This window comes from Sorex fumeus, unplaced genomic scaffold (assembly GCF_029834395.1).
Source record: "Sorex fumeus unplaced genomic scaffold, SorFum_2.1 ptg000039l, whole genome shotgun sequence".
Taxonomy (NCBI): Eukaryota; Metazoa; Chordata; class Mammalia; order Eulipotyphla; family Soricidae; genus Sorex; species Sorex fumeus.
Genome location: NW_026606096.1, coordinates 33,366,935 through 33,511,113, shown reverse-complemented (window position 1 = coordinate 33,511,113; position 144,179 = coordinate 33,366,935). Strand labels below are relative to the sequence as shown.

The 144,179-nt window shown below is 47.9% G+C and overlaps 1 protein-coding gene across 1 annotated transcript; it reads left to right on the top strand.

The window, feature by feature from the left end:
* Positions 1-67,667: 67,667 nt before the first annotated feature.
* On the top strand, positions 67,668-134,286 carry SMAD1 (SMAD family member 1). Its single transcript, XM_056119097.1, has 7 exons — positions 67,668-67,951; positions 104,412-105,010; positions 112,025-112,282; positions 116,155-116,271; positions 120,891-121,112; positions 128,827-129,083; positions 132,834-134,286. The coding sequence occupies exons 2-7, from the start codon at positions 104,611-104,613 to the stop codon at positions 132,975-132,977; spliced, it is 1,398 nt and encodes a 465-aa protein (XP_055975072.1). The 5' UTR covers positions 67,668-67,951; positions 104,412-104,610; the 3' UTR covers positions 132,978-134,286.
* The last annotated feature ends 9,893 nt before the right edge of the window (positions 134,287-144,179 follow it).

The window sequence follows — 144,179 nt, the reverse complement described above, 5'->3', positions numbered from 1 at the left end:
GCTTTCTCTCATATTTTAGGCATTATGGTTTGCAATACAGATGCTGAAAAGTTATCATACATATCCCTTTACCTACTTTCAACACTTAGTTCTTGTCCAGAGTGATCAATAAATGATCACTTGATCACTTGACGTCCCGTTAATCGTTGATTTGCTCGAGCGGGCGCCAGTGACGTCTCCATTTGTCCCTGTCGCGTGCTAGTGTAGCCCAATGGCGTCTGTTTGCTCTAGGAACACGAAGAGCCTCAAACCGATCGTTCATGATCTTGATGAAGTCTGACTATCCGGTAGGTGGGCGGCCACGCGATCTTTTGACATCCCATGGAATCCAGTTGGTAACAGCTTTAGTCCAGCGGTCATCTTTAAATCTCATTACGTGACCAGCCCATCTGATTTTTGACACCTTGGCAAATGAGACAACTTCGTAATGCTCTAGCTCATGGTGATTCAATAAAATAAAAAAATAGTATTAAAAAAAGATCAATAAATGATTTCTTCTTAAAAACACATTTTTTAAAATTTAAACCATTCAAATGTTGGTGCATTTGTTACTGTTTAATACTATACTCTAAAGAGACAAGATAGATTTAAGAACTATTGCCTGCAGCAGTTGAAAGACCACAGATCACGTGCTTCAGAAGATAGTGCTTGAGGGGAAGTATTTGCAGATAATTTGTGTCTAGTGTTCTAGTAGCCTTTGGTGATTCTTTACAGGGGAAAAAAACTGGGCTTAAGGAAGAATTCACTGTTGCAAAAACTGGAAAGGAAACAGTTTAAAAATTGGGAATATTGAAATGTTAGAATAACTGTTACATTCAGATTCCCCAAAAGTAAGAGGTAAGTTTAACCAAAGACTCATATCTGGGGCAAAAATCAGATTAGGGACTATTGCCTTAGATGAATATGAAGTAAAAGTCTTAGTGTGAAGGAGAATGCTTCAAGGGAAGGAAGAAAAAGTAAATTTTATTATACCCAGACACGAAATTGAGTTCTCAGCACAGGGATCTGGCTAGAAGCTTATTTCATACTAGAGGGATTGTATTATGAAAGACACCAAGACCATCTTTAAGACAGCTTTGAAATATCAAACAAACTTTGGAGTCCCAGACTCAATCTTACAGGAAGCAACCAAATAAGTTAGAAAGACCTAAAGGGGAGATGTGGCCAAAGGAGATGATGGACAAGATGGACCTTTGAAGAGGGTGGATATAAAGACATGGAAAAGTCAGGGCTGGTCCAACAGAGTAGAAAGCTTTCAGAGGGTCGGTCAGTGGGTCCCATAATTGCATGGGCCAGGCCTGCTTTGGGTCTTGTCCTTTCCAAACAAAGGAGGAGGAGGAGGAGGAGGAGGAGGAGGAGGAGGAGGAGGAGGAGGAGGAGAAATGGAATAGTCAATGCACTGTCTCCACCCCTTAGTTGCTGGGAATGCATAAGGCAAGAGACAAATGACTTGTCTTCTTACAACCACAGGGAACACTCCAGCCCCTGGCAGAGTGGACTTGCATCCTCACCAGGAGTTCCTGGTCCCTAGCTGGTAATGAGAACAGGTTATGTCTCTGACTTGCCCCTTTGAGAGAAGGTTTCATATACCCTGCATCAGTGAAGAAATTATCCTTGATGAGTAGAAGGGCAAATAGAGGCAAAGATGAGTTTTCTTTTCCTCCTGGACACACAGCTAGGCTTCCTTTCCCAGTTCCTCTCATCCCAGAGTTTGGCAGGGCCAGGTAACCAAACGATACTAATTAGATGTAGACTGATCTGGTTCAAAGCAGTATCCCATACTCTTCCACGGCATGTTCTTCCCTTGTTAGACGTAGAGATTCTGAGAACACTCATGATCAAGTTTCTGTCATACAATGTTCCAACATCCATCCCTCTCCCAGTGTACACTTCCCACCACCAGTGTTCTCTGCAAATAGCTGTTGGTAGTACTGTTGCAATCACTACTTTTTTTATTATTATTAATTTTTATTAGTGAAACACCATGAGGTACAGTTGTAGATTTGCAAATTTTTGTGCTTGGGTTTCAATTATACAATGATCAAGTACCCATCTCTCCACCAGTGCCCATTTTCCACCACCATGGATCCCAGTATCCCTCCCACACCCATCCCCCCATCCCACCCTGCCTCTGTGGCAGGGCATTCCCTTTTATTCTCTCTCTTCTTTTGGGTGTTGTGGTCTGCAAAAGAGGCATTGAGTGGCAATCATGTTCGGTCCATAGTCTACTTTCAACATGCATCTCCCATCATGGCAATCACTACTTTTAACAGGTGCATTTTTTCTAGTATGGATATTTCTCCCCAGCTCATCTCATATTTTAGATAAATTCCTATGTCCTAGACTTTCTTGGTCAAGGCGTATGAACATTTTCAAGGCTTCACTACATATTGCCTAATTAACCTTCAAGTCAATTGGAATGAAGGACTAAACTCTTGCTTAGAGATGCAGAAAAGAGAGGTCTAAACTTTTGGTTAATGGTTCTCAAACTGAATGTTCGGTTTTCTTCACAAATGATCTCTTAAGACTGGCATCTTGCCCAACCAAGTGAGAAGATGAGGAATTCGTTAAAGGAAAAACCTTCTTTCTCTCTTTTTCTTCCAGCTTCCTGGCTAGTACCCAGCTTTTCACAAATACCTCCTGGACTCCTGTCATTGTCCCAGCTCTGTTTCGCTTAGTCAGCCATTTCCCTGAAACAGTATGAAGTCAACACAGGGCTATCAGCCTGCCAGGAGAGTGACACTGCGAAATGAAGTCACCAGAGCTTAGAACCCAGTACTGGAGAGACGCCAAGAAGTCATTTGACCCAGTCCTTGGGCTTTAGACGAGGAAAGATACTCTGTTAACAGGAATGTTTTATAAGATCTAGAGTGCTTTGGGAAAAGAATAGGGTCTCTCTAAGTTATTATTGTGTTAAGATAAAATGGGAAGCACTATTCAAAGAAAGTGAATTGCAATTATAAAGTGCTATGCCTGGCAAGGAATAGCCCATAGAGGGGTAATATCTTTGCAAGACTTTCCCTATTCATTCCCTGGTCTTTTCTTTTCCTCTACTACCATGTCTTTGCCCCATCTCTTGAGATGGCATTTGCCATCAGTTCACGTTGCATAGAGTACTACTACCAAAGTGTAAATGAGTGCTGTTTTCTTTTTCCTATTTATTTATTTATTTGGCTCTTGGGGTCACACCCGGCGATACTCAGGTGTTACTTCTGGCTCTGCACTCAGGAATCTCTCCTGGTGAAGCTTGAGGGACTATATGGGATGCCCGGGATCGAACCCGGGTCAGCCATGCATGCAAGGCAAATGCCTTTCCCACTGTACTGTCATTCCAGATCCCATATTTTAATGTTTTTAAAAAATTAAAGTTTACCCAAAAAGAATGTTTTTTTTTTAAATAAAAGAAAAGCGACCTTTTAGCACATATCTTAAAGTAATCACTTTTAGCATTTTGGTGCATTTTATCTTTTATTTTTAATGCATCTCCTAAAATTGGTTTTAATCATACTGTACAGTACTATAGGTGGCTTTTTGACCCTTAATTATCTTTTTATAACACATTTCATGCGCTTAAATTCTGTAAGATCATTTCTATTTTGCGTATAGTGCTGGAAATTGAACCCAGCATGAGTCATACACTTTACCACTGAGCCACACCCTGACTTGAGTTTATTTTTTAACGACTATAGAATGCATCACAACTCACCCAACTTTTCCCAATATTTAATTATTATAAATAATATGTAAGTGGGGTTGGCCTTATGACTAAGTGGTAGAGCTTTGCCTAGCATATATAAGATCTTGGGTTCGATCCCTAGCACTGCAAAATAATAACAACAACAACAATAATAATAGTAACAATATGGTGGTAAATATTTTTATCCATGGAGCATTCTACATACTTTGAATTATTTCTAAAAAATTTCCAGAAATTAAATGTCTTGTTTAGTGTACATAAAAAAATTTCTACTGCTGTAGGAATATCAGTTTTCACTCCAGATTGGATTTTTCCCCAAAAATAATTTATTTTAGAACATAGAAAAGGACAGAGAATGTGAAATTTTACAGACAGAGACATGATAAAAATAGATATATTTTATTTGTCATAGATTTTTTTTTCTTTTTTTTTTCCCTTTATTTTTTTATTTTTTACAGTTCTAGATTTACAATTTTTTGTGCTTGGGTTTCAATTATACAATGATCAGATACCCATCCCTCCACCAGTGCCCATTTTCCACCACCATGGATAATATCCCTCCCACCCCCATCCCCCCATCCCCCCTGTCTCTGTGGCAGGGCACTCCCCTGTGTTCTCTCTCTCCTTTTGGGTGTTGTGTTCTACAAAAGAGGCATTGAGTGGCAAACATGTTCAGTCCATAGTCTACTTTCGACATGCATCTCCCCTCCTGGGAGGATCCTCCAAACATACTTTATTTGGTGCTCCCTTCTCTATCTGAACTGCCCTTTCCTCTAGGATAAGTCATAGATTTTTCTTAACTGTTCTATCTGACTCCATCTCTTCCCATCATTTAAACCTTACAGGAGATAGTTCAGGTAGGACCCACCATAATGCCATCTTAGTTTTTTTTATTTTAGGTGATCTGACATGTGTAATAAGTATCTCTAAGTGATCAATAAGGCTCTGTTAAATGGGTAAATGAAAGAATGTGTATGTGCTTTGAACCAGAGCAGAGTGGGGTTCAATCCCACAGCTGCTGCTGACTAGCTGAGGTTCTTGTTCCACAAATGAATTGCTGAGGAACCCACAAAAGCTGTGTTCTGGCAAAATTCCAGAAGTCAGTGCCAAGTCCCTCTGGTGTTTGCGTATGTGAAGCCTTCCATTAAGCTCTTAAGTAGAAAGAGAAGTGCCCTCAAACATTCCTCCCCATGAAAACTAAGGTGGTGGCGAGACCCAGTAAGAGATGACTTATGGTTGGAAATCACTGCTTCCTAAGATGCTTTATGAAAATTAGTTTTTGTTTCCTGTCATTGTTGCCAACTCTTAAGATTTCTCTACCTTCAGTGCCCAAGCACTACTGACCTCACCTACCAAAGAAGACAGTAGGGATTGTGGAACTGACACCAGACCAGACATACATTTTGATAAGACAATTTGCCTTGACTGGACAAATTACTGCTGACCCATGGCACTTTTTTATTTCTAATATTTCTGTAGTGTCAGCATTTCCAGACATACTAACATTCCTCTTGTCCTCTTAAAGCTATTTTTTCTCTCTCAAATATCCCATTCTCTAACTTAAAGGAGATACAGCCAATAAAATTCCATTCACGCCACAATATAATGTAGCAGTCCCCAGCCCATGAATCCATCAGAGAAGCTTTATAGGAGAGAGATGAGTTGATTTAACCCAATGGATATTTGGTTATATTGTAGAATTTCAAGTGGTATGATTATGTGAAGGATTTTACCAGTGCCAAACCCGGTGCATTACAAATTTTTTTTAAAATACGAGATTCTTCAAAGAGCAAGTCTTTATTTTCCCATAAATATGTATGTTCACCAAGTTACTTGAGGCCTGATGAGTTTTTTCAGGGTCTTGTTCAGCAAATTTCCCCCAAAGTCCAAGTGATAATTTGGAAAGATGTCAAAATTGTAGCTTCCAGGACTTATCCCAACATATCATAGATGTGCCCAAGAATATTTATTTCTCAGAAAAATCCATTTCAGGTGACTCATCTTCTGACAAACACAGTTCTAGAATAAGGTACATATTCTTCTCAGAGACCTTATCAGTGGAAATCAATCTTCAGTCCCAGCTCTGCCGAGAACATCCCCAAAGAGCTACAAGAAGTTGAGTCAAAGAAGCAGCGGTCAGCTTCTGTATCAGGCACTCAGCAAGAAACATAAGAAAGGGGTAGGCTTGAATTTGAGGGACTATCAGTTAAACTTAGATAGCTTCGCTTAATATTTCCCCAAGAGTAAAACTTTCTTTGTGATTGACTAATACATGCTACTTGTTTTGATTTACTTTTAGAAAATGCTTGAGACCAAAACAACCGAAGAACACTATGGCTTCTGTGTGACTTACCACTAGTGCTGTCTGTGCATATAACATGCAAGAGGTGAGAAGGTCTTGCTGAAAGAGGGAGGGATACCTGGGCTCCAGGTATATCCCCTGTCCTTGCACTAACATTTGCTCCAGCGAACCCTACAGGGTGCCTTGTGGCATTTACACACGCCAACAATCAGTAGGCAGATACTTGCTCTCTGTCTGAGGAGCACAGGACCTTTCAAAAGTATGCATGTGTCTTATTATTCCCTCCCAACTGACTGCCATTATCACAGGCATAATAGGAGATCATAACATGGACCTCCAAAAATGCCAGTATCTTCATACTTACACGAGAAAGTCAACAAAAGAGCATTTCCCTTTTTGCCAAGGTGTTGTCTGGGAAGGTTTCTTAATCAAAAGCACATGTTGCTGAAATATAATCTTTATAACAAGAAATCAATAAAAGTAAAGTAAAGTAAAGGCCCTCCCGTTGATCATCGATTTGCTCGAGCGGGCCCAGTAACGTCTCCATTGGAGACTTTGTTGTTACTGTGTCTGGCATATCGAATACTCTCGGTAGCTTGCCGGGCTCTCCGAGAGGGGCGGAGGAATCGAACTCGGGTCGGCCATGTTGGCTGCGTGCAAGGCAGACGCCCTACCCGCTGTAAATCCATAGAAAGGACATAGTGACCTCATTGCTCTTTCTAAAGCACAAGAATTTGGGTTAATGTGGGTTCAAGATCAAATTCAAGATCTTGAAATGCTGTTTATTCAAACTTTTTTAATGTAAGGAGATTTGTCTTATGGGGGGGGAGTGCAACTTATTAAATGTTCTTTTCAGTTACATTGTTGCCACAGTCTCAGAAATGCTCATTTGCTTTTCAGGCTGCCAGTACTGCATTGTTAAATCACAAGCATGGAATTTTCAGATAGGACTCTAGGAATACACTTACAATTTGTAAGCATTTCCCCCAGATGCATCTGGGATGGAAGGGAACTAACGCTACAGGTTTAAGGAATGGAGAGCTTTTGTGAGAAGATTGGGTGGGTGAGTTACGCCATTCCCATCATGTTTATATTTTAGCCAGCAAGGAAACTCGAATAAATATCCCCGACTTCTTTGATTAAAAGGTGATGGGACACATTTAGGGCATTTCCAGGCTACACAGCTGCTCCGGATAGCATGTGTTCAGGGAAATGGGAGAACATTGCTATTCTAAATAATTAAAAGTTTTGTTCTTTCCCAGATGCCAAGAAAGAGTCAGATGTTTTGGGCCCCTTCCAACGCCGTTTGGTCAGCCCTCTCTCACCCTTTGTGGTTGTACTTTCAGCAGCAAAAACACAGAACATGTGGACACGGGGACAAGACCTCCAGAAGGGAAAGGGAGTAAGCATACCAGAAGTTCCTGCCTTAGGTGTGGGGGCAGCTGCTGAGACCCAAAGACAGAACTAAAGGCAAATGGAAAGATAAAAAATGCAGATAACATTGGGTCACACTTTCCCCAGCCTTTGTTGATAGCTCACATCTTATTCAGTATCAATGCATTGTTTCTTCTTAGACTAAATGAAAATTACTCATGTTCTCTGTTGGTTTTGGAGTCACACCCAGCAGTGCTCAGGGTTTACTCCTGGTTCTGTGCTCAGGGATCATTTCCTGGCAGTGGTTGACAGTGCTGGATATTGAACTGGGTTTGGCCATGTGAAAGCAGGTTTCTTATCCCCTGTGCTGTCTCGCTAGATCCTCAATCATGCGCACGTGTGTGTGTGTGTGTGTGTGTGTGTGTGCGCGCGCGCACGCACACACACACGTGTGCGTAGGGTGGAATAAGGGTAAAATACTGGGGAATAAAACAGGTTCTCACATACGCAAGGCAAATGCTCTACTGCTGAACTCCTTGACTCCAAAATTGTCTTCACCTTCTGTAAGGTGTTCTGGAGGAGGTTCCAGTTTCCATCTTTCAGATTAATGGAGGAAGTAATTTTCTTCTGCTTTCAAACTGTAAAGGTAAAGGTAAAGGCCCTCCCGTTGATCGTCGATTTGCTCAAGCGGGCCCAGTAACGTCTCCATTGGAGACTTTGTTGTTACAGTGTCTGGCATATCGAATACATCACGGGGAGCTTGCCAGGCTCTGCTGTGCAGGCGAGATACTCTCGGTAGCTTGCCGGGCTCTCCGAGAGGGGCGGAGGAATTGAACTCGGGTCGGCCACGTTGGCCGCTTGTAAGACGAACGCCCTACCTGCTGTGCTATTGCTTTCAAACTGTACATACTGAATTTGTGTCTAAGAGTCCTCAGGAAAGAATGTGCTATACTTCAATCACCAAAACAAAGTTAAGCAAACCCTACTTTTAGTTACACAGCCTCATGTGACCCACAGAATTTTAGATATCAAGAGTGATAAAATATTGGAAATGTTTGTTCCCAATAATTTAAAAAAATATAATTTAAAATGGTGAGCAAAATGACAAATTTTCTTTAATGATAGTGTCTTTTGAATATGTTGATTAAAAAGAGTATTGAAAAAATTATTTAATAATAGAGATCCAACTGATCAGTCGATGAACTCCACATCGGAACCCATGGCCTGGAATGGAACGAACAGGGTGACAGACTATCTGAGTTCATCATGTCAACCAAAACCTTCCATGGTAACTCACAATTCCAAAAGGCTAAATCTAAACGTTGGACATGGGAGTCTCCCGATGGACGGTTCCACAATGAAATAGACCACATCATATTCAATCGGCGGTTTTGCCTAACCGATGTTGCTGTTGTCCCAAAATTCCAAACGGGATCAGACCACCATCTTCTTCGTGCAAAATTCTACCTCACAGAACGAGGAGAAAAGAATGCAAGGTTTAAGAAGAAGACTCCCAGAACAACCACCAACTGGGAACTCTTTGGCTCTGTTGCGGCAACATGGGAAGATGCCGTCATTGACAACATTGATGAAGAATACGATCGAATGATTCAGCACCTCCATGATTGTGAAAGGAATGCCAAGAGAGAGATAACCACAAAAAACCGTCTTTCTTCGAACACTCTTGAACTTATTCGCCAACGTGGCTTGGCACGTGCCTCAGGCAACCACAAACAAACGTCCGAACTGGCAAAACAGTGCAGAGAAGCCATCAAGGATGACCTCAAAAACAGGAGAGCAGCAGTACTGGTAGATGCAGCAGAAGCTGGGAAAAACATTCGTAATGCCCGCCTGTCCTTCACCAACTACAAAACCAAGATGACTGCCCTCTGACATCATGATGGATCTATCACATCTTCCAGAAGGGCAGTGGAGAAGATTATTCATGACTTCTACTCAGATCTCTTTAATAACCACATCCACTTGCCCACATACCACATACCACATGATGGATATGTCGTTCCCAATGTTCTCCCTTCCGAAATACAACATGCCATCTCGTCGGTAAAGAAACAAAGAGCACCTGGCCCAGACAAGATCAGACCTGAACACCTGAAGAACTTACCATCAGTACTCATCAATACATTGGCTCGACTCTTCACACGCTACCTGTCTGAATGCAAGGTTCCATCCCAATGGAAAACCAGCAAGACTGTACTACTATACAAGAAAGGAGACATCCACGACATTGGCAACTATCGCCCAATCTGCCTATTGTCTGTCATCTACAAACTATTCACTCGAGTCATCCTGAATAGGATTAGCAGAACACTAGATGAAGGACAACCATGTGAACAAGCTGGATTCCGAAAAGGATTCAGTACCATCGACCATATCCACACAATAACCAAGCTCATTGAGGTATCTCGGGAGTTCAAGATGCCACTCTGTCTAACGTTCATTGATTTAAAGAAGGCCTTTGATTTTGTTGAGACGGAAGCGGTCATGGAAGCCCTAGCCAATCAGGGCGTACAAACTCAATACATCAGGATCCTTCGTGAGCTCTATTGCGGATTCACTACCAAGATCTCACCATTCTACAAAGAAGTTATCATCCATATCAAGAGAGGGGTTCGGCAGGGTGATACCATTTCACCAAAACTCTTCAGTGCCACCCTCGAGAATATCATGCGACGACTGGAATGGGAAAACATGGGAGTGAAGATAGATGGTCGGCAACTACACCACCTCCGCTTTGCTGATGACATCGTTCTAATAACACCAAACATCAACCAAGCGGCACAAATGCTGGCCGACTTTGACCGTGAATGTGGAAAGGTCGGACTACAGCTGAATCTTACGAAGACAATGTTTATGAGAAACAGCCTTGTTCCTGATGCTCCATTCACTCTCAACGGAACCACCATCTCCGAATGCAACAGTTATATATACCTAGGTCGAGAAATCAACATGATGAATAACCTGGCACCTGAGTTGCGCAGGAGGAAGAGAGCGGCTTGGAATGCCTTCAAGAGCATTGAAGAAATAACTAAAAGGACAAAGAACCTCCAGCTACGAGCACATCTCTTTGATTCCACTATTCTTCCTGCATTAACATATGCCTCAGAGACCTGGACCCTATGAAAACAGGATGAGAATACTATTCGGGTCTCTCAAAGAGGAATCGAAAGAACTATGCTTGGAATATCACGATTCACTCAAATGAGAGATAGAATCAGGAGTTCTGATCTTCGTCAACGCTCAAGAATCAGGGACGCTGTCTCATTTGCCAAGACATCAAAAATCAGATGGGCTGGACACGTAAAATGAGGTTTACAGACAACCCCTGAACTAGAGCCATTACTGATTGGATTCCACGAGACATCAAAAGATCACATGGACGCCCACCTATAAGATGGTCAGACTTCTTCGTCAAGACCCTAAATGATCGGTTTGAGGCTCTACATGTTCCTAAAACGAACAGATACCATTGGGCTATGCTAGCACACAACCGGGATGAATGGAGACGTTACTGGCACCCGCTCGAATAAATCAATGAATAACGGGGATTAAGTGATTAAGTGATAAGTGATAAGAGATCCAACTAAGGCATCAGGGTAATGCCCACTTCACCTCAGAAAGCAGAGATGAGACTCCATGTTACATGACATGATTAAAAATCCCAGGATGTCTAGAAGAGACAGAGTGAGAGGATGCAGAGAGGAAGTGCCTCACACTTTTCTTCTGTGATGATCTGAGTGACTGTCTCACCCCAGGTTCTCAAGGTACCTGGAGCCCACCTACAACTCATTGTATTTTCTTCAGAAAGGCCAATAAATGCGCAAGTATTTTAAGTTAGAGAGTGTCCCATTGACTTACCAGTTCTCCCCTTGGCAAGGATAGCATAAGCATTGTGCTACATCCTAAAGAAATGACTCAGAGGCAAAGGATGTTTTTTGGTTTGTTTTATGTAGGCACAGTGACTTGCAAACCAATAGGTTCAACGATAGTCTTAGGCATACAGTGTTCCAACTCCAGTCCCAGCATCAACGCCCACATTCCTCCACCAATGACCTCAAGTTCTCTCCCTCTCCCCAACCTGTCTCCCTGACAGACACAATTTCAAGTTTAATTAATTAAGATTTTAGGTTCTTGGAAGACATCTTACTGGTTGGGTGAGGCTGAAATATAAAATCTACTTTAGGGAACAGGGATGATATTTTTGTTTCTGTTTTTGTTTTGCATGGAAGGGAGAGTGCTATACCTGCCAGTGCTCAAGGTTTACTCCTGTCTCTGTGCTCCGGGATCATTCCTAGCAAAGCTCACCAAATCATTTGCAATGGCAACAATGTGAACCAGAGTCAGCTATGTATAAGGCAAAAAAACTTAACCCTTGTACTAGGTCTCCAGTTCAGGATGATACTCTTCATGAGAAAGTCAACTCCAGAGGAGACATTTCAAGTCTCTCTGCTTTCAAGCTCAAGAACAGTGTTGTCCAAATGCAAGAACATGAACTTCAAATAGAACTGGGTTGATATTTGTATTCTAACAATTAGTTGATGTCTATTAAAAAATGTAAGTCTCCCATGCAAGCTGTGACTTTATTAGTATCACAGCAGAAAGATTCAAAAGTAGAAAGAAATCAACTGAAAATCATGAGGGCTGAGGTGATGACTCAAAGAGTTAGAGCACGTGCCTGGCAGATACATGGTCCTGGTACAGCTCTGGTGGATTCTAGCACCTACAAACAAAAACAAAAACCCATTTTTAAAGGGGCTAGGGATATGGTTCAAGTGTTAGAGCATTTGCATTGCAAATGTGAAGTCTTGAACTTGATCGCCAGCACTGCCTACCCTTACACTACCCCCCAAATGAGATGAAATCCAAAGTCATATGAATTGAAGTATGTAAAGATTCATTTTTAGAAATATTCAGAAATAAATGTACCAGTAGTTTCATTAAAAATTAGAGTACAATGAATGGAGTCAAAAATTAAATGTACTAGTAACTTAATTAAGAGTCCATGTACAATCTACACAATGGAGTACTATATAGCTGTTAGAAAAGATGAAGTCATGAAATTTACATACAAGTGGTACTACATGGAAAGTATCATGCTAAGCAAAATGAGTCAGAAAGAGAGGGACAGACATAGAAAGATTGCATTCATCTGGAGGACATAAAGTAACAAAATAGGAGATTAATACCCAAGAATAGCCGAGATCAGTACCAGGAGGATTACTCCATGGCTTAGAGGCCAACCGGGCATTCTAGGGGAAAGGGCAGCTCAGATAGAGAAGGGAGCACCAAATAAAGGGTTTTGGGAGGATCCTCCCAGGATGGGAGATGCATGTTGAAAGTAGACGATGGACCAAACATGATTGCCACTCAATGCCTCTTTTGCAGACCACAACATCCAAAAGGAGAGAGAAAACAAAAGGGAATGCCCTGCCACAGAGGTGGGGTGGGATGGGGGGGATGGGGGTGGGAGGGATACTGGGATCCGTGGTGGTGGGAAATGGGCACTGGTGGAGGGATGCATATTTGATCATTGTATAATTGAAACCCAAGCACAAAAATTTATAAGTCTACAACTGTACCCCATGGTGTTTCACTAATAAAAATATATATAAAAATAGTAAAAATATACATATAAAAATATACATATACATATACATATGTATATAATATACATACCATAAATGTTGTCATTTCTCTTAACAGCAAATGACTTGGGAAGGAAAGTAAGTCAGAGCTTCAAACAAGAGCATATGGAGGATCACAGTTTTGAGAAACATCCCTTGGCAGCTTATCCTTATTAAGGATAAACTTATCCTTATTCAGAGGCAATACTGCCAGTGACTAGACAGGGTGGGCTCTTTGGAACCCAGGTCCAGATTCATTCCTCACCAATGACTAGGTATGTGACATTGGAAAATACTCTGCATCACCACTCTGAGTCAGGTTGCTCACCTGTAAAATGGGAATAGAATCTCGTTCTAGGGTTTGTAATAGCAATTTAATGAGATTATATATGCAAGTGCTTTGGACGCCTAAAAAAATTAGAGCTCAAAAGTGGCTGTGCGATAATCTTATTATCCCTTTCATCCTTAGGCTTTTTGAAAAAAAAATATTATCAAAGTACTTTTAACTTCCCTTCATCACAGCTCTACAGAAGTGACCCTTAACTATCATAGACTGTGGTTTCGCATGTTTTATTCATAAAAAGATCAAGGAAAAGGAGAGATAGTTTCCAAAGGAACTCTTGATTACCTTCCTGGATCATGCCATCAGGGGTGCTCTCTGGTTTTTCTGCGTTTTAAACTGTTTTGTTTCTATTCATAGAAGCACCCGCATAATCTACCTCCTTCTACTGCCAAAATTCCACAGAGGCTTCACGATGATCCTTCGCCCATTTGATACTTCCATGACAGCAAATTGACCTTGTAACTATGTGACACATTCTTTAATTTGTGGGTCATCTGCCTCTTTTGGAAAGACATTTGAAATAAACCCTTCTGTTTCTTTATCTAGTTACAGTGTGCCAATTGCTGGTGCTACCTAATACTGGAGAAGGGTCAAAAGGAGACATTCCTGAAACAACTCTCTCTGCTGCCAAATTGACTGGCATTGGCTTTCGAGAGCTGAATCCTAACATCAGCGTCTGATAGAGCAGTGTCCAACCTCTTCACACCTGCAGACCAGCACCCGTCTGCACTTTGGTTGGTGGACTGGGGATGGAAAGTCACATGGGACACAAGTGACCAACAACCTAAATCAGCTAACCAAATCTTTTTGGCACTGTTTTGAAATTCCTTTAGTGTTTTCATAATAAGCTTTCAATAATAAAGACATCATGCTTTTTATTTTGTTTGGTTTCGGGGTCACACACCTGGCATTGCTCAGGGCTCACTCCTAGCTCTATGCTTGAGGATGACTCCTGGTGGGGCTTAGAAAGGTATATGTGGTACAAACAATGGAACCAAGGTTGACCCTATGCAGGGCAAGGATTACTGTCCTATCTCTCCAACCCCTAAGAAATCATTCTTAAAAGCATCATTTCAGGAGCTGGAGTGAGAGCACAGCAGGTAGGGTGTTTGCCTCGCACGCAGCTGGCCTGAGTTTGATTCCCAGCATTCATATGGTCCCCTGAGCACCACTAGGAGTAATTCCTGAGTGTAGAGCCAGGAGTAACCCCTGTGCATCACCATGTGTGACCCAAAAAGAAAAAAAGATAGAAGGAAGGAAGGAAGGAAGGAAGAAGAAAGAGAGAAAGAAAGAAAGAAAGAAAGGAAGGAAGAAAGAAAGAAAGAAAGAAAGAAAGAAAGAAAGAAAGAAAGAAAGAGCATCATTTCATACTGGAGGTGACCATTGCCATCAGTTCTGACCAGCAGCACGTTGCTCTGTTAAGAACATGGACTGCAGGAACCCAACTTGTCCTAGATGGGTTGGATCTCAGTGCACTAAATTCCTCCTGTGTGGAGAGGTTTCACTTGGAATTCCAGAATGTCACACATTTGCCTTATGATCTATTGGAGAACCGGAGAGAAATCACATTGTGAAACATAAGCACATAATAGAATTGTTGGGAAGAAAAGGGTACAAACCATTACAGTGAAGTTCAGGGAACCAGAGGAAGAGCTATGGCATTCATCTCGAACCTGAACTTCCACGGTGATATCAATAGCTCCATGGCCTCCCTTCAGTTTCTTAGGGAAGCCGGGGGGCTGGAGTGATAGCACAGCAGAAGGGCATTTGCCTTGAACGCAGCCAACATGGCCGACCCAAGTTCGATTCCTCTGCCCCTCTCGGAGAGCCCGGCAAGCTAACGAGAGCATCTCGCCCACACGGCAGAGCCTGGCAAGCTACCCATGATGTATTCGATATGCCAAACACAGTAACAACAAAGTCTCCAATGGAGACGTTAATGGGCCCGCTCGAGCAAATCGATGAACAATGGGAGGACAGTGACAGTGATATATACATGAATCACCACGAGATACAGTTACAAGCTTTCATGTTTGAGTTTCAATCATACAATGATCAAACCAAACACCCATTTCTCCACCAGTGCACAATTTCCACCACCAATGTCCCCAGTATACCCCCTTTTCCAACCTTCCCCCTGCCTCCATGGCAGACAATTTCCCCTATACTCTCTCTCTGCTTTTGGGCATTATGGTTTTCAATACAGATACTGAGAGCCTATCACGTTTAGTCCTTTATCTACTTTCAGCACACATCTCCCATCCCAAATGATTCCTCCAACCATCATTGTCTTAGTGATCCCTTCTCTATTCCAGCTGTCTTCTCCCCTAGCTCATGAGACAGGATTAAACATGGATTTTCTTATCTTGCCTAGGCATGGGAAAAAGGGAAGGTGAAACTGTCAGCCATAACGCATCAAAAAAAAAAAAACTGATGTGTATTGTGTATTTATTTGCTGCTAGTCCTTAACATTTCTCTTCTCATGACACTCTAGGAATTTTGATCTAATAAAGATACAAACTTCATAGATTTGTCATATAAACAGGATCTCTGATAAAAGGTTCTTCCTCTTAAGCACCACTGGCCACTCTGAAGCTTTGGGATCCCCGTTTCATTTGATGCCAAATAAAGCATCCCCTTGAGTGTGTTCATGTCGTCTCCAAAAGAACATATCAGCAAGTCTATATGAACACTGTACTAGCAGTGATAAATGACTCAAGATTAAAGGAGAAAAGTTTAGTGTCTCCCAATTTTTTTTAGCATCTATGAGTTAATGTAAATTTGATTATGTGTCCTTGTATGGACTGGAACAGTAGCACAGGGGGTAGGGCGTTTGTCTTGCACACGGCCGACACGGCCAACCCAAGTTCGATTCCTCTGCCCCTCTCAGAGAGCCTGGCAAGCTACCGAGAGTATCTCGCCTGCACGGCAAAGCCTGGCAAGCTACCTGTGACATATTCGATATGCCAAACACAGTAACAAGTCTCACAGTGTTACTGGGCCCGCTTGAGCAAATCGATGAACAACAGGAGGACAGTGACAGTGACAATCTTTGTTTATGTAGAGATACTACAGAGGTTAAGACACTTGCCTTGCATATGGAAAGTCCTGGTTGATCCCCAGCACTGTATAAGGTTCTCCAAGCACCTCCAGAAAGTTAGAAAAATGTTTTACTTCATCAAAGACAGAAGTTTAGAACCCTTAACATTTAGATTTTAGATTATATATTAATATATATTTTAGTTTATGTATGATATTAATATTTTAGATTAAATATCATTGTATATTTTAGATTATATATTTAGATTATATTATATATATCATTTAGATTTTATATTAACTCTTCCACCTTAATATTTGCAAAATCCAACATAGTCATTAAATTGGCACAGAGCCCAAAGTGAACATTTTATTTTGATCTAATTTTTATTAGATACCACATGTGGTGCCAAAAACAAACAAAAAGAAATAAATACACAATAATTGATTGTGACATTAGTACCAGCACAATACAAGCACTTTTGTATATTGTTTTCAGAACTTTTGAAATAGTTTACAATGTATTCACTGGGCAGAATGAGGAAGTAGAAGGTGATTAATAGGTGTGATAATACTTGCTTTTATTTTTAGAATTTTGAATTGAAGTTGTTATAATAAATCAAAAGGCAAGAAAGCTTTCCAACATGATCTGCTTGTTTTTATGCAGTATTATTTGTATATAATAAAATTAAGGTCGGGTTAAGCATACAATGTTATGAATTTTGACAAAGTATTTCCATCAACCCCTAAGGTTCTCTGATGACCCTTCGCTGTCTGTCTTCTACCCGAAACCATTAGGAGTAATCACAAATATGCTTTCTCTCACTGCAACTTTTACCCTTTTCTAGAGTTTCACAGAAGTGGAATCATCCAGTCTATGGTTATTTGGTTCAAATTCCTTAGTATTGGTTTTCTATTTCTGCCCTAACAGTTCATCCCAAGAAGCAGCTAAAACAAATGCACATTGATTTGCTCGCATGGGTGTGGGTCTGAAACTCAGGTACTGAGGTAGGTTTGGGTTTCACAAGGTCAAGATCACGAACAGCAGAGAGCTCCTTACTGGAGATTGTGGGGATTAATCCAAGGCCAAGCTCACTCCAGCTGTGGGCAGAAGAAATTCTCTGCTTCAAAGGGCTATTTGTGTGGATCATTCAAGATGGTTCTAGGTTAAATGTTATGATGGTACAAAAATGTCTTACGGTATTGAAGACAAAAATTTGGAAGCTTTAACAAATAATCATTTAGATTCCTATGTTCCAATCTTTCACCTTAACATTTGCAAAATATAACATAGCCATTGAAATCCTTCCCCAATTCATGATGTTTCCTATACTTATTCTTTAACAGGTCTCAGAAATAAATGCAGTTCTGCTGGGAGAAGTTTTCATGTGAGCTACTATGCTCTTCAACGTAAATGCCTCACATAGTTTCCTTCCTGAAATGCCAGGTAGCTCTTATCTTCAGTGCGTGTACAGTAAATGCATACAACCTACAGGCAAATCCCTAACTTTATCAGTGAAAAGGGACCCATAAAAACCTTTCAGGCTGGAGACAATACAGCAGATAAGGCTCTTGCCTTACACCCGGCCAACCTGAGTTCGATCCTCTGCACTACAGATGGTGCCCCCAGCACAGCCAGGAGTGACCCCTGCATACAGCCAGGTGAGGTCAAAACAACAACAAAAATCTTCCCCTTTGCCCAGAGCTATAGAATTTTCTTTTCTCAGATGAAAGTACTTGCTTTCGATTTGTTGCGTGGCAACTCCTTTGGGAAAAAGAGATTTCTTGTCATAGCTGGAGCCATAGAGACCAGACTGGGCAAATAGTAAGAACTATGATTACTGAAAATCAATGAATAAACCACTGTTTGTACTCAAAAGCAACCAGGAGTGTCCGGTTAATTTGCCAGTATCTCTCTAAGTATACACACCTATTAACCCTTATATTTTCAGTGGAGTATCAAAAAACCTTAAAAGGACAAAATACAACCTGTTGAAGGCTTTAATCAAACCATTTGGTCAAGAGCCCATTTTTAGTGGCATATTAAAGCCCAGATACAAAAGCGTAAAAAGACACCATCATTGTCATGACAAGTCTGAATTCTCCTGAATTTCAGCCTTTAAAGATGAAAATGGAGACTCTCTCAGCTAATCTCAAGGGAGATGCAAGTCAAACTGCAAGAATTCACAGGTACATTGGTCTTTTCACTGAAAATTCTGGGGCATCCTTGGGAGAGGAAGGAGCTGAGTTCCCACCTTGCTAAAGCCCCAAGAGTCGCAGACATATTCCACAGGTCACCGTGCCAACAGCCCAACTTCACTTCTTCACCACTAATCTCTGCAGAGATGCCAAACAGACGAAAATTCCAGGTCCGCTGGTTTTCAGAGTCGTCTCAGAGTGGGGGCAGGCATTCTCTCCCCAATTTCAGAAGTCCTAACAGCCACACACACACCCACACCCCACAGCGCTACCATGTAAGCTCATCAGTTCTACAGATACTGGAGTTTCTGGGTTGTACAGCCTTTGAAACTTTCAAATTCCATAATACTGACATCCCACACACCAAATTAGATGGGAAAGTAATGTAGAAGTCAATAAGCTCAGTAAACAAGAACAGTAACCACAAAAGTAGCAACAGAGTAAACCCTCTGATAAGGACTTAATGACTCTATGGTGAGATATAATAATTTTTACAAATTTTCGTTTACTGAAGTAGTTTTTGATAATTCCATTAGCCATTTGGTTGTAACAAGCAATATAAAATAAATATTTTGTGCATGCTAAGGGTGCAGGCTGGCGGGGGGGGGGGGTATAAGGGGGTTGGGTAACAGAACAATGGTGGCAGGACTGTCACACTAAGTCTTGGAATTGGTGTTGGAACATTGAGTGCCGGAAACAACTGTATTATAAACAACATTGTAAACCACAGTGTTTAAATCAAGTGGAAAAGAAAAAGATTACAACGAATTCTGGTCACTTGTGTGTTTACAGGCTGCCGGTCACCTTAATTCAGATTACTCTCCAGAACTTGGTATTGACACTTAGTGTAACACAGTAACATTTTACAGAGGAAGAAGGATCAAGCATTACAGCAAAATCTTAAACCGTTTGCGAACTTCGCTTGTCAGCAGCTGCATTGCTGCCTACCTTGTGTCCTTTCAACCAAGCCTAAATCTGAAGGAGAATAACAGATGTTCCCTTAATTATTTTTCCACCTGTGAGTGCATGTGCATGGGGTGTGGCCAGCTTTCAAAGACATCAAACATACACATTTTTTTTTATTCCTGTTGGTCATCAAATAGGGTTGCAGACTAATAGGCTGACAAAAATAAATAGACTCTGCAAGGAGCATTTGGAAAACAATGAAAAATTTCAGTACTCATTCTCATCAGGAACTAGACCACACTTGGTACTGTACTTTGGACAAGATCAGAATATGTGGGTCTTGAATAATTAATATTGACATGCTGGATAATTTGGGAAGCAGGTTAATTGTCCTTTCACTTTTGAAAACTTGGTTTCACTATATTCCCTAGGTTGCAGTTGCAAATTGATACGATAATTTCTGCATTTGACTTATTGTAAATTGTTCATCACCTGATTGGCAATTTTGTGTAAAAAACTTCATCTTCAATAGTTGTCTCTTCTATTTAAGGTATACAGCTTATTTTCCTTCTCGGAATAAACACCCTTCCGAATGTTCGGTTTATCTATGTGTGATCTTCTCATCATTCCTTTTTGACAATAACACCTCCTTAAAGCCAAGGTGACATCTATATTTTTGTCTTTCATTTCATATACTGGGTAAAGAGAAAGCCCTAGATACCCAAAGATTTTATTATTTTCTCATAGCTCCACTGAAAATTGAACTCACTGTTAAAAAAAAGAGCAGTTTAATCTATAGTCTTATCAACAGGCGCAGAGATGTCAACATCCACAAGTCATGTGATACTGGAATTCATTTTTGCTAAAGGTAAGAGAAAAAGGAATCACCGTAGGTCCCTAATCACGCAGATGCCCCCAAACAGAACTAAAGCCAGGCATCTCGACATCTGAACCCAAAGCAGTCTCTCTGCTGCCTCTGAGCAATAATCCGTGAACTGATCATAAAATAAGTTTTATTTATTAGCCTAGAGTCTGAAGTTAAATTAGTGAGAATAACCATGCAGAAAATCATTTTTATTTTTCAACTTGAGTTGCATTAGGAAAAAATGTTATATCCAAACAAGCATAGCAACTCTGTAATAGATTTTAAAATTAGTGTTTCCATTGAAAATTTAAGCACATGGCTAGAAACTCAGTACAGTCTGGTGTGTGAATTTAATACAGGCAAAGTTGCCCAGGATTTGCTTCCCAGGAATCACAACTTGAACAAAAGCAAGATTAACACGCTGAGCTCCGATTGTGCAATCATGAATTTAATGACTCGAATATTCGCCCCCTTTAAGTAGACACCATCAAATGAAACACTTGTTGCAATTGCTACCACAGTTGTTTGATGAATTTCTGGCAGTCTCGCTTTGATGTTATATTTCAAAACTTCAGGAGAAAAAAAAACCCAGCTGGTATTACCATCTTGTTTTACCCAATATACAATGACCTCAATTAGCCACTCACACTCCTCCAAATTTAATGTGTTTTATTATTAACTATGTTTGGCCAGTTTTAATCATATCCATCTTCAAAGATTTCTGTCATTGAACACATTAGAAGGATAGACTACAGATTCTGGGAAATTTCTATTAAAATTTTTGAAGTGTTGATAAAAAATAACCCTTTTCCTGCTGCTCACATCACCACACTTTGGATATTTATGTTATTGTAGCTTTAAGAGTTATGTCTTGAATACTGAGCAGCCAACAAGTATTTATTAGCTATGTTAGAAAAATTACATGGCATAGTGAAAACAATTTGGCCTTTTGACTTAGATTAATCTACTTTGCCACCTAGTCTATTATCTTGACAAATTATCTGAGGTTCACTTTCTTAATTTGTAAAATGTTCATGATAATGGCCCATTTTGCAAAGCTGTCATGAAGATTAATGAAGATGAATTGTCTAAAAGCATCTAGAACTAATGGATGTGTTACAGTACCTAGTAATACATAACACATCATACATAAACGAATCAGATGTATGATCAGACAGTTGCTTTAAGAAGGCATCTTGTTGGGGAGATGGTACAGGAGAAATAGAGATAGTTAATGCTCTTGCCTTGCACTGTCCGACCCCAGTTAGATTCCTAGCATGGTATATGGTCCCCCAAGCACCCCCAGAAGTGATCCCTAAGTATTCCTGCCCTGAAGAAAAGGCATTTTATAGTAGCCTCAAAACCACCCTTCGAGGCAAGAACTATTATTCTATTCTATAGAAAATGAGGGTACCAGAGAAAGCTAGGAACTTGTTCTAGTGCTCCAGGTCATTAATCAGACCAAGCGATCCTGCATGATCACTCCACTGTCCCCTGCCTGATGGACACCAGATTTGTGATTACCACAGAAGGGAAAGACATTGGATTCTTTATGTTATTTAAAATATAACTTCTGAAAATACAGGTTAGGATTATGACACAAAACCAATGTATAATCTCCCAGTGATCCGAAGAGGTGATTATCTGATGGTCCCCTGATTTTTCTCTTTCTAACTGGACTATATTTACTTTTGGTGTCATTCTTAAGCATCTCCATATTCTCTAGCAGAGGTAAAATTTACTTTTGTACCTTGTACACAGAACTGGATGGAAGAAAAGGATAATTGCTGAGGATGAAATGTATTTAGTTTGCAAGCATAAGTGATTTAGTCATCCAAGATCCCACTGGAGTCAGTAACTAGATAGGACTTCATGTTTAAGGGGACCCCTGGGACTCCTTGCCACTGGACAGGTGAATGAGACTGACATAAACCAAGTGTCTCTTGCCACATCAGTGAATTACTGTAGCTCCTAAAATAATATACAGAAACTTCCTTTTATTGCCTTATATATTAAAGAAATTAAACTGTGATATTAAAATAGAATCAACATACAATGACTGCATCTGATGTGTTAATGCAGAGTTTAATACACTTACCCATAGAACTGGGCTGAAGCGATAGCACAGCAGGTAGGGCATTTGCCTTGCAGGCGGTCGACCCGGGTTTGATTCTTTCGTCCCTCTTAGAGAGCCCAGAAAGCTACTGAGAGTGTCCCGCCCACACGGCAAAGCCTGGCAAGCTCCCTGTGGGGTATTCAATATGCCAAAAACAGTAATAACCAGTCTCTTAATGGAGATATTACTGGTGCCCACTTGAGCAAATCGAGGAACAATGGGAGGACAGTGCTACAATGTTACAGTGCTACCCATAGAGCCAGTAGGACAGTCAAGATTGATGAACAGGGGTCCTCAGAGATAGAACAAGAGGCACTGACCCAATTTTGATCCTATGCACCACAATATGGTCCCTTGAGTATGACGAGGGATCATTTTTGAGCACAGAGGCAGGAATAGCCCCAGACACTGGTGGGTGTGACCCAAACTGACCCTGCCCTAGAAGGAAAAGCGTCACGAACATATATAATCAACCAAGAGTTTCTTTCTATTTCATTGCTGGTCTTTCCTGCTTCTCCCTAGGATCTCCTTCCTAAAAACAACCAATGATCTATTTTCTGCTACTATAGACTCACTTGTATCTTTTAGATTGTTGTGTTTAAGGAATCTAGTTACTAAAAATGCTTGGTAGGGGCTCTGGGAATTTGTTTGCATTATTAAGATTTTATCCTTCTGTATTGTGGGGTAGAGTTCCTTTGTCTGAGTGTACCAGAGTCATATTTATCAATCCCTCCTTTGTGGTCTTCTTCATCTGGTCTTCTCCATCTGTGGTTTTTCCCCATAAGATGACTTCTTTCTGCCCAAGTGGACGGATGCTACTTTTTAGAATGCCTTTAGGTGGACCTATGTTTTCATTTCTCCTGTCACTTTAAAGACTTAGAAGAGGAAGAGCTGGATCATGTGACAGGTGTGTGTTTAATGTTTAATCTGCTTTCCAAAGTGCCTGTACAATATTACACTCCATTCAGCAGCATTGAGAGTTCCAGTTATCCCATGACCACTTGATGTGTCAAAAATCTAATGTTTCAGCCCTTCTTGGGCATATATTCTAAGATGATGGCATCGTATTTTCCCTCTAATTTTGCCTTTTTTGTGTGTTACATAGGCCTACTTCAAATCTTTTGTCACTTTAATTTGGCTATTCTTTTATTGAGTCTTGATCCGTCTTTGTATATTCAGGGGCAAGTTCTTTATCCAATATGGCAGCTGAAAAATGATCCTACAAAGATGTCTATGTCTTCATTACCAGAATCTGCAAACACACTACCTAGGACAGCAAAAGGGACGGTGGGTGTGATTAAGGTTAAGGACTGGAATAGAGAGGACTTCCCGGGTTATCAGCACCAGACACACAATCACCCAATGAGGGAGAAGCAAGAGGGTCATTGTGGCAGAAGGTGCTGAGGAAAGCAGAGATTAGAGTGCTGTGCTCAGGAGGCAGTGATGCTAGCTGGCCCGACAAGCCAGAAGAAGACAGAACAACCTTTTCTTTGCAACTACAGAAAGAGTCAATCCTTTTTTTTTTCTTTTTGGGTCACACCTGGCAATGCTCAGGAGTTACTCCTGGCTCTGCACTCAGGAATTCCTCCTGGTGGTGCTCAGGGGGCCAGATGGGATGCTGGGAATTGAACCCGGGTCAGCCACGTGCAAGGCAAATGCTCTACCCAGTATCGCTCCAGCCCCCAATCCTATGAATTTTTAACCCGCCAAAACATAGAAGAATAACTTTGTGTTCTTTTAAACCCTTTAGTTTGTTGTAATAATAATAATGAGGAGAAGGAGAAACATAAAGTTTTCTCCCAGTTCACCATTTGTCTTTTTATTCCCTGAATAGTCTTTCAAAACTGAAGAAACATTTAAATTTGATAAAGTCCAATTCATTGATTTTTTTAATGTTTTGGGGTTCATAGCTAAGATATCTTTATCTTAGAAAGTCTTTTTCTCTCTAGTTTCCTTTAAAAGTCTTATAGTTTTATGTTTTTTACTTATGTCTATGAAACATTCTGAGAAAATGTTTGTATGTAAATGAGGTATACAGGTCAAAGTGCATTTTGGGGGTTATCAGACAATCTAGTTGCTTAATTTTACTTCAAAGAGAATATCCGGGACCAGAGAGATAGTGCAGGGTTCAGGCTTATGCTTTTCATGGAGCTGACCTTGGTTTGATCCCTGGCATCCTATGGATGGTCCCCTGAGCATCACTGGTTGTAGCCCTGGAAGCCTCTGAGCATCTCAGGGGCAGCCTTGGACATTCTGGTACCTCCAGGCTCAAGCAGCACCACGTCCTTTCACCCTTACACTGATCACCTAGGTGGCAGAGAATTCAGGGTGGAGCCCACAGCCCCCAAAGCAGAGGTGTTCCTGTCTACTGTTAGACAGGGACAGAAGTCCAGGCAAGTCCTTAAGTTTATCAAAATTCTCGAGCCTGGTTGAGGAGGACCTCAAATCAATACTCTAAGCAGTGGTGATGGAGAGGAAGCAATCACTAGAAGAGAAATTCAATCAACTGAGAGAATAATTGACTCAATATGAAGGAATCCATACAAATGGAATTGAAGGAGCTAAAGAATGCAACAGCACATCAGGGTAAGAGAGTTCTGCGTTCAGAGTTCGGGAAGTCCTGCCTCTTTAAGAACCCCAGGAGTACTGTGGCCTAGCCACCTGACTCACCTGTGTGAGGAAACACCTGTGTGCCTCCAGGCAGTCTCTTACCAGCCCTTATATAAACTGAAATTTGCCTTTCGCAGTTCCAAATTCGGTGTCAAATGTTACAGTAGTGGCCAGAACGAGATAGTACTGTGGGTAGGGCTTGCCTTGCATGCAGCTGACCTGGGTTCAATCCCCAGCACCCCGCATGGGTCCCCGAGTTCTGCCAGGAGTAATCCCCTGAATGTAGAGCCAAGAGTCAGCTCTGAGCACCCTGGGCGTAGTTCCCACCTAAAAAAAGTTACAGAAAAGAGGCATTGAGTGGCAATCATGTTTGGTCTATAGTCTACTTTCAGCATGCTTCTCCCATCCTGGGAGGATCCTCCCAACACCCTTTATTTGGTGCTCCCTTCTCTATCTGGGCTGCCTTTTCCCCTTGCGTGTGCGGCTGGCCTCCAAGCCATGGAGTGAACCTCCTGGTACTTATCTCAGCTATTCTTGGGTGTTAGTCTCCTATGTTGTTTCTTTATATTCCCCAGAGGAATGCAATCTTTCTATGTCTGTCCCTCTCTTTCTGACTGCCACAGAGACGGGGTGGGATGGGGGTATGGGGGGGGGGGAGGAATACTGGGATCATTGGTGGTGGAGAATGGGCACTGGTAGAGGCATGGGTACTCGATCATTGTATAACTGAAACCCAAGCACAAAAATTTGTAAGTCTACAACTGTACCTCATGGTGTTTCACTAATAAAAATTAAAAAAAAATTTTTTTTAAAGTTACATAAAGGGGAGAATCCAAAGAAATTTCCAAGTAATGGGGCACATTGTTCTGACTCTTCTAAAGCAAACTTTCCATCTGGCTGGTCAAGCAAGGAAGTGGATCATTGATCGCATTGAGCCCTTTTGGGGGCCGAAGTCAGCACTTCCTTCCAGAGAGCACTGCTGCTAGAAGGTACAGAACCTTGAACTGGGGAATGAAGTTTCACCCACAGCCCTCCGGGTGGGACCTCCAAACACAACTCCTCTGACAGACCAACTGGAAAGTCATACCCCTGTACTTTGACTTACTGGAACCCCACTGCCCGCCTCCTTCAGCCCTGCCAAGCAGGAGGGAGGTTGGAGCACAGATACTAATTTATACCGACCCCAACGTTCTACTCCAGGAAACTGCAGATTTGTTAGTTTGTTGGGAATTTTTATTTATTTACAGCAGGTAGAGCATTTGCCTTGCACGCGGCTAACCTGGCCAACCCACGTTTGATTCCTCCGCCCCTCTTGGAGAGCCCGGCAAGCTACCGAGAGTATCTCGCTCATACGGCAAACCCTGGCAAGCTCCCCGTAACGTATTCGATATGCCAAACACAGTAACAAGAGTCACAATGGAGACATTACTGGGCCCGCTTGAGCAAATCAATGAACAACGGGAGGACAGTGACCATGATTTTTGGCTTGGGGACCACTGGTGCTCAGGGCTTACTCCTGGCTCTGTACTCAGGGGTCATTCCCAGTGATGCTAAGGTCCACATGTGGTGACAGGGACTGAACCCAGATTTGCTGTGTGCAAGACAAGCACCTCAACCTCACCCTTGTATTAGCTCTCCAGCTCTGGAACCTACAGATATTTGCTTGGATTTTCTTTCTTTTCTTTCTTTCTTTCTTTTTTTTTTTTTCAGAGGAAAGGGAGGCACTCTTGGCTATACTTAGGGAACCATGCAATCCCAGGGATTGAATCTGGGGCTCCCATATGCCAAACCTGCATTCCAATCCTTTGAACATTTCCCTGGCCTCTGGGCTCTCATTTGTATTTTTTTTTGATCACCCCTGGCGATATACAGGCTTACTCCTGACTCTGTGCTCAGGGATCACTCCTGATGCGGTTTGGGGGATCCTTTGGAGGGCCGGGGATTGAACCTAGGTTAGGCCAAGCACCTCACCTGCTGTACTATCTCTCCAGCCCTCGGTGGCTCACATTTTCTAAGGAGAAATCGCCTGATGCCCTGAGCCAGGTAAGTCTGACGGCTGGCTGCCGGTCTCTGTGGCCTCAAGCTGTTGCTATGACATTTTTTTTCTTTTTGGGTCACACTCAGTGATGCACAGGAGTCACTCCTGGTTCGTGCACTCAGGAATCACTCCTGGCTCAGGGGACCATATGGGATGCTGGGAATTGAATCTGGGTTGGTAGCATGTAAGGCAAAAGCCCTACCTGCTTTACTATTACTCCAGCCCCTGTTGCTGTGACTTCTTAACCTCTTGAATTGCCATCAGATACCCCAGGCAGAGACATAGGGGTCCCAGTGGTTGCACATGTTGTTAGATAGGATGGCAGAAGATCTGAAGACCTTGTCACAAGCAGCTCAGAGCAGCTGGTGTCGTGGTTGCCAATATGCACCTCACAGGACTGTGACTTACAGGTCAAGGCAAGAGAGTTAGAGTCCCTTTGAACAACACCACAATCCTCCTGTGGCCCTCTGGCAGCACATCAGAGCTCCTGCAGTATAGCTGCCGGCAGCAAATTGAGGCCAGCCAGAAGGGATGGGGGAGCGTCTCCTGGGTGCAGCTTTTTAAAAATACCATCAGTGCTGAGATTAGTACCAGGAATTTTACTCCATGGCTTGGAGGCCAGCCACACATGCTAGGGGAAAAGGGAGCTCAGATAGAGAAGGGAGCACCAAATAAAGGGTGTTGGGAGGATCCTCCCAGGATGGGAGAAGCATGCTGAAAGTAGACTACAGACCAAACTTGATTGCCACTCAATGCCTCTTTTGCAAACCGCAACACCCAAATGGAGAGAGAGAACAAAAGGGAATGTCCTGCCACAGAGGCAGGGTGGGAATAGGGGGATGGGGGGTGGGAGGGATACTGGGATCCGTGGTGGTGGGAAATGGGGACTGGTGGAGGGATGGGTACTCGATCATTGTATAATTGAAACCCAAGCACAAAAATTTTTCTTTCTTTTCTTTCTTACTTTCTTTTTTTTTTTTTCAGAGGAAAGGGAGGCACTCTTGGCCTACCTCATGATGCCTTACTAATAAAAATTTAAAAAAAAAATGCCATCGGTACAGAGTGCAACTCGGTCCTACTGAAAGGCACTGAATGACTCAAAACGGGGCCTGATGGGCCTTCAAGTCGGGCTGTCCTCCAGGGTGTTTGGGGAGGATCACCCCTGTTTGCAAGACTTGCCGAGGAGTCAGGGTTGTCTTCAGGGTCTAAGAAGGGTGTTCTCAGAACCCACTCCCTGTAAATGGAAACGTGCTGAAGAGGCCTTCAGAAGCCTTTTTTTTTTTTTTCAAGGTGTGGTCTAAATAGCTCAGGATTCTTTGGGACTACTGATCTCACTCAAGTGCCTATCTTGAAAAGGAGTATTGTTTTGTAATGTGCTTATCCTCAGTTCGAAATGGGAATTTGGCCCTCCTTCAGGGCGTTTCTCCAACAGCTATTTGGAAAGCAGGCCGTTTCTCTCTCTTTCGTTGGTACTTGTTTACATGACTCAACCTTCACAAATAACAAATCACGTCACCCAAGAGAAGGCTCATTTGAGAGAATGAGGCTATTTGTCATCGCAGAGTTTGTAGGTGGGGTACAGGGTGGGGGTGGGGGCTGACCCGGACAGTAAAATCTCACGAAGGACTATCATGCAGGGCGTTGAAAACAGTGATGTCAGTGGGCACACAGCAATGAGGAGACACCTGAAACACACAGGCCTTGCGGAAGAAAAATGAGAAACGGGCAGAGCAACACAGCATTCCCATAACCTCAAAATCAATGCCCCAAACAATTCAAAACTGTCAACTACTGTCCTCCCGTTGTTCATCGATTTGATCGAGCGGGCCCAGTAACGTCACCATTTTAAGACTTGTTGTTGCTGTGTTTGGCATATTGAATACATCACAGGTAGCTTGCCAGGCTTTGCCCTGCGGGTGTGATACTCTCAGTAGCTTGCTGGGATCTCCGAGAGGGGCAGAGGAATTGAACCCGGCTCGGCCGGGCTGGCTGCTCTACCGCTGCCCTACTGCTGTGCTATGCAAAAATACACCTCATGGTGTCTCACTAAAAAAAAAAAAGAAAAAGAAAAAATATATATAGTGACATACACGTGGAAAAGCCACATTACAATGATTTCTATCTGCAGGGGTGGTGTGGCGGGGGAAGGGGAGTGATCAGAGAGGAAAGAGGGAGACAGCAGCGTGAATAGGGCCTGCAGGCCTGCAGAGACCACTCCCTGGAGAGGGGCAGATGCTCCCATTGTCAGGGGGACACGCCTTCTCCACCCTTCTGAGGCACCAGGAGGCTACCTGCCTCACTCAAGGAGAGCGCAGGGCCAAAGGGCTGGGGAGGATGGAGGTGGTAGTTGCCAATGGCACTTCTTTTTTTTCCCCCAAATTTTATTTTATTTTTATCATTATATCGCCCTCGCGGCAGAGCCTGGCAAGCTACCCGTGACGTATTCGATATGACAAACACAATAACAACAAGTCTCATGATGGAGACATTACTGGGCCCGCTCGAGCAAATCAATGAACAACGGGAGGACAATTAGTTGGTGCAATTATTATTATTATTATTATTATTATTATTATTATTATTAGTGAAACACCATGAGGTACAGTTGTAGACTTGCAAACTTTTGTGCTTGGGTTTCAGCTTAACAATGATAGAGTACGCATCCCTCCACCAGTGCCCATTCTCCACCACCAATGATCCCAGTAGCCCTCCCACCCTCCTCCCCATCCCCCCACCCCACCCCACCTCTGCGGCAGGGCATTCCCTTTTGCTCTCTCTTTCCTTTAGGGTGCTGTGGTTTGCAATAGAGGTATTGAGTGGCCATCGTGTTCGGTCTCTAGTCTACTTTCAGCATGCATCTCACATCCCGAGCGAGTCCTCCAAACATCTTTTACTTGGTGTTCCCTTCTCTATCTGAGCTGCCTCTTTCCCCAGTATGTGCTGCGGGCTTCCAAGCCCTGGAGCAGACCTCCTGGTCCTTATCTCAACTATTCTTGCCAATGGCACTTCCCTGTGCGCCCTCAGACATCCCAGATCTTCCTTCTGCCAGGAAGGAGGGGACCGGAAGAGAGCTGTGCGGGGTGGAGTCAACATTTTGGAAAAATGGCTACAAGAAGTAGTCTTCTTTGTGGGGGGTGGGAGGGGAGTGGTTTGGGCCATTCCTGATAATGCTCAGAAGCTTTTCCTGGCTTAGGCTCAGGAGTGATCCCTCCTCATGCTCATGGAGCCACCGCCATGCTGGGGTTCCGAACCAGGGTCTGCCACATGCCAGGCAAGGGCCTTAACTCCTGTGCCGTCTCTCTGGTCTCCTGGGACTAGTCCTACTCTGTGTTGGGTCACCTCACCCAGAATTATAACAAGAACACTGGTATTATTTTACAAATCAGTGATTCCTACAACGTTCAGCATCCTACGCAGGTAGATGAAGTAGAAGAATAAGGTTTTTTTTTTTCTTTCTTTTTGGGTCATATCTGGCAATGCACAGGGGAACTCCTGGCTCTGCACTTAGGAATTACTCCTGGCAGTGCTCAGGGGACAATATGGGATGCTGGGGATCGAACCCGGTCAGCTGGCGCAAAGGGAAACGTCCTACCCGCTGTGCTATCGATCCAGTCCCAAGAATAAGGTTTGAGGGGCCAGGTTGATGGACGGGTAAATGCTCTGCATGTCGAAGGCTCAGGTTCGATCCCCAGATGGTCCCCAGAGCACTGCTGGGAGGAGCCCTGAGCAATACAATAAGAGTAACCCCTGATTCCCCCTGGGAGTGGCTCCAAAAATAAAAGCCCAACAGAAACAGGACAAATAGAAATAAAACTCAAAATGTGTGAAGCCAGAAGCTAATCTATGGGAAATTTTTCCAATCATCAGACATGTAAACTTGCAAACACAATCCAGCTGTGTTGGCTGTAGCGAATTTAGTACATTGAAACTATGTGCATATATGTAAATACTGTATCATTTGAAAGTTAAAATAGTCTAAGCGGGAGATGTGGTCTTTGTCAATGCTTCATCAAACCTGAAGTTCTCTTGTAGCCAGAAAATACTAATAGAATTTATACAGTTGAGTAGCCCATAATGCCTCTTGGGTTTTTTTTTTTTTTTTGGTTTTTTATTTGAATCCACATGGAGGAATGACAGAAATAGCTCAGGCAGACCATTGGCAGTGGGAAGCGTATGGAAGGACAGTTCCTTCTTCTGTCCCCCCAAATGTGCCACTGCATTCACCGGCCATCCGGTGAGACTGGGGGTGTTATGCTTAGGGTCCCTCACACAGGCCTTCCCATGGGTCAGAGGCTCCGCCCGTCAGTTGAAACAACTTCCCCAGACCCTGCACTGTGGTCCAAACCTCTTCGCTCCCCTCCCACCCCCTCCCACCTCCCCATCTCCCCTGCTTCTGTGGAAGCCACGTGCACACCCGCCCCTCCTCATCCTCTGCTGACCAGTGGACCCGATCTCAGCCAAGTGAGCGGAGAGACCAGGTCCAGCTGCCACAGCCCCCAGCGGGCCTTGTGGCCATCATCCTGAATGATACTCCACGTGGCAGTTCAGTTGCCAAGGTTTCTCATGGTGAGCACTGTGGGGAGCGGGTCCAGTGGAGGGAAACTGAGTGAATCTGATGGGCTTGGAATCTGATAGAGCCGAACAGACTCCTGGGGGCTACTCTTCACAGTGGGTGAGATGGGAGAGTGCCTGGGGCCATAGGCTACACCATCTTCAAAACTGGCATGCAGAAGCCTCTTGGGAGCCTGGCAGAAGCCTCCAGAAGTTCCACATCAGAGCCGGTTCTGAGATGACCCTCAGGAGCATGAGACAGGATTGGGGTATGTACTCGCATTTCACCAGGGAACTAGGCTGTGTGTGTCTGCAAGAGAGAGAAGACCGGGGGCTAGGGACAAGGGGAGGGAGCGTGACCCCCACCCACCCCAAACCATTGCTCCCCATGACCCATTGGGGATTTTGTCTCTTCATTTCCAAAACTTTGGACTCTGCCAAATTGGAGATTCCCAAAGAGCTCACAGGGCTAGGGAGATGGTACAGAGGCATAAAGCATGTGCCTTGCATGAAAGCTGACTGGGTCAACCTTTGACACCACATTGGTCCCTGAGCCCCACGGGGTGCAAACCTCGAAGCCCACAAAGACAGTTGGGGTGGCCCAAAGGCTCCCCAGGACCTGAGCAGTACTGTGTCTCAGGCTTTAGCATGAAACCATGGGCCCAGAATCAACAGGAGGGGTCCGGGGGCATCCTGAACATTGCTTAAGAGTATCCCCAATTTAATAAAATGGAATAAGCTGGGAAGATCATCCCTGGACATCTCACTCCTGGAGGAGATGCACACGGCTGACCATGCTGATGCAAACGTGGCCGCTCCCAGCGCTCCCGACTCCCTGGGGTGAGCTGGCTGTGGGACAGACATAGAAGGTCCTCCTGGGGGAGGAGACAGTCTGCTCTCAGCCCCCCGGGATGCCAAGGAGCATGGTCTGTGGGATCCATGATGCCCTGAGCACCTCCTGGTCCTTTCCCAACTGCCGTCAGCTGAGCGCATCAAACCTTGTCTGGGAAATCAGTGAGGGCCAAAACCCCTTTGGTGAGAAGCGGGTAAAGACAGACACGGGGGGGTGGGCAAGGAAAGGATGCTTGGAGGGCTCGCTCAGGATGGGAGATGTGTGCTGAGAGTAGACTATGGATCGAACATGATGGCATGATGGCCACTTAATACCTGCACTGCAAACCATAACACCCTAAGGGGGGGGGGGGGGAGAGAGAGAGAGAAGGGGAATGTGCCTGCCACAGAGGCAGGGGGTAGGGATGGGGTAGGGGTGGCAGGAAGGATACTGGGAGCATCGGTGGTAGAGAATGGGCACTGGTGAAGGGATGGGTACTTGATTATTGTATGACTGAAACGTAATCACAAAAGTCTGTAAGTCTGTAACTGTACTTCATGGTGATTCATTAAAAAATTTAAAAAGAAAAGCCACGGGTAAGATCCAGGATGAGAGATGAGTCAGGAATGTGTGGAGCAGGAGGCGGGATCCCCACAGCAAGGGAGGGGTTCTGACCTCTCCTTGCATAGAAAGGCCCGTGAAAAGCACAGGCTGGTACCTTTCTAGACACACCTGGAAGAAGCCATCGGTGTGGCCCAAGGAGTGGACTGTGGCCAGCGAGACTCTGAGCAGGAGGCAGAGTCGACTGACAGCCCTCGTGGTCCATCACAGCTGATGACAGCACAGAGGCCCCCAGGCAGGCCACCCTGGGGACTTCTCCCCCAGGCGACCTGGCCTCAGACCTCCCCTGCAGGTGGCAGGACCTGGAACATGCACTTAGCCATCCCTGCCCATTGCCCCCGGAGTTTTTAATAAAATCAACTCCTAATCTCATTTAAAGACAAATAGAGTATACGGCGGGCACAGGAAGTGCTTCTCAGGCAGTTTTAAAAATACATATGTTATGTGTTTGTTATAATATATATGGTTATAACATGATAGTATTAGAATGTTATGTGATCCTAGCTTAAAACCCCAAACAGAAAGTGACATACATTGGGAGGTTTTTGCAGTCTTCCAAAGAGATGGATGCCCTCCCGGGATTCCAGGAGACAGATCCAGGGCCCGAGGTGTTCATCGAGAACCCCTTCAAAAGTCACTGGCTTTCCAAGAAACAAAAGAAAGCCAGTTCCCCTGGGTGTCACATCAATCAAAGAAGCGCTGGAGAGACAGAGCCACAAGGACCCAGAGCCAAGTGGAAACAGCAAGAACGGCCCCCTGGCTGTAGCTGAGGTATGATCTCTCACCACCAGGGACCCCGGGAAACACAGTATAGTTTGCAAAACAGGCCACTCCACGGACTTCATCAAACCAACTGCTGGACTGGACACTCCACCCTCCCCCCAACTTTATGGACACAAGGAAATGTGAGAAAATGAAACACTCAATGTGACTTATTTATCCCAAACAGCTTATGGGAGATTCATAAAAAAAACCCCAATGTGGACATATGTACACAAACAAAAGACTGGACCAAGGTTTTCCCAAATCAGAGGAAAATCCCCAAAATCACTGAAACCGTATATCAAGAAGAAAAACAATAAAATTCACATACCCTTAGAAATTAAAAACAGACCACTGCATTGTAGCTCCAAAACTCAAAATTTAAAATCACTGAAAATGGGAATTTTAGTTCCCATTGATAGTTCCACAAATTGAGTGCTGCTTCACAGGCAGAAAGTTCAAGTTTGATTTCCCCACACCTCACAGTCCTCTGAGCACTGCTGTGAGCACACCAGGAGCACAGAGCTAGGAGTATCTTGTGAGCACTGTCAGGGAGAGCCCCAAACCAGGAAACCAAAAAAATGACACTTGAGTTGGAACGGCAGCACAGGAGTTAAAATACTTGCTCTGCATCCTGCCAACCCCTGTTGGAATCCCAGCACCATAGATGGTTCCCTGAGCACTGCCAGAGATCACTCCTGAGCATAGAGTCAGGAACCAATAGCATAGAACACCGATAGGTGTGTCCTAAATGCTCCTTCACCCCACCAAATAAATAGAGAGAGAGAGAGGGAGATTTAAATGAATGAAACTTGAATATCCCAAACCTAGTGGAATGAGGTAAGAATGTCACTTTGAGGGGCTGGAGCAATAGCACAGCGGGTAGGGCGTTTGCCTTGCACGCAGCCAACCTAGGTTCGATTCCCAGCATCCCATATGGTCCCCTGAGCACCGCCAGGAGTAATTCCTGAGTGCATGAACCAGGAGTAACCCCTGTGCATCGCTGGGTGTGACCCAAAAAGCAAAAAAAAAATGTCATTTTGAGTATTGTTGCAAAAAATCAAGATTTAAAATGTGTTAAATGACAAACCAATCCATTAGAAAAAAAAAACAGTAAAAGTCTTCAGGAAGGAGATGATAACAATGAGAACAGAAATTGATAAATTAGCAAACAACTAGAAAAGAGAAAACCAACAAAACTGAAGCTGATTATTGGAAAATATTTTATGGTAAGTCAATTTCTCATAAAACTGATTAGGGGAAAACCCCTAAGAGATAAAGAAATTAATCACAGGGAAAAAAGAGGAAACATTCCATTCAAACATGGCCGGGGTTATAATCTCATGAGTTCTATGAACAAGTGCATCTCAATAGAAACTTGAAAATAAAGACAAGGGCAAAAATTCTTAGGAAGATATATTCCCAAACTGACCCCAAAGAAATACGAATTTATTAGATGCAATATATGTATAATAGATGTATAGCGTAGTTATGTAGTTCTGTAGCACTGAAGAACTGTCCTCCCAGTGTTTCGACTTACTCGAGCGGGCACCAGTAACATCTCCATTGTGAGACTTGTTGTTACTATTTTTGTCGTATAGAATACATCCCAGGCAGCTTGACAGGCTTTGCCATGAGGGCAGGATACTCTCGATAGTTTGCCAGGCTCTCTGAGAGGGGTGGAGAAATCGAACCTGGGTCGGCCACGTGCAAGGCAATCGCCCTACCCGCTGTGCAATCGCTCCAGCCCAGTTATGTAGTCACATTATACAAAATTTGGCAAATTTTACCAGATTTAATGCAATACATCATTCCATCTCACACGAAATTTAACAGAATGGTTAAAAAAAGAAAAGGAGGAAAACCCCAGGAATGTATTTTCTGAACCAGTTTAACCTTTAAGAGCAAAACTAGAAAAGTATGCTAGAGGGAAAGTAAAGTCTAGGACAATCTACTTTAAAAACATGATGCCAAAATTCTAAAAAAAAAAAAAAATAGCGAATGCTAGCATGTGCAGAAAAAAAAACACACCATGACTAAGTTATTTATCCCAAGAATTCAAGAATGGTTTAATATTAGAAAGTCCATATATGTCAGTTACCGCATAATACATATTTTTATGATGTGTCTATTTGTTAAGAAAAATTAAATAAACATGTTATGTATTTGGGGAGGGGAATTCCCTATCAAAATAGAGACATAAGATAATTTTCTTAGTCTAATAACCACCACGAGATAAAATAAACCTTCATTTTAAATTTTGGGTCATAAAATTATTCCATTTAAAATCATAAACAAGGGTTGGAGAGAGAGAAGAACAGGTTAGGCACTTGCCGTGCATGCAGTCAACCAGCGTTTGATCTGTGAACTACGTATGATCTCCTGAGCCCTGGTTGGAGTAATCCCTGAGCAGAGGACCTCAGCTCTGAGCAGCACTGGGGAAGGAAGGAAGGAAGGAAGGAAGGAAGGAAGGAAGGAAGGAAGGAAGGAAGGAAGGAAGGGAGGGAGGGAGGGAGGGAGGGAGGGAGGGAGGGAGGGAGAGAGGGAGGGAGGGAGGGAAGGAATTCCCCTCCCCAAATGCATAACATGTTTATGGAAGGAAGGAAGGAAGGAAGGAAGGAAGGAAGGAAGGAAGGAAGGAAGGAAGGAAGGGAGGGAAGGAATTCCCCTCCCCAAATGCATAACATGTTTATGGAAGGAAGGAAGGAAGGAAGGAAGGAAGGAAGGAAGGAAGGAAGGAAGGAAGGGAAGGAATTCCCCTCCCCAAATGCATAACATGTTTATGGAAGGAAGGAAGGAAGGAAGGAAGGAAGGAAGGAAGGAAGGAAGGAAGGGAAGGAATTCCCCTCCCCAAATGCATAACATGTTTATGGAAGGAAGGAAGGAAGGAAGGAAGGAAGGAAGGAAGGAAGGAAGGAAGGAAGGGAGGGAATTCCCCTCCCCAAATGCATAACATGTTTATGGAAGGAAGGAAGGAAGGAAGGAAGGAAGGAAGGAAGGAAGGAAGGAAGGAAGGAAGGAAGGAAGGGAGGGAGGGAGGGAGGGAGGGAGGGAGGGAGGGAGGGAGGGAGGAAGATAAAGACAGAGAGGGAGGGGAGGAGAAAAAAGAGAGACAGAAAGGGAAGGAAATGAAGGAGGGAGGAAGAAAAAGAAACAAATTTCAATTTATTGTGGCCGCAATAGCAATAAAGGCGCTTAAGAATAAACCCCACCCAAATGTGCAAACCCTTTATGGATAAACTGTAACATGTGATGGCATGATGTTTGCAGTGAACTAATTACACAAGAAAGATCCCATCTCCAAGAACAGGGAGATCCGGTGCTCAGAACATGCCAATACTCCCACACAGATTGACAGTTTCGATACAGTCCCATTAAAATCCCTACGATGCCCTTGTGGGACCTTGAGGAACCGATTCTCAGATGCCTAGAGAAGCACTAAGTGCTGGGAATTATCAATACTCCTGACCAAGAGGAATGAGGGGAATGCACTTAACCACCAGCCCTTAAAACATTCTAAAACTCTAATGATTCAGGTCGTCCCAGTGTAGGAACAGACATACTGATCAGCGGAGCAGAACGTAAAGGTCAGGACCAGGAACCCTGACAGCGGGGACTGCAGTGGAGGAGAGGGGACCTTGTCCCCGAGCTACCTGGTTTTATACAAATGCAGTTCGATTCCCACTGTGTCTGCCCACTGAGGGAGCCATCACAGAATCCCCCACACTGCAAGGCTTAAGCAACAGAAATATATTTGCATCCTGGTAACAGTAGCCGGAAGCCTGAGATGCCGGGACTGGCAGGCTGGTTTCTCACGAGACTGCCCTCCGAGGCTTGGAGACTGTGTCCTTGGGTGGCCCTCCCTCTGTGCCTGCACATTCTCCTGATGTCGCTTCCTCATCTTTAAGGCATCGGTGTCCTCTCAGGCCTGGGCTCTGCTTTCTCTTATTTTCTACGTCGCCCAGGTCTCTGTCGCATTGGAGGATTGTAGGGTTTCCACAGAGAAATCTGGAAAGAGACACAATTCGGTCCCTCTGTAGGAAGAAAAATACACAAACTCGGTGTCAGATTTATCAAGGACTTCAATGTGAAAGACAAGACTTTAAAAACACACTAAAAAGGAACAAGATATAGGAAACAGTGATTTCCCAATACTGGCCACCAGGCAGTGGAGTATGGCAATCCCTGAGAGAATGCAAACTAATAAGGGCAGTCCCAGCAAAGGGCTTCTGGAAGGTTCCAGACTGCAGTGTGGGAAGGAGGAACTCAGACAGAGGTCAGTGGCCTTTGGTTGTTAAGGAGACAGCTCTTGATTCAGGGAGGTCCACCATGCTGGGATGTGAAGTCCAGAAATCTCACTGTAAAGAGAGGAGAGACCTCTATCCAGAGAACTTGGAAATCCAGAGGTTTCCCCCCAAAACTTGACCTGACTCATGACCATGAAGCTTGATCAATTCATGCATGGTTTTCCTAGAACTAGGAAATGATCCCCAGAAAGAAACAGAAAGAGGGGGTGGAGCAATAGTATAGCAGGGAGGGTGTTTGCCTTGAATGCTGCTGATCTTTGATGTTTAATCTATGGCATCCCATGTAGTCTCCAGAGCACTGACAGTGATGAGTGCAGAGCCAGGAGTAACCCCTGAGCATCACTGGGTGTGACCCAAAAACTAAAAAAAAAAGTAGCAGGAATAAACCCCCAGAGACCACAGTAGGCTAATGCAGCCAGAATAAGAAAATGTTGAACTCTGTGAGGTAAAAGAATATTCAGAAAGGTATTGCTTCAGGAAGGGGCCAAATTGGGGTCAAAGGCTGTTCTGGTCCCACCTAAACAAGTTTAAAGGAAGTTTTGAAAAGATCCAGCTGTTTCCATCTAGCTTGACTGCCTCACAGAACCAAGCTCTAAAAGATTTACAGGAATAAAGATATATTCAGCATGCAACAATATGCAATTCACAATGCCTGGCATTCAATAGAAATTTTCAGCCTGGACTAAACATGAATGGGCCCCCAAAGAAGGAAAGTATGATCTACAATGAAGAGAAAATGAATCAATCAGAAATGCACCCACTGAAATGAACTGTTGAATTCGTGGATGAGGAGACAGCTACCGTAAACACACTTCCATATGTTCCAGAAGTCAGAGGATAATGAGAGTTGGGTATGACAGAAAAGAGATTTTTTTTTTTTTTTGCTTTTTGGGTCACACCTGGCGATGCCCAGGGGTTACTCCTGTCTCATGCACTCAGGAATTACTCCTTGCAGTGCTCAGGGGACCATATGGGATGATTCAAATTGAACCCAGGTCGGCCTCATGCAAGGCAAATGCCCTACCTGCTGTGCTATTGCTCCAGTCCCAGAAAAGAGATTTCTTAAGGACCCAAATTAAAATGAAAGATGGGGGGGGGAATAAAACACAATCACTAAGATAAAAGATACACTGGATGGTGTTAGCCACCAAGCTGACACTGAGGAAAAGATTACTAAATTTGAAGACAAAGCAATAGAAACTATGCAAGAGGAAACAAAACCAGAGAAAAGACAAGAACAGCTCAGTGGGCACGTGTGGTGCTGTTGGATCCCTGAGCGAGAGGGGAGAGGGCTTGAAGAAATGGTGGATGCTATTGTTCAAGATTGTGTGAAACTTATTAGGAACTTATTCCAAATTTAAACTGTGATTCAAGAAATCCAAATCCAATAAGATCCAGTGAAAACTTTTTTAACTTTTAGTTTTTCTAAAGTGGCACTGTAGGGGCCAGAGAAACAGCACAGAGGCCCAGACACTTGCCTTGCATGTGGTCAGCCCCAGTTAGATCTCAGCCAGGATGGGTTTCCGTAGCATGGTGTCCACAGAACCAGGAGTAAGCCCTGAGCACGGTTGGGCGTGGTCCCAATCACAAACGAAAGAGAGTATTTCATACTAATATTAGATAGGCCTCCCAGATATAGATAGTCTCCTCATGGAGATTTGAAGGAGAACATCTAAGTGGCGGCTAGGTCAGTGGAAAGGGGGAATATTTTGCATGTATGAGATCTCAGTTTTGTTTTTTTGTTTTTAGGGTTTTTTTTTTTTTTTTTACTTTTTTTTGAGTCACACTTGGTGATGCTCAGGGATTACTCCTGGCTTTGCACTCAGGAATTACTCTTGGTGGTGCTCAGAGGAACATATGGGATGCTGGGAATCAAACATCAAACCCGGGTTGGCCGAGTGCAAGGCAAACACTCTTACCTGCTGTGCTATCACTCCAGCCCTCGGGATCTCAGTTTGATCCCTAGCACTGTGTGGTACCGGGGCACTGCCAGGCCTAGCCTTGGAGGCCCCTGAGTACAGTTGAGTGTTCCCCTAGTGGCACACACCGGCCCTTCACAGTCACATCACTGGGCTTAAACCTTAAATTTTGCAGCCCAAATGGTCAAGTATTTCCAGGATTAACTCGCAAGCGCCCTGAGCACTACTTCATAGCTGCTGTCCAATGACTCAAAACTGTACGTCTGAGGGACACAAAAGAGGTACGTGTGCCCCTGCTGTCACGACAGCATTACTCACAACTACCAAGATACAGAAACAACCTACGTGGCCGACAAGGGATGAACGGATAAGATACGGAATAAATACAGTGAAACTCCGGGCACCGTGCATGTGCCATATCTTATCTCTTCATTCCTTTCTGGCCATATAGGTTGTGTCTACATCTTGGCAATTGTAAGAAAAGATAACATCTTGCAGTTTGCTGCAGTGTGGATGGATCTTGGGGCATTATGTTAAGCAAAATAAGTTAGAGAGGGGACAAATTCCAATGGCTCTCACTCACCTCTGGGACAAAGCAAAACACAACAAGAGAACAGATAATATTGAACAATGACAAACCCTTGGCCTTGGATGACAAAACTCAAATTAACAAGCAGTTGGGAAAAGGGGGGACATAGAAGAATGAAGATGGGGACTAGATGTGACGTAAGGACAGTGTTGGGGGTCACTGGCACTTTGGTGGTGAGAGATGCAGTAACTTTGTACACCAATACCACAAACTTTAACACTGTTCTCACCATGTCACCTAAACTATAATAATGAAAAAATAAATTCATTTTAAGAAAAGATGAGGTACACAGATACAAATGCTACTTAACTATGGATTTTTTTTAAAAGGTAGGTTTTTAGGAAGTTATACTATTACATGAATTCAATTAAGTATAAATACAACATGATTTCTCTTGTGCAGAAGATTAATAAACAAAACAAATGAACCACAATTGTAGCCACAAAACCCCAAAACTAGGGGCCAGAGCAGTAGTATAGCGGGTAGGACGTTTGCCTTGCATGTGGCCGACCTGAGTTCGATTCTCAGCATCCCATATGATTCCTGAGCAACATCAGGAGTAATTCCCGAGTGCAGAACCAGGAGAACCCCCTGAGCATTGTCAGGTGTGACCCAAAAAGCAAAATAATAAATAAATAACATCTGAAAAAAAAAACCAATCCTAAACTATAGTCAACTCTAGGATTCTGTCAAGTAAATGGTAGTTGCCAAAAGAGAAGAGGGATGAAGAACAGGGAGAAAGAGGAGAGAAGATGCCGGTGATGAGTGGAAAATAGAACTTTGGGGGCAGGGTGTGTGGAGGGGTGAAGCTGTAAACTTAAAAGTTACAGAGTGTTGGGGCTGGAGCAATAGCACAGCAGGTAGGGTATTTTGCCTTGCATGTGGCCAACCCAATTCAATTCCCAGCATCCCATATGGCCCCCCGAGCACCGCCAGCAGTAATTCTTGAGTGCAGAGCAAGAGTAACTCCTGAGCATTGCTGGGTGTGACCCAAAAAGGAGCAAAAAAAAAAAAAAAAAGCTACAGAGTGTTGAAATGAATGTTACCTCAACAAAATAGCTGAAAAGAAGTGAAAAGGTGGGACTGAAGCGTGGGGAAAGAAGAAAACGAGGGCAGTGAATTCAGGAAATAAACAATGGATGCGACTCGAGTGTCATAAAAGATGAAAATGACCATATGTTCCCTGTCAAGTCAGTGGCAGTGGCATGAAGTGAAAGAAGGAAGTCAGGGAGAGGACTTTCTTCCCGGTAACGTGACTGGCGATGAGATGATAGGACTGTAAACTTTGACACGTTTGCCCTGAGGTAGCGCAGTGGCTCTAACCAGGCAGACGTGTGGAGCGGGATTTCCAGAGAGGCTAGTTTGCGTTGGACCTGTGGGCCCGAGTGATGTCTGAGGTTGTGTGAGGTGACGGAATTTTCCAGGAAGATACCGAGAGATAGAAAAGATTCCCGAGGGCAGACTCCAAACTAACAGGCCCAGGAAGCACGGGGCTTTCGCAATGTCTCAGGAGCCAGGAGAAGGGGACTTGGGAAAGGGGAGCAACTAGCACCCAGAAGACAAGAGGGCGGGAGGCTAAGGGGGATGCCTGGATTAAGAGACGTCTCGGAGACCAACGACTGTCATTTTATTTGTTGGTGCCTGTGACTTTGCGCACCACAGCCTGAGTGTGGCCTGAGAAAGTCCAAAGGCTCAGGGGCAGGTCCCAGATGGCTGAAGGGGGAAATGTGATCACTTCCTCCTATACCTCCTACAGACACAGAAAAACTTGGCTGGGCCTACTCAGAGACCAACCTTGATGAACAAAGTTTTCTCAACAAGGGACAAAATGAGAGTCCCCAAGTGGATTAGAAGTAGAAAGACACCCTCGTCAAGGAAGAACCCCCCCCCCCCCCCACCACCACACACACACCCAAGGGCCAACAAACTGAGCGTCTGGGAAGATGTCGAAGGTGGGGGATTTTACCCTGGGGAGCAGGGGGATGCTTCACTGAACACCCAGAACCCCAATCCTATGATCCTATGGTTTCCACACTGGCATGGGAGGTAAAACACTATTGGGTATAAGTAGGGGCTGGGGGAGGGTGACTGGAAGGCGCCGTCATGGCCACCATCTTGGAGCTCGTCTCCATGGTAACAGACCCTGAAAACAAACCAGAGGAGCTCACTGGAGTCAGAAGAATTCTGACACAAACAAACAAATGAAAAAATGAGGAAAAGGATGGGTTTTAATTAGAAGGTGGAAGTGACTAGAATGGGAGCACCTGACTAGGAGCAGTATCAAGTGTGAAGTGCAGGCACACTTGGACAGGAACTGAGCACAGGGCAAGGTTCTGCATGCAGGGGTCTAGTCCTGCTTGCAGAACCAACCCCAGAAAGCTCACATGCAGAGAAATCTCCCAGAGCTTCGCCATAGTGAGGTTTACAATCGTGAATTTTCTAGGGTTGTTTCTTCCACGAGATGTGCCCGGAGCCGGAGGTTCTTCGTCCGAAGAACCTCCGGCTCCGGGCACATCTCTTTGATTCCACTGTTCTTCCTGCATTAACATATGCCTCAGAGACCTGGGCCCTACGCAAACAAGATGAGAACGCCATTCAGGTCTCCCAAAGAAGAATAGAAAGAGCTATGCTTGGAATAACACGTTTCACTCAAATGAGAGAACGAATCCGGAGTTCTGACATCCGTCGACGATCGAGGATCAGGGACGCTGTCTCATTTGCCAAGGTGTCGAAAATCAGATGGGCTGGTCACGTAATGAGATTTAAAGACGACCGTTGGACTAGAGCTGTTACTGATTGGATTCCACGGGATGTCAAGAGACCGCGTGGCCGCCCACCTACCAGATGGTCAGACTTCTTTGTCAAGGTCATGAACGATCGGTTTGAGGCCCTCCATGTTCCCGGAGCGAAGAGATGCCATTGGGCTACACTAGCACGCGACAGGGACAAATGGAGACGTTACTGGCGCCCGCTCGAGCAAATCGACGACTAACGGGAAGTTAAGTGATTTAAGTGATTAAGTTTCTTCCACAAGTGGGACTAGGGAGATTTTATTTTTTGTATTTACTTTTCGGGCAACTGGAAATTTTTTTCTTTTTTTGAAAAAAAAAATAGGATGCTGTACTTCTTTGATCAGTAACTGTCAGAATTTTAAGCACCTGTTCCTGAGGAAGATTAGGGAAAAGAAAGTATCATATATTCATTACTTTAGAGTTTCTTGGTGTGCATAAACATTTTTTAGAATTTAAAAAACTAAAGTAAAAAAAAAAGTAAAGGCCCTCCCGTTGATCATCGATTTGCTCCAGCGGGCCCAGTAACGTCTCCTTTGGAGACTTTGTTGTTACTGTGTCTGGCATATCGAACACGTCTCGGGGAGCTTGCCAGGCTCTGCCATGCGGGCGAGATACTCTCGGTAGCTTGCCGGGCTCTCCAAGAGGGGCGGAGGAATCGAACTCGGGTCGGCCATGTTGGCTGCGTGCAAGGCACACGCCCTACCGCTGTGCTATCGCTCCAGCCCTTCTCATAAAGAGGAAAAACAAATAGTAGGTGTTGCCCCACGTATAGTGATTTTCAAAGTTTAGTTTAAGGCATGGAGGATGGGAGTCCCTCAGAGAGGCCTGGAGAGATGGTCCAGTGACCTGAGCATTTCCTTTGCCTGTGGACAGCCTCGTTCTCATGCCCAGAACTGCATGGTCCCTTCACCATTACTGGGAGAAGACACTAAGCCTTGAGTCGCCTTGGGTACCAGGGAGTACGTGGCTCCCCAAACAAAAAGACTAACAGAACCCCTCAGACAATAAGAGTGAGGACATACTGTAATATGACTTCTCTGGCTCCACTCAGGATACTAAGCAGAAGGATCATCAAAGCTGATATTAAAAGACACTGGAGTTGAGATTTAAAAAAGGTATTTGAAATTTTCAAGAACAGCATCAAGGGGCTTTAGGGGACCCAGGTTTTAGAAGTGAAGGGAAGGTGAGGAACAAAATCCATCCAGTAGACTCTCAGGGCAGCTGTTGTTTGGGATAGAAAGCTCTGGATTAAGAAAGTGGTGAGGAGTGTGTGGTCTGGAGCAGTTGGGTAAATCCTGGCTCCTCTCTCTCTTGTTGGACAGTCCTGGATACATCACTTAACTTTAAATGTGAGTACAATAGTGTTTGTCACATAAAGTCTCTTGAGAATAAAACGCAATGCCACCTGTAAGACATTTATCAGTGGCATGTGGCTCGCATGCAAAAAAGGCCTTCTTATTATGCATCCAAGAATGTTTCTAGTGTATTATAAAACAGAAAGGCAGTAACCTTCAGCCTTTTCAAGCTCAATTAATATTTACATTCTATTCTCATTTGTTTATGCTAATGAAAAATAATATAACATGCATATATGAATTTGTTACCAAGTTTATTGAGTATGTAATGACTGCTGATATGTCAGGGATACCAAAATAGATGAGATATAATCATTTTATTATCTGCTAACAGGAAACAAAATGTAAAAGCTCTGACCATGAGCTCAGCACATACTGTGTTCAGGATACCAAGTGATTCTGAACTTGCACATTAGGGAACACGCTGGGACAGGAAATAATTAGGAAAGATTTGGCAGGGACTATGTTCTGATGAACTTGATGAATAGGTCAGTCTTAAAACGGGAGAGAAAGAATACCTCAAGAAAGGATAATGTGACGGCAAGAAACTAGAATTAGACAACCTAGGATACTAAGGGCAACCTGGTGTCCTGGCTTGGCGGGGCCAAAGGATATTAGTAGAAACACTGGTATTTGCCTAACAGAAAAATATTGAGACTGTTTTCTTATTCTGAGAAGTGCACTGTGGTAATGCCCAATGTTAGTGTGAGGAATTCTAGATAAGAAATTCATAGGAACTCTTGTACCATTGGCACAACTTTTCTGTAGGTCCAAAACTATTCCAAATTCAAATTAATCATTAACAACCAGGCATGGTGACTTTGTGACATAGTGACTGAACAAAAAAGTTGCAGAAGCTCAGACTTTGATTAGGAAAATAGTGATATATTAAGACAAATCAATGAATGAGTCCTTACTGGTAGGAGACTTCGAATCGTTGAGCAAAGATTTGGAATCAGGAACCAGAGAGATAGCTCAACAGGTCGAGTGCAGGTTTTGCTTTCAGGAGACCTGCAGCACCAAACGGTCCCCTGAGCAATAACCCTGGAGCACCACTGGGTGTGGCCCCAAACAGTCCTTAAACAAATAGATAAATAAAGATTTGGGAGTTACTTCTGTGCTTCATTAGTTTCACTGAAACTAAGAACAGTGTCTAGAGGAGAAAGGAAGAAGGCTGAACCTTTAAATGAGGTGAGTGAACTCATTTGAATATTATCTTGAATATTATCATCCTTTTCAGTTTGTCTTGTTCAACACTACAATCCCTCAAAACCATCACACATGACACTAACATTGTCCCTGGGTGGATTTGAGGAGACAGGAGCAGCCGACTGAGTCCTTAGCCCCTCCACCTTCAAGTCCGAATCACAGTGACTTAGCCTCACTCCATAGTCAGACTCCTAGAAGTCAACTCTCTTTATGAAGAATTTGTGTTACAGCGAGGCACTACTTCTGCAAGACAGCTGTAAACAATCTCTTGAAGGATATTGCTCTGTTGTATTGTTGTATTGCTTTGTTGTAGGGAATCAGTGAAAAGGACCTTCCAGGTTATAAAAATTAGAGGAAAAAGAAAGCAACAGGCATGTCCTTCTCTCCTGGAGGAAGAATAACATGACACTTGTCAGAACCATGCTGCCAAACCCGGTGCCAGGCTGTTTCATTCAGGATGCCCTGGGAGGGGTGGGGGGTGGGTTGAGACCCTGCCCCACCTCAAGGGACCCAGCCTAGGCAGTCGAAAACCTCCAGAACTCAACCGTCACTAGACTCACGGCCGCTCTCCACATGCTTGGGCCGAGTCTCACCCATGAGTGAACCTATTTCTGGTCATCTCATACCACACACCCTACCCATACTCCAAGAGGATCGCACCACATTTGATGGGGTTCAAAGTAGGAGGCAACCAATCTTAGAGGGAAAACATGGCTCAACCTTTAACAACATGGAGCGATAGCACAGCGGGTAGGGGGTTTGCCTTGCATGCAACCAACCTGGCCAACCTGAGTTCGATTCCTCCACCCCTCTCCGAGAGCCCAGCAGGCTACCGAGAGAATCTCGCCTGCACAGCAGAGCCTGGCAAGCTCCCCGTGGCGTATTCGATATGCCAAACACAGTAACAACAAGTCTCACAATGTTACTGGGACCGCTCAAGCAAATCGATGAACAACTGGAGGACAGTGACTAATCTTTTATGGGCTTAATGGTTCCTGGGTGAGAAACAACAACCTTCACACATTTTCATTCCTCTAAGAAAACTTTTTTGGATCATTTTTAGTGGTTTATTCATAACAAGCAAACAAAATAAACAATAAATTAGTTCGAGAGAGAGAACATCTGAAATATGGTGGTGAGAAGGTGTCATGGTGGGGGGGATTAGTGTCTGAATATTAAATGTAATCAAATATTGTGAACTACTTTATAAAATAAAATAAAAAATTTTAGAAAGCAACAGAATCTAAGGCTTGGTCTGCAGAATGGTGCTTATCACGACAGTGACATATGAGGGTGAGGTGGGGATAGTGAATTGTGTAGGGCGAAGGAGATGAGACAATGGTGGAGGGCAACAGACACCCTGGTGATGAGTGTGGTAGTGGCATGTTGCGTGCATGAAACCTACAGTGACAGTATTAGAAAATTGTGAATGCTGGCTAAGATAAAATAAATGCTTTTTTTTTTTTTTTTTGCTTTTTGCTTTTTGCTTTTTGGGTCACACCTGGTGATGCACAGGGGTTGCTCCTGGCTCTGCACTCAGGAGTTACTCCTGGCAATGATCAGGGGACCACAAGGGATGCTGGAAGTCAAACCCGGGTCGGCCGCGTGCAAGGCTAATGCCCTACCCACTGTGCTCTCTCTCCAGCCCCAAAATAAATGCTTTTTTAAAAAAAGGCAAGAGGGCAACCCTCACTGGTGAATGTGTGCGTGCAAAGATGTGAGTGTGCAAAAAAAAGGACTCACATCGGTTGCTTGACCTTCACCTTTATGCCCAGCAGGGAAATTCCTGGTTGGGATGTGCCCAGGGGATTTCAGGACAGCGAAAGATGGGGAAAGAGTTGCTCAAACCAGGCTTTATGGGGAAGGCTTGTGAGAGCTTTCCCGGAGGCGGGGCTGGTGGGCTGCTCCGGCCATGGTCCATCTGGCTGTTGGGCTGAGTTAGTGAGTGTGAGCTAAGAGTATCCCCTGCAAGCGCTTCAGCCACATGGTTTCTGAGCTGGAGGAGAAAAGAGCTGAGAGAGTGGAAGCACTTTGCGGCCTCCAGGAGCACATTTCCTGGCATCAGAATAGTCGGACGCAGCTGTCCCCGTGGGTCCTCAGCCTGAGCGGCGGTGTCAGTGGACTAACCCGATCTCGCTGTCTTTCTCTCGCCCAGGTTTTCTGGCCGCAGAACCAATGTCCTTGGAACCGGACAAGCCCCTTGCATGTTTTCCCTAAGGAGGGTGGTTGGGCCCTTGGAAGTTAGTGATTTCCTGTCATTGAGGGCAGGTGGGTGTCCCCACAATACACCAAACAGATAAAAGGGAGGCCATTGTGTTGCATCCAAGAGAGGCAAGGGGGTCACGCCAACTCACTGTGGACATGACTTTCTGCCAAAGGCATTCGCTCCCTTCCAGCCTTTCCTACGTTCTCTTAAATGCATTCCCACAACACCTGCACCTCGGCTGTGTTTCCAGAAATAGCAGAAGCAAAGCTCATGGTCCCTCGAGAAGAAAAAATGGGTCCAGTGGATAACAGCGAGGGCTCCTAGAACAGGAAGCCTGCATGCACCAAACTACTGCTGCTTCGACTCTGCCAGTGTGCCACCCACTGAAGTGTCTCCCAGGACACAGGTGGGACCATCTCAGATCACCAGCGTCCCCTGAAAGCAGGATGTCTGCATTGCTGAAAACCTATAGCTATGTAAGACGCTCTGGAAATATTTACTGAATAACCCCAGTGACGTCACAGACACCTGGACACCTAAACCCCACCATTGAGGACTCAAGGTTGACCGAGGTTCATTTCTGTTCACTGAAAACTTTCTTAGGGAGAAAGAGGTCTGCGGAGAGAGGATTGGGAGAGAGAGGAAGGAACACACAGGGAGACGGCTGGAGTGACGGGGATTCAACCGAGGTTCCTGTAGAGCTAAATTAAGGCAGAGAACACTGATTCCCAACGGGGAGGAAATAGAGAGCTTCCATGGCAGGGGAAATAGATGGTGATATTCTGGGCCTGCTGCCCCTGACTCCCACCCATCAGAGATGACGAAGGAGACAGCACCTTGAGACGGTGCCACAGTGTGCGTTTTCCTCCCTTTGTGGGCTACTTCACCTTGAGAAATGTCCAGGAAACAGTGCCGAATATGGGCAAAGAAATTTCCTGCTATTTTAGGCCCCACGCTGCTAGGGAGGATCCGGGTGTAAGCAAATATGTTCTAGATATTTCTTCTACACCAAGTACGAAGAAACAGGAAGACAAGGATGAAGTTCTTTATTCAGAAATTCTCGGACCTGAGACTATTCTCACCCTTTGATTTCCCCCTCCAGGCTAATGTTAAACAAACAAACAAACAAACATGAAAACCCTACTTATGACAGGGAGGCCAAGAACAAGGAAAATCTACCCAAAGGAAAGTCAAGCCGGAAATAAGCCTTAAACCATTGTTGAATGGAAAGGAAGAATATTTTATATTTAAGAGTAACTATTATAGTACCAGGAAAATTTGCTGTTGCAGGTTTTCTGAGACTTTAGAATGTACTTTTCTCCCTTCTGCTAAAATTGAGAACAATTCAGTAAATCAACTGGATCTTGCTTCTGGTAGTGTGAGAAAAGATTTGCAGAGGTAGATTTTTTCAGATAGAGAAGGGAACACCAAATAAACGGTGTTGGGAGGATCCTCCCAGGATGGGAGAAACATGCTGAAAGTAGACTATGGACCAAACATGATTGTCACTTATTGCCTCTTTTGCAAACCACAGCATCCCAAAGGAGAGAGAGAACAAAAGGGAATGCCCTGCCACAGGGGCGGGGGGGGGGGGGGTAGGGGGGGATGGAGGGAGTGGGAGGGATACTGGGAGCACTAGAGGAGGAGAATGGGCACTGGTGGAGAGATGGGTACTCAATCATTGTATAACTGAAACCCAAGCACAAAAATTTGTAAGTCTACAACTGTACCTCATGGTGTTTCACAAATAAATAAATAAATACATTAGTAAATAAATAAAAAAAGAAAAGGTACAGGCTCTCTCTGGCCTGAGAAGCTCTTCCTCAGTTCAAAAAAATGGGGCGGGCTATTTGCAAAAGCAAAAATTTCAAAGCATGGACATTTTTAATGGATTAGAAGAACTTCGGGCTCCAGAAATCTTGAGCAGAGAAGTAAACACATTTACAAAATGTTCTGTGGAACTAGTTCTCTCTAGGGGAAAAGAGTCCAAAGGAAGGAGAGACCAGAACGTTTGTTTTGTCACTAATATGCATCTCCTCACTGGTGAAGGGACCATTTAAAGGTGTGTGAAAAGAAATTTTGCCAAAATAATCCCAAATTGGTTGAGACATTATTAACACAATTAACACTACTCAGAGAAATAAAATACAGCCCCTTCCCATCCCGTGCCTCATCCTGCCAGGAGCCTGCCTTACCAGCAGGAGGTCAAGACTTTAATCCCAGGAGTTGGAGTGATAGTACAGCAGGTAGCGTGTTTGCCTTGCATGCAGCCTCCCTCGGTTCAATCCTCGGCATTCGATATGGTCTCCCCAGCATTGCCAGGAGTAATTCCTGAGCACAGAGCCAGGAGTAACCCCTGATCATCGCTGGGTGTGACCCAAAAAGAAAAATAAAAAAAGACTTCAACTTCAATCCCAGTCAACTTCTCACCTATGTCAAAGCAGGTTCTCAGTGGCATTGCCACTTGGGACCCTGCGGACGGCAGCAAAGTGTGTGTGTGATCTCTGACCACAACAGAAAGGAACAAGGAACAACGATGTCTATATTTTCAATTTAAATAGTGTAAAGTCGGGGCTGGAGAGATAGCACAGCGGGTAGGGTGTTTGCCTTGCACGCGACCGACCCAGGTTCGATCCCCAGCATTCCATGTGATCCCCTGAGCACCGCTAGGGGTAATTCCTTAGTGCAGAGTCAGGAGTAACCCCTGCGCATCACTGGGTGTGACCCAAAAAGCAAAAAATAAAAAATAAAATAAATAAATAAAATAAATAGTGTAAAGTCAAGTAAAGGACACATGCTTTTCAGTTTGATTCAGTACCTTGCTATGTATCATCCCCTACAGAAAATGCACTGATCACTTAGCAACAAAGTCTCAGAGCATACCAGCTAGTTTTCTATCTGAATGTGTAAGTGAGCACCTGGGAAATCAACTCATTTACAATTACACTATCGCATATGCACCAGTGATGTGACAGGTTTGTGCCCTGTTACAGACACTTGCCACCTGGCAATTCATGTTTCACTGGAGAGACAGCACCCACAAAGGAAACTTATTTGAAAAAAAAGGGGGGCGGACTGGAGCAATAGCACAGTGGGTAGGGCGTTTGTCTTGCACGCGACCGACCCAGGTTCGATCCCCAGCATCCCATGTGGTCCCCTGAGCACCGCTAGGGGTAATTCCTGAGTGCAGAGTCAGGAGTCACCCCTGAGCATCACTGGGTGTGACCCAAAAAGCAAAAAAAAAAAAAAAGAATTATTTATTTATTTATTTTTTAAAAACAGGCAACCCAGGAAGAACCCTTAGTACATGCCGGCCAGCAGATTACTGCTGACGCTTTTGAAGTCATTGTACGTTAATCCTCTCTTTATACACAAGCTTATTTCATAGTCAGGTTCATTTTGTTTCATTTCTATTTGGATTTTTATGATTTTTTTTCCCTAAAAGTTACTTTTAGGCCTGGAGGAGGGGGTGCAGGGGGATGGCCCAAGGGCTGGAGCATACAGCCTGAATGCCCTAGGTTCAAATCGTGGCATCACACGGTCCCCTGAGCAATGTCAGGGGAGTTCTAGAACACAGCCAGTTGTGCCCCCCACCACCACCAAATAAATAAAAATTATGTTAGCTGAGACTGAAGAGAGAGGACAGTGGGTAAATTGTTTGCATTGCACACAGCTGACCCAGGCTAGCACCACCAGGGGAGATCCCTGAGCACCACCAGGTGTGGACCCCAAAACAAAAACAAATAAACAAAACCCCCATAAAACAAAAACCAAACTGCTTTTGCTATATGATTCATTGAAACAGTCCCAGGTCTTCAGAATCAAATCCATCCACGTGGCACCTTCAGAGAAAAGAAGATCCAACTCTGTCCCCTTGGCCCCACCCAGTCTTGCTCTCCTTTATATGAAACCTTTAATTTTAAAGTTTTTAAATTTATTTTATTTTGTTTTCTCATAAGGTTGTTCACGGTATTTGATTACATTTAATATTCTAACACCAATTCCACCACCATTAGACCTTCCCACCACCATATTTCAAATGTTTCCATCCTGAATCCCAACTCCCGCCCCCAAAGCAGAACCAAAGTAATTTATTTTGCACTGCTTGTTGTGAGCAATCCTCCAAAAAATTTTTCCTGGAGGAAAGTGTGTGAAGATTGTTGTATTTCACCCAGGAGACTTTAAGCCCTTGTATCCTTGTATAAAAGATTAGTAGCATGTTGTTGAAGGTTGAGCTATATATATATATATATATATATATATATATATATATATATTTCCCCCGAAGATTGGTTGCCTTCTACTTTAAACCCAATCAAATGTGGTGTGCCACTCTTGATATATTAGTGGTGTAAAGTATGAGATGTCCAGGAATAGATTCACTCATGGATGAGGCTCGTCTGAGTGTGTAGAAAGCAGTTGTGAACATGGTGGCCATTGAGTTCTGGAGATTTTCGGCAGCTGTGGCTGGGTCCGTTGGGGGCAGGGAGGGGACCTCACCCATCCTCCCTCCAGGTTGCCTCTGAAAACCTTTTTTAAAATGTGTTGTTTCACCCGTCCATTATTGATTTGTAATAAACAAGTATGTCCAGATAAACATGTCATATTCCTCCATATTCAAAACACTCAAGAACAGACTCTCCATACTTTCTTCTCCTTCCCTTTAGTCACTTATCTAAAACCCATCCCAACTCTTTATTACAGCTTCAAAGTATTCCATTCAGTCAATCGACCAATCCTCCAAGAATAGATTTTTGGGTTGCTTCCAATTTCCATCAATGTTAACATCTGCTATTGTTATGAAACATTCGTCAGAATTGAGGAAACAGCATCCACAGATTCCTGCTCACAGAAGCCCAGTTTGGTGAAGGCCGAATTTGCTCATCATCAGACTCCAGGACTACATCCCCCTGCCCTCCGTCCCCACCACTCTCCCTTCACATGCCCACTGTGGCACCTCATAACGGACTCACTTGTGACTCTCCATCCTCCGCAATTCTCCCGGTGTGACAGAGGAACTGGAAACATGCTGCTCAGACCCTCTCACGGCCCTATGTGAAGGCACTGCAAAGCTTCCTACTGCAGTTTGCAAACACTGCAGGCCTGGGCTGTGGCTCTGAGGTGGGATGGAGCCCGTGCACGCTTGTAAGTTATGGCTGGGTGTGGCCCTCCCAAAGCAAAAACGGAAGAAAGCAAGGAAAAGAAAAGACACTCCCAAGTTCTTGCAAGGCTCTGCCAAGAACGACCTCACTCCTTCCGACTACTCTTCCTTGTCCACCTGCAGTTCAAAGTTCTCCCCTCGAGCTTTCTTCGGGGTGCAGGGGATGCAGAAACAGGACAGGGGACACGGTTTATGCCTGGCATGCAGACATAGTTAGGCAAGAATTGCAGGAAGGGCCTCCCCAGCCTCTTGATCTCTGCTTGGGGGGGCCACATATACCCAATGAGAGACGTCTCTGACCTCCCAGTGTTTTAAGTCAGTACATCTCTTGAAGCCCTGTTTATGGTCTCATGGTGAAAACACACACTATCTTGTGATAACGGGCTCACACTTTAGCCCTCATTCATGATCTGCCCAATAGAGATAAACGCCAACCAAAGGCAAGACACTCACGCTCACTATAGCAGCCCCCTCCCGGGGTAAAAGTGCCCAGCACAGAGTCCATCCATACTTGCTGATTGAATTAAAGTGGCCCTTTGACTTTTGCCAGATCCTTCTATATGGTAACTTACCTAATTTCTTATTTTTACCTATAATTTCCTAGTCTTTGGTTTCACCTGTGCATTTCAACTTACCATGCTTGAAGTAAGGGTGGGTGGGGGAAGATCTTTCAGAACTTTGAAGTGGGTCTTTGAATTTGAGCTTGAGCTCCTGAAAAAAAAAAAAAGTACACCCTCTGGGAGTCTTTTAGGCCAAATGGAGCACGCTTGCATTAACCAGGGGAAACCCTGACTTCCTTGTGTCAAATGGAAAAGTATGCTGCAGCATTACCTGATTTTAAGAAAGATGAGTTTACCTGGACAGGGGCTGATGCAGAGTGAATGGATCCTTCTGGAAAAAGAAGGATTTTCTCGCTGGGGAGTGAGTTTTCCGAGCCACAGTTGAAGTCATTTCAGCCTGTGCTTGTGAAGTTCTCACTGGAAGTAAAATTCAAGAAAGTTAGGACCGCAGCTCTGTGGCCAACCTTCAGATCCACCTCTGAGATACTAAGACCCTACTTCATCCTTCAGTCTGACTTCTAGTTTGGGTTCCCACTTCTCTTTGTACTCCAGAGAAGAAGCACGCATTCATCTGCCACCCTCAGCAAAACTTGACACAGTCACTCCAATGAGTATGGTTCAGTGAGTTACACAAATCTTACAGATTGATTGCTATGGGTCACCTTTTCTCTTTCCTAATAAAATGCATCATCACATCTGCTCCGGTTGGACTCTGTTAGCTAAATTCAGTCAAACAAAGCCAGATTTGGAAAGAAATCTAAGGCCTATTCAATTTTAATTCTATCTCTTTCTATGGGACTTACTCCTAAATACCCTAAAATATGTTTGGGAGGCAAAGGCCCCCTCATTGCGGGGGTCATGAACACAAAACACTTGAAGTTCAAGTCTCAGTTCCTGGCTCAGCTCCTGAAACCCTTCCAGCCGCCTCCTTCCAGATCAAAGCCAGGCCATCTTTGCTGGTGCCAGCACTACTTTCTCAAGTCGAAGACAAATGCTGCTGTCTGACTTGCATGTGAGTCAACCCTGTTTTCATCCCCAGCACTGTGTTTGTTCCCCAAGCACCCCCAGGGGTCACCCTTGAGCATAGAGCCAGAAATAGGACCTAACTGCTCAATGCGGCCAAGTACCCCACCCCCACCTCACCCCGCATCCCTGCAGGGAACTAAGAATTTTCCTCCATTAGAGAGAGAACAAAAGGGAATGCCTTGCCACAGAGGCAGGGTGGGATGGGGGGATGGGGGGTGGGAGGGATACTGGGATCAGTGGTGGTGGAGAATGGGCACTGGTGGAGGGATGGGTACTGGATCATTGTATAACTGAAACCCAAGCACAAATATTTGTAAGTCTACAAGGGTACCTCATGGTGTTTCATTAACAAAAATTTTTAAAAAATTTCCTCCATTAAAGTCAGAAAGTGCAATTCCTGAGCTGAAGGTATGGATCAGCCCTGTATGAGACCCTGGATTCAATTCCTGGCATTTCCGAGTCAAAAGAAACAAAAAAGGAATTTGATATGCCAAACACAGTAACAACAAGTCTGGAGACGTTATTGGGCCCACTGGAGCAAATCAATGAACAACGGGAGGACAGTGCTATGGTGCAGTGCTATTTCCTCAGATAATTCAGGCTACTTCACTTCACAGAGTAAATGTTGCAAAAACACTACATGCTAAAGCTTAGTAAAAGTATACCTTAACTTTGGTTAAGGTATACTTAACCAGAAGCTGGTCTGTTTTCAAAAGCCCCAAAGACAAAAATGGCCATTTCTGCCCAAGTCTAGATTTTTCTAAAGCAAAAAAAAATTTTATGTAAAACTTTTCTAAGTTTTTAATTTTTATATAAAACTTTCCTAAGAACAGAAATTTACAATTGTTTCATGACAGCTTAACTTCCTTCCAGAGAGCAATTTGTGCATTCCCTGGAGAACAATTAAAGCCCAGTATAAATGTACATATGTTTAATGCCTTTATGAAAAAGAGAGAGTAGAAATATTACTACATTTAGTATTTTAAGAGAAATACTAAGAGATAGTTATCGAAATGCTCCTGAGTCTCACATAGTATAGACAGAGAAAAATGACAGAGGTCATAAGGCGTAATGACAAGCTTCTCTGCAGAGGTTTACAGGCTAAAATCCAGAGTTGTGTTGGTAAATGTCTAACAGATGGCTCTCAGGCAGACAGTAGACCTTAAAGCGGGTTTGCCCATTTCTGCAGTGTGAATCCTTCCATCGTATTTAACAACCACCTTCTAAAGGACTTGGCATTTGAACCGTTGGCTCACAAAGCCAGAACCATTCACTGGGACCCATCACGGTGTGTATTACCCATTCTTCATCACTGGCAGAATCCCATTCATGTGGCACTGGCAATTTTCTGAGATTACAAACAAGGGACATTTTCCCAGCCATCCTGGCAAACAGGAGGGGGTGGATATGGTGGTGTTCGCTGGAGTGAGGGAAGTGAAGGTGTGATGCGAGGCTGCCACAGATGGCAGCGACATTGGCGTGTTCCCCGAAAGAGTGCTCACTTGTCCTTTTTGTCTTCATCCTTTTCTTCTTTTCCCCCTGCCTAGAGTGCAGATATGATGATAAGAGCTTCAGCCACCACCTGATAACCAACAATGAGGGTGGGGCCTGGTTTCTGACAACTTTGCCTTGCCTCACCAACCCCAGATTCTTATATACAGTCTTTGACTCACAAGAAAGAATTTCCTATCTTGTTTCTTTTTTTGTTTGTTCGTTTTTTTCTTTTTGGGCCACACCCAGCAATGCTCGGGGGTTACTCCTGGCTCTGCACTCAGAAATTATTCCTGGAGGTGCTCGGGGGACCATATGGGATGCTGGGGATCAAACCCAAGTTGGCCACGTGCAAGGCGAACACACTGTACAATCGCTCCAGCCCCCAGAATTTCCTATCTTAAGTTAGTTAGGGCTGGAGCGATAGCACAGAGGGTAGGGCATTCGCCTTACACGCGGCCAACATGGCCGACCCGAGTTCGATTCCTCCGCCCCTCTCGGAGAGCCCGGCAAGCTACCGAGAGTATTGGATATGCCAGACACAGTAACAACAAAGTCTCCAATGGAGACGTTACTGGGTCCGCTCGAGCAAATCGACGATCAACGGGAGGGCCTTTAATTTAATAATTAATTTAAGTTAGTTAGGGGCTGGAGCGATAGCACAGCGGGTAGGGCGTTTGCCTTGCACGCAGCCAACATGGCTGACCTGGGTTCAATTCCTCCGCCCCTCCCGGAGAGCCCGGCAAGCTACCAAGAGTATCTTGCCCGCACGGCAGAGCCTGGCAAGCCACCCGTGACGTATTCGATATGCCAAACACAGTAACAACAAAGTCTCACGATGGAGATGTTACTGGGCCCGCGCGAGCAAATCAATGAATAACGGGAGGACTGTGACCGTGAAGTTAGTTAGACTAAGTTAAGTTAGTCTCAGTTAGGTTTTGTATTCCAGGCAGCCAAAGCCAATCTTTCAACTTGGGAAAATTTGCCTGTTGACAACATGCCTAGTGAAGAGAAAAAGTTATCAGAAGTCAAACTGTTTAAGAATTTCCTACCCACTGAGCAATAGCACAGTGGGTAGGGCGTTTGCCTTACATGTGTCTGACCCGGGTTCAATTCCTAGCATCCCATATGGTCCCCTGAGCACCGCCAGGAGTAGTTCCTGAGTGCATGAGCCAGGAGTAACCCCTGTGCATTGTCGGGTGTGACCCAAAAAGCAAAAAAAAAAAAAAGTTGTTTTCCCCTTCAAGTCACATAGGTGTTAAATGTCCCCTTCCATCTCCTCCCCTCAGACACACACACACACACACACACACACACACACAAAGGGTCAGAGAGTACAGGAGGTAAACCCATTCATGCGGCCTATCCTAGTTGGATCCCCAGCACTGCCAGAAGTGATCCCTGAGCACAGAGCTAGGAGCAACTTCTGAGCATGTCTGGGTGTGTCTCAACAACACCCCCCCAACCCCCGTTTAAGAAACTTAAAGAAAAAAGACTTACCAAGCCATAGAATATTTTTCCAACATGAATCAACCTAAAATACTTGAGTTTAGAAGCAGACATCACCTTCTCAGCTCGGCGCTCTGGACACTCGGTGCATAGACTCTTGGCCAGGCTTCCTGAGCACATGGAGGAAGGGCCCAACACTGTGGAAAGCACGGTACAGGCATCAGAATTCTCACTGGGTACCCTGGGACAGTCAGTCCCAGAGCTTTGTATGGCTCACCCTGACTGCATTGGTATGCTCTGGAAGCCCAGAAAGTGGCAGGTGCCTGGTGCCAGGGCTGGTGGAGTGAAAGCATGGAATCAGTACTCATTTAAAGGAAGGGAGCTAGTGGCTCATTCATTGTCATCTTCCCACTCCACCCCATCCCCTGGATTCCCCGCCCCGACCCCCACACACACAGTCTATGCAGCAGGCTGGCATTCTCAGCCAAGGGGGCTCAGGACTGTTCTGAGACTAGAAGGAAGACTGTCTCCCTAAGGCATGGCATGTTGAGAGGTAAGGGCTTGGTAACTCTAGCTACTGTGAATTGTGTCAGTAAAGGCACCAGGGCAGCAGAGATATTATAGCAGGTAGGGTGCTTATCTGGCATGCAGCTGAGACAGATTCAGTTCCTGGCACCAAATATGGTTCCCTGAGCACTTCCGGAAGTGATGCCTGAGCACAGAGCCTGGAGTATACCTGAGCAGCACTGGGTTTGAACCCAACAACAACAAAATTAAAGTAATGACACTAGAAGGAGGCTGTTTTGGAAAAGTGTGTGCCAAAGAATCATCTCAGTGCAGAGTAAATACTAGTTGTGTGTGTGTGTGTGTGTGTGTGTGTGTGAGAGAGAGAGAGAGAGAGAGAAGAAGAGTTCTTCTATTTCTTCATCTCTATTATCGGCTGGAGCGATAGCACAGTGGTAGGGCATTTGCCTTGCGCGCAGACAGCCTGGCTGAACTGGGTTCGATTTCTCTTCCCCTCTCTGAGAGCCTGTCAAGCTACCGAGAGTATCTCGCCCGCACGGCAAACCCTGGCAAGCTACCCATGACATATTCAATATGCCAAACACAGTAACAACAAGTCTCAAAAATGGAGACATTACTGGGCCCGCTCGGGCAAATCGATGAACAACGGGAGGACAGTGTTTGTTTGTTTGTTTGTTTTATTATCGGCTTGTGATGTGCAATGACTGTGCAAAGGACAGGTAATAGGTGACATGAAACAGTAAGAAACCCCATGTGTAAGCAAGCAGAAGAGGCCTGAGCCGAGGCTCTGCGGGACAGAAGGGAGGGTCTGGCCTGGGAGACCTGCCTTGGGGCATGATTCTGCCATTGATGTATTTTATGGCCTTGGACAAATGACCTCACTCTCTTGCACTCCATTTCCCTTATTTGTTAAAATGATTTTGAACTGAACAAACCCATCCATCCCATGTTTAAAAGAGTTTGGGTTGGTTTACTAGCTGCCGTGGAACCTTAAACAATAGCTCAAACTTTGCACAATGGGTTTGCCAGGACCATAAACCAGGTCTGAACAGAGGATAGCATATGTAAGTGTTGGGAGGAAGAGTGTTGTAAATTTGCCTCTGTGTGTGTGTGTGTGTGTGTGTGTGTGTGTGTGTGTGTATGAAGAATAAGGTAGATCAATGAGAAATGCCATTTGGGTGATAATTTGAGGGACCGTGTTTCAGAGTTAAGCATATTGGGAGGTACTAGATTGAACTTGCCTGTACAGGGGGTTGACATGGGTCAAGCTTTCCCTTGGGGAGTTGATTTTAGTAGTTTGATGGGAGGTGCACCCAAGGCACAGAAGAGCCAGGATCACCCTGAGTCTCGGCACGAGATCAAAGTCCCTGGGGGCATGGGAAAGGAAGGACACGAGGGAGTTGGAAGGAGGATATGAGTAACTTCTGGAAGGAATAAACCCATGGAAACTTCGCCCCCTGTGATCTCACTGGCAAAAAGAGGAGACGGCAAATCAGCAGTTGGTGCAGGGCTGTTCTTGGCACACACCAGGGGGCTGAACATTCCTTGGGTGAATGGGAAAATAACAATTTGAACAATAGGTAGTAAACTCATAAATTATCTATGTCAGCCTCCCTTCACAAGAGTTGACTTGGGTCAGGGGATAGGGCACTTGCCTTGCACATGGGCAGACCCTGGTTCGAATCTCCACCCACAGCACCACCAGGAGTGGCCCCTGGACACAGAGTGAGAGACTAGCATCCCTGATCATTTCTGGGTGTTGCCCAACCTTTGGCCCCCCACATCCCAACCTCCAAAAACACAGTTGGCTTCCTAGAAGTTAGAAGTCAGTTACACGAAGAGAACGCTGTCAATATGTCGATGCTAATTAGGAGTTCACTAAAATTGATATTCACAGTGAGGTTTGGGGTATAACCTAGTTCCACCAGGCAGGAAAATGGCACAAGGAACAGTGCTGAAGATAGACAAGGCTTGCAGACAAAGCTGTCTCATCGGCCTGGGAATGTGGTCCCATAGAATCAACTGCTAAGTGAACAGGCTCGAGTCCCAGAAAACTTGCAGAATGGTCAAAATTCTACTGCCCCAATACTACATGTCGCATGACTTTTGCATTGAATAGGTGGCGTTCAAATTGCTGGGGGGGAGGGGTGGACTGGAGGCCAACAGCTTTTTAACAATTCCTAGAATTTATCAATAGACTTGAAATTTAGGCTTGATAATGAGGTGAAAGTGGTTATACCAAAGACCCATTCCTGGGGCAAGAGAGGTAGGACATTGGGGGGCACTGTAGCACTGTCCTCCCATTGTTCATTGATTTGCTCGAGCGGGCCCAGTAACGTCTCCATTGTGAGACTTCTTGTTAATGTGTTTGGCATAACGAATACGTCACAGGGAGCTTGCCAGGCTTTGCCGTGTGGGTGAGATACTCTCTGTAGCTTGTCGGGCTCTTCAAGAGGGGTGGAGGAATTGAACCTGGGCCGACTGGGTCAGCCATGTGCAAAGCAAACGCCTTACCCGCTGTGCTATCGCTCCAGGAGGCACTTATCTGGCATGCACCCCACCAGTTCAATGCCCAAATAGGGTCCCCCAAGATCCACCACGAGCGGTCCTGAGCAGAGCCAGGAGTCACACTTGAACAGAGCCCCGTGGGCCCCCCTGCCATACACACCATAAACCGTTCCTGTGACGAGGCATTCAGGACAACCCACAGTGATTCTAACAGAGATTTATCCTTTAGACCCATATTCACGTTCACCATGATAGATCTGGAAAAGGGAGGCCACCAGGTTCCACCCTTGCCCGGAGAATCCCAAGAAGGCACATGGGATCTTCCCCCTGGATTTCAGCAACCAGCTTCAAAACAATTTATCATTGAATAACTCAAGTTCTCTGGAGGCAAGAGTGTGAGGAGAAAAGAAAGGCATTGCAACATCAAAAATTCATACTTTGCACCTTCTCCTTTACCACAGTTATTACTGGAACAATCCTTTTATAATGGGAAGAATACCACATCCGTGATTGCTGGCAGGGCTTACCCAGGGAAATGGACTCACTCGAATCCACTAGAGGGGCAGAGGAGCAAACTGAACAGTGCGTTTCTTCTATTCAGAGAACCATCTATTTAAAAAAAAAAGTTTTTGAAAATGTTCTTTAATCCAATGGTGTAATTGGCATAGAATACATTCCTTTTAAAGTAGGGAACACATTAATTTTTTTCCATGTTTTCAAATGCCTATATTCCATGCTATAAATGTGATTTTTATTTTTATTTATTTTTTGAGAGGGCTTCAGTCATATAATGTTCCAACATCTGTCCCTTCACCAGTTGGAACACAGTAATTTGATGTTACTATCTTACCCCCAAATGAGCACCTCAATAAATTTAGTTAACTGATCATTTTTAAAACAAATACTGGGGGGTGTATTTTGCACATATTAAAAGTTCAGCCTAGGAGCTGGAGCAATAGCACAGCGAGCAGGGCGTTTGCCTTGCACCCGGACAACCTGGGTTCGATTCCCAGCATCTCATATGGTCCCCTGAGCACCACCAGGGGTGATTCCTGAGTGCAGAGCCAGGAGTAACCTCTGTGCATCGCTGGGTATGACCCAAAAAGCAAAAAAAAAAAAACCAACAAAACAAAACAAAACAAAAAAAGTTCAGCCTTAGGTTAAGGGCTCCCGTGATCGTCCGTGCTAAGCAGCAATTGTTTGTGTTACACACCTTACCTGCACCTCCTTCCCCCAGAGTGTCTCATCTTCCTCCTTATCACCCCTCCCCCCACATATCCTGGCTGCTTAACACCATCTCTGCAACCCCCCAACTGTCGCAGCTCCAATGTCAGGCTGTCCCCCAGCTTTGGGGAGCGGTTCCCCACCTCCGGAAACTGTTCCCCCCCCTTTTTTTTCCTTTTTGCTTTTTGGGTCACACCTGGCAACACACAGGGGTTACTCCTAGCTCATGCACTCAAGAATTACTCCTGGCGGTGCTCAGGGAACCATATGGGATGCTGGGAATCGAACACGTATCAGCAGCTTGCGAGGCAAACGCCCTACCCGCTGTGCTATAGCTCCAACCCATCCGGGAGCTCTTGACCCTTCCTGGGGAACTTCTAATCCATTGCGCTTGGCACCTTTCCAGCCTTCCTAGCCCTCCCGCCTGCCTGCTCATGGACCATGGACCGTATCCTCCCCTCGCTGATGCTGCCAGGTGCTGCTCCGACCAGCTCTCGCTCCCTCCACCCCCTGCCTTCCCCAGCTCTGCTCCTGAAACTGACCCAGGCTGGGGAGAGACCCATGGCCAAGTGAGTTGTCTTGCCTTTACATTCAAGACCACAACTTCCTACGGGTGCCCAGGGCATTGACGGCCTTTCCTGCCACCTACCCGATAGCACCTTACTTCTCAAACTCTCGGAGAGGATAATATGTTGCTTCCTTCTCTCTTCTAAAGCCCACCGTCTCATCCATCCCCCACCTCGCTAGAGAGGAGTCCCTGGCTACTGCCCCCGGGTAGGACAGGCAGAGAAGAGACTGTTCCTGCCGGCTCACCTCACTGAACCCTGGCCCTGTGCATCCGGCCCAGTGCCAACTCCCTGCTTCGGTACATCGCCTCTGGGCCATGTCATAGCTCTTCCCTCTGCTGGTGACCCTCAGCCCCCACCTCATAGGCGTCATGCCCACTTTCATAGCAAAAGGTTCTCACCCCAGGAGCAATAGCCACCTACCTGCTCCCAGCCCCCTTGGCCAACCCAGGCCAAAGCTAAGAGTGTCTGTGACTGTGTTTTATCATGTGCCTTCCTTTGGGGGAACAGGGGTGCTGTGTGAGATGTTGGCCATCCAACCCGCTCGACAGACCAGGGCTGGCAGCCAGCCTTCATTCACTTAGTGTCGATGGTTTTGTTGTGCCTCCTGAATTCAACTTTCTTTAAATCTTTTTTTAAAAATATTATTTAAGCCGAGATCAGTACCAGGAAGATTACTCCATGGCTTAGAGGCCAGCCAGGCATTCTAGGGGAAAAGGCAGCTCAGATAGAGAAGGGAGCACCAAGTAAAGGGTGTTTGGAGGATCCTCCCAGGAGAGGAGATGCATGTTGAAAGTAGACTATGGACTGAACATGATTGCCACTCAATGCCTCTTTTGCCGACCACAACACCCAAAAGGAGAGAGAGAACAAAAGGGAATGCCCTGCCACAGAGGCAGGGTGGGATGGGGGGATGGGGAGTGGGAGGGATACTGGGATCCGTGGTGGTGGGAAATGGGCACTGGTGGAGGGATGGGTATTTGATCACTGTATAATCGAAACCCAATCACAAAAATTTGTAAATCTACAACTGTACCTCATGGTGTTTCACTAATAAAAATTTTTTAAAAATTATTTATTCATCCATTTATATATTTAGGTCACTTGACTGTGCTCTGTGGCAGGGACCACTCCTGGCAGTGCTCAGGGAACCCTATGCAGTATTAGGGAAAAACCAAGGCCTAGCATGTACAAGCCAAGAGCCTTAACCCACTGGGCTCCTCAACGTCCTTTTTATCACAGTGACATTTCCTTGGCGAAATTTTAAGCCCGTGTTCTCCCTGAAACACATATTTTGCTTGCTTCTATTTCTTTGCTCGGTTATTCCCACTCAGAGAAGTTCATGCTCTCTCTTGAACACCCACTTCTCTCTTTCTCTCCTTTTATACCTTCCTAAATAAGTTTTAATAAAGACTACCTTGCTTAAAAAAAAAATCACAACACAGCAAAACAAAGAGTAACATTGTGGAATGCTAGTCTCTAATTTTTGGCACTCATCATTCAGAATCAACATGTGTCTAAGGAGCCCAGACACCCCTCCAGACCCTCTGGAGGGCAGTGGGCAGAAGGGAGTGGGAATCCCACCCATTTCAAGGCAGAGAAAGAGGACACAAATGCATGAAGGGGTGAAATTTCAGAGTCACCGGGGCAAGTCTCCTTGAAGAGGGGGACATTTGGGATCAGGTGAGATGCTGGGGGCGGGGGGGGGGGGGCGGCGGGGAGTGGAGGTGGGAGCCTTCCAGTCGGAGGGTCTGAGAGGGCATGTGCCCCAGGGTGGGAGGGCGTGAGCAGGCAGAACTCAGAAGAGCCTAGCACATGTTGGACAACCTTTACCTGCAAGCTGGAGGCAAAGGAGCACTTATTTGTGATACTGTGAGAGGATCATCAAGTAACTGCGCATATCCAACCCGTGCCCTAACATCCCTGGAAAAGATGATCCATCGTCATTCTCACTGAAGGACATGATTTTGCCCAAGAGGCAATGTCAAATTTCATAGCACTCACTTCACATTTTCATGGCGTCAGTGATCCATGGGGGCCATGAGAATCTTATCGATCAAAAGACACCTGTGGGTTGCTGATAGCACAGCGGGCAGGGCGTTTGCCTTGCATGTGGCAGTCGACCCAGGTTCAATTCCCAGCATGTTATATGGTTCCCAAGCACCACCAGGAGTAATTCCTGAATGCAGAGCCAGGAATAACCCCTGTGCATTGCCGGGTGTGACCCAAAAAAAGCAAAACAATAAAAAATAATAAAATAAAAAGACACCTGTGTAAAGAAGTAAATGGTATTTGGGTGTCAGGGTGACAATGGAATGTTGGTGGTCTGACCTGTGCCAGTGACAGAGTGGGAAGCCCCTGAAACTCTCAGGTACTACAAACAACTACAAAAGTAACAGTTGTATCATATCATTTTTGTTAGGGAGGGCCACACCTGGAGGGGCTAGGGCAGCCAAGCGGGTGGGGGGGGCAACACTGGAGGTACTGGGGGACCATGTGATCCCAGGGATGGAACCCAGAGCTTCTGCATGCAAAACCTGTGTTCCTGCCCTCGGAACTGCCTGCTTCTCTGGACTTCTGTTTTTATAGATTTTTCCCTCTAGCCTAAATCAAGCATCCGACATGTGGTGATGACATCTTTGGAAAAGCCAGCTCTCTTAAAACCAAAGTCCACACATGGTATAATTCAATCACATTACTGTATGTATTTGTTTAGGGTCCTGTCCCCCCAACCCCTACCCCCAGCAGTGGTCAGATCAGGCTGGTAGTTCAATGCGAGGACCCTGGGGACGCAGTGCTGCATCAGAGGGGGCATTACCCACCACATCAGGGGTACCTGGAGATCCCCAGAAACACACTCTGTGATTCCGGGGGGGTGGGGATGTCCATCCAGCCTAGCACGTGCACCCTCACCCCTGTACCGTCTCCCCAGCCCCTACAGCCCAGCTGTTTAGAGTATAGGCCTCCACTGTCACTGTCACTGTCACTGTCCTCCCGTTGTTCATCGATTTGCAAGAGCGGGCCCAGTAACGTCTCCATTGTGACAATTGTTACTGTGTTTGGCATATCGAATACGTCACAGGGAGCTTGCCAGGCTTTGCTGTGTGGGAGAGATACTCTCGGTAGCTTGCCGGGCTCTCCGAGAGGGGCGGAGGAATCGAACCCGGCTTGGCCAGGCTGGCTGCTGGCTCCGTATATTCAGAGTTGTGTGTTTGTCTCATGCAAACTGGTTTTAGGACAATCTCATCACCCACTTGCCAAAGGCACTCCAGTACCTTTAGCTATCGACACCCAGCCTCCCCTCCCCACACCCCAGACACAGGCAAGGGAGGCCAGTCTGGGTACTGCACATTTCACCCCCATGGGTCATACCCACACCACGGTTTGTGTCTTGCTTCTTTCACTAAACACAATGCTTCTCAAGCTTCGTGCAGCTGGTTTGAGGGCTTAGGTCTTTTTTTTTTTTTTTAATTTTTATTAGTGAAACACCATGAGGTACAGTTGTAGACTTACAAGGTTTTGTGCTTGGGTTTCAGTTCTACAGTGATCGAGTACCCATCCCTCCACCAGTGCCCATTCTTTACCACCACTGATCCCAGTATCCCTCCCACCCACCCCCATGCCAGCCTGCCTCTCTCTCCTTTTGGGTGCTGTGGTTTTCAAAAGAGGCATTGAGTGGCAATCATATTCGGTCTATAGTCTACTTTCAGCATGCATCTCCCGGCTAAAGTCTTTTTAATGACTGAATAATGTTCCATTGTATGGCCAGAGCCCCTTCTGTTTATCCAGGGGAGTTTTGGAACCAAGGGTGACACCATCTGGCTGGCATTTAACCAGGCCTCCTCCGGCTCTCCTGCTGGAAGCAGAGAGCAAGGAACCAGTCCAGGCCGTTTCCAGGGAAAATAAGAGGCAACCCTGCAATTGACCAGGAAGTGCTCTGACAGCTCAAGCAGAAATGAGCAAAACACGCTGATCTATAATTTACTAACAGGATTGTGTATGTTTTATGGGACTCGTTGCCTTGCCTTTAAATAATTAAATCCGAAACGCAGAAACACCAAAAAAAGGTCCACCGACAAGAATTTAAAACGGAACGTGGCCAGGGAAGCCCTGTTTTCTTTATATTAGTGACAGCGTCTCTCTGGGTTCATGGGAAATTTAGTTCTCAGAATAATTATTCGCCTCTAAACATAACTCAACATTAGGGTAATTATTCAAGACTGCTTGCCAGCTTCCAGAGAGCTGGCCAAGAGAAAAGCGAACTCTTGCAAAAAGAGATTTTCAGTGTTTATGTAGCTCAGGTAGACCAGAGCCAGTTTGTCCTTTAATGGTGGGGCGGGAAGGCATGGGGGCGGGAGATGGTGTCTGCTAAAGCCCTGTGAAAATCAGATTTAAAAAAAAAAATCCGAGAGCCCCACTGGAGCAACTCTCCTCCTTGGGAGCGACATTACCTCGGGTAAGAAATCTCGAATTGGCACAGAACGCTCCTATGGATCCCAGGTCTGGTATAATAAACACAGGTCCCCGGGCTTTCCAATTCTGGGCGCAATGTAAAACTTCTGGGGGTTGTAGAGCATGAAGGACTCAGGGTGTGTGGATTGGGGGGGGGGGGGACGTGTGGGTGTCGGGGGTGGGAGTCGTGGACACTCAGGCCAACCCTGCAAGATAACTGTCCCCAGATGCACTCCACGTGCAGACGGCCGGGGAGGACGCGTGGCCGAGCCCTCGGGAAGGCCACGGCGCGCGCGGGCCCGGAGCGCGGGGGGCGGGCGGGCGGGCGGGCGGAGGGGAGGGTCGGCGGCCCCCCGGGGAGCGCAGGGGGGCGGCGGGCGGCGGGGCGCGGCGGCGGCGCCCGGGAATTTGGAGAGGATCCCTGGAGGCGGCGGCGCGGGCGCGCGTGTGAGCGGCCGAGCGCGCCGGGTATTGGCAGCGGCCGAGTGGAGGCTGGGCGGCTCCGACTCCCTGACGCCAGCGCGACCAGATCAATCCAGGCTCGGGGAGGAAGCAGGCGAGCGGCGCGGCCGACGCACAGCCCGCGAGCCGCAACGCCCGGCCGGCCGCCCCCGGGGCCCCGCGGGGACCCCGCGTCCCACCCACCCACCCCACGGCCCGACCCGCGCGGCCGCCACGCGCGCCCCTGCCCGACGGGCGCGCCGCCGAGCCGGTAACGCCGCCCGCCCCGCCGCGACCCCGGCCCGCGCCGGGCCCCGCGTCCCCCGCGTCCCCCGCGTCCCCCCGCGTCCCCCGGGTCCCCCGGGTCCCCGCGTCCCCGCCCCGCGCGCCGGCCTGGGGAACGGGCCCCTGCGCCGCGTGGGGAGGCGCGGGGAGCCGGCCGGGCCGAGGGCGCCTCCTGGCCGCCCGGAGGAGCAGCCCGCGCCTTTGTCGGGTGCGCGGGGTCCCCTCCCCGCCTCTCCCCTCCCCCGCGCGCGCCCCATTGTGTCCGCGCCCGGGCCCCGGCCACCCGGCGGCCGCCGCTTTTAGGGGGGACGCAACCCGGAGCGGGTCTCGCGCCGGCTAGAGGGGGGTGGAGAGGGGACCCTTAGGGGTGGTGCTGCGTGTGCGTGTGTGTGTGTGTGTCTGGGGGGGGTGCTACGCTCCCGGACGGGATTCCCCCCCCCCTTTGCTCCCCACGAGCCTCTAGGGGGGTCGAGGTCAAGGAAAGTTCGCCCCGAAATTCCCTCTCATTTATTCAAAGCTTTGGCGGCTGCGCGTCAGCGCCCCCCACCCCTCCCCTCCACCCCCTTCCCCTTCCCCTTCCGCCTACACCCGCTGCGCCCGCGAGTGGCGGCTCATTCCTTTCCCTTGACCGGATTCGATTGCCTCACGGCGTGTGCATTCGTGCGCCCGCGCTGGAACAAGTAACTGCTCCTTGCCTCGGCCGCCGGCCTTCGCGGGGGTCCCCGGGGCTCGCGTCCGCAGGGGGTGTCGCGGGCGCGGGGAGCGGGGGGGGTGGGCGGCCGTGAGAGACCCGGACCCAGACCCGGACCCGGACCCGGACCCGGACCGGGGGCTCGTTGGCCCGAGTTGCTGCCTCGCCAGGTACCGGGCGGCGGGGCGAGCTCAGCGGGAGGGAGGCGAGGCCAGGAGCCGCCGGCGCGGGGTGTTGCTTTCTTTTGTGTGTGTGTGTGTGTGTCTGTGTGTGTGTGTGTCTGTGTGTGTGTTTATTTGGAGGGGGGGTTGCGGGAGAGGAGGCGCGAGCCGGTTTTGAAACACAGACACTCGCGCGCGCACACACGCACAGGCACACAAGCACACACACGCACACACGCGCACACACACGCACACACGCACACAAGCACACAAGCACGCAGCAGGCCCGGATCGGCGCGCAGGCAGGAAGGCGCTGCCGGTGGAGGAGCCGGGCGCGTCGGGCACCGAGCCCCCACCCCCGCGTGCGTGAGTACTCCCCCCACCCCCGCCTCCTGCGCGCCCCGCGCCCTCTGCCCTCTCCTCTTGTCCCCCCCCCCCCGCCACCCTGCCCCACTCCCGAGCACCCCAAGTGGCAGAGGGTGTGCAAGGAGACGCCAGGGACACGTTTTTCGGCCCTGCCCTCCCCTGCCGTGGCCGCCACTCTCCGCAGCACCGTCGCGGTGGCGCGCGCGCGCGCACGCGTCCGTGCATGTGTGTGTGTGTGTGTGTATATGTGTGTATGATTGTGGCCGTTTTTTTGTGGATTCTTTGGGGGGTGTGTCTGTGCAGTGCCTTGACTGCAGACCCTTGCTCGCGCGCTTAATTGCCCGTCGGATGGATAAATGACGTGCCGGCGTTCAGCAGCACAATGAGAAAACTGTTGTGTCCGCCCGTGTGGAGTTTCTCCTCTTGTGTCTAATAAGCACTTGGGCTTTTACGGGAGGTCGGCGAGGTGTGCTGGTCCCGCTGGAGAGGAAGCCGGGCCCAGAGCCTTCCACCACCCCCACCCCCCCTTCCGTTCCTGCTGGTCCCTGTGCACCTGGGCCGGGCCTGGCCAGCCGCTGCTGATGGGAAGCGCTTGTCCTTTCTCGCGCTCTCTTGGAGTTCTTGGGTATCTCTGTGCAGGCGGTGGGCATTTTGGGTTCATATTGCGACTCGTGGGAACCTCCTGAAGGTCGGAGGGTGAGGTGGGGGATGCTGTAACCTCTGGAGGGGCTGGGACCCCTCAGGTTTCTTCTGTGGCTGTGGACTTGCCTTTCATTTCGTTTTTACACTCCAATTTAGATATGTAACTAAATACATTTTTCCTCACCCCCCCCCCTTTTTTTTGCAGTATCCTTTGGTTTATGCCCTTTGAAGAGCTGATGGTCTTTGTTAGAAAAATGACAATTTGGGGGTCACTTGAAAACTGTTTTTTTTTTCCCTCCTAGAATTTAAGTCATTTTCTTTTTCCCTCTGGGCTGAGCTCATGACAGAGTGAAGAGGAATTCTCATTCTCTCAAACACATGCGTTGAAACCCCAAAGAATTCTGGTTGGTCATTTCGAGAATATAGTGATGCCAGGGTTAAAGATAAATTTGATCAACGTGGAATATGGAGGGAAAAAAAAAATAAAGAACCCTGAATGTAATTAGACGAGTGTATTTAAGCTGCAAGCCGCCTGCACAATCAAGGCCAAGTTGTGTGTGTATAAAAGATTCTCATTTGTGTAATCTTACAAGGCTAATGGAGGCATCACGGAGGCTTATAAATAATGTAAGTTTGTGTATAATGTAGAGTCTCCCGAGACCGCCGAGAAAGCATCATTACCAGCTCTCCAACCTGCTCGAGATCTTAAATTGATTTACAGCACTGAACTGGTGCAAAATGATACATCAGGATGACATGGGGTCAGCCTGTAAAAGTCTATGATGTCAGCCTGTTAGTTCAGGCATCATAATTAAACCATATTACAGGGGCAGCCGAACAGGGGTCTGGCGTTGGACCTCAGCTATGGGCGGTGTAGGGATGTTGTTTACGTGGAAAAGCCCAACTGCTGACCACCTCGCTGCTGATTCTGAGAAAGGGAAAGCCTAAGAGAACACTGAATTTCTTGGGGGGCGAGGGGTGGGGGGGTTCCATCTGCAGCGTCTAAGGAGTTTCTCTTTGGTTGGAACAGATGTGGGGTGGGGGTGGTGCTAATGAGTTCGAATCTGTCTGCTGGATTTTGGTGTGAACTTGAATTTACGGGTCTTGGGGACTTTCTAGAATATCCAAGGGTCACATCCTTTATGATGATAATGATGATGATGATGATTGGGTCGGAGCAATAGCATAGCGGATAGGGCGTTTGCCTTCCACGCGGCTGACCTGGGTTCGATTCCTCCACCCCTCTTGGAGAGCCTGGCAAGCTACCGAGAATATTCCACCCCCACTGCAAAGCCTGGCAAGCTCCCCGTGTCGTATTCGATATTCCAAAAACAGTAACAAGTCTCACAATGGAGACGTTACTGGTGCCCGCTCGAGCAAATCGATGAACAACGGGAGCAGTGCTATTATTATTATTATTATTATTTTAAATCTCTGATCCCTTTATTAGCCCTGAGTGGCTATGTGTTGATGTGCCTACTAGCTGGCGTGTTATTTCTTTAGCCATGGTTTCCCGGTCTCTATGGGGGACAGAGAAATGACGAGTGTACAAACAGTTCAGGGGAAGAAGGTGCTTGGCTTTTGTGTGAATCTCTGACAAGCCTCAGTTTATGGTTCAACTCACATCGCGCTCTCCTGGAAAAAAAGCCGAACCACTTGTGGGTATCAGAATGCCAAAGTCAGAAACGCGAGGTCACCTCCTGGGTAGCACTGGCCACACTGCATGTGATTCGTGGGTCCACAGGGCAATTGGCTGCCGTTCGGCACAGTTGTTGAATGTGCTTTCCCCTCAGAGGTTCTGCACGTCTGAGAAACTTATCTCTGTGCATTTCCTTCCTTTCTGCTCTCTCCTGCAGCTCCTTTTCTGCCTGCTCCTGAGCCTGTTGGGGGTCAGAGAGTGAAAGGGCTGTATCAATTACTGTCCATACCAACTAGATACACATTAGCTACTTTGGTTAAAGTAACAGTTTGGAAGAGCCAGTGGAAGCTGCCGATTAACCCAGGATGACTTTTCTCCCTATGGTGTTTTACAGCTGGGGTCCTGGATCCTAATTTGATTTAGAGCGTTGGGTAGGAGAAATCACTGTAGCTCAGTTTCTTCTGAGTTTTCACAGTGCGCTTGTTTTTTTTAAGGCTCATATGTTGTGTGAGCAGAATGCACCCCCTCGCCCAAAGTACTTTCGTCATTTTGTAGGTGAAGAATCTTGAATTCAGAGTGATTCAGTGTCTTGCCCTGGGCTTTCTTATGAGCAAGTGGTTTGGATTAATAACCTTAGCTGGATTAGGGAGAAGACAATCTTACTCATACACACACACACACACACACACACACACACGCACACACAGAGTTTTCTGTTTTGGTTTAGAAGATCTGGCAAATCATTATTCTGCCAAGCTTTTTGATTCTGTACGAACTTTTGATTTTATTGTTTAGGCCTTTAGAAAAATTTGTTATCTATTTTGTGTATGTGTGTATTTGTGGCTTTTTCTGGGTAATCATTGGATGCTTAAGAAAGGAAATATACTGTTAATACTTAAAATCTGAGCAGAGCATAACTGGGAGAGTAAACCTGACATCACCTTTCAAGCCTATGTGGGTCTGATCTCTGTTTTTCTGGATAATTCCTGTCATTTTCCCTCACATTTTGTTGTACTTTAAGCTGATGGTACTGCTCAAGGAAAGTCTGATAATTCTATTTGATTTATTTTTTTTGTCTTTTGGAGACATACTCATCAATGCTCAGGGGTTACTCCTGGCTCTGTACTCAGGAATGACTCCTGGTGGTGCTCAGGGGGACCATCTAGGAGGCCAGAGATTGAACCCGGGTCAGCCACAAGCAAGGGAAATGCCCTCCCCACTGTACTATCTCGTCAACCCTTAATTTTGTTTAATGTCATCAAAATTCGCCTTCCTGTCGTCTCCAAACACCATACCTTGAGATAAGAATAATGGATTCCTTGGAAACACCCCCTTACCCCCATTTTACATTGACTTTTGTATAATCCTGTAGTTCCGGGTGGTTTTAAGAATCAGATGAAATTCTGGATCTTACCTCTCCTTCCACTCTCATCCTCCTGCCCCCCCCACCCCAGAATGCCCTCATGCCTCAGGAAACTGGTGCTTACACATCTGTACCCCAAGTGGAGCTTTTCAGGAGGGCGACCCCAGGCCCTTAAGACTGCCACACACGCCCGCAAACTCTGGAACTTGTCAAGCTCCTGACGGAGAAGGGAGGGCTTGCGTTTGCAGTTGGCTTTGCCTGCTGGCAGCTCCACCTGTTCAGACCCCAGGAAGCAGTCGTGGGCCCAAAGGAGAAGGATGCTTGACTGGTGTGACTGCGACCAAGCAGGATTGCTGATGCTTTTAGCTTCTCCCTGTTGGTTTCTTCTTTTTCTGTGGGGGTTGGGGGAGCAAACACACCTGGTGGTGCTCCGGGCTTATTCCTGGCTTTGCACTCAGAGATCACTCCTGGTAGGGCTCTGGGCCATATATAGGGTCTGCTGTGTGCACAGCAAGCACCCTACTCATTGTACTATCTTGGTTTCTTCTTAGAGTGCTTATCATGGTCTGAACCTTGGGTCTGGGCATGTCCCTGAAAAGGGGTGGGAAGAACTTTTTTTTTGGTCTAATAGTACTGGATGTCATTGAAGCTGAGTAGGAATCTCATCTGACAATCTCATGGAGATTTTTTTTCCTTATGGAAGGAAATTGACTTGTCTTTGTCATTTTGCTCGATTTGCTCGAGCGGGCCCAGTAACGTCTCCATTGGAGACTTTGTTGTTACTGTGTCTGGCATATCGAATACTCTCGGTAGCTTGCCGGGCTCTCCGAGAGGGGCGGAGGAATCGAACTCGGGTCGGCCATGTTGGCCGCTTGTAAGGCGAACGCCCTACCCGCTGTGCTATCGCTCCAGCCCATTTTAAAGATGGAAAAAAGTGGTCCTATGTCTAACGCACTGAGCAGGATCCTGCTAGCTGGGCAACTGATGTTGCTCAATGTTCAAAGTCAGTCAGGTGGTTCTATCATACCAGCCTACTTGCTTGACCTATAAAAATAAATGACATTCTTAACTGAAGGTGGAAGTTTGGGGTATTTAGGGAAGGAGCCAGGGGTCTTAGGGAAAGAATCAGAAAGGTCTGTGGGAGAGAAAGGTCATTTAACTTAAAAAAAAAGGTAGAGATAATTGGTTTTAAGTCATGAAATGACTGAAATAAATGGCATTCTCTCTCTCTCTCTCTCTCTCTCTCTCTCTCTCTCTCTGTCTCTCGGTTTTGAATCACACTTGGTGGCGCTCAGGGCTCTATGCTCTGGGCTCACTCCTGTTGGCACCCAGGGAACCATCTGGGGTGCTGGGGATCGAACCCCAATCAGCTGCCTGCAAGGTGAGAGCCTTGATCTCTGTATTCTCTGCAGCCTCCAGATGCATATTCTCTTTAATGTAGGTCTGTACATGATTTTCTCCTTAACTTCTTTTCTTTTTAAGGGTTCATTTCATGTTATTACAATTTGGGGGCAGTCCAATGAAGGGGGCACATAGAGCAGGGTCTGGGGGAGGGGTGGGAGGTTCAGAGCCTCCTCAGGACCCCCCCCCTTCCCAGTACCCCACCTACCCACTGACCTGCAAGTTCTGGTTTGAGGTGTCCTTTCCAAGATGATTAACAGGTGGGCTTTAATAACAAGTTGGAACATTTCCTCTTTACCCCAAATTGTAATCTCTGACTCCGTTTCTTTCCACTCTTAACTGCTGGTGCAAATGTTCAGTGTAGTTTGATGAGAGGACTGTTGTCTGGGTTGCAGCAAAAATACGCAAAGGATTTTTAACATGGATTTTGGAGTAGCTTCCTTTCAAATAAAAAAAAGGCAGAAAAAGAAGAGAAAGGTAATAGGAATGCAAGTCACTTCAATTCTAAGTTAAAATCTTCATTTTGATATGCATTACTGATATAAGATCGATTTCAGAGATCTACAACTAGTTCGTTTACAGCCCTCTCTAGTTCTGGAAGATAGATACTTCATAAAGAATGCCAGTGTTTAGGAGGAAAGGCTTAAACTTTGGTTCCTCCAGCTCAATCTGGGGGACCGTGAGCATTTGAGGAATTGCCAGCCTACTGGGAGCCGTATTTGAGCATCTGAGCATCTTGGTAGTCTTAGTTCTTAGCAGAAATCACACCTTTAGGGATGGGTTTCTCTTCAAAATAAAGCAGTGGGCATTGGAAGGCTTTGGAGGTCAGGAGGCTCGCTTGTTGATGCTTGGAAGTCTCTCTTTGCCCTTCTCACTGTTCAGATAAGGAGCCTTGTTCTCTTGTAGGAACCAGGTCTAAGGTGCAGAATGTTGGTTTACTAACTAATGTTTTTGAGACAGCAAGCTGGAGTTTAAAGAAGGCACACGTATGCAGGCCACAGTTAATTGTGTACTTATATCTTTCTCAGCTCAGATTGTAAATAAATATTTACTCTATTTGGAAATAATTGGTTTTTTTAGGAAGAAGAGGTGGGTCAAACTATTGATTCCAAACTTATTTATACACATAGCTGTCCAGACTTGTTTTCCCTTAATTTTAGGGCAGCTGTGTTACAGATATTTTTTCCTATAGATGTTTCGGATCAGTGAGGTCCAATTCAGAAAATAGAAGTCCTTTGGACCTTTATAGCTTTTCTCTTTCAGTTCCAAGCACCACAAGGGGGTAAAAATAGGAACTAATTATCTTTTGAGTATTATAATTAGGCATTCATTTAAGTCATTACTTCATTAGATAAATGCAAGCTCTTTTGTTTGTTTAGCTGGAAAGAAAACATTTTAATGAAGGGAGGATTATTAATATGCCCTTGTTTGATAATTTTATGCAGCATCGTAATAAGTGTATGCATCGTGGGTTCCGTGCATACATAGTAGTTCTGAGGGCTTAGTCATTCGTGAGAAGACACATGACAAATCAAAGGCAGTAGTCGCGTGGCAGGAGTTGACACAAGGTTGTACACAACACAGGAGTCAGCGGTCCAGTTGATAGAGGACCTCAGTGATGGGAAAGAGAAGTAGCTTGCAGGGGTGGGAAGGAGAGAAGGTTGTGCAGAGTGATGTGTGGGAGACGGGGGTGGGGAGGAGGAGGGAACAGGCATTCATGGGAGGCTTTCTCCAGCCTCACTTCTGTGGGCCTGTGGTCACCAGATGGGGTTGCACAGGTAACTGTGGGGTTGCTGAAAGCTTTTTGGGGGGATTTTGTTTTAAAATAAATGTATGATATGTTATCTGCACCTATTTGATTAGTGTTCACACCATTGGGGTTTCATAAAAATTTCTCAGGTGTAAAAAGGTCACGAGTGGAAAAAGTGTTACGAAGCACAGGGAACTTTCTGCAGGGAGGGAGAGCCTGTCCCAGTGGCCTTGGGGCCCCTGACCTGCAGTGGCCACTGTGCACTTAACATGTAGCCCAGGCAGCTGTGGCCCAATTCTTATCTTTTTATACGTTTGGTGGCCACACCTGATGGTGCTCAGGGGACCTGGCTCTGCTCAGGGATCTCTTCTGGCAGGGCACAGGGACCATACACAGTGCGAACCTGAACCCGGGCAGTAAGGATGCAAGCAGAATACCTTAACCCAGTGCTGTCTCTTTGGCTCCGGAACTGCATTCTTAGGACAGCTCACTGATGGCCGCATAGACATCTCTCTGTCCTGGAACTGCATTCTTAGTTCGGCTCACTGATGGCCACACAAACATCTCTCTGTCCTGGAACTGCATTCTTAGGTCAGCTCACTGAAGGCCATACAGACACAAGTGGGACCACACAGATGGAGGATGGTGAGCTGCCGTGCCTGACTGCGTTGGTGCTCCCTAGAAGGGCTGGAGGGGAGACCGGAGAGGCGTGTTCCAAGAGGATAGATGAGGGTGAGAGGTTGGGCCTTAGAGTGCCTGGAGGAAGAAGCTTTGTTTTTTTTTTTCTGTTTGTTTGTTTGTTTTTGTGCTGGTGGGGTTGAGGGTCTGAGTTGTCTGCCAAGGTGTTGCTCACTCCAGCAAAGGTAGCAGTGGGAGAAGCTGAGTTTGTGAGCAAAACCATCACTCTGTGCTATCTGGCTTCCGGGTCCTGGGAGGGAAAAGTGGCCGAGGCTGTCCTGAAGTTTCCTCCCTGGGGGACTGGAACATTGGCAAGACCATTACTTAAGAATGGAGAAGAACTGGTTACAGATGCGCTGTTGTGTGTGTCCAGTGAAGCTGCCAGTTGGAAGAGACAGGTTGAGCGTGAGGGGAGGCTCTCCAGGCCAGCCCGGGAGACGTAGCTGTGGCCCTGGGAAAGGGCTGCACATTTGGCCCTTTGGATGGGGAATTCTGAGAGCCAGAGGCAAGACAGAGCATCAGTGGTCCTGGTTCTCCCATGGACACACTCCTCTTGGAATCCGCCCCAGGACGGGAGGAGGCATGATGGAAGGAGCTAGAAGGAGGAAGTGGAAGCAAGGTGTGGGGATTGGAGGAACCAGAGGGACCGATACTGGCTGGAGTGGAACCAAGGGTGTGTGTGTGTGTGTGTGTGTGTTCCAGAGTGTGGGGAGAGTTGGGGTAATCAGGAAGTACAGTTGGGGTGAGGAGACCAAGTATGTTAAGAAGTCAGAACTCGATGCCTCTCTGCACAAGACGTGGCTGCCGTCACACTTCTGGGTTGGGAAAGAGGGGCCAGATCCAGGTGCTTGGGACTGGAGCTAGGCTGGGTGCAGGAGAGGGTGATGGAGCCAGTTGACAGAGCCGGATGATGGAGCCAGATAGAGCCAGAGTGATTCTGGGAGAGAACCAGAGAGGGGCCTCCATGGACACAAAAGCAGGTGGCAGAACCCCCCACCAACCGGCGTGGGCTGGCCTGGTGGGGCGGAAGCAGGTCCTCACAGAAGGGAGGTAACGTGGGATCGGGAATTCTGCTGGAAGCCCCAGCACAGCAGAGAAGCCTGTGAAGACCAGGCAGGGTGCGGACTCGGCATCCACACAGGGGGACCCCGGAGTGACTTCTGTGCCCTGGCACTGGGGCTCGTCACACTTGCTGGTAGAACTCAGCGGCTGACTGGAGGGAATGCTGGGAGCGCATCCGGGTCTTGTCAGTATCGAACACTTGGTCTCTCTAAGGAGAGGACACCCGGGGTCCTGTCACCGGGGTTAAGTCCAAGTCTTCACATATGGATTTGCTTTTTGGTCTCTTTTTGCTTTTGGATATCTGGGGGCCATGCCCCACCCTGCCCAGGGATTAGAACTGGCTCTGCTCTCAGGGATCACTCGGGGCAGTGCTCAGGGGACCCTGTGTAGTGCCAAGACTCTAACCCGAGTTGGATGTGTGCAAGGCAAGTACCTTCCCCACTGTACTCTCCCTCGGCCCCCCTGTACTTGCGTTCTTAATTTTTTTTATTCTTTGATGACATGGGAGAAACCACCCTCGGCGTCATGTCTTCTTTTTTCCTCACTCGGAAAAGACAGTCTCTGCCTTCCATGATAGTGAGCTGAAGTGAGTTTAATGCCTCCATGTTTCTCCTAGTCGAAGATGCTGCTTTGTTGTAAGGTGCTATTTCAGGTAGTGATAAGGAAAATAGAGAGGGTCGGGAGATCATACAGTGGTTAGGGCCACCAGGAACATGCCTGATGCTGGTTCAATTCCTGGCACCACTGTGAAAACAGCCCCCCACACCCAGCATCAGCACGACCAGGAGCAGCTCCGAGGGACCCAGCAGAATCGGGACAGTTAGCCCAGAATCACTGGTGGGGCCCCGGAGTTCCTGGGCACTGGTTGAGACACCCCTCAAAATATTCAACCGAAAAACCCAACTCAGTGAAACATAAGTACTATGGCTTATTCATTTGCTGGCTTCAGCGGTGATAAAATGCGGGGGATGGGGGGTGCACATTACAGTCTGAGGTTCCAAATACATAAAGGACTTTGCACGGTACATAATGAGCAATTAGAAACTGTTGGCTATTTATCAAAATCAATGTGATTTTAGAGTCTCGGATGTTGATGAGAGCCGTAGCCAATCTAGTCCAGATACGGGTCACAGGTTATAAGGAGTTTAATGGACTCCAGGAATTGAGAAGATTTGAGTAACGGGAATGCTGGGAACCGAAGTGTCAAGTACCAAGTTTGGGAATCTGGAGACGGAGCACTCGCCTGACGGTTCTGGATGAAGGGTTTGAGGAGAAGGACAGCAACTGAACTGGGAAGAAGGCCCTTTAATGATTCCAAGTTGCTACTTAAATTGCCTAGAGCTTTTAAAAATAAGTATCTGAATTTATCAGTGGCTAATATCATTTGTGTTATTGTGTGTGTGTGTGTGTGTGTGTCCGCACACACCCCCCCCCCCCCCCCCAGGTCAGTGGAATCATGCATGTTCAGTTGCAGAGAGACCCCGGTGATTCAGAAGGAAAGGGAGTTGGATTCTTGTGCCACATTGGTTGATTGGTACCACTTTCTGAAGAGGTGGACGGGGGGAAGGAGGGTTGGACTGATGGTCAATTATCAAATCCTTCTAAGGATGTTTTGAAAGGCAGAAACCAGGGCCAGGGGTAACTCAGCAGTAGAACGCCTTCCTTGTGTGTGCGAGGCCCTGGATTTTATCCCCAGCACTGCAGGAATAAAAGCAAAGGCAGAACACAGTTAAGGGGATGGTGGGGCTGGGGTGGGGAGCGGAGAGGACAGCAATTCTGTGATCAGACTCCAATGCACAAACAAATGCAGGGCCCAGAGCAGGAAGGATGCTTGCACACAGTGACCTGGGTTCCATCCCCAGGATCCCATATGGCCTCCTGAGCAATGCCAGGAGTAACCTCTGTGGGTGTGACCCCACAAACCAAACCAAACAAAGGGGAAATGACCAAAGGCATACAACTTTCGAGGCAATAATTTGTAGCAACTATTGTTCTTTGTAGGAAACCTGTTCCTGGGCTACTCATGATGGGCGAAAAGGACTTACAGTGCCAGTGATCGCACCGGGACACCCACGTGGCAGCCTCTGTGCAGCCCAGCCCATTCTTTGAGGTGTCTCGGGACCTCTCTGTTGGAAGTTTAGAGCCCATAGCAGACACCCTCCCACCCCTGCTGGGTAGAGACACGGTCCAGCCCAGGAGCAAAATGCTCAGGACCAACCCAAAAAGCAAACTGCTGACACACGCACGAAGTTCTGTGCCCTTCTTGGGTCGTCCTCCTCACCGGGCTGGGAATGATGGTCTCTCCTTCCTTGTGTGTCTGGAGACAAGGAACTCTCGCCTGCCAGCACTGACTGGGCTTTTCTTGTCGGAGGAAAGGAAGCCGAGTTTTCCCCGTGGGGAAGCTGGAGTCTCTAGGAGGTGGATACAGCTGATGTGGAATCCCGAGTTGGTGGGGCAGGCCTGGCCCTTCCTTCTCTCACTCCCCTCCCCCCCGTCCTGCTGGGTGGGCTGGAGCTCTGGGTCTGATGACCCTTCCACAGTGCTACAGACGGCAGGCACAAACGCACCTCCTTCTATTGCCTGTGTCACAGTATTTGATCGTTTCTCTACTGGCGTTTTCTTACTCGTTGGACATGTAGCGATGATTGTCATGGCATTGATGGTTGAGATGAAACCAAAGAGTGTGAGAGAAGTTCTTACAACGTTAGATGCACAGGGTGAGGAATCAGCTCAGGGCTTTTGGATTTTCTCATAACGAGACAGCGGTCCCAGGAATGTGCCTCCCATGGGTTTGGGCCACCTATTGACTTTTATCACCCATAGCCATTGTTGGTGAGTTCTAAGGAGTCGTGGGTGGAGCTGAGTGTGCCTACGTCCTCAGCCTCCTCACTTCCTTTCTTTGAAGTGACCCACTGTGGTGAAGGGCCTTGCGTTTTAGTGACGAGTTTAAATGTGGTCTCGGTAGGTGTATGTGGATTTGTGAGAATGCACCCCAAAACTTAGGTGAGATGACAGTGCGGTTTGTTCAATGAAGGAAATAGAGGCCAAAATGATAGTACAGCAGGTATAAGGCGGTTGCCTTGCATGTGACTGACCTGGGCTTGACCCCTGGCACCCCACGTGGTCCCCTGAGCCTGCCAGAAGTGATCCCTGAGTGCAGTCCCAAGAGTAAGCCCTGAGCAGTGCCAGGTGTGGCCCCAGAACACAACAAACCAAAAAGGTAGAAACGAAGAAATGATCTGCCGGTATTTCGGAGTTGGTGAGGGGCAGAAGGAGCCTTTGTAGACCCCCACCTCCCACCTTCTTGAATCCTCTGCTCGTTCTTGAAGCCTTCCCCAGTGACAAGTGACTGAGACCAGGAAGCCTGGACTTCCTGTCCGTCAAACTCAAAGTTGGAGAGGGAGGGGGAGCACGAGGGGGGCTAAGTCTTAATTTGATCAAAGGCATTTGCTTTTCCTGAAACGGAATCATAGTGATGCACCAACAGTTGCTTTGAAAATTGTAGATGGGGGCTGGCGCGATAGCGCAGCGGGGTGGGCATTTGCCTTCCACGCAGTCAACCCAGGTTCGATTCCCAGCATCCCATATAGTCCCTTGAGCACCGCCAGGAGTGATTCCTGAGTGCAGAGCCAGGAGTCAGCCCTGAGCATTGCTGGGTGTCACCCCAAAAAAGCAAAAAAAAATTGTAGATGGGGGGTGGAGGTACGGGAGTGGAATGATAGTACCGTGAGTGCCTGACCCAGGTTCTGTGCATGACGTCACTTATGGTCCCCTGAGCACGAGCCCTGGGGGGCAAGTCTGAACATCATCGGCTGTGCCCCACCCCCCAAAAAAAACACAAAAAAACAATAAAAAACAAAAAATAAAGAAAATTGTAGATAGGCTGGGAGAACACACCATGAACAGCAGTGCATGATTTTAGAAGTGGGACCCTAGTGTGACCCCCAGTATCACGGGACTCCCTGAGTCCCAGCGGAGTCAGCACTGGTAACCCCGAACACTGCGTGGGCAAGCAGTGCCACATCACTGGACCCTGACAATACACTGTCCACCTGGGTTGGCCAAGTGTCCCTGGCAGGAGCCTCGAGGCTGTCTGCGATCCATGTGTCTCCTTGACTCAGGCCCCCCATCTGCTCGACTTCTGATTCCTCCCCGTGGGCTGCTGGCTCTGCACTCTGCCCTCATTCTTAACAATCCCCTTACTTGCCTCGGTCCCCCCCCCTCCTTCCCCCCTTGTTCTCGTGGGCGTGTTCAGGACTTTGATTTTTTTCCTGTGCTCCAGCTTGAGGAGTGCTGGATTGGTTGGAATTCCACCCCCCCCCACCCCCCCCACCCCCCCCCCCCCTGCTCTTAGCTGTGAGTAGAATTAGCTTGATGATCGTTTCGGTGATTGGCACCCAAGCTGCGTCGATAGCACTTTTTTTTTTTGGCCTTGAAACATCGACGGGTTTGGTCTTGTCCCGCGGTGTGAGGGCTGGGCGTCTGATTAGTCTTCTAGGAAAGTTGTCTCTCAGGCTTCTCCGATGCTCATCCGGGCTGTGGTCGCCGCTGCCCGTAGGGCTGCATGGCCCGGGTCCCCTGGGCAGGGCTGTCCAGCTGTCCAGCTCCAGGCCTACCCGGGAGATCTGCACTCGGGCGCATGCGCTGGGGTGGGCGTACGGAGGGCTCGCACCCCGGCGTGCAGCCACTTGAGATAACATACAAACCAGTTTGTCGGGTCAAGCTTAGGTTTCAGCACCTCTTCCCTGCGCTGAGCACATCAGCTCTGCCGACGGTTCCTGGAGGTCCCTGGGCAGACACCTGCGTGTGGCCTTAGCAGCGTGGCCCTCCTCGTGGGCCCAGCACACACACAGACACACCTAAGTGCTGCCACGGGAAAGGCTTCCCAGCCATCACGTCGTGGCCGGGGTGCGGTGGGGAGGGGGTCTCCTTTGGGAACCTCTCAGGTTCCCCAACCCCCGTGGTATGCTGTGGAGCAGTGTGGGTGGGCCGGCTCACCCCGACCCTCTCCTCATTGCTGGCCGTGCAGGGGTGCGGGCCTGGGGCGTCCTTCCCAGGGCCTTTCTGGAGGGGTAGTCTGCGCGCCTGTATTGGGGTTCAGGAGGCCCTGGGAGTCTGGAGATGGGGGAGGAGGGGTGTGATGGAATGGGGCCTGAGAGATGCTCAAGGCAGGCAAGCGGTACAGCAAAGGTGATCGGGGCATGGCAGGGGTGTTTCTGGCACCTCGGTGAGGAGAGCCAATCTAAATATTCCAAGGGACCCCAGATGACACGCAGACACAGCAGATGACTCGGGTGTGGGCGACGGAGGGAATACATGGTCAACGGCAGGTTGAGAAATGCGGCCTGGGCAGCCTGAGGTGGAGGAGGTCTGGGAGGGAGGGGAGAGGGAGCGAGAGCCCAGGGCTTGGACGCCTGCTCTGCACGCAGAGGTAGCTGCTTCCATCCTCAGCCCTGCCGGGAGTGACCTTTGAGTCCATTTCTGGAGATGGTCCCTGAGCTAATGAGCCTACAGTGCTCTCAGCTGTGCATGATGGTGATGAGTATCAGATGGGAAGACGCGGAGTTCTTTCGGGATATTTGAACTGTGTGGAAGTTGCCGAGCCTCCGGATGCCCTCCTGCTTGGTGACTCCTGCAGGTCCCACACATGGCAGTGTTCCCATGCCGGGCCGCTTGGGGACAGTCTGTCCCGCACTCTGGCTACAGGACTACTTTAGGGATGATGGAAGTGAGAGGTAGCAAGTTCTAGGCCTGGGGCTGGAAAAACAGTACAGCAGCTAAGATGCTTTCCCGGCATACGGCTGACCTGAGGCTTGATCCCTGGTAGGCCGGATGGTGTCCCAGCCCCAACTGGAGAGACCCCAGAGCACACACCTCTATATTGTTTTCCCACCCGAAATTCTGCTGTTCCCTCCAGGCTGTTTTCTCTCCTGTAGTTGAATTTGGAGACAAGAGGAGAGTGATTGTTTATGGCGAAAGAATTTTTTTTTCTACGTGTTTATAGTAAAACGGGTGTTTCACTGTAGATTTCTATGTCTGTATTTATTGTTGACCTTCACAGATTTTCCATCGCATGGCAGATCACCCAAAAGCCCAGGGGAGGGAGTTGTTGCAGAGAGCAACCTGGATTGTGGCCATTTTCCGTGTGTGTGTGTGTGTGTGTGTGTGTGTGTGTGAGTTCCCACCTGTCGCAGGACGCAGTCCCGTCCTCCACACAAGCACACCTTGGTGATAGTGCAGGCTCAGTCCAGACACTGCAGTAAAGCAGAGATCGCCATAAAATGAGTCACACGCAGATTTTGGTTTCCCCGTGCATATGAAGCCATGTTTACACTGTACTGTTGTGCGTTAAGTGAGCATCATGTGTTAAAAAAAAAAAAAGAATACAGCGTACATACCTGAATGCATTGATCACATCATGAACCCACACAAGTCGAAAATGGCAGGTTACTGAGCACAGGTTCGCTCTCCTGACCCTTCCAGGTGTAAGAAACACAATTTCCATGAGGCTCGGTGACAGTACAATAAAACAAGGTGCTTGTCCAGTCCCCACCCTCGTAGCTGTCGGCTCGTTGGAGCTGGGAACTGATTCCCGTCTGTTTTCTTTCTGCTGTCGCCTTCTGATGGTACCAAACAGAGCATTTACCCCTGTTCAGCATAGAAGAGCGAATTAGTAGAATGAAGCGCTCTGAGCCGAACATACTGAGGAGAGGAGGAGAACAGGATTTTGGTGTCTTCGCAGATGCTGTTTCTTTTGTTTGTTTTTGTTTGGGTTGCTTTGGGGACCACAGCTGGCAGTACTCAGGGTTTACTTTTGGCTCAGTGCTCAGGGATCACTCCTGGAGTTGCTCTAGGACCACGTATAGTGCTGGGGCTCAAACCTGAGTTAGCTGCATGCTAAAGGCCCTCCCTACAGGCCAGGTCTTTGCGTTCAGACTGGGGGAGTTAACAGGACGGGCGGAGTAACTAACTCACTGGCACACGTCTCCCTGCTGGAGGGATGTTGCTCACGTTCAGAGCTTTCCCTCCAAAACCCAGTGAAAGATGGATTGGGGCCCTTTGGTCCTGCGCTGTGGAGGGGCTCTCGCTGTTCTCGAAGGGGATTGCTGCTGTCCTGTTTCTCCTCACTTGTGGCCCAGTGCGGGCCTCTCTGACCATTCATTTCTGGCAGATCGAAAACGGGCAGCCATGGATTGTCACACAAAGGAGTGCAGAATCCGGGCTGAGCTCAGTGTTGACTTCTGTAGCTCTGTCAACTCCTTTTTCACTCAATATTTTATTCTCCCCTTGGAACAGATTTCTGTGCTTAAAAAAGGGACAGGAGCAAACTGTTCTGGAAGGGAGCTGAGTAATACAGAATATTTTGGAGGGTGGGTAAAAAATTCATGCGTTGGTAAAAAGGAAGGATATTTTAACTGGGAAAGCGGGGGGGGGGGGGGTGAGGGGATGAGGAGGGGATGGAGACTCGATTTTTGTTATCAGATGCCATTTTGTAAACTTGAATTTTTCTTGCCTTGTGCCTGAACTGCTTTACAAAAGAAGAATGTTCCAGCTCACCTTGTATTGTATTCACCTAGAATGGATCTTGTCCGCTGTTCCAGCCCTTCTGTGGGGGGCAACTTCTCTAAGAAACCCAGTCTCTTAAAAACCATTGTGTGCAGAGACACTTCCAATTACAATTGCTTTCCCCATTGATACAAAGATCAGTTTGGCACCCCCGAGACTGCCTTCTGGAGTCTTGTAGAATAGTCTCCCACTTTTTAATTTGAATTATTTGGATTTTAAAAATTTAAATAGGGGCTGGAAATAGTTCTCCATTTCAGTTAAAACTGACTTCCTTTCCTCCTGGCTCAATCCAAAAGATGGATCCAAAATAAATAAATAAAATCGAAAAGTTTTATTTCTTTCCAGACCTATAAATGTACACATTTATTATACACGTACAGTTTTGGTTCTTATATGCTTTCAAAGTGGGAGCAGTCTCTTATTGTTAAGTAGCTTTTTTAAAAGATTTTTTATTAGTGAATCACCATGAGGTACAGTTGTAGACTTACAAAATTTTGTGCTTGGGTTTCAGTTATACAATGACCAAGTACCCATCCCTCCACCAGTGCCCATTTTCCACCACCACGGGTCCCAGTATGCCTCCCACCCCCCATCTCCCCTATCCCACCTGCCTCTGTGGCAGGGCATTCCCTTTTGTTCTCTCTCTCCTTTTGGGTGTTGTGGTTTGCAAAAGAGGCATTGAGTGGATTGGACATGAAAATCTGTATTTTCAAGTCCCCGTCTCGTCAGCTGTGTGGCAATCTATCTAGCCATGCAGAGCATGCTGGACTTTGGAGTCATTTAGACGAGTGTTTCTCCACCTTTTTCCTACTGTGGCCTTCTTGCCACCTTGTTTCCTTCCTGTGGCCCCTGCGTTACAGGTTGGTCCCCTCGTCACACTCCACATCCCCCACTGATGTGGAGTTTCCACCTGTGGTCCCCTGGGAAAGTTAGCGTGGGGGCCCACAGCGGTCTCATGGCTCCAGCTGAGAAACCCTGTGTCCAAGCAGGATTCCTTTGCAGCTGGAGTAGAAGAGCCTCCTCAGCACCACCCCCATGCCATCATTCCCTCTCCATCCTCCTTGGCCTCCTACAACTGCTCTCGCTTCACCCTGCCTCCTGCAAGGGTTCTACCTTCCTGCTCTCACCCTTGTCCCGCCCCCACTTCCGCCCTTCTCCCGCCCAACTTCCTGGATGATTACTGCAACCTTTGACCACCCCACCCCCCCCACCCGCGCGGCTCCCCCTCTCACAGGCACAACCTGCAGGATTTTGCACTTGTAACGAGCAATTTCAAATCCAAGCTTATGGTTATTTTCTTTATGGCTTCAGCAGGAAAGAAGATTAATTCATGGCCATCCCTTCAGGATATGCCTGGGGTCCCCTGACTGATTTCCCCCTACTGTTTTTGCTAGCGCTACCAGTACCAGTTAATATTCCCCTACCTGTTACCCTGCTTCCTGCCTCTTTGCTTGCAAGGTTTGGGCAGCCCTGGGGATGCTGTGTCTGCTCCCCGGAATCCCCTCTTGGCACTCCCCTCGCCCCACTCCCCTTGTGCTAGCTCTTCTCTAGTCCTTGCTCCCCCCCAGGGGTCCACAAATGCAGTTACCACCTTTTTGCTGCTGTCTCCCCTGACCCCAGGAGGCCCGTCTCAGAAAAAGCATGGACTTGGAAAAGAATTCCGTTCTTGGCCCCCCTGGGTTCAGGGCCTGGCCGGTCCCCAGGGCTAAAGCAGGAGCAGTGCTTGGTAGGTGTTTGCACCAAGTCAGAACTTCCCCCAGAGTTGCAGAAGCCCGAGCTTGAGTGTTTTCTGTGTGCAGATGACAAGAAGGGACATTCTCATCTGCGAGACGGCCGTGAAGGTGATGGTTTCCAGATCCGCGGGGCGCCCTTGTTCATAAGCCCCCCAATACAAGTCCAGCCAGGTGGGTGGCGCCCGTTTTGTGGAAAAGCACTAAGTAGCTCCGAGATGTGTTTTTGCAAAGAGCAGCTTGGCAGAGAGCTGCCCTTCCAACCTGCCTCTTTCCTGGCCAAGGGAAGGACTCTTGTTTTGTCATCTAGAAACATCCTTTCCGTGACCCCCAAACTCGGAGGGGGCCGACCAGAAAGCCTGGACGCGGGCCCTGTTTTTCTTGTGGCGGGTCTGCCTTTTGTTTCCGTTTTGCCAAAGACCTCCACGACACACAGTGAATGTTCAGATTCCTGACAATGACGGATCAACAAGTTTTATTTCTCTCACCTGTGCAGGAAGCGGCCTCCACCCAGTTTCACTGAATTAGGAGGGAAGTGATTTTTTCAAGTGATAAAAAGAAATAAAATTCCGTGCTCTTCCCAGAGGAGGGGTTCAACAATTGGGAGACTGCCGGCCAACCAGATGTTGCTTTGTAAAAGGATATAACTTGTAAAGACGTTTCCTTTGATGCCTGGGATGAATATGGATGTGTTTCCCTTCAGAGGGTCCTGATTAAATTATTCAATTAGGAGCTGAGCTGAAGGATCTAAATATAGGGAGAGGGTTCAGGCTGTCCTGCCTTGCAGAGGCAACTCACCCCTGCAGATGTGAGTGTTTATTGTCTGTCATAAACAGCACCTGTGAGCTCAGTGGAGCAAGGGAAACATGTTTCTCCGGGGGGGGGAGAAGAGAAGACATATAACAGGTTTTCCCTTCAATAAAAAGGGCTAACATTCCCCTTAGTCATTTCCATTTGTATCTATGAATTTGACTTTTGAGTCACTTCTTTCTCTCTCTCTCTCTCTTTCTTTCTTTCTTTCTTTCTTTCTTTCTTTCACCTGATTAATAAACAGGCTTCAAGTTCATTTTTGGCTTAAAATGCAGACCCACTGCTTGCGTGGTCCTCCCTTTTGAGAAAGTTGCTAAACTTCTGGGCTGAGTTGATTAGTCAAGTTGAGATAATGATACAGACCTCGATGGATGACTGACAGGGAGTCAATAAGATAATGTTTGTAAAAACAACCAATATAAGGTAATAGCTCAATTAAAATCATTTCATTCCTTTGTCAATGATGACTCATTCCTAACTGGCCACTTACGGAAATTTACTGCATTTAGAGTCTTTGTCATCTGTAAAATTGCTCTTCCATGATAACCGTGACTCAAAGAGAATAGTTTTTCTAAGACACAAGGACCGTAGGCTTTTTCCTCTTGCATTCCGTCAAGTGAAATGTTAAAAATGCTTCTGATCTTCAGACTTTTCCTGTGTTTTAGGAGTGAGCAATTGCAAGACAAATGGCTTTAGAGTTTTTAGGTTGAGGTGGACACTGATGAAAGTTCTCAGGGCCTGGGAATTAGGAGTTGGACGTCTTGAAAGGCTCTGTCCATCTGGACTACAGTTTTCCACTCCTGACATGAATGTGAGACTGGGAATTTCATGGAATTCAGGAATGACCAACTCTTAGAGGAAGTGACAAAAGGACACAAATCAGCCAAGTTTGTTTTTTGAAGTTGAGGACTGTCAGAAAACTTAAGTGCCTTCAACCTCCATAACTAAATAAGGAATCATCCAATGAAACAAAACCGGGTGGACACTTGCCGTGCACCAGGGAATCAATAAGAAAAATAGACCCAGGGCCCTTTAAGCACTGAGTGGGTTGGGATGGAGTAATCTCTGCAGAGCTGAACCAGGGACAGTTCCTGCCTTGAAGATTTTTCTAGCGCAACGTAGTTATTAATCACTAGCAAACTGGCTGCATCCGAATATAAAAACTGGCCTCAGGAACTCATCTATCATTGAGGTCCGTCCTTCCCTTGCTGCATTTTCAGCAAGGGGACTCTCCTTTTGAAATCTTTTGGCTGACACATCACAGCTTGCAATGAATTTACAAGTGCTAAGTGCTAGGCGGGGAATGCAGTCTAGCTGTGAGACCTTTGCTTTTGGATTCCCAGAGTCCCACTCACTTAACTGGCTGTTGAGAGGCCAGACCACCTGGGAGCTGGGGCCAGCATGCCCTGTGCCTGGGCTCCCAGTGCCTGCAGTTTCCAGGCATAACTGCTTTACCAGAAACCGGCTTTCAGAGTCGCCGCCGATTCCCTCCTCCAGTTTCGGAACGTGAAAATCAGGACCAAAATGGTTTATTGGAGAAATGACAATGGAGCTATTCTGTGTCAGAGATCCCATGCTTGGAAAGTTGGGAAATGTTTGGACGCAGACTGAGGAAGAAGCTCAGGTGGAGTTTGACTTGGGAGGGTGGGGGGAGTGTTGTCAGCCTGATTTCTCCTTTGATCTGAGCGGCAGGAGGCCCCTCCCACTTCCCCCACAGCCTTCCCTGGCTTTCTTGTCTGGGACTTCTGGGCAGACACTTGTTCTTCCAGAGACTCAATGGAGCAGAGTTCCTTTTAGCTCAGCTTCTGAGAAGCCTGGATCTCATCCTTGAAAAGGCTCTTTTGAAGCGGAGAGAGGAATAGAGAAATAGTTTTCTCGCCCTTCCCTCTTTCTGGGTTTGCCTTCTCCCTGGAGTTTTTGGTTCATGGTAAGTTTTGGTAGCATATTTGGTAGGATATTTTTTTCAAGCCCCCTTGAAGTTGAGAGTGGTTAACGGTTCTGAGCTAAAGTGCCGTTGGAAAGCAGGAAAAAGAAAGGCAAAAGAATTTACCTGTTTTCAGCCTGCAAGACAAATATCTCAAAACCAATCAGTTGTAACATGGGGGGAAAAAGAAGCATTTCAGTAGTTTATTTCTTGAAATAAGCCCTTGGAGCATTGGTGGTTACTTATGGGTATTCTCTGAGATGGAAATAACTAGAGAAAGTTCATTTCTACATCTCTGTTCCTGTCTTGACGCCGTATCTTTAATAGCAGATTTGAACATTGTCCTCTCAGTCTTAAGAGTGAAGCTGTATCGTTTTCATTGAGCTGTGCAGTAAGTGATCTTCTGGGGGGAGTAGGAGCACTCCCAAACCTGCCTCTGGGGGACTGGAGTGATAGCACAATGGGGAGGGCGTTTGCCTTGCACGCGGCTGACCCGGGTTCTATTCCCATCATCCCATATGGTCCCCTGAGCACCTCCAGGAGTAATTCCTGAGTGCAGAGCCAGGAGTGACTCCTGTGCATTGCTGGGTGTGACCCAAAAAGAAAAAAAAATCCTGCTTCTGGAAGCTCAGCCCCATACTGGGATGATTCTTAGCCATTTCTCAGCAAATATGTCCAGCAGTTCCACGCAAGGACCTGTGGACATGACGCTGTTTGGACCCTGCTATCCTGGGAGCACACAGACCACCCCAGCAGGGCTGGAGCCTCCAGGGCCACCTGGGAACCATCTGGTACCAGGAACTGAGTCAGGTCCGGCATGTGCTGGCTCTACGTCCTAACCACTGAATCTCCCGCCAGAGTCAGTGATCTTTTTCTCTTGGACTAGGAACTGTTTGGAGTTAGCCCCGCTCTGGTTGTTTAGGATCTCCTCGCTGAACTGCACGTAGGTCCTGGGACACTGCCCCTTTCTTCTGAAGACAGTAACGGAACCAGGTCCTCCAATAATGTTGCTTCCTTCCCTGTTGGCTAGACGATATTATACGGAACCAACACTGAACCAATGGGAGTTATTGCAGAACCTACTGTTCTCATTTTGTAGTCCCTGGAGTGTGCGAGACATCTGAGCTTACTGATTGCAGTTAGGATATTTTTTTTCCTCTCCATTTTGTGATTTCTCCCTCTTCCTCTGACCACCAAGCTCATTGCTGCTCTTGGGTTAGTGGTGGAATGATTGCTGTGTATGCTTTTAAATACTGACTGGCACGGAATCTCTGGCATAGTTTCCCTTGGAGCTTTCATCTCTGAAAGTATTTGTAACCCTCTTCTGCGGGGTCTAGTCTCCTGCGATTCTAGGGTTTCTAATAAGTGTCAGGGATTCTTAGTATCTTTGTTCTATCCTTCTTGGCAATCCCCATCTGTTTTGACAATTCTGCCCTTGTTCATGGATTGGAGCGATAGCACAGAGGTAAGGTGTTTGCCTTGCACGCGGCCGACCCAGGTTCGATTCCTCTACCACTCTCGGAGAGTTCATCAAGCTACCGAGAGTATCTCGCCCGCTTGGCAAAGCCTGGCAAACTACCTGTGACGTATTCCATATGCCAAACACAGTAACAAGTCTCACAATGGAGACGTTGCTTGAGCAAATCGATAAACAACGGGAGGACAGTGACAGTGGCCCTTGTTCAGACTACATCATTGACTTGGGTGTCTGAATGAAATCAAGCAGGATTTTTTTTCCTAATGATTAATTTTGGAGTAATGAAAGTTACATTCTAGATCTCCAGGCTCATTCACTCTTTGACCCTTTGGGATGTTTTAATTTAGTGCGGGCAAGCATTCTCATTAGGCCGTGAATTTCATCTGAGATTGTGTCTGCACAGATGTTGCCTGCCTCCTCACTTTCACTGACGAGACCCCGAGCTCACACACAGTACATCTCTGAGACACTCGACAGCTCATGGAAGGAAGGGTTTTACCACGCTGGGAAAACCATGCCATCCTTCTGTGTCTCTAGAAGCCCCACTGGGGGTCTTTGGAGACCAACCCTGGCTTGTTCTGTTCGTTCATTTATAAGGTCCTCTGTTGCAGATGCAAGCCCATGATATGCCAGGTAACGGGTGCACAATTTGGAAAATACTCCTCCAGAATGGACCAAACTTTTGTTTGGTTTTAGGCCACACCTAGCGATGTTCAAGGCTCATTCTGGCAGGGCTCAAGGGACCATTAGGGTGCTGGGGATTGACCTGCATTGGTCACATGTGAGGTGACCTGCTGTATCATCCCTCCATCCCCAAAGACAAACTCTTTTTTAAAAAAAGATCTTTTCCATCTTATATTATCCAGTGGGCTGGAGCGATAGCACAGTGGGTAGGGCGTTTGCCTTGCAAGCGGCCAACATGGCCGACCCGAGTTCGATTCCTCCGCCCCTCTCGGAGAGCCCGGCAAGCTACCGAGAGTATCTCGCCCGCACGGCAGAGCCTGGCAAGCTACCTGTGACATATTCCATATGCCAAACACAGTAACAAGTCTCACAATGTTATTGGGCCCGCTCGAACAAATCGGTGAACAATGGGAGGACAGTGATACAGTGATTATCCAGCTGCTAATTCTTTTTGTGTGGGGGCTTATTGGGGACACGGGGTAGCGGGGGGAGGTGGGGAGTGTTTGACTCTGCTCAGGCCTTACTCCTGGCTCTGCACTCAGGGGTCACTCCTGGTAGTGCTCAAGGGACCATACATAGAGGGACACGGGAATAAACGTGGACCAGCCGCATGCAAGACAAGTGCCCTACCTGCTGTACTATCTCTCCAACCCTGTTGAACAGTTTCAAAGCGAAGTCAGTCGATACCCCAGGCTCTGAGTTCCTTGATTCTTTGGTTCTTCATGCCCATGGTGTTTTATCATTCAAGTTGAGCCTTTAACGAGCCAAAGAACAAGAAGTTAATAACATACCAAGCCACCCAGGGAGTCACCTGGTCACAGACAATGGCCATTTTATCTTCAGTCACTTTTTAAAAGGTACCAGGGGTCTTTGATAGTTCTTCTGAGAGCTAATATCATCTGTTTAGTAAATAATTCAGTTAACAGCTTCCCCCCTCCCCAACCCCATAGTATTTCATGGGATCATTCGCGAGTATTCTTGTCCCATTCACCCAGTTCCCCGTCAACAGAACCATTTGAGAGTCAAGAGCTCCCTGTCACCCGCCTCCCACCCGGGAGTGGAGACATTTGGTTTGTGATTCTTGGCAGCCTCACCCCCGGCCACCCCCTCCTGCCACTACTTTATTGCATCTGAAGGTACGTGCTCATTTCTCTTACAGTTTCCTGTGGGAATCTGAATGGGATTGAGGGGCAGAGAGAGTGTTTTGCTGATATTCACACAGTTGGAGAATTACATGTTTTCTTACTAAATGAGGCCCAGATGAAGAAAATGCCTGTTGTTGTGCAATGGACTTATTAGATTTCTTTTAACGACCCAGCCACTTACCCCTCGCCAGTTACCCTGCAGTTAAAGGGAATTTATGTTGTTGTTTGTGCTTTTAGTCTTTAACATTAGCGAATATCGTGTAAGTTGCACAATTATATTGCCATATCCAAAGGAGTATGTTTTCTCCCTCGGGTTCTGGCAGTGCTAATAGAATTCCTTCCCATGAGTGAGACCTATCCATCAGAAAAGGTTCTGAATTTTAGAGCCCGGTTTTAAGATGCATTTTTTTTTAAATTCCTTGTAAAATCCAATCACATTAGAAATCCAGTTGAATTTAGAAAGTAGGGTTTGCATGTAATTTGAGCTCTTTAATTGATTGGGGTGTTTTGGTAATTAGCAAAACTTGTGGAGAGAGCCTGAAGAAAATTATTTGGAGTGTGGGTCGGGCCACACCCAGCGGTGCTTAGGGTTTATGCCTCTTGGCTCTGTGCTCAAGGGTCACTGTTGGTAGCACTGGAGGGACCCTGTGTGGTGTTAGGGATTGAATCTGGTCCACTGCATGCAAGGCAAGTGCCTTAGTTCCTAACTCTCTCTCTAGCCTGGGAGGGTTTTTTGTTTTTTTGTTTTTTTTTTCTCTTGGGAAATTTGTTTTTCAGTAAAGATATTTGAGGGGCCAGAGAAGTAGCCCAGTGGGCAAGAAATGGTTTTTGAATGCAGGACAACAGTTTTTTTCTGTTTCTGGTTCTGAATAGTCTTCTGGGCACCACGCTGGGTATAGTCTCTGAGCACCTCTGGGGGGTGGCCCTCCCAAATCAAAAAGAATGTTTGAAAACTTTAGTAAAGGAGAGAGCTATTTACTAGCATTCTGAACTCAGTCACTTTGAATAATTTGATGTCTTTAGTTTATGCTACGTATACAACTACGTTGTCTATGTTGTGTGTTCTGTTTAACATTTTCCAAGTTACCACATCGTTTTTTTATAAGTCCTAATTAATTTTGTGCTCCAGGCAGATAAACATTCTGATGTAAAAGTCATTTCTAGTAATAGCCTTCTGTTAGGACTGTATACTGTTCTGTTAAGTGGATTGTACTATGGTTTGCCTATTTTCCAATTATTAGACACTTCTCTTTTCTCCTGTGATGAATAGTGTTGGTGAAAATCTGTATAAAAATGGCATTACTTTTATAGTTCGGATAGTGCCTTAGAGTAAAATTCTAAAAGTGACATTATTAGAACAAAGAGCTTGATAGTTTTAAGACTTCTGGGGGCTCCTGTAATAAGAGAATGTGTTTTCTTTTCTCTCAGTGTGAGATGTTTGTGTTTGGAGAGGAGGGAAGGAAATCTCTGTTTGCTGACTCATGTTTTTATTTTGCACTTTAAACTGATAAGGCCACTTAGCTTTTGACATAAACTCAAACAGGAAGTACAAAAAGGTGCAGGGGAAAAAAAGTCTGTTGTCTGGCCAAGGTTGTAGTGTCCAGATTCTGATCCTTGTTGGAGTTGCATGATTTTAAAAAATGCAGTACTCAAAAGTAGGCAGATATCATTCTGTACATTAAATGTGATAGTTCAGTTGTGACCTTGTGACACTAATGCGAGTGGCACCAAGACACCACACGCAAGCAGATACACAGACACCTTCAAACACACAGAACCGGCCCACAACCGTGTTTGGGAGCCGTCATTTGAAGGGAAAAGTCTTCCGAGATCGAGATATGTCACCTGAGCTGCGTTTCTCAACTATGAACTGCATCTCCTCTGATTTGAACCCTGCTCCCAGGCATTTCCTTGTCTGCCTGCCTGCCTTCTGGCCTTGGATCCTCTCCAGCTCCTTTGAGCCCTAACATTTGCATTGTGTATCTGTTAGAACCAGCGATATGGAACCAGGATTTAAAAAAAAAATAAAGATTTGGGGCCAGAGCAATAGTGCTTGCAGCATGTAGGGGGTTTGCTTTGTGCGTGACCGATCCAGGTTCAATCCCTGGCACTGCATATGGTTCCTTGAGTCCTGCCACGAATGATCCCTGAATGCAGACACAGGAGTAAGCCCTGAGCACCCCTGGGTGTGCTCCTCCCACCCCCCTGCAAAAATCATCATCATCATCATCATCATCATCATCATCATCATCATCAAGATTTGGGAGCCAGACACCCAGGGTTCAAAGCTTGGCTCGGCTACTGGCAACCCAGCTTGGGACTTGGCAGCAAGTGGGCTCACCTTTCTGGACTGCCCTCCCCCTGCCCGTCAGACAAGGCGAAGGAGAGGGTCTGCCCTGCAGGGCTTGTGGGGAAGCATCATTCTGCTAAGCAGGGCTGCTGCTTGCCGCTGCTATGTCCAGAGCACTCAGAAGGTTTGCTTTAGTGTTTTTTTTTTTTTTTTTTTTTTTTTTTTTGCAAAATTCTGCTCATCCTTTATGGCTTGTCTGCTATTTCCTCCCCGGACAACTTCCTGGACTCCCTGGAGTTAATTGTTCTCTGTTTCTCTGCTTTTATATTTTACGGTTATGTCTCAGCGCTTTCATCACGCGTATTCCAGTTCACAGCGGGCCCCATGCCCACGCCCCAGGCCTCCCCAGCCTCGCTCCGACCTCTCGCATCACCCCCACACCCCAGCCGGGTGCCTCTCGGAGCTAGCTGCTGACTCGTCAGCTGTCACCATAGATCTGTCCGGATGCCGAGTCCTTTCCGTAACTCTGTGCCCTGACCCGAGGGCCAGGTACTGTGTTCAGCTTTGTTGAAAGAATGCCAACCTGCATAGTTCTAATGAACCCCGGAAATGCTGCCACGTTATCTGCACACCCCACCTGACCCAGACTTGCTGGAAATTCTCAACCCTTCAGTGACAGGGTCTGGCCGGTCCTGAGTGATATTTGTGGGTGTGTGGTGGGGGTTGGGGCGAAGTGTGGCAGTGCTCAGGAATCCGGTCCTCACAGGGCTGGCGTGGGGGGGGCGGGGTTGGTGCGGAGGGCGGAGCCATGTGTGATGTCAGGGATTCAGCCTGGGTTGGCTGCATCTAAGGCAAGGATCTTAACTTCTATACTATCTCTCTGGCCCCAATTTTGAGTGATTTTTTTTTTTTGAGAGAAATTCTTGTTTTCCCCCTTTAAAAGGGCAGAGAAGCAGTTTGGGAACAGAAGGGAAAGGAAAAACTGAGATGGCTCAATTCTGGGTCCCAAGGGGACCCAAGGGCACCCTGGAGGTACTTGGGGGTCTTCAGGAGTGTCCGGTGGTCTGGGGGACTGTGGTCCCAGAGCGGGATCCTGGTGGAACTCTGTGGGACATGTGCCTTACTCCTGCCCCATCTCTCCGGCCCGTCGCTGGCTTTCTCATGAATGCTTTATGGAGGATGACAAGGAAGCCAGCTGTCTTGTTCTTTTGCAAGACTAACCTTCAGTCCAAGTCAACAACTTTCCAGGGGCCGGAGCAGATAGTACACGCGGGGAGGGTATTTGCCTGAAACCCAAAGTCAACAGCCTTCCAAATTGATCCGTGCCAACCCAGGGTGGCTTGCAAGTAGTAACCAGGTGGTGTGTTTTCTTGCCTTTTCTCTGAGATGAGAGTTTCGCAGACCCCAGTTGTGGGGCAGGGGAATGGGTTTCTCTTGCACAAGGCGCGGCCGCTCGCTGCAGCCTGGTGAGTGGAGCAGTGGCTCACACTTGACTGCTGATTTCCTCACAGAGCACGTTCCTACCCCCACTGCTGGCCAAGGCTGCTGTGAACCAGACCGATCGCCCCCCCACCCCCCCCCCCCACACAGGAAGGTGGGAGCTAGACCCGCTGGCTGTGCTCAGACGTTGGACGTGAACAGGCAGCAAGGTGACCGCAGTTGCTGCCCCACTGCAGTTGGATGGGGCAGCGGCTCACTGTCCCTGTCCTTTACTCTCTGACCATCAGGGATGATTTCCTCTCTTTATTCCTGTCGCCAGTGATTAGGAGCTTTCAAGAATCAACTTCGCTGGAGTTTTTACCTAACTTGATTAGTGTTTTCTGTTTTGAAGAAGAAACCCGCTTTCTTTGGGGACCTTGGAGGGGGTGGAGTTGTAATTGTATTCCAGAATGAACATGGGCTTTCCCCTAGCGTAGAGAGAGCCAAGGAGACCCCCATGAAGTCAAGCAAAGGAGTCACATGTCACATTCCAGGTTGAGATGTCGGTGACCCCAGAATGAGGATGTGCCTTGATTTCTCTTTCCAAAGAATCAGTTTTGATTTTTGTAGGTGTTCTCTATTGTACTTTAAGGTGTTTTTTTGAAATCAGGATCACCTCCCACCCCACCCATGATAGGGAGGTGGGGGAGCGGGGAGGTCACAGTGCCGGGGTGGGCTTCAGGGCCTCACACTGCAGACCACCCGCCCTACACCTGACTTTCCAGAAACATTGGATGTTCCTTCCCTTCTACATTGAGTTTGTTAGTGTTTTTTTGTTTGTTTATTTTTTGGCCTGTGGTGGATACATAGAACATTGGAATCTACTCTTTTCTAACATATGTGTTCACGGTCATGGTCCTCCCGTTATTCATCAATTTGCTCGAGCGGGCCCAGTAACATTTCCATCGTGAGACTTGTTACTGTGTTTGGCATATTGAATATGTCACGGGTAGCTTGCCAGGCTTTGCCATGCGGGCGAGAGACTCTCGGTAGTTTGCCGGGCTCTCCGAGAGGAGCGGAGGAATCAAACCCGGCTCGGCCGGGCTGGCTGCGTGCAAGGCAAACGCCCTATCGCTGTGCTATCACTCTAGCCCAACATATGTGTTAAGATATATTTATTTTTCCTGGCTTGGGCCATGTCCTTCAAGTTTTGACGTGGCCTTGGCTTTTCTGTTTGTTGGTTGGTGTTTTTTATTTTTCATTTTTAACCATTAGTCAGTTGTGCATTTTTCTCATCACCCATGTAATTTCTTCCCTGGTCCAGTGGTTACTGATCCTGGGCCGTCTTCTCCATGGTGTTATTCCTTCGATGCATGTTGAGGGTGCTCATGGCTCAGTCTGGAGTCTTCAGGGTGAGGTATTCTCATGCAGTACATGCTGGTGGCTGCAGCGGGTGACCTGTGGACGGGAATCGGGTCGAGTTTTTCCGCATCTCGTCCATCTTCCTTATCAGGTTCTGTTGCCACTTGCATCCGTTGCCATGTTAATTTCCCGCTAAGATAATGGTTTTGGCTGTGTCATTTTGTCTGTTTTCACTTTATGTCGTTGGAGATTGCAATCACTTGGATTAAACTCGGTGATTATGATATATTCACAGAGGCTCTGCTCTTCTAATGGGATGATGTGTCCGTTTGGAAATCCCATTACTCTCAAGTAGGATGTGGTGCTTCAGATAAACTTTGGTTGACGAGCTCTGTCAGCTTGTTGGGAGAGAACATGGATATGGTATCTTTTCCCATCACTTTTCTTTCAAACTTTTTCTTGTTTTTATATATCTGATGTGTCTTTTTGAAGTCCATGATAGTGAGACAGTGCTCCCCCTGAACTCCCAGCCCACTTTTTTTTTTCTTTCTGGGTCACACCTGGCGATGCACAGGGGTTACTCCTGGCTCTGCACTCAGGAGTTACTCCTGGCGGTGCTCAGGGGACCCTATGGGATACTGGGAATCGAACCTGGATCGTCTGTGTGCAAGGCAAACGCCCTACCTGCTGTGCTATTTCTCCAGCCCCCCAGCCCACTTTATTTTTTTTTTTCTTTTTTATTGAATCACTGAGATAGACCATTACAAAGCTGTTCATGATTGGGTTTCAGTCGGTGTTCTAACTAGGTGTTCTATCCCTTTGCTAGTGTACATTTCCCAGTCCCCAATTTCCCTCCCAGCCCCCCAAGCCTACCTTTATGGCAGGCACCTCTCTCTCTCTCTCTCTCTCTCTCTCTCTCTCTCTCTCTCTCTCTCTCTCTCTCCTCCTTTTACTGGCTGCTGTATTTATTTTGGTGTTTTTGTTTTTGGGTCTTGCCTAGCTGTGTTCAGAGATTATTCCTGGCTCTGTGCCCAGAGATCACTCCTGGAGGGGCTTGGGGGACCCTAAGGGATGCTGGAGACCCAACCTAAGTCAGCCACACGCAAGGCAAGCACCCTCGCTGCTATACTGTCACTCTGGCCCCCTGTATTTAGTTCATTTTCAAGAGATGCTGATAATTGGGGGGAGGGAGGTCGACCTAATTTTAGTATTCTGTTTGTTCCCTCTTGTTTGCTTCTTCCCTCCCCCTTCTTATGTAGTTTTTGGATTAATCATAATTTAATTATACATTTTTTAACAAATCTTTTATGTTTTTTAAATGATCGATCTAAGTCTGACTACAGCATGAACCGACAACATATGGTACCAGTAGTAACTGAACGGGCTGGAGCGATAGCACAGCGGGTAGGGCGTTTGCTTGCACGTGGCCGACCTGGGTTTGATTTCTCCTTCCCTCTCGGAGAGCCCGGCAAGCTACCAAGAGTATCTCGCCCGCACGGCAAAGCCTAGCAAGCTCCCCGTGACGTATTCGATATGCCAAACACAGTAACAATTGTCACAACGGAGATGTTACTGGGCCTGCTTGAGCAAATCAATGAACAACGGGAGGACAGTGACAGTGACAGTAACTGGACACTTGGTCGTGGTTCCGATAACAGAATGTTAGAACACAAACTGCATTTGCCCCTCTACTTGTTTTCATCATGGCTCTTAATTTTCTATTTTGTCCTGCATGGGACATCTCTGTCCCTGCTGTGTAAAGTGGGTCTTGCTCCAGGCGCTCTCTGACTGGCCTTTGGGAGGCTTTCTGCCTTGGCGCTCCAAGCTTCTTTCTCGGATCCCTTCTCGTGGGCCTGAAGAATTCGTGTTGGCAATCCATTCTCGCCGCTTTCATGTTACGCTGGGAAGCATCTTGATTTCATGTTTTCGAGCGCCCCTCCGCCCTCCCCCATCTAGAATTCTAGTCTACCCGTGGTTGATGCTTTCTTGTGGGTTTCTGTTGACTCACCAGCTCTTAGCCTTATTGTCCAGCTCACCCTAATGCAGGGCATCAACCTCTCCTGCCTGGATAGTAGATAATTTGCATATAACTTTGACGCCTCCCCATCTTTGGGGGTTTGGGGTACTCACACTCAGCGTTGCTTAGGGATCATTCCTGGGTGGGGGGGTGCTGGTTGTGAGACTAAGTATTGAACTTGGGTCATGCAAGGTGACTGCCTACCTGTTTGGTCTTTCCTGCCTTCTCTTTCTCTCCCCCAGTCTTTCCTTCCCTCTGTTGATGCTGTGGCCGCAGGAACTGGGCTCACCCACGGTATGCACAGTTGGCTTCCTGTTGTTGCTGTACACAGACTCTGGGGGTCCTGCTCTCTGGAGCAGAGCCGGGGTCTGAATTCAGGGCCTCCCACATGCGCAGCGCGTGCTCTGCTGCTGAGACACAGCCCGACCTAGTGATATTTGTTCTTGTTTCTGAATCACACTCAGTGGTGTTCAGGGTAGCTTTGCACTCGGGGCTGATTCTTGGCAAGGGCTACGGGGACCGTCTGGTGCTGTGGCATCAGTCTGCCAGCCATGTGCCAGGCAAGCGCCCTAGCCGCTGCACTAAGCCCTCGAGCCCCTCGATAACTTTTAAAATAGGGGCCACGGCTGGTGTTACTCAGGTCCGTGGCGGTGCCAGGAACTGAACCCTGGGTTTGGCCTGTGCTTGGCACGTGTGCTATGCCACTGGAACCACAGCCCCGCCCTGGAGCTCGAGTCTTGACTCATAGCCTGACGCCTTACCCGTACACATCCCTGACATGATTTGTGTCACTGACATAACAGATCATTGGCGTGTGTTTGTATGTCACATTACGCTGGCTGCTTACAATCAAGCGGAGTCCTGGGGAAATGCCTTTTGAAAAGACTCGAAAGTGGCCCATTGTCAAGGCTTTATCCTCCTTGTCCTTGGGTCCAGTAAGCAGAGGCGTAGCTGGGGAAACCTTTGAAGCAGGTGACCCCCCACTGTTCCTTCCTGTGCTCCTAAGTCTGCTGGAGGGTCAGGGAGAGCTCAAAAGGCTGGGCACAGGCTTTGCACAGGGGAGACCAGGTTTCATCCCCTGCACCAGGAATCACCCTTGGTCACAGAGCCGGGAATAGCCTGCAGATATGGCCCCCAAACAAACAGGAGCCAGAGACCTCATACAGCGAAGGCAGTTCACCTGGCTTGGGTCATACTCCAGTTTGATCCCCGGCACCATATTCGTTCCCCAGAATGATCCCTGAGCACAGATCCAGGAGGAAGCCCAGAGCACAGAGGGCAGCTGGGTGTGGCCTAATAAAACAATAACAGTAGCAAACAAGGAGGGTCAGCTGTAGGGGGCCAGAGCTATGGTGCAGCAAGGAGGGCATTTGCCTTGCACGCCGCTGACCCAGGCTCAGTCCCTGGCATCCTGTGTTGTTCCCCTAACACTGCCAGAAATGATCCCTGAGCACAGAGCCAGGTAAGCCCTAAACAGAGCGAACCTTCAACTCTAGTTATTTGGAAGTAATAATAAAATAGTAACACTGTAGCACTGTCCTCCCGTTGTTCATCGATTTGCTCCAGCAGACCCAGTAACGTCTCCATTGTGAGACTTGTCGTTACTGTGTTTGGCATATCGAGTAAGTCACGGGGAGCTTGCCAGGCTCTCTAAGAGGGGTGGAGGAATTGAACCTGGGTCGGCTGCGTGCAAGGCAAATGCCCTACCGCTGTGCTATCGCTCCAGCCCCAATTAAAATAGTATCTTTTTAAAAATGTTTGTTGTAGGTTTTGTGCAGTTTTTGCTGGGATCTGACACCCTGAAATACAAACTTGCAGATTTCTTTGTCTTTATCCTTCTGGGGATGTGTAGGGCTGTGTGGATCTGTGGGAAAATGTCGCTTCTGGAAACTCACTGTCCAGCGTGCGCTACCTTTGCTGTTGGGTTCTGCAATCCTGTCATCAGCTCCCCCTGGCCTGGTGTTGCAAGAACTCCGAGCGGTGTTTCAGCGTGGGAAGCAGTGGGCTCGGCTGGGGTCTCACCTGAGGGCCTGCCTTAGAGTCGATCCTGGTGGCCCCCTGAGCCGCCTTCTCTGCTCCCCCCACCCCCCAGGGTCTCTTCCGCGCCATCTGCACGCGCTCAGATCGCTATGTGTCCCTCAGCTTCTTTCTGGTCAATTCCGGCTTCTTGCTTCTTGTTACCTGCACAGTGGCCAGCATCTGCAGAAGAAAAGAAAAGCTGTGAAGACTACTTAGCTCTCTTCATGTTTTTTTTTCCCCCTTTTTGGGTCACGGGCTGGAGCGATAGCACAGCAGTAGGGCATTTGCCTTGCGCGCAGCCAGCCTGGCCGAGCCGGGTTCGATTCCTCCACCCCTCTCGGAGAGCCCGGCAAGCTACCAAGAGTATCTCGCCTGCATGGCAAAGCCTGGCAAGCTCCCCATGACGTATTCGATATGCCAAACACAGTAACAAGAAGTCTCAAAATGGAGACGTTTCTGGGCCCGCTCGAGCAAAATCGATGAACAACGGGAGGGCAGTATTGCGTTGTGTTGTTTCGGGTCACACAATGCAATGCACAGGGGTTACTCCTGGCTCATGCACTCAGGAATCACTCCTTGCAGTGCCTGGGGGACCATATGGGATGCTGGGAATTGAACCCAGGTCGGCCACGTGCAAGGCAAATGCTCTACCCTCGGTGCTATCACTCCAGCCCCTTTCTTCATGTTTAAAAAAAATGTTGTTGTTTTTTTAACTAAGGCACCATGATCTGCAAAGTTACTCAGAGTTGAGTTTCAGGCATAGTGTTCCAGCGCCCATCCCACCCTTAGTGCCCCTTCCCTCCACCTATGTCCTCAGGTTCCCTCTCACCCCAGTCTGCCTCTCTGACGGGCACATTTTTAAGTTCAGTGCTGGCAGTTTTGTCAGTCCCCGCTCCCCCCCATCCCTCCCTTCTCCCCAGCATCTTATCCCTCTCATCCTGACTCCCTCAGTACTTCTTTGATGCCTTGGGGAGAAAAAAAAATCCTGGGCAAGTTCCTGGTTTGGCTGGTGGATTTGTTTATATTTTCTTCAGCTCCCCTAGTTATTTTTGGCAGGAGGCTACTGGGTGTCTGGGCCGGAACGTGCTTCTCTCTGTCATCTCGTTCACCTTTCTGTGGTGCAGAGCAATTACACGCTCTTAATGAGCCAACGGAGGGGATTTGGTTCCGGCGGCCTGGGTGCCCTTCGTGCTTGTCCTGCTCGTGGAAGGCACGTTTGAGGAGGCAGAGAGTCCTTGTCCCTGGCGGGCAAGGCGGAGGAGCCCTCCTGCCAGCCGGCCCTGTGTGTCGAAAAGTAACTGCTTTTTCTTCTCTGCATAGCAGGACAGCTTCGGGAAGGGGAACCCAGAAGAGATGTGAAGACCATTGTGTTTTTATTATTTCCTGTCGCTTTCAGTTTTTGTGGATGGGGCATGCTTTGTTGAAAGGGCTCTAAATATAAAACATGACGGCATGGGGAGCGCTGGGGACTTCTTTGCAGGCTGCTGTCTGTCGCTTTTATCTGGGAACTCCCATCAGCAGGGCCGGCCGGGTGCTCGGAACCTCCTTGTGTAAGGGGGCCCCAGGCCCAGGGGGCAATGGGAAGGGGGGGGAGCATTTGTCCCTGAGTCTGCGTGGGCGGCTCTGGCACCACCCAGGATGCACCCGGGATGGGGTGGCTTAAACTTAGGATGGCTGTTATGGAGGCCGGGAGATCTCACAGCACAGAGGCAGCTGATTTGCTGTGTGCTGGGGATCCCTGGCTGCCCACTCTCTCAGTCCTTTCCTGAACCTCCGTCTGAAGGGACTATCACTGCTCAGCGGCCTTCCTCTCTCTCTGAAGTCACCAGCCTCATCCTCTCCCATCCTCACCCACAGGACCTCATTTACCCTGGACTGACTTCTCAGATGCCTCATCTCCCAGCACACGCATGTCACGTTTGCGGTGGGGGCCACACCCAGCAGCACTCAGGGCTCCCTCCTCATTCTGTGCTCAGGTCCACTTCAGCATGAGTGTGTTTTGCTTATGGTTTTGGTTTTTGAGTCACACCCGGCATTGCTTAGGGCTTACTCCTGGCTCTGTGCTCAGGGATCATTCCTGGGGGCGCTCAGGGGACCATATCGGGTGCCGGGGAGTGACCACCATACGGGTGCCGGGGACTGAAGGGGAGAGGTATTGCAATACCCAGCTCATCGCCTATTGTAATTCATAACAGCACTTCATGTGATGGGTGATATTTAACTTTTCTCTTCCCTGTTTTTCTCTCCTAGGGCGTTGACCCTGGTTCGGCTGTGAAACACCCCCGGTATGGTCATCTCGGCTTTCCGGGACCTCCAGGCACAGAAACTCCGCCACCGCCTATGTGAGTAGAGGGGACCGGTCCCGCGGTCCCGGCCAGCAGAGGCGCCCGGTTCGCGGGTTCGCGTCCCTGCCACCCAGGAAGAGGAGCTCCCCGCTCGGGCCAGCGCTATGAACGTGACCAGCCTGTTCTCCTTCACGAGCCCGGCCGTAAAGAGACTGCTGGGGTGGAAACAGGGCGACGAGGAGGAGAAATGGGCCGAGAAGGCGGTGGACGCCCTGGTGAAGAAGCTGAAGAAGAAGAAGGGCGCGATGGAGGAGCTGGAGAAGGCCCTGAGCTGCCCGGGCCAGCCCAGCAACTGCGTGACCATCCCCCGCTCCCTGGACGGGCGGCTGCAGGTGTCGCACCGCAAGGGGCTGCCCCACGTCATCTACTGCCGCGTGTGGCGCTGGCCCGACCTGCAGAGCCACCATGAACTGAAGCCCCTGGAGTGCTGCGAGTTCCCCTTCGGCTCCAAGCAGAAGGAGGTGTGCATCAACCCCTACCACTACAAGCGCGTCGAGAGCCCCGGTGAGTGCAGGTGCCCGCGGAGCCCCGCCCACGGCCCCGCCCACGGCCCCGCCCACAGCCTAACCCGCCCCCGCGCAGCCCCGCCTACAAGCCCGCCCCGCCTTGCCCCGCCCACAAGCCCGCCCCAACTACAGCCTGCTCCGCCCCTGCGCTGACACGCCCACATCCCGCCCCGCCCACAATCCTGCCCCGCCCACAGCCCGCTCCGCCCCCGCGCAGCCCCGCCCATACGCCCACGCGTCCACAATCCCGCTCCCGGCCCTGCGTGCCACAAAGGCCGCCCCCACCCACAAGCCCCACCCCACCCGAACTCGCCCCGCCCACAAGCCTGCCCGGCCACGCCCTGCTCCGCCCCCGCGAAGCTCCGCCCACATGCCCACCGAACCCAAAAGCCCGCTCCCCACGCCTTCCCCCTCCCCCCGCCCCCCCCCCCCCCCGCCGCAAAGGTCGCCCCACCCACAAGCCCCGCCCCACCCCAAACTCGTCCCGCCCCGCCCACAAGCCTTCCCCGCCCCTCGCCTGCCCCCGAGCACCCCCCCTTGCCACCTAAGCAGCTGAGCCTGGAGCTTGGAAGGGGCCACAGGTCTGCTGCCGGCTGTGTTCCCTGTGTCAGAGGCCTCCCATGTCTCTGCGCCCTTATCTGCACAGGACGTGGACCTTGTCGACCCGCCCTCCTTCTTAAGGCTTTTCTGATGGTCCTTGCTTGGTGTTCTCTCTAAATGGGGTTCTTCCCTTTCCCGCCTGCTCTGTGAGTCTCACCAGACTGGCATCTCTCCAGCCCATGGCATGAGACCTGGGTAGGACAAGTGGGAGGAGTGGGATCTAGCACAGGAAGGGAACAAGCTACAGAACATGCTTGAGAAGCACCTGCCCTTGGCTGGTTGGGCTTGGTTTGGGGGCCACACCTGGTGGTGCTCAAGAATTACTCCTGGCAGTGTAGACCGCACGGGGTGTCAGGGCCATGTGCAAAGCTATCGCCTTTCCTGCTGTGTTCCCTCTCCAGCTCAGACCCACAGAAGGTGGTGTGCTAATTGTGGGGTTGCGGGGAGTCACGAAACATTTCTTTCAAAACAAATCTGTGATTATGTTATTCGTCTATGGTTGATTTTATGTGGCTGTATTATATGCCCAGGGTTGTATACAAGTTTCTCTGCAATTCTGCTCTAGATCAGAAGTTCCTTTTCATGGAGGGTGAAAGAAAACGTCACTCAGTTCATCACCCACACCCACCCCAGTCTGTCTTCTTTTAGGAAACAACCAAAAACATGAGGGCTTTGGGGTGCTTTCAGCCAAACGAGGGTGATAGCCGGGGAAGACAGGCCTCCCTGGCTTCCTGAAAGAGGTGATAGTGTGTTAAACTTTGTTCTGCAAAGCTCATCACTGTGAACTGTACAAGCTCAGCCGCCGATAAAAGGGGCCTGCTCTTCCCAGAACTTTGCTCCCTCTGATGTTCTCCAAGATAAGCACATGAGGGCTGGTGACATAACGCCGGGTTAAAGGCTTGCCTGGCACACAACTGACCCTGCCTGGTTCCTGGCCTGGCACCGCATAGTGTCCCCCAGCATTGTGAAAAGCAATCCCTGCGGGGCCGGAGCGTTATTACGGTGGGTAGGATGTTTGCCTTGCAGGCAGCCGACCCAGGTTCAATCCCCGGCATCCTATATCCTGAGTACCACCAGGAGTAATTCCTGAGCATTGCTGCATGTGACCCAAAAGAGCCAAAAAAAAAAAAGTGATCCCTGAGCATGGAGCCAGGAATAAACTCTGAGCACCGCCAGCAGTTGTGATCCAAACATCCCCTGCTTGACCCCCCAATAATCTAAGATCAGGACTCTGATAAAACAGTCCACCTCTCTTATGGTAGGAGCAGGGAAGGGTGCGGAAGGAGAGAGAAAGGACTTTGTGATTTGGGTCTTAGACATGAATGTTGTGGTGGTTTGGGATGTCTTCTGCTCTGTTTCGGTCTCTGTCTCTGTCCTCTTCTCTCTCTCTCTCTCTCTCTCTCTCTTTCTCTCTCTTTCTCCTTTCATCACGACTGTCAGGTCTGGTTGTTTTTCTTTAACCTAGCCATTTATCCTTTTACAAATAAAAGAGCATAAAAATCCTGGTGGAGAAGGAAAGGAAGTTACAGAAGCCACTGGCAGCCTGATTGATGGGTTCAGGGAGCAAGGAGAAAGGACCTTCTTTGGCCCTGCTGCCCAGGGCAGCTTGGGGAAAGTCAGAAACAGGACTGAAGTGGGGGGAGTTTGTTCTGTTGTGCTGTTTGCTGTTCCCAACCCCCCCCCCCCAACTCTCCCTGCAAGTGCGTGGACGCTGATAGGAAAGCGAAAGTGGGCGGAGCTGGGCGGTGGCGGGGTGATGTAACAGGTGGCTGTTTACTCGGAGGCAGGGTAGCCCGGAGAACCCAGGCTGCTTATTAGTGGTTGGGCTAAATGTAGGTTTTCTGTTTCGCTACCAGAGTCAGTGCTGACGGTGGAAACGTCCTTCGTCTGCTGGGCTCGGGGAAAGCTGTTGCGCTGCTCCCTGAGATGCCCTGAAACGCGGGCGTGGGGGCCTCTTGCCGCTCCGAACCATTTTTCTGCGCTGTTTTTCTCCTGGTTCTTGAACATGGTCCTGGGTACTCGGAGCCTGAGAGTTTTACACTGAGGCTTGAGAGTTGGCCTCTGAAGTGACCCCCTGGTGCCAGCCTGCAGGCCCTTCCGTGTGCCTTGTGGTGGCCCGTGGCTGCCCGGACTCAGAAAAGCACCTCCCCATACCACCCCTCCACTCCTACGCAGACCCCTACCGCTATCTCGGGAGAACTAACAGAGACCCGTGAGCTATGCCTTTGGGCTTATTCTGCCAGCAGATGGATCGTCCTTTGTGATTTCTTGCTGGTTTGGAAATGCTGTGTGTGTGTGTGTGTGTGTGTGTGTGTGTGTGTGTCTGCAGGATGCTGGTGGGGTAAGGGCTTATTCTTGATGGACACTTGCCGAGCGGAGAGAAGTGGACGGGAAGTTGGTTCCTCTTTTGATCTCAGGCTGATGCTCACAGTTTTACTTTCAGCATCCTTGGTACTAGGCGTCACATGAAAAGAGCCAGGGGGCTAGCCTAAAGGGCTGGAGTCTGTGCCTGGCATGCTCAAAGCCCTGAGTTCGATCCCTGGCACCACCTGGGCCCGGATCACTGGCAGGTGTGGCCCTCTGGACCTGCGCTCACAGCACTGAGTGAATATGGGCTACTGCTTCAGAGTGTAGGGGCTCGCTCCTGAGGGGACTAGAACTAGACTCTGATTCTCTTTCCCAAAGTGGGTGCTATGGCCCTCCTGGGGGTGGAGGGCGGGGGGCGTGGGGGTGGGGTGGGGTAGGGGTGTGGCATTGGAATGATGGGGAGGGTAGTTGCAGTCTTGTGCACAATTGGAGGCGCTTTCTGTTTGTTCACTTAAAGAAGGTAGATTTTGGGAGTGGGGGCACCTCTGAGTGGCTGTCCTCCTCCTCAGCCAACAGGACGATAGGCCGGATAAGTCCGGACGCTCTGAGTTAGATAATCAACCCTCCGACTGGGCTTTTGGGAAAGCTAGATCTGTTCAGGGAGGCTTGGGGGGTTGGGAAGCCATGGTGGGCTGGTGGGATAGTTACAAGAGGTCCAGCGCCTGCCTTGCATGTGGCTGCAGTCACAACCTGAGTTTGATCCCCTGCACCCCGTAGGGTCTCCTGAGCCTTGCCGGAAGTGGCCCCTGAGCACAGAGCCAGGAGTAAGTCCTCAGTGCAGCTATCTGGAGCCACCTCCCCCAAAATATGGAGAATTCCTTCAGAGTATAAAGAGTTGAAGAGCTACAAACTTTATTTTTTGTTGTGTTGTTTTTTTGGGGGGGCCACACCTCATGGTGCTCCCAACTTACTCATGACTCTGCACTCAGAGATCACTCCTGGTGGCACTTGGGGAACCATTAAAGAGTACTGGGGAACGAACCCAGGTCAGCTGTGTGCAAGGCAAATGCACTACCTGTTGTACTGTTGCTCCAGCCTCACTCCCTTATTTTATTTCTTAAATATCTTTAAAAAAAAAAAAAAGGCCCTTCCCCAGGCCAAGAGATAGCACAGGAGCTAAGGCATTTGCCTTGCATGCTGCCGTGTTGGCTGGGACCCTGGTTCAAATCCCTGGCACCGGGCTGGAGGGACAGTACAGTGGATAGCGCATTTGCCTTGCATGCGGCCAGTCCAGGTTCAATCCCTAGCATCCATAAGGTCCCCTGAACACCTCCAGGAGCAATTCCTGAGCATTGGGTATGACTCCCTCCAGCCCCCCAAAAAAGGCAAATCCCTGGCAACATGTATGACCCTCTGAGCAGCGCTAGGTCTGGGCCCAACACTCTCCCCAATAAATTAAGATAAAAATCTCCTTCTCGCGGCTGTGTTGACTAGAGGTGACACACACACGCTTGGTTGCAGAGCCCACTCACTGGAAGCCCCAAACTGCAGACTCTGGGGGGTGCCAGGCTGAACTCGGAACCTTGCCCCGGCCTGCCGTGCTGGGCTCTCCCTCTCTCGTCCCGGAAGTGGTAGTTTGAAAGACTTGCCAACTCCTGGGTCCCCGGCGGCCTGCCCTGCGCGGGCACTGTGCTCCCCACTCTCGCCATATGTGGGGAGTCAGGGTGGGGAAATGAGCCCCCAAACCAGTGGTGTGCACACACCCTCTGGCCACTCCAAGTCCTGCCACAGGTTTTTCTCAGGGTCTGCCAGAATGTTCTGTCTCACATCTACTCTTTGCAAAACCACTGGGAGGGTGCGTACAGGTCCGCGGGCCACGTGACTGGGGTTCCCTCAGCTCCCTGATCAGAGACCCGCCGCCGCCCGGGAGCGTAGACTAGGTTTCAGTCCAAAGGTTTAGGTCGGCACAGGATTGGGGTGGCGAGCGGTGGCTCTCCCTGCTGGAAAGTTCTCGGCAGTGGTTCTTTGCAAGTGTGATCTCCGCTCCTAGCCTGGTAGTTGCCACTGTGCTGAGACAACCCCTGGGGGTGGTGTGTGTGTGTGTGTGTGTGTGTGTGTGTGTGTGTCTCGGTTTCCACCTGCTGCTCCCCCCATCCTTCCATGTCCCTAGCTGCTTCTCCCACACATCCCACAGTAGATCTTTTTTTCCCTGCCACGGTATTTCCCTTCAAGCATCAGACAGGTTGACTCGGGGCATGGGGGTGCAGTGGACAGGTGCTTCAGCCTGAAGTGGGGGTCACCCTGGGCTGAACAAGATACAGATCAACCAAGAAGTCAAGGACAGAAAAGCGTCCGTCCATCTGCTTCTGGGGGAGGGCAGGGGAAGCCAGGACGGCTCCGGGAAGACCCAGGTGCAGGGCGCCCAGAGCGGTGAGGGGGACCCTCCTGGGGGATGAGTGCTGACCTGGGTCTCACCGGGCTCTTCCCTCTGACCTGTGGGCGGGGACCCCGTGTCTCTGCTCTGTGGGGTTGTGGCACTCACACCCCACCCCCCCTCACATGCCCCCACACTCTCTGTTCCTTTGCACATGTCTGTCCTTGGACGGGGCTGGAGCGATAGCACAGCGGTAGGGCATTTGCCTTGCGCGCAGCTGGCCCGGCCGGCCGAGCCGGGTTCAATTCCTCCACCACTCTCAGAGAGCCCGGCAAGCTACCGAGCGTATCTCGCCCTCACGGCAAAGCCTGGCAAGCTCTCCGTGACGTATTCAATATGCCAAACACAGTAACAAGAAGTCTCTCAATGGAGACGTTACTGGGCCCGCTGGAGCAAATCGATGAACAATGGGAGGACAGTGTTTGTTGTTTGTTTGTTTGTGTCCTTGGACGGTCTATAAGCAACTTGTGTTGTTGGGGACTGTATTAGAATTTGGCAGCTCCACGTTATGACCCCCCAACAAGTCCAGTGGGGGTCTGCCGTATAATCACTTCCTTTCCTCTGTTTGCCCACCCCCAGCCGTCCATCCCCTCTGGCCACCAACCACTCTGTTCTCATGACCTGAAGTTTGGTGGATGTCCCGTGTCAGGACTGAAAGACTCACTTAGGGGAAATCTTGCATGTCCCCCGAGCACCACCAGAAGTGACCCCAGAGCACCACTGGGTGTGACCCAGAAACAAAAAGCTCTTCAGGGCCAGAGAGAGAATAGGATAGAAGTCAAGGTCCTTGTGTACTGACAGTCCCAGTTCAGTCTCCAGCACACCATATGGTCCCTGAGCACTGAATCAGGAGTAACCCCTGTGTGCTTTTGTTCCCCTCTTCAAAATAAGTAAATGCATTTATGGTGAATAAATTTTCACAAATATCAAAAACTCCTCAATGTCCAGTCTTCTTCAGGACCAAACAGTGGAATTGTCGGGATGACACGCACTTTTCCTGTTCTGAGGTTTTAGTGAATGAAACACCAAGAATAGAGAAACTAACTTGTTTTACTTGAGCGTCTTTAGTAGATTTTCCTTGGGCAGTTTGTGGGTGCCACAGGCCTCATGCATAAATTCGTCATCAGTTCATTTGGGGGCGGAGTCACACCCTAGGGTGCTCAGAGGTGACCCCTGCCGGTGCTCAGGGAACCATGAATGGTGCTGGGAATTGAACCCGGGTCAGTCTCATAAAACCCCTTAACCCCTGTTCTAGTTCTTCGGCCCATTCTCAATTTTGTTTTGTGTTTCTTTTTTTTGGGGGGGGGGGCAGCACTCCTGGCTGTGCTCAGGGCTTACTCCTGGCTCTGTGCTCAGAGTCACTCCTGGTGGGGCTCAGGGCACTCTAGGGGGTTCCGAGGGTCCTACCTGGGTCAGCTGCTTGCAAGGGAAGTGCCCTAGTGTCATGCCATCTCTACAGCGCACTCAACAGCAAGAATAAATTTTTTTCAGCAGCAATTTTAAGGCGTCTGCATCGTTCCTGCGTTTCTTAGCTGAGTGGGGCTTTGGGTTGAGCCATGGCACATCACCCAGAACACAGTTCATTCCTTAAGGATGTTTCCGCTGGGTCGGGATGGGACTAACAGTTTTCACCCTCTCATTGGTGTCTCTCAATGTTGCTCTTGGTTCCAGTCCTGCCCCCAGTGCTGGTCCCGCGTCACAGTGAATACAACCCCCAGCACAGCCTCTTGGCACAGTTCCGGAACCTCGGCCAGAACGAGCCACACATGCCCCTCAACGCCACGTTCCCGGACTCCTTCCAGCAGCCCAACAGCCACCCGTTCCCGCACTCCCCCAGCACCAGCTACCCCAACTCCCCCGGGAGCAGCAGCAGCACCTACCCGCACTCGCCCACCAGCTCCGACCCCGGGAGCCCGTTCCAGATGCCAGGTGAGTCAACCCATGCCCTGCCCCTCTGTGCACCCCACCCAGGAGAAGCCGGGTGGCAGCAGGCCCTCGAGGGAGGCCACTTCATTCCAAGAAACATCACCAGCAGGGAGATGAGAGGGGGCTGGAGAGACCACACGGGGCAGAGGAGCGGGCCTAGCACACAGCTGGCCCTGGTGCAATCCTGGGCATCCCTCACCTGTGGCCCTGAGGGTCACTCCTGAGCGCGAAGCACCCAAGTGTCGCCCAAACTCCCTCTCTTCCACCCAGAAGAATAGTAGAGAGATGAGAAAAATCAGCAATCCTGGCCAACTTTGGGCAAAACAGCATTATTTGAGGACTTTGTTTCCTGACGAATTATTTAAGTCTAACTTTACAGAACCCCCCAAGGACACTCCGGGGAGAACCTCTCGGTTCTGCTCAGTGGCCCGTGTCCCCTGCACTCAGGACCGACTCCAGAACCCAGCAAGTCAGGGTCTGATTTGCTGTGCTAGGCACGGATGCCGGGATCTATTTTCCTGGTGGTGTGGGGGGGAGGCACTGAAACAGCCGCATCCTTCCGAGAGGGGTGTGTTCGGTACAGCAACTGCTCCTGATAAAGGTGGCAAAATGGGGGGCACGACCTCAAAAAAGGGTCGTTGCTACCGGAGCATGTGTGCCCCTACACCCCATAGTTAATTAAACCATCTATGTGGTGACATAACTTCAAGAAGCATATTTTTTTTTTTTTTGCTTTTTTGGGTCACACCTGGCGATGCACAGGCTTATTCCTGGCTCATGCACTCAGGAATTACTCCTGGCGATGCTCGGGGGACCATATGGGATGCTGGGAATCAAACGCCCTACCCGCTGTGCTATCGCTCCAGCCCCAAGAAGCATATATTTTAACTCCAAAGAAATCCCAGCTGAAGCGCTGGAAAACAGCTGTCTGCTTCCCCTACCCAAGGCCAGGGCACAGATGAACAAAACCAGGGACCTTCCCCTTTTCAGACCGCAGCCGTGGTGTTGTGCTTGTTAAACAGCTTAAGTAGGAATGATCTTGTCAGAGTCTAGGTAAACGCACAGGTATCTTCAGGGGAAAGGATCGCTTTTCCCCACACCACCAGGAAAACAGATCCTGGCATCCGTGCCTGGCACAGCAAATCAGACCTTGGCTTGCTGGGTTCTGGAGTCGGTCCTGAGTGCAGGGGACACGGATCAAAGAGGGAGATCGCTCTGGACCAAGACACACTTGACCGGTGTCAGTAGTGCAAGAGAAGGAGATGCTGGGACAGGCATGACAATTGGGCTACTTGAAGTGTTATTGTTGTTGTTGTAGTCACGGGGTCACACCCAGCTAGAGAGCCACGTAGCCCCCGCGCCTGAGTTTAGGGAGTCCAGGCCCTCCCCTATGCAAGGTCTGTGCTCTACCACTCACTATTGCCGCATCCCTGGGCCATGGGGGATGTCTGATTGTGCTCAGGGATCACTCCTGATGGGATTCGGGGATCATATGGGGAACTGAGGACCAAACCCGGGTTTGCCATGTGCAAGGCGAATGCCCTACCTGCCGTACCATCACTCCAGTCCTGTATGAGATGTTTTTTTTTTTAACTGAATTGAAACTCAGTGGCCTTTCTGTTCTGCCTCCCAAAATGACAAGAACAGGGCTGGAGCCATAGCACAGCAGGTAGTGTGTTTGCCTTGCACGCGGCCGACCCAGGTTCGATCCCCAGCATCCCATAGGGTCCCCCATGCACCACCAGCAGTAATTCCTGAGTGCAGAGCCAGGAGTGACCCCTGAGCATTACCCAAAAGGCAAAAAAAAAATGACAAAAACATAGGCCACATGTACTACTGCTTTCTTCTATGTATTCCCATCATTATTGCTGCTTTTATTTTAAGCCCAGTTATCTGCCTGGTTGAGTGAATATTTGAGTCCAAAACCATTTAGGACAAGAGTGGGAGGTTCAGGGGGTTAAAACTGAAAGTAGTGTTCTCTGGTGATTTGCTCTCTGTCTTCTTCCCTTGTTGACCCTTTGGCCACTTAGGGGTGGTGGGTGGGGTCCCCCAAACACGGGCAAAGGGAAGATTCCTAGTTGGATTGACGCATTGTCCTGGGCTCTACAGTCAGGTTGGTGCCATTAGGGCTGATGCTGAGGTGGCCCCTGGAGCTCTCATCCGCTCCAGAGCAGACCTGGGAGGAACTAGGTCCTAGAGCCGGTGCCCGTCCACTTCTTTCCCAGCACCCAGTAGAGCCGAGATGGTGCCAGAGCTGCAGGAAAGAAACTGGAGGGAGAGAGGAAAGGGCTCGGGGGAGGATCCCAGAACCCCGTCCCTGCACTCCGGGTCCCTGCTGGTTCCTGGGCAGGGCTGCTGTGGACAGAGCAGTGTTGGCTGTGGTGTGGCCACTTCTCAGAGGGAACTCCCAAAGATAAACCTAAGTCAGGCTGCCCCGACTGGTGGGCTCCCTGCGCTCCCTGTGGCCACAAGAAGCTTGTTTTCGGCAGGAGACCCTCTGTGGAGGAAAGCAGGGGCTGATGGCATAACCCAGCAGGCTAGCGCACACGCTTGAGGCCCGGCTTCCCTCCCAGCACTGCGTGTCCCCCCCAAGCAGTGCTGGGAGCAACCCCTGGCCACCAGCATAGAGCTGGAGGTAGTCCCTGAGCATCTCCAGCAGTGGCCCCAAACAACACACACGCACACACAAGCCTGAGCTGCTGTTCTCTGCTGTTGTGTCTTGCCTGAGTTATCCTTAAGAAACAGGTGGATTCTGAAAGAGAAGACAGTGGGGATCAACACGTGGAGTACCTCTTTGTGGGCATTTTGTTTATTTATTTATCTATTTTTGATTTTTGGGGGGAGGGGGTCACACCTGGTGATGCACAGGGGTTACTCTCGCTTTGCACTCAGCACTCCTGGCGGTGCTCGGGATCAGATGGGATGCTGGGGATTGAACCCGGGTCAGCCGTGTGCGAGGCAAATGCCCTACCCGCTGTGCTGTCACTCCAGCCCGGGTATTTTATTTTTAACTGGCGATTTTTAAGTGGGGAAGAAGGTGGTCCGGGAAGAGTTCTTGACATCAGGGAAACTCCGTTTCCATGCACATGTTGGCCACATAAAGGAAACGAGGCTGGCAGAGCCTCAGGGCTCAGAGGTCGGCTACGGAGACCCCAAAGCGCCTTTGCTGAAGTCCTCCTGTCACTCTCAGGCTTCAGAGGAAAAGAGGGATCAAGTGATAAAGGGCATTAAAGCGCTCTTTGGACTGATGCTGAAATACTACATGCCTCAAACTCAACTATCAGTAACTTTGCAAATCGCAGTTCGTTAATTAAAAAAATAAACGACAAGTTACAATAACAAAGCGCTCTTTCGAGTGTTCCAAAGGGACGGGCCCGCGGTGGCCATCGCCTGCCAGAATTCAGAAACTGTTCTTTGCCCTCTGCTGACTTTTCACTGACATCATCCCAGGGTAGCAGGTGGGTGGTTGTTTTCAGGAAGTGACCATCAATTCTGGCATCTGTAGCATCCGTGCTTCTGATAGGGAGACCAAAACGTGTGTGTTGTGGTATGTGTGTGTTGTGTGTGCTGTATGCATGTGGTGTGGTATGTGTTGTGTGCTGCATTGTGTGTTGCACGTGTGGTGTGTTATATGTGTGCGTGGGTGTTGTACGTGTGGTGTGTTCTGTGTTTGTGGTGTGTACGTGATTGTGGTGGGTGTTGTGTGTGTGTGTGTGTGTGTGTGTGTGTGTGTGTGTGTATTGCTGGAGTTCAAATCTAGGGCCTTCCAGCTGAGCCTGGGGTAACATTTGAATGCTTTTACGAGTGCCCCATGGAAGAGAAATACTGCGTTCTGTCCTTCACACACAAAAGTCATTTTTGTTTTCACGTTGTAGCTGATACGCCCCCGCCTGCTTATCTGCCCCCCGAGGACCCCATGAGCCAGGACGGCTCTCAGCCCATGGACACCAACCTGATGGGCCCTGCGCTGCAGTCGGAAGTCAGCCGAGGAAGTAAGTGGACTCACCCCCTCTCCCACACACCTGAGAGTCAGGGTTGCTCTGCCCCAATGTTGCTTTTTCTCACAAACTCTTTTTTTTTTTCCCTTTGGCTTTTTGGGTCATACCTGGCAGTGCTCAGGGGTTACTCCTGGCTCTGCACTCAGGAATTACTCCTAGCAGTGCTCAGGGGGCCATATGGAATGCTAGGAATCAAACCTGGGTTGGCTGCGTGCAAGGCAGACGCCCTACCCGCTGTGCTATCACTCCAGCCCCACAAGCTCTTATGACAAGGTGGAAAGACTGGATAGAGCCAATGCCCAGTAAGTAGAACTGCCCATGGGAGCAGCTCTTGGGGTCACGAGAGTTTTACATGAAGAATAAGTGCAAGGATCCTGGATCTCTCTTACAAAGGTCTGGGAACAGATGTGTGGGCAAGTGTGTAGCGCTTCAACCTGTCATCGTTTTGAACGGGCGATGAAAAGGCTATTTCCGTGAAGGACAGACTCGAGCTCAGTGACCATCATAATAACAGTGGAGTAGATGCTGCTTGGTACACCCGGGGATGCGTTCTGGGGGCTCCTTTTGTTGCTCAGAGCAATGTTCAGGAATCCTGTGTACTTCCCTTCCCTCTTTCTAGATGGTGGTGGCAGCTAGAACAGACAGACTGCGTGGCTTTGATTCTCACAGTCTTAGCTGTCTTCTGGTCTCGCTGCAGAGAGAAACTGCAGCCTGAGTCTTCCTCCCGCCAGCCCAGGAGGTGGCTGAGTGGAACTGAGCACAACTAGGGTTGGTGTGAGTGAGCATCAGGGAGCTCAGGACCGGAGGAGCTGGAGGAATTCCTGAGCCCTGAGAGCAGTCAAGCTGGGCAGTAGACCTGTGTCCAGGGAACCTCGTAGCCAGGGGCAGGAGTCCAGTGTACACCTGACAGGTGGAATAGGGCTTTGGGTCTGCATGCATTTTATGGAGATTGAAATTAAAATGTCATTTTCAGGACTTAGAAAGATACTACAGTGCACAGGGCACCTGCCTTGTGTGCAGCCAACCTGGGAACCCCAGCTTGACTAATCCCTGGAACCCCCAACCCCACTGGGATTGATCTCTAGGAGCTAGGAGTAAGCTCTTGACCGCCACTGGGGATGGCCCAGAAAACAAAAATTAAGATGCTATTTGTTCACTTAGTATGTTTTTTTTTTATTTTAGCACTTTTTAAAAAGTGAGAAGTACAAAAAAAAATATGATCAAATAACTTTTTTTTTCTTTTTGGGTCACACCTGGCGATGCACAGGGGTTACTCCTGGCTCTTCACTGAGGAATTACTCCTGGCAGTGCTCGGGGGACCATATGGGATGCTGGGAATCAAACCTGGGTTGGCCACGTGCAAGGCAAATGCCCTACCCCCTGTGCTATTGCTCCAACCCCATAAAAATTTTGTTGAGGTAAAAAATAATATGATTATTGTATCATTAGACGTTCTAATAGGGACCAGAAATATGGTACAGGGGAATTACGTGCTTGCCTTGCATGAATCAGACCTGTGTTTGATCCCCAGCCTTGCATATGGTCCCCTGACTTCTGCCAGGAGTGGATCCCTGAGCTCTGGGGTATATGGTTCCCAAACAAACTAAAGGTGTTCTGTGATATTTTATCATGAAACAGATCTGAGTTGTACTGGTGGATTCATTTAAAAAAAAAAAAGGGATCAGGGCTGGAGCGATAGCAGAGCGGGTAGAGCGTTTGCCTTGCATGCGGCTGACCCGGGTTTGATTCCCAGCATATGGTCCCCCGAGCACCACCAGGAGTAATTTCTGAGTGCATGAGCCAGGAGTGACCCCTGTGCAACACCGGGTGTGACCGAGAAAGCAAAAAAAGGATCAAGTGGCACATGCCTTCTTTTTAATTAAAACAACAAAAAATATAATAGCATGGAGATACTTCAGATACTTGAGTTGATTATATATTTTTTGATGAACCCAAGTAACCTTTCTTAGACCCACAGCATAATAAATTGGAACAGCGCCTGTTAAACTTGCAACGTGTTGTATTTCTCTTATTGGCTCTGGTGTGGTGGTGCCTGATAAGCTGAGAATGCCCTGTTGCTATGAGCCAACGAGTAAAGAACCAGATTGCAGCTGTGGAGAAGGTCTCCTCTCTGCCACACCTTTGGGATCTGTACAGGGGAGGGACCACGTTGGCGGGTGGGAATGGACAGAGTTGGGAGCAGGTCGGCTCATAGCTATTCCTATGCCTAAATGCTTGGCTTCAGGAAACAGATCTTTATGTTGCTTAAAAATGTTCCTTCAAAGACCCTCAGACTTTTCTCTAATAGACTAAGTTTATAGTCAGCTGATATTTCCATGAGGAAGAATGCTTTTCTTTTACTGTTATTATCTCCTCTGGTGGTTTTGTTCTTGCGGGGGTCAGCAGACTAGAGCCCAAAGGCCAGCCCAGCCCAAGGCTTGCTTTTATAAATAAAGCTTTATTGGAACACGGCCCATGTATTACATATCGTCTGTAGCTGCTTTTGCGTTATGGGAGCAAAGTTGAAGAGTTGCAGAAGGGATCATGCAGCCACAGAACCAATGTGATCTTTGCCAGGCAGAGCTCGCCAGCATCCAAGCTAGCATCCAACGTAGATGAACAGAATTTTAAATAATCCTGAGAACTGAGAAGAACCTTCCACGGATAAAACTTGGATGAGCCAGTGGGCTTAAAAGTATAAAATAGGGGCTGGAGCGATAGCACAGCGGGTAGGGCATTTGCCTTGCATGCGGCCGACATGGGTTCGATTCCCAGCATCCCATATGATCCCCCGAGCACCACCAGGAGCATTTCCTGAGTGCACGAGCCAGGAGCAACCCCTGTGCATCGCCGGGTGTCACCCAAAAAACAAAAAACAACAACAAAAAAAGGAAGTGTAAAATAGAGTTAATGCCTATGTAGATTTTTTCAGATGATCGTCATCCTTGTTTTCTCCATCGGATTCTGCTGTAGAGCACTTTTGTTGGTTTTGTTTGGGGGCCATACCCAGGACCACCTTCTGCCTCTGTGCTCCAGGATCATTCCTGGTGGTGCTCGGGGGGGAATATTTGTGATGCTGGAGACAGAAGCCAGGTGAACTGCGAGCAAGGCCAGCGTCCAACTCTATACTATCTCCCTGGCCCCAGGAGAACACATCTTAATCCTTTGTGGAGGTTGGTGTTAAGAACAGAAATAAACTTTGCCCCCTGCAGTTAGAATTCCTGTGTCTAGCACAGATTTTCTGTCCTTAAAAAAAAAAAAAAAAACTCACTGTGCTTGCAGGACTCCAGCGTCCTCAGCTCTGTCTTGGCATTCTGGATGTATTCATGGTATGGATTCCCAGAATCTCCAAAGCAGTGATGGCAGAAAGTTTACTACAAAAGGAACTCGGCTTTAAACCGTTTCAGTGGCGGCCGCTTAGGCGGGTGTTCTGTTTGGAGATTTGTTAGTCTTAAGAGATTTGACTTAACAAGCTGCATCCTGTCGGTGAAGTTGGGTAATTTCCATTGTTGGCCCATTCTGGGAGCCTCAGAGACAGACAAAGCACACCTGCTCTGCGGGACTGAGAGCAAATAGAAGGAAGTTAGCGTGAAATCTGGATGCGAGAGATATGATTCATCCTGGAGGAATGGCCAGCTGGCAACCTTTCTTCCTGAGTTTGCGGACGGACAGGAGTGAAGCCCTCCGCCCCGCTGGGATGGTTATTGGCAGCTCGTGGAGTAAAGTAACAGCGAATCGATAATTAGCACTGGCTTCCGGTGCTTTGATACCCTAGAGGCCTGCTCAGAGCTTCTGGGGGGCAAAGTTTGGGCATCTTGGCTGCCCTCCTCGTCTCTCCCCATTCACCCTCACTTAGCCACTGGTTGCATTTCTTTAGAGCCAAGGTTCCAGGACTTTTTTTTTTTTTTGCTTTTTTTTGGGTCACACCCCGCGATGCACAGGGGTTACTCCTGGCTCTGCACTCAGGAGTTACTCCTGGCAGTGCTCAGGGGACCATATGGGATGCTGGGAATCGAACCCGGGTCGGCTGTGTGCAAGGCAAATGCCCTACCCGCTGTGCTATCGCTCAAGCCCCGGTTCCAGGACTTTTTTGACCTGATTACACCCCTTTCAGAAAAAAAAAAATCATTGCTTTTCTGGAAATCTACTTCCTTTGAGTGAACAAATGAAAAGCGGCTCCCTAATTTAAAAAAACAAGATTATACCCCCCATTCCCATTATTCCAGCTCGTCCTACTCTTGGCAGGGGTGCAGGGAGCTCTGCTCTAGAGGGGCCCTAGTGGGGGTGGTTTGGGGGTACCCGGGAGCAGGTACCCCCCACGGGGGAGTGTTTGGTCAGTGCTACCGGTCTGCTTGCTTAGTGGTAGCCAGGGTGTCAGAGTCGTTGCAGACCGTAATTTTCCAGTTCCAGGGGCACATCACGCTGGGCCCACCAGGACCCCATGCAGCGGGCGTCATCGATCATGTGTTTTGGAACAGCCGCTTCCTGTTCTGTGACTTCGTTCTGTAGCTTTGTTCCGTGGCCCCGCGCGCCCCCCCCCCCCCCCCCACACCCCTCGCCTCACCCAGCCTGCGTTTCTCCTGTGCCTGACCCGGAGCTTTCTTCTCCTGCAGGTGTCCAGGCCGTGGCGTACGAGGAGCCCAAACACTGGTGCTCTATTGTCTACTATGAGCTCAACAATCGTGTAGGTGAAGCGTTCCACGCCTCCTCCACCAGCGTGTTGGTGGACGGTTTCACCGACCCGTCCAACAACAAGAACCGCTTCTGCCTCGGGCTGCTCTCCAACGTGAACCGGAATTCCACCATCGAAAACACCAGGCGGCACATCGGAAAAGGCAAGTGTGCCCCTTTCACCTCCTTCCCGTGTTTATCTGCCGGGTCCCCGTGCCCCCCCTTCCCCCACCCATCCCGGTCCCCCTCCCTCCCCAACCAACGCGCTCCTTCCGGTGGCAGACGAGCGTGGCAAACACCCCATCATCACGTACACTGGCTCCAGTTTGTAAATACCGTCCAAATCTGTATCATCAGGAAGTTCTTCCCTTTCCAATCAGGGATGTTTGTGGTCTGCCAGCTCGCTGGAGTTGACAGCAATTAGCCAGCCAGCAATTTGTCAGCTTACGTATAGCAGCCGAGGACGTAGCTCAGGGGCTGAAGCACATGTTTGACATGTGGGTGGCCCTGGATTCTACCCCCAGCACCACCAGCTCCCCCCCCGCCCCAATAAAAAAGAAATAATTCAGGACCTAAAACTCCAAGCAAATTAAAACAAAGAAACCAAGTGTTTCAAGTGACTGGTAGAGTGCAAATGGTGTACAGATTTAGCTGTCTGTCCTGGGTGTGGGCGAGGAAGGACATCGCGATCACAGCCCGTCCTGAGCCCTGGGCTCGGAGATGAGTCAGGTGACCGGAAGCGTGGCTACTGGCAGGACCCTGAGTATTCACTGGGCGTCGGAGACACTCAAGTGTGGAAAAGGACGAGAATGACATCCTGAGAGGTGTCCGTGTGAAACTGTGCTTTCAGTATCACTGTGCATGTGGATCTCTGTGTGCTCACATGTGTTAGTGTGTGCTTATGTGTATGTACGTGTGTCAGTTCTTGCCTGGAGTTTCTGACCTGTCTGCTGAAGGCAGCAGGAGGCACCCGGAGCTGGTGGCCATGGGCAGATGTGCCGTCCTGGTCAGCATCTTTAGCACTGTTTCCCACTAAGAGGAACCAGGGCTCCTGGGATGCAGGACTGAGACAGGCGGCACAGGATGGGGCGGAAGCGTGGTTATATCAGAGAGAAGGAAACCACCGATAGAAACCGCAGAGGCTCAGAGGGGGCATCCACCTGCCAACTCAGGACAAGGTCGCACCATGAAATAACTGGATGCAGGTGTGACCTTTGAACTCTCAAAAAACCACTCCGGTTCCTGAGTCCAGTCCAGTAATAAAGAGATGTCCCCAGAAATGTAGCTGATGGGTCAAGGCAGAATGAGGACCGGCATTGAGAAATCAGAGTGCCGTCAGAGAAAATCAAGACTCATTTGAGGTGGGGCCGAAGCAATAATACAGCGGGTAGGCCGTTTGCCTTGCACGCAGTCAACCCAGGTTCAATCCCCGGCATCCCATATGGTCCCCCAAGGACCACCAGGAGTGATTCCTGAGTGCAGAGCCAGGAGTAAGCCCTGAGCATTGCCAGATGTGACCCAAAAAGAAAAGAGAGGGAGAGAGAGAGAGAGAGAGAGAGAGAGAGAGAGAGAGAGAGAGAGAGACTCAAGGATAGTAGGTCGAGTTTCTGAGAATCGGGACATTTGTATGGTCTTCAAGTATCTTTTCACCCACTGCCTGGTAATTACAAGGGGTGATGAACGCCAGAAATTCATGGAGAAATTGGACAGGTCCTGACTAGGAGGTCCAAATAACAAGGGAGATAGGCAGATTCCATACCTCCAGCCCCAAATTAGGAACAGAATTTGGAGAATGTGTGGATTGTCTGTTCTTCCAGGTTTTCAGTGCAGGAATGTGAGGAGGTTCAGATTAAAAGATGAGTAACGGGTAAGAAGTCTCCTGTCATTCCTGGGTCTACTGTCATTTCTGGTCCGGGGAGGTGGCTCAAAGGACTGGACATAGGATTTTGCATACTTGAAGCCTGGACTCTAACCTTGGCTAAGCTCCCCACATCCTCCAGCATGGCTGGATGTGGCCTCAGAACAGACAGAAACCTGTGTCATTCCTGAGTGCCGTATGGTGTGTGTGCTGTGCGGTGTGCATGATGCATACATGCCATATGTGTGTGTGTCCTATGGTGTGTGCATGTGTGCCATGAGGTGCGTGTGTGTGCCGTGCGGTGCTTACATGTGTGTGTGTGCGTACGTGCATGCATGTGTGCAGTTTGCACGTATATGCGTGTGTGTACGTGCAGTGTGTGTGCGCTGCGTGTGTGCATCTATTGAAAGCAACCCTGAAACCGAGAATGCAAGGTTATATGGGGGTTCTTCCGCGTTTCTTTGTCCTATTTTAAACTAGCCTGTAAACTTTATTTTCTTCTTTCCAGAGTAAACATTTGTACAAATGGCCCACTATGATGTTTAGAGCAGTGGGACCTAAAATTTTAAAGGTTATTAATAGCTGCTTCAAAGGCATTGGAGATAAAGTTTTAGCATTTACGAACCTTGAAGAAAAAAAGAGACAATTCCTAAAACAGGAATTTCTGGCTCCTTTTTTTCTTACTATGACTAAGGAAGAAGCAAATTTAGTAAATGCTAGAACTCAGGTTCATGACATATAGCTATCTTTCTGTGGTCTGCTGCCCTTGACATGGTGTGTGTGTGTGTGTGTGTGTGTGTGTGTGTGTGTGTGTATTGGCAGGACATATTTTTAATCAAGTTCTAAAGATGACCAGGAACCCAAAATAATAGTAATCTGAAACATCCCTATGAAAAATTAGGAAAAAAGTAGTGATTACTGAAATGTTGTAATTCAAATTAATCCCCTCTCTGGGATTATAATTGTGGGAAATAAGCCAAAATTATCATTATTTTCAGATGCTTTGATCGAATATTCTTGGGATAGAGTCTTGAGTTGAAATTAGCAGGTCAAAAGCTCAAGGTACATCTTGGCCAAATTACTTTCCAGAAAGCTCTTATTAATTCCCACCCATACCAGAAGTGTTCCCCCAGGTCAGTATTGCTAATAGTCATTGTGTGTCTATTCAAATGATCTGATTGATTATCTAGAAGCCCCAAAGGATCTATTTTTATGAGTTTTAGGTAAGTTTCCTTGACTGTGGCAGTGGCCAGTTTGAAAGTACAATGTAAAGGAAATCATATTCCCAGTAGCAACAGAGAACATACATTTATTGGAATCAGTCTGCGGTAGTAGTGTGTGAGAACCCTGTGAAGAAAGCCACATTATTCAGAGAAAGAACATTTGAATAAAGTAATAGGCGGTCTGTGCATCTTACAGAGATGACTTAGTCTTGTAAGACCACTTTAAAGAAATTACTCCTTCCCAATTTAATTTATTTTTTTTAAAAACTATCCATGTCAGAATAACAATGTGATTTTTTTGAAAGCTGGAAAATGTTTTCTGGACATTACCTGGTAGGACACTACTCAGAATAACAAGTGATAAAAACTCAGATGAGTGAAAATAGCTGCATTTTTAAATAAAGGAGAAAAGAGCCTTAATGAGAGACTTAGTAAAACACACGAAACTACAATTAAATCAGCTTGTAGGCAAAACCACGGAACAACCTCCCAGCTGTCCTGAGCTTAAGATTTTAATGTATGTTAAGTGAAACATAAAAGGTCACATCTAATGGTTCTGCAGCAACAAAGGTGACTTCTGGGTGAGGTCGAGGGGCGAAGTCTGGTGCCCCTGGGGATGCAGAGAGATGTATGAGTTGCAAGCCAAGAAGCTGGAAGGAAATAGATTTCACTAGCGGGAGAAGGCACTTTCTTAGCATAGCAAGTATTAAGAAAGATCATAACAGTTTTAACTAAAAGATTCCGCATTTCTTTCTTTAAGTTGGAAAAGAATAGTAACACTGGGGCCAGAGAGCTGGTCCGGCAGGTGAGGTGCCCGCCTTGCATGCAGCTGCCCTGGGCTTGGTCCCTAGCACTCACCACAAACGCTCCCCCGGGCTGCCCCAGGAGTGACCCCTGAGCACACAGCCAGGAGGAAACCCTGGGTATCACCAGGTGCGGCCCAAAAGCTGGAAAAAAAATGAATGAAGAATACTATGAACAAAATGGAAAACTGAGGAGCACATGCAGAAACGAATTGTGGGCGCAGAGGGAGCAGAGCAGGTCAGGTGCTTGCTTGCCTTGCATGCAGCTGACCCTGATTCCGCCCAGGAGCCCCCATGGTCCTTCCAGCGCCACCGGAAGTGATCCCTGAGAACAGAACCAGGAGCCCTCCAGTACTGAAATGCCCACCCCCCAGATTTTGTCGTGTCACTGTATCACTGTATCACTGTCATCCCATTATTCATCGACTTGTTCGAGCTGGCACCATTAACGTCTGCATTCGTCCTAGCCCTGAGATTTTAGCAGCCTCTCCTTACTCATCCTTCCCAATGGTGCCGCATCGGAGGCTCTTTTAGGGCCAGGGGAATGAGACACATCATTGTTACTGTTTTTGGTATATCAAATATGCCACGGGAGCTTGCCAGGCTCTGCCGTGTGGGCAGGATACTCTTGGTAGCTTGTCAGGTTCTCCGAGAAGAAGCATCTTTCCTGTATACATACCTCATTAAAAATAATAACAATGGTAGAACCCCAGTGGGATAAATAGAAACGATTAACTTTCCAGAAGCACAGAGGACGATAAATCTACAAGTATATATCCCGCCTCGCATGCAGATGAAAAGAGTATTGTTTTCCAGGGATAAATCAGGAAAATTTTGTTTTTATTTTAAACCGACTCGAGACTGGCCAGGATGAAGTCAGTGGAGAGAAGCATTCATACGCTGCTGGCAAGGATGTAAATCAAGACAAGCATTCTGAAAGTGGTTTGGCCAAAGTGAATCAAAGGCCTTCGATGCAATGATTTACCTTCCAGGAATCTCTCCTAAAGATATTATCAAAAATAAGCAGACATGAATCATGGTATGTTACAACAGTAGAAAAGTAGTATCCGCACAATGGTTTAAGTAAAAGGAGAATGGGTAAATAAATTGGTTTATAGCCAGACAATTAGATATTTCACTTTTTAAAAAAAAATTGGAGTTTGGGGGCCATATCGGATAATCCCAAGGGGCTACTCTCCAGCACGGTGCCTGGGGGATCGTTTGGTTCCCGGGATCAAATTTGGGCCTTTTGCGAATCAGACTGGCTCTCAGTCTGAATGTTTAAATGAGAATTCCTGATGTTAGAGTCCAAGCAAAATAATAATACATGAAGCACTCAAATTATTGTCTCTATACCAGGTAGAAAAGCGGGCTTCTGGCCCAGCAACTATTTAATTATTGTCGGAACCTAGCCAATGTATACATATAAATACCACATATATGATTTTGTGTGCAACGGTTGTTTTAGCATTGACTACGGCTGGGCAGAGTTCGGTGCGAGGGAGACTGTGTGAAGTCGCGTGGACAGTGGAGAGTGACCCTGTGCTGGGTGACCTGGAAGAAACCCCCTGCACGGTTGGCGCTTTCCCAGAATGGTTTTCCCCTCTTTCTTTTTTCTGAGGGCTGGGCACTCGCCATTTCCTGTGCTGCTGGCACTGTTCAGCTCACCCGGAGGAGTTTGGAGCAGATGGTGGTTTGGTCAGATCAGACTGCACACAGGGAATCATCTTTCCAGTAGTGTGGAATTTTTCCCCCTGGATCCAGCTCTCAGCAATACTTCTTCCGCCTGTGGTTTTCTGGTTCACTTCTTTTAGTTTTTTTTTTTTGTTTCCCCTCTCTTACCCAGCGGTTTTAGCTGCAAACTTAAAGCAAGAGAGGATAAGGGAGACAGAGTTGTGTCGGATCTCATCATAGAGCCCAGCCTTATTATGTTGCTGTATTTTATTTTTAATGTAGGAATACTGCTATTTATTCAGCCACTGATTAGGCTGATTGAATTGGTATGCTGCTGTGTTTTGGAGCGATAGCACAGCGGTAGGGCGTTTGCCTTGCAAGCCGCTGGCCCGGCTACCGAGTGTATTTCACCTGCACGGCAAAGCCTGGCAAGCTACCCGTGACGTATTGGATATGCCAAACACAGTAACAACAAGTCTCACCATGGAGACGTTACTGCGCCCACTCGAGCAAATCGATGAACAACAGGAGGACAGTGCTACAGTGTATTTTGGAAAGCCAGGACTGCTTTCACTTCATGGCCAAATAGGGTCTGAAGGCACTCTCAAGGGCACAGGGAGATAGTCCAGGGTTAAGGTGTTTACCTTGCACACAGTAGACTACCGTCTCTGGCACCTCGTAAGGTTCCCCAAGCACTTCCGGGAGTTAAACACTCAGAGCCAGGAGTAAGCCCTGAGTACCAGGAGTGATCAGAGCCAGGAGTAAGCCCTGAGTACCAGGAGTGATCAGAGCCAGGAGTAAGCCCTGAGTACCAGGAGTGATCAGAGCCAGGAGTAAGCCCGGAGTACCAGGAGTGCTCACAGCCAGAAATAAGCCCGGAGTACCAGGAGTGCTCACAGCCAGAAATAAGCCCGGAGTACCAGGAGTGCTCACAGCCAGGAGTAAGCCTGGAGTACCAGGAGTTCCCAGAGCCAGGAGTAAGCCCTGAGTACTAGGAGTGCTCAGAGCCAGGAGTAAGCGCAGAGTACCAGGAGTGCTCAGAGCCAGGAGTAAGCCCTGAGTACCAGGAGTGCTCAGAGCCAGGAGTAAGCCCTGAATACCAGGAGTGCTCACAGCCAGGAGTAAGCCCAGAGTACCAGGAGTGCTTAGAGCCAGGAGTAAGCGCAGAGTACCAGGAGTGCTCACAGCCAGAAATAAGCCCTGAGTACCAGGAGTGCTCACAGCCAGGAGTAAGCCTGGAGTACCAGGAGTTCCCAGAGCCAGGAGTAAGCCCTGAGTACCAGGAGTGATCAGAGCCAGGAGTAAGCCCTGAGTACCAGGAGTGCTCACAGCCAGAAATAAGCCCGGAGTACCAGGAGTGCTCACAGCCAGGAGTAAGCCTGGAGTACCAGGAGTTCCCAGAGCCAGGAGTAAGCCCTGAGTACTAGGAGTGCTCAGAGCCAGGAGTAAGCGCAGAGTACCAGGAGTGCTCAGAGCCAGGAGTAAGCCCTGAGTACCAGGAGTGCTCAGAGCCAGGAGTAAGCCCTGAATACCAGGAGTGCTCACAGCCAGGAGTAAGCCCAGAGTACCAGGAGTGCTTAGAGCCAGGAGTAAGCGCAGAGTACCAGGAGTGCTCACAGCCAGAAATAAGCCCTGAGTACCAGGAGTGCTCACAGCCAGGAGTAAGCCTGGAGTACCAGGAGTTCCCAGAGCCAGGAGTAAGCCCTGAGTACCAGGAGTGATCAGAGCCAGGAGTAAGCCCTGAGTACCAGGAGTGCTCACAGCCAGAAATAAGCCCGGAGTACCAGGAGTGCTCACAGCCAGGAGTAAGCCTGGAGTACCAGGAGTTCCCAGAGCCAGGAGTAAGCCCTGAGTACCAGGAGTGCTCAGAGCCAGGAGTAAGCGCAGAGTACCAAGAGTGCTCAGAGCCAGGAGTAAGCGCAGAGTACCAGGAGTGCTCAGAGCCAGGAGTAAGCGCAGAGTACCAGGAGTGCTCAGAGCCAGGAGTAAGCCCTGAGTCCTGCGGGTACAGCCCAGTGGTCCCCCCACATCTCCTCCCCCGTACACTATCAAACAGCAATCACTGCCCATTATTACTGATTTTGTTGTTTTTATGAGACCTTGTCGTGTCATTTCCTAGAAAGCTACTCATGCAGGCTGTCATAGGGACATTGTATGAACTGATCCAGTGAGCTAAGATTTGTATCTTCGTCGTGCAAGATTTTGAGGGCATTTCTTTAATTAGCCACCCTTGGAATCCACGCGCATTTGTACAGGGGAGCCGCCCACAGGCACACAGCATCTCTGCACACAGCGGCCTAAACCCCTGTGCCATCCGCAGGCGTACACCTGTACTACGTGGGCGGGGAGGTCTACGCCGAGTGCCTCAGCGACAGCAGCATCTTTGTGCAAAGTCGGAACTGCAACTACCATCACGGATTTCACCCCACGACCGTTTGCAAGATCCCGAGTGGCTGCAGCTTGAAAATTTTCAACAACCAGGAATTTGCCCAGCTCTTGGCGCAGTCTGTGAACCACGGCTTCGAGACGGTCTACGAGCTCACAAAAATGTGCACCATCCGCATGAGCTTTGTGAAGGTAAGTGGGCTCTGCGGGAGCTTACTCCGACTGTGTCCTGCTCGCCCCCCCACCCGCCCCCAGCTTTAACCCCACCCGCCCGCCATATAAGTCTGCACCCTCTTGCTGTGTATCTGAGGCAGCCAATTTATTATCTCACCAATGCTCTGCTTTCCCCAGGCTGGAGAAATTCATCATTAGGAGACTATCAAGTCTTAAACACCCATGACAGCAGCTTTAGTAACTTTTGTTCATGCAAAGAGCACTAGTTGAGGGGCTGGAGCGATAGCGTGGCAGGTAGGGCATTTGCCTTGCACGCGGCTGACCCGGGTTCAATTCCCAGCATCCCATATAGACCCCGAGCACCGCCAGGAGTAATTCCTGAGTGCATGAGCCGGGAGTAAGCCCTGTGCATCGCCGAGTGTGACCCAAAAAGAAAAAAAAATTAAAAACAAAAAAGAGCATTAGTTGAGCCCTTGTTTGTCTTATCAGAATACGTTCTGCTCTATCTTGAACAGATTTCAATGCCCGGGTGTCCCAGAAGATCAATTCAGTTGGCAATTCCCCCTTTCCTTTTTATTCCATTTTAAAAGTACCTTCTGATGATAGCACTTCGGTTTCAACAGTAAACAAGGGAACTTTTGGGTAAAAATAAAGGTTCGTGATGCTGAAATTCAGTTTTGATCACTCTGGGTTTGATTTGGGGTTTTTTCATTTTTTTTGAGTTCTAATTTTAATTGGAGGTAATTTTATTTCATTTAAGAGAATAAGGGGCCAGAGTGATAGTCGAGCAGGTAGGGAGCTTGGCTGGCATGTGACTGACCAGGATTCTTTCACCCCTGGTACCACATGTGGTCTCTGAGCCTTGTTAGGGATGAACCCTGAGCACAGAGCCAAGAGTAAGCCCTGAGCACTGCCAGGTGAGACCCAAAACAAACAAACAAAATGTTTTGAGTTAACAAGCCCCTGCCCCAGACAGAATCAGGGGGCCTTGCTTAAGATTATGCTGGTGGCTTGAGGAGGGAGACAGGAGTTGCAGACAATCCTCTACTAACCTTTTCTTGGCTGCCTCCTCTTCTGAGGCAGCGTGATGCTGACTCTGCTACTGAAATGCGAAAGATCTTTTTTTTCCCTAATTAAACATCTGATTGAATTTCATCAACCAGTACGTTGATTCTGATGGCTGGTGGACTTGTGTGAGTTCTCAAAGAGGAATTTGCATCCACTGTTACCTTGTGGAGCAGAGCTAATTATATATTGGGTGAGGCAATCCCCTTTCATGTCTTCGCTTTAGAAGCTCAGCTCACTTGTTGCTAAACCTGTTCTGTAATGCGTGTATTACAGAGGGCAATTTTGGAGCCCGACTTTGTTCATCCTCCTTTACATCAAAGACATCTGATGTTTTTTTTCCTCCCACATCGCGGACTCCTATTAGCAGATTTTCAGCTTGTTCTCTCAAAATATACTTTGCTGCTGAGTTCAGTACTTTATTTTCTCTTAGTAGTAAAGAGATTGTGTGTGTGTGTGTGTGTGTGTGTGTGTTTTAAGTGGGTGACCTATATACCATGTTCCAGTGAGTTTACCAAAACTTTTCTCATTCATGATTAGCAGTCTCTGTTTAATTTGACTTGGCCAGCTCAGCAGCATAAATTTTCAACGTGAGCACAGTGACATGCGATCAGCATATTGGCTTTGTTTTCATTGGTATGGAGGAAGGAAGAGGCCCAGGTTCTTGTCTGTCTGCCTTGTGAGGTGCCCTTCAGGCATCTTGGGAATAGGTGGGTGGAGCTGGGGACCGGGGTTCTCATTACTCAGGCCCCTTGAAGAGCCCATTGTTCTCCAGGGACCACACTAGACGAATTTATGACTCTAAGGCAGGCTCCAATAGGCTCTCGCCTCACGCTCACTTCATATTGATGACCCAAGCAGTTCTGATGATCCTGCGTTTTACACAGTTGGCTCTGCTTTGGGCCGAGAGAACCTGAGCCTATCAAATGCTTCCGGCGCAAGTGCTTACATGCATGAGGAGTCGGTTGGGTTTTATTCGTTTGGCACATAGCTCTTGCACACTCCCAGAGCTCCAAGGAGAAAGGTAAACTGGCCCGTGGAGTCTCTGGCTTCAAGGTGCTGTGGATGCTCTACTCTCTGTTTCATTGTCATGGAGGGGTCAACCCCTATCCTGCATGTAACTAAGAAGCTGCCTTTGGGGGCTTAGGACAAGTACAGCTTAATAAAAAAAAACTCTTCCTAGTCTGATAAATGACAGCCACTGCGCAGATGGCAACATCTTTGAACTCTGTTTCTGCAACACTTCTTCCCATTGCCGTTAGGACTGCGCCGTCTCACTTAGCATCTTTGGGAAATGATATAGAGCACTTGGCTGATAGGATGGCCGTTCTGGAGCTTTGCTAAAGACAGATGCCGATTTTATCAATTATTTGCACAGTGATGACTCCTTCTGGGAAAAATCCGGGTCAGTTCAGCTGAGTAGTATTTCTAGAGCTTATGGTAGCATGTTGGAGATCAGAGATGAAATAAGATCTGATCCCTGCCTTCAAAGAATTCACTTTCTACCGGAAGAAACAAGCACATTTTAAAAAAAAATTTAAAGATGAAAGTGGGCAGAGTGGATAGGGATTTAAGGCTCTTGCCTTGCAGCCAACCCCAACACCATGTTCTTCCCCTCCCCCCCAAGCATAACTGGGGTCACTCCTGAGCACAGAGCTGACAATAGCCCCTGACACTGCTGGTATGGACCCCCAAACAAAAACTGAGCAGTTTGTTGATATATATACCAGTGCACGGGTATACAGAGATATGCCACTCAGCTGTCATCATTCTCTCCTGAAAGTTCCCATATTCAGAGCTAAATATCACCCTGTCTCCTGCTATCCCACAGGAAACAGGACGACTTCTGTTGGTCTTACCCATGCCAGAGTTTCTGAGCTTTTGCAATAGCTAAATTGCTTTTTTGCATAGTCTGCTACCGAACTTTCTCTTAATTTCGTAATCCCGAAGGTGTCTGGCGAGTCAGCGATAAAGGGAGCTGTGGAAGGGGCAGAGGTGAGCTGCCAGCAGTAACGCTTTCAGGAACTTACCCGCTCTAAGGGCGAGAGACCAGGAGCAGAGTGTGGACGGGAAGGAGAAAGAGGCAGAATGAAAATTTGTCCTTTTCCTTCTTTGATGCCCACATGAGCGTTTTATCATAACGATTACAAGACTGTTATTTTTAATAATGGGCACAGAAAGTGTAGGTTATCTTTATTAAAAACCAACTTCATGATGGATTTTTAAGTTGCCGTATCCCACGGCCAGTGCTTTTTTTGGTTTGTTTTGTCTTCTTTGGGGACACACCTGGCCTTGCTGGGTCCTGGCTCCTGGGAGCACTGGGTACCAGGGAGTAATGGGGTTCCGTGTGCGAAGCCTCTTCAGCCCTCTGCACTGTCTCCGCAGCCCCAGATCGGTGCCAAAAAAAAAAAATCTTTTTTTCTGGTTTCACTTTATTGCTATGCGCATTAGTTGAGACTAGCTCCGCTTCGGCGGGACAGGACTTGTGGAATCCAGAATTCATGGATGGGCTTGGGCAACCACTAAACAGTCCCTCACCCCCACCACCCCCGAAATTGACGGGCAAGCTGTGTGGGCTTTCTGTGCATGTGGAAAGCCACGGAGCTGTCTTGAGCGTGTCTGAGGATGTGAACCCTCTTTTCCTTGATGCATGGGCCCCACCGAGTCCAGCCCGTTGGGTGACTGCCAATCTGTTACTTCTAGGGTTGGGGAGCGGAGTACCACCGCCAGGATGTCACGAGCACCCCCTGCTGGATTGAGATCCATCTGCACGGACCCCTCCAGTGGCTGGATAAAGTCCTCACCCAGATGGGCTCGCCACATAATCCCATTTCCTCCGTGTCCTAAATTACCGCTGTTGGCTGCTGCCTTTGGCGAACTCTTGAGCCTTGCACGTACTTGAAGGATGGACGAAACGGGCACCGGACAGACAGACAGAAAAACAGACAGACAGACGCATGGACAGACGGGATGGAGAACTGCCAAGGAGTCTCGATTATACTTGACCTCTGTGACCAACTGCTGGATTCTGAAATTTACAAACCGGGGTAACATACTGTTGATCTCAAGAACCTGTTAAGTTTACATGGTAACATTCTATTGTAAAATCAGCCTAAAAGCATACTCCCAGTGGACTGGGCCTCTAAAGGAAAAAGGGAGAGATGGCCAAGCCAAGGACAAATCAGGTGATCAGAAAACCAGTCCTAAGGGTTGCTTTCCCTCCGCCCCCCACTTTCTGTTTGGCACTTTAAGGTCATCATTTGGCAAAAGTTTCGCATTAATAGCCCTCCTGGAGCGTGTTTTTATCAGGTTTAGAGTCCGTGCCGAGTTCCCTACCCCCCATGGGATTTCAGGATCTTTTAAAATTGTTGGTTTAGTCATGGGTTTCTGTTTGTTTTTTTTTTAAGTAAAGGTTAATCTCGATGCTATACATAGTAATCTTTCTAAAAATGGTATGCTGACAATACTGCAGTCAAAATAATGTTAGGCATATGCTCTTTGCAAAATATATATGTACAGAATATTTGGACGTTAAGAGTTGATTAGGCTAGTGGATTTAGGTATATTGGAGGGGTGGGGGGGCGGGAAATGACAAGCGCAATTGTAGAATATACTGTAAAAAGTCAGTTTGTTGCTTTAAAGAAACTAACTGATGTCTGAGTTTTGCCGTGTTTCCATTTTTTTAAAAAGAGATTTTATCCTGTACCGCACCCCCTCCCCCCCACACACACCCCCGACCACCACATTTGTTCTCTCCAAAACAGCACTTTTGCACTTGGTTATTTCAGCCAACTGTGAGAGCAAATGAATGATTCCTGCTCTTCTAAATTGTACTGCCTCTGTGTTTCAATACCAATTGTACTGAGGGCTGGATCTTAATAAGCAGTTTTTTATGGCGCTTCCAGTACAGGAAAAGGCTTTAATTTTCAAATCAGTGGTTTGCCAAACCTAGTGACTCTGTTAAATATTTGAAAGATTTAAAGAACATCTGCTTAAATCCATTTCAAACTTAATTTCTTTGTACTATGGTTGTTTTATTTTCCTTCTGCTAATCTTTTATATTTACTTAACGCTCTCATCCATTGAATACTTTTATTCCCAAACTAGTGGGGGTTTCTCTACTGGAGATTTTAAATAAACCTGTCATTATTGCTTACTTTGATTAAAAATGTGTTGTTTCCTTTCCTCACACACAAGATCTTCAGGAGGTTAGATCCTCTTTGGATGGGGTTTATTTCTCAAGCATCCCTTGACACCAACACCTCTAACCAAATTATTACTCCAGAGGCAAGAAGACTGAATCTCAAGGCATGTAGGAATTCAGGAGAAAACAAAAAAGCAACACATGGAGCTTGAAAAATTAAGAAGGTAACTTAAGACCCCTGATTTAAATGCATACAGTTTGCCGCGTGAAGAATTTCAGCAGAATTAATCATTGGGGTACCACAGAGTCAGCTGAAAGTACCAATTTCCAGACGCAAAGTTGGATGTAAGGGTGACTGTGGAAGGAAGTGAGCGGAGGGAAGGAGGAGAACTAAAAAGCAACCCCAGAAATGGTGACTTCCCAATCTCCTCACATCTGGGCCGATTCTATGCCTACCCAAATACTTTTTCATGAAACACAACCCATTTGAAGAGCTCCTTGGCCAAATCCCTTGTTAACCTTCATACTTCATTAATATTTTTGTCTTCGGGGTCCATACCCAAGTGGTGCTCAGGGCAGACTCCTGACTGCTCTGGGATTTCTCCTGGCAGTGCTTGGGTGACCATATGTGATGCTGAGGTTGAATCAGCCGCATACAAGGCAAGTGCCTTACACTCTGTTTCCACCCATGCTCCGTTCTCCTTCACACTTCAGGTCTGTTTCCTGGAGTTCCTTATCAGCCCTGTTGCTTCTCCAGACCTCTATGCTGAGTCTGACTGTCTCCAGAAACACCATGGAGTCCTTGGAGAAAATCTGCAGTGGAGGGCATATGTCGGTCACCAACCCTTGCTTGTCTTTGCTGGGTCTCTTCATGGCTGTGTTCTTTATTTCTTCATGTGCAGAGTTACAGAGAACTGTCACGACTTTCTTGAACCAACCCGCCCCCTGCCCTCATCGCTCCCTCTATTACATCAAGGCAAGAAAGCCTGTGTCATCATGAGTTTATCCCCGAGATTAAGTCAATACACGCACGGCACTTTGAAGCTCTATATAATTGTAATGCTGCTAATTAACTCAGGCTGGGAAGACCATCAGAAAGAGCTTCAGTTCCACAAGGCTTTGATGAACTCCTTAGCCCTACATCAATCTAGAAAGTAAGGAGGGGATAATACAGTGGGTAGGGCTCTTGCCTTGAAATGTGCCTGACTTGGGCTTGATCCCTGCCATCCCATATAGTCCCCTGGGTATCACCAGGAGTAATTCCTGAGCACAGATACAGAAGTAACCCTTGAGCATCACCAGGTGTGGCCTTAAAACAAAACAAACAAAAAATACCTAACAAGGAAGTATTGGACCTGGAAGATAGCACCTCAATAAGGTTCATACCTTACACCTGGTATGAACAACACCTGGTTGAAGCCCCTTTACTGGCACCATCTAGGGTTCCCTGAGCACCGAGCTGAGGGTATGCCAAGAGTACCACAGGCATAGCTCAGGGCTTCCTCCTAGCTCTGTGCTCAGGGGTCACTTCTAGCAGTTGTGGGGCACCAGGGATTGATCTAGGATTAGGCTGCATGCGGGACAAGTGCCTTAACCATTGTGCTGTCTAGCTGACCCTCTTGTTTGAAGAGTCTTCATGAAACCGTATTGCAGGCATCACCCTGGTGACTAATTGCCCTGTTGGGACCTTCGCAGCATTGCTTCTTTTCACTCACGTGATGCTGTCCCCCACCCCCCGGCTGTCCGCTGGGAAGATGCCTCTTCTCCTTGGCATGTCCAGGGCTGAGTGGACTTGCTTCCCAGCCTGGGCTCCTCCACCCTGACACTGACCACCCCTGATCTTCAGCTCATCACTTCCCAACCACTTCCTGCCCGAATGATTCCAGCCCCCATCTGCTTCTGCCCACCCCCACCCCATGCCCTGATGTAAACGTGGGCCCTAGTGGACCCCTTCAGCACCTCTGTAGCCATCTACACATTTGAGGGTATGCCACACTCAAATTCTTTGTTTGTTTGTTTGTTTGTTTTAGAGCTAAACCCAAGGATGCTCGGGGCTCTACACTCAGGAGCCACTCTTGGTGTTGCTCGGGGGACCATATGGAATGCCCAGAATCAAACTGGGTCATTATGTGCAAAGCAAACACCCTTCTGTCAGACTATCACTCCAGCTCTGAGGTCCCAAATTCGTGGGCATCCCTTTGTAGAAAGGATTTAGTTAGACAGCAGAGCCTGGCAAGCTCCCCGTGACGTATTCGATATGCCAAACACAGTAACAACAGTCTCCAATGGAGACGTTACTGGGCCCGCTCGAGCAAATCGATGATCAACGGGAGGGCCTTTACTTACTTACTTACTTACTTACTAGGTGGGAAAGTTGTTCTTTGTTGGTGTTTCAGTGTGGTGTGGTTTGGTTTTTGGACCATACCTGGCTGTGCTCAGGGCTTACTGCTGGCCCTGTGCTCAGGAATCCCTCCTGGAGAGCTCAGGATCCACATGGGGATCTGGGGATCAAACCCAGGTCTGTTGCGTGCAAACACCTATCACTGTACTAAAACTTTGACCCCCTTGATTGGTCAAGTCTTTCCTGCTCCCAACAGGACATCAGAGGTCCCTGTTCTCAGGCGCAGATGGTTCCAAAGAGGATGAACTGGCAGCTGTTCCGCCCTGGGTGTCTGCCTAAGTACACAGCAGATTCTCCCATTACCAGTCACCAGATATTAATAACTCGCACGAATGCAGGAGGATCAGATGCGTTAACTTCCCAGCTCTGCCCCAACACTAAATGGATTGAGAAATGTCAGGGTGTCTGTCCTTCGAAAGGGCAGAGACAAGATTGGCCACTGTTGGACTGTTTGGGTGATTATTCTTGGACCACAGACCACACCCCGTGGTGCCCAAGCCTTCTGCCACTGCTCAGGAATCTCTCCTGTTGGTGCCTGGAAAACCCTTCAGACCTAACTGCAGAGCCCAGATTAAATGGGATTGAAAGGGTTAAAGCAAGTGCCTTCACCCCCATCTTATCTCTCTGACCCAAAATAAGTCCATTTAACCTTTCCAGGGCATGTCACTCTTCTGATGCATGAGGCCCGAAATGTGACTGTAGCACTGTCCTCCCATCGTTCATCGATTTGCTCGATCAGGCACCAGTAACATCTCCATTGTGAGACTTGTTGTTACTGTGTTTGACATATTGAATACATCACAGATAGCTTGCCAGGCTTTACCATGCGGGCGGGATACTCTCGGTAGCTTGCTGGGCTCTCTGAGAGGGGCAGAGGAATCAAACCCAGGTCGGCCTTGTGCAAGGCAGACACCCTACCCGCTGTGCTATCGCTCCAGCCCCACCAAAATGTGACACAGTGCAGAAATGTCTCAGGAACTGATTCCTCTTGGACAATCAAAAACATGAACATTTGAGTCTTCAAGACTCAGAGCCGATAGGGGACAGAGAGACAGGACAGGGGTCAAGGCACTTACATGGCACACAGCCAAGCCAGGCCAGTCCCCCATACCACATAGACTCCCCTGAACCCCACTACAAGTGATCCCTGAGCACAGAGCCAGGAGGAAGTCTTGAGTACTGATGATTGTGGACATAAGAGAAAATTGCTTGGTTCCTTTTATTTATTTTTTTCAGGCCAAAAAGTCAAGATATGTGCTCAGCACCTTGCACTATGTCTCCAACCGCTTTTGAACCCGGGTGACTTTTTCCATAGGCGACACTCACTCTTGGTCTGAATGCCAGCTCCGCGCTTCCTTCCTTGGGGTTTCATGTTCTGCCTTCTCAGAATATTATTCAATGAGAGCAAGAAACAAGTGTGGGCCAGTGAGCAATTGCGTCCATGGAATTCAACAAGATCTTAGAGGGAATATTGGTGACCAAAGGCTGTCAGGAAGTTTCCAAGAGTGGAGGATGTGACCCAGATAGCTTAGACCTGGCTAGGAGTGAAGGATTTGAGGGATCTGGAATACCAGGTAACTCATAAGACCCTCACTGTATCACTGTCATCCTGTTGTCCATCGATTTCCTCGAGCAGGCACCAGTAACGTCTCCTTCATCCTAGCCCTGAGATTTTAGAAAGTGCCACATTCGAGGCTCTTTCAGGGTCAGGAGAGTGAGACCCATCATTGTTACTGGTTTTTGGCATATTGGGGACGCCACGGGGAGTTTGCCAGACTCTGCTGTGCGGGTAGGATACTTTCGGTAGCCTGCCAGCAGAGTAAGAACTAGATACTCAAATGACTACAAATACTTTCTCCTCCCTTACCATCCAGAGAGGACCAAAGAGGTAGGGCAGAGGGCAGGTGCTTGCCTCGCATGCAGCCGACCCAGGTTCAATTCCTGGCACCTCATGTGCTTCCCCTGAACACAGAGTCTGGAATAGCCCTTAGGCAGTACTACTGTGGCCCAACACCCAAATAAATGAGTAGATAAGTAAATAGGTCGGAGAAACGGAAGTCACAGGAAGGCAAATGTATTTACCAGCCTCTGTTCATCAATAAGGTAAGGTCTGTATGTTCCTAAGAAAAGATGTCTTTTTTGTTGTTGTTTTTTGCTTTTTGGGTCACACCCAGCGATGCACAGGGGTTACTCCTGGTTCATGCACTCAGGAATTACTCCTGGCCATGCTCAGGGAACCATATGGGATGCTGGGAATCAAACCCGGGTTCAATGCAGGTTGGGCCGCATGCAAGGCAAATGCCCTACCCGCTGTGCTAACACTCCAGCCCCAAGAAAAGCTGTCTTATAGGTAGGGCTGCAGGGTTCAAGCATGTCTTGTTCAAAGGGTAACACATTGTACTTTCCCTGCATTGAAGAGTCCCGGGAATTCCTTCAATTCTTAAACCCTCTGTAACCAAGAAAGGGTCAAGATGGAACCCAAGAGCCCAATATGAGAAAGAGGAGCTGTGGGTTGGGGGTGCACGTCCCCTGCCCCTGTTGTCTGGCCCTATAGATTTTCCAATCCTTGACCATCAGAGAAGCAGAGACGTTTCCTTCGAAGACTTCTGGAAGGGATGGCGAGATTCCACACATCCGAAATGAAATGGCAGAGCCACGGGAAGCACTTTAGATCAGAGGTAAATAACATGCTTATTCCATTTGATCTCGGCTTTACACCAGATTATATAACTATACTGCAATTAAGCGCGATTTGATACTTTCATTCCCCCACCCACACCCATACTTTGGAGACACTTTGAAATTCCGTTTCAATTTGTTCTACTGGTCAGATGGCAAATGTTGTCACGGAATGCCGAGCGGTGGAGTGTTCTAAATGGCAATTTCATAGGCTCTTCGCTTCTAAAACCTTGGTCACTTGCTTTAGTTGTACATGAGTCAGAGGATTCAATCTCTTCCAGGAATGGTACACTTGATGGCCGTATTTTTTTCCTGTACGAAATGACAATCCGAAATTCCCTGGGAAAACGTTTGCTTCAGCTCCCTCTGGGGACAGGTGAGCGTGGACATACCTGATGGTGCTGGAGAGGGGTGTGGAACTTGTATCTCGGTGCATCCTGGGGTACTGTGTATGTGTGTGTTGGGTTGGGTTGGCGGTGGGGGGTGGGAAGGGAATTCCAGCCCTTGGATCTATCTCTGCAGCCCTTCAACTCCTGTTTCAGACTTTCAGAGAGGAGCGTGATGATGGGCCCTTCGGTCTGGAAGAGGAAGAAAGAAGCCTGGGCTCCTGAGATGGGTGTCCCCTCTGGAGACCACCCAGTTGCTGCTGAAAGTGCCCAAAACAGGCCGTCCTCCGCCCTCACCATCTTCTTGCCTTTCAGACTTCCTAAAATATCCAAAACCCTCCATACAGCTCTAAACCTCTAATCATTTTTATATTGCTTTATGGCTGCACTTGAATTATAAATATAAATGACCTTTTCATGATCTAATGAAGAAAGCTTCATTGTAATATCACCCCTTGCTTATATGTAAGAAATAATCAAACTTTAGTATCTTGGGGAAAAAAAAACAGAAAGTTCTTCCCAGGCTGCACACAACTTACAGTGTGGATGATTGGCGAAGAAAATCTCACTCGGGGAGGCAGGAATCAGGGCAGAGAGGGAAAGAGCGTTCCCAGCCTTAAACAGCAGGCTGACGGGAGAGCAGCCCTGCCCTTCTTGCTAGGAATCTCTTCAAAAGGCCAGAGGATGAGAGGATGGAAGCGGGAAGGAAGGTGTGAGGAGCGTCACGTAAATTGGGAAATTTAAGGCCAGTCATTGGCCTGTTGGTTCCCTGCACAGCCGGACTCACCCAACCCCAGCCCCTCACCCCCAGCACACATAGGTAAGCTCTGGGCTCCCCTATCTTCCACTCACTCGTCCTCTCTGTTATTCAGCAGATGTTTCTTGGGCGTGACTTCAGGCAAAATACAAGATTTCATCCGGTCTTGACACAGAGCTGCCAGGAAATCCCAATGAGGAAGCAGAACCTCAGAGAGCGCTAACCGAAGCCTGAATCACCTGCCATGTGTGGTGTGCAGAGAAACCATCCCAGTTGTGATCTCTGAGCAGAAAAGCAATTTTTGCCCAGGGAATGAGGGTGGATGTCTCTGTGTGGCTGACCCGTTTGCAATGGTTTGACCCAGTTTGTCTAGGTGAGTGGCTTGTTCAGGAAGCAGAGCGCAGGCTTGTTCCGTAGGAAAGAAGGCATCACGTTCATTCCCAACGTTGCAGTGAAGTGAACGGGCTTGGCCTGATGTGATGGAGAATGACAGAAAGAGAAGCGTTACTGGGAACTTTGGAGCCGTCCCTGCCTCGTACAGAGCTAGTTGGGCCAGTGCCATGGCCAGAGCTGGGAGAAATTTGTGCCTCTGACTCCACAGGGACCCTTATGGATCTGAGGGGCAGCCAGGCCTCCATGTCCTGCTACTTGTACTTACAGTGGCTGGTGGACCCAGCAGGGCTCTGGCTCTCTCACCTGCTCCTCCTCCCTTTCCTTCTTTCCCTTTTCCTCATGGTGCCCTTCAAGGCAAACAGAACCGTAGTCCTGGGATGGAGTGATAGCACAGCGTGGAGGGAGTTTGCCTTGCATGCAGCCAACCCGAGTTCGATTCCCAGAATCCTATATGGTCCCTGAACACCGCGAGGAGTAATTCCTGAGTGCATGAGCCAGGAGTAACCCCTGTGCATCGCCGGGTGTGACCCAAAAAACGAAAAATAAAAAAAATAAAGAAAAGAAATTCGTAGTCCTGCTTTGGAGGTGGCCCTGTTTGGGTGGAGGTTAAATTTCCAGCAGAGTGAAACAGTATTTTCTTTTGTGGATCTACAAGTTACCCACTTTTGACCCTTTCTTTCCTTCGGAGTTGTACAAATTGAGCCAAAGGGCCCTATTCACATCTCCCCACTGAAAGTAGCACTGTAGCACAGTCGTCCTGTTGTTCATCAATTTGCTCGAGTGGGCACCAGTAATGTCTCCATTGTGAGACTTGTTGTTACTGTTTTTGGCATATTGAATACACCATGGGGAGCTTGCCAGGCTCTGCTGTGCGGGCAGGATACCGGGCTCTCCGAGAGGGATGAAGGAATCGAACCCGGGTTGGTCGTGTGCAAGGCAAACGCCCTACCCGCTGTGCTATCACTCCAGTGGGGCTCTCACTGGAAGTACTGGATTTAATTCATTGCGGTGCCAAGGACTGAACCCAGGACCCCGTGTATGCAAGTTTTCATTCTCAGCCTTCAAATCCATGTTAAACTCTGTTCTAGGCTCCAGATCGTGCCAACCAATAAATCCCCCACCCCCACCCCTGCCCAGCTCAATTCGTGTTTATATCTGACAACCTGAGGTTAATTTACAAATTCTCATTAAAGAGAAACACGATGAACCATGTCGTCGTGTCAGGCAGTCGTAAATCTAAGTGGAAACTATGTTCAAGCAATGCCATGAACAATGATTTGGTCTGGAATATGAAAGGTTATGAGGATAATTATAATTACTGCAAGGAGAGGGAGCAGGGGAATTGGTGCATGTGTCAATTAGGGCTGCTGCAAGAGTATTTCAAGTCATCTAAGCCAGTCAGATTTGAAGGGCTCCTTTATGTGACAGAATCCAGCTTGTCATCTGTGTCAGAGAGAGCACTGGGTTTTCAGGGGCTCCACCATTGGGGGGACGCTGGGGTCATGGGGTCATGTCTTCACTGGATCCCATTTGGAGCGGCTCAGTCATTTTCACCTCACCTCTGCCAGTTGGTATCCGACCAATCAGATACTTGGATCCCATTTGAAGTGGCTCAATAATTTTCAGGTCATCTCTGCCAGTTGGTACCAGACCAATCAGATACTCGTCATTTTTACAACTAATGATTTTAAAGCTGTTTCAGCGCTAGGGCAGGCGAGATAGCATAGCATGCCAGGTGCTTGCCTTGCATGCAGCCAGCCTGGGCTCAGTCCCCCCGGCACTTCACAGGGTCTCCCAAGCCCTCCAGGAGTGATCCTTGAGCTCACAGTCAAGAGCGAGCCCTGAGAATTGCCAAGTGGAGCTCAAAAACAAAGAGATGTTTCACCTAGAATTTGTGTGCCCTCTGGCCAAAGTATGTTTTGTTTTTTTGATCTGGGGATTTTGCTGTTGGTTTTCTTTTGATAACGGATTGCCTGCAAATTTAAATGTCTGTTATTAGGGTTGGGAAGATAGCCTAAAGGGATGGAGTGCATGCCTTACACCCACGAGGCCCTGAGTTTGATTCCCAGCACCACAAACCCCCCACCCCCACCCCAAGTGCCCTGGTGACCTCCGAACACAACTAGAACAAGCACCTCATCCTCAAGCCCACCTCTGGGGTGGCACCAGGCTCCAGCACCCCTGGGGAAAGGTTTATATTTGGGGGAGTTATATTTGGAGGAGGCTGTTTCCCCCAAATATAAAATAAAGAACCCTTATCAGGATTCAGTCAAAACCATCTCATAGATGGGAAGCGTCCCACCAAAAATGTCACAGTACCCGTTAGATTTGGGTCAATGCTCTAATACCTCAGCTGAACGGGGTCGAAACCTTGTTGACAACTGCATTTTGTACGACAGCTTGTTTCCTGCAAGGTCCCCATCTTGGTGAGTCAGAAGTGTCGGGCACCTCTACACCCCACGCATGGACATGTTTGTCAAGACCGTGGATTTGGGTGTGTTGAAGAACTACATTCCTATTAGAGATTATCCACGCAGGAGGGAAAGGATGAGGAGAACCATTGATATGTCACAGTTCAGGTCTGGGGTGCCTGCTTCAGAGGCCTGTTCTGTTGTTCTGGTCTGGGGTGCCTGTGACCTCACAGCTTGGGCTGGCGGCATTCATAATGGACAGCCGGGGGAAGGTTTTGGTGCTGAATGCCCTTGTCCACAGGGAGTATACTCTGGAAGGAATCTCTTAACCAACTGGTGAGGGTCTTAATAAGTTTCTGGCAGTAATGGAGAAGGAGCCACCTTTGAGGACTACTAGTTCAGGGGTCCCTTTATTCAAATAATCTAGTAATTAGTCTAAAAAGAGGTAACTGGTATTTGTTGAAAATGAAGATTTCATTTTTGATTATTCTAACATTTTTTAATAGAAATCACAATAGAAAGAGAAATACAATACGGTAAAAAATTTCATCATTTAAGTAGTCCCATATGAATAACAATCATGTTATAGTTCATATTGAACCTAATGGCTTAAAATAAGATCCTTTTTTTTAAGACTCTCATTTTACCGAGACTATATATATTTGATGGATTCTTTGGACCATAAATTAAATATGTGCATGTATGTACACAAGTATGTGTTTGCGCGAGCACGTGTACACACACACACACACACACACACACACACACACACATTCCCCAAAAAGATTCAAAATGACTTTCTAATTTTTTTTTGTTTGTTTTTGGGGTCACATCCAGCGATGCACAGGGGTTACTCCTGGCTCTTCCTTCACTCAGGA

What these genes read in the sequence shown, in the direction of transcription:
- SMAD1 (XM_056119097.1), top strand. Translation starts at nt 104,611, where the DNA reads ATGAACGTGACCAGCCTGTTCTCCTTCACGAGCCCGGCCGTAAAGAGA. An exon ending in GAGCCCGTTCCAGATGCCAG is followed by an intron (nt 112,283 to 116,154) that starts GTGAGTCAACCC and finishes TTCACGTTGTAG; the next exon opens with CTGATACGCCCCCGCCTGCT. An exon ending in TCCGCATGAGCTTTGTGAAG is followed by an intron (nt 129,084 to 132,833) that starts GTAAGTGGGCTC and finishes TGTTACTTCTAG; the next exon opens with GGTTGGGGAGCGGAGTACCA.